The sequence below is a fragment of the Camelina sativa genome, chromosome 5 (genome assembly GCF_030686135.1).
Source record: "Camelina sativa cultivar CO46 ecotype springtype chromosome 5, ASM3068613v1".
Classification (NCBI taxonomy): domain Eukaryota; kingdom Viridiplantae; phylum Streptophyta; class Magnoliopsida; order Brassicales; family Brassicaceae; genus Camelina; species Camelina sativa.
The window spans coordinates 21246092-21384344 of record NC_141884.1 but is presented as its reverse complement, the minus strand read 5'-3'; the positions used below and the strand labels follow the sequence as shown (position 1 = coordinate 21384344).

The window sequence follows — 138253 nt, the reverse complement described above, 5'->3', positions numbered from 1 at the left end:
CATCACAAGAGGAACCCTAGTGCAGATTCCTTGCCCACGAGGCAAACTGATTCCGGCCAAGGACTCAAGAACACTTGACTTCCCTGAAGACTGATCTCCAACCACAACAATGGTGGGAAGCTGGATCCCTTCTCTCATCACGTTCAGGTTCCTTAGCTTGTCCACAGTGTCAAGCAACGGCCTGATCCGGTCATTGTAAGAAGATATAATCGGTGCTTCAATGGGAACAGCATCTTTGTTGGCATGAGGATTCGCCTGGGCAACAGCAAGAGAAGGACAGGCTCTAGTGACAACATGCTTCTTTGTACTTTTCATTTTCTTCTTTGAGAGAATACAAGAGTGAGATAGAGAGTGCAAAGACAAGTTTAAGCGTAAGTGAGTTCTCTACTAGGAGATGTGCGAATACAGAGATAGAGATATTAAAAGAAGTACTCGTGTATGGATATAAAAGAAGTGATCATTACACCTACATAGCTCATAGAGGAATCTCATAGATATACATATACTGACAGACATCTTCGGTTCAGAATTATAGCTAAACAGACTCTCTCATCAGCCTGTATTTTTCTTACATATCATTTTTTTTCTCAATTTTAATTAGTTAGAAAAATCAAATTTGGACTCCTACAACTTTTTAAAAATTGGCCTTTGATCCATTACAATTTTGATATCATGAACACAAGTCTAATTTACAACATTTTCTTATTTTTTTACAAATATAAGTTCACTATATTTGTTTATAGATATCATGAGTAGCTGTCTTTTGTGGTGCGTACAAATCAGTCAATACGTACCGTCATGTCAATCTTCTCTTAATTTCTTCTTTCAATATTCAGCCCACGTAAACGTCACCAAAAGCTGCAATATATATGTGTGACTGATTGATAATTATCGTTTTGGTTGTTTATTAAAGGTTTAACTTCTAGTCTAACAAAAATCAATCGTAGAGGCTGGTTCAGTTGAAATGGAACTGGAATGACTTTGGATAGGTTTCTACCTGAGCGAGAATTTGTTGACTGGTTCAAATATGACCCGAAGTAGTTGCAAAAGCTTTGTTTAAAATAAATAATTTCACAAAGTTTTTGGCCAATCAAGAAATTATTTTTAGCAAAACTAACCCAAAGTGATGTGGTGCCAACTGCCAAGCATATTAAGAGCTTGAATAGGCAACGCTTGTTAAGAGAAACTTGGAATGATTCAAATATTTGTCAGAATTCTGGACATGGTTATGGAGAACGTTAGTGTCTCACTATGGTAGCTGTCGACTGTTGAACTCTGGATTTCTCCTTACGCTTTCAATCTTTTCGTGGTTTTGCTGAGTTTTTATGTTGAACGTCTCCCATTTTCATAAATTCAAATTTATTTTCATAAATCACAATTCATTGTTTGGTAAAGAAAACAAACAAATGAAAAAAAAAGGACTCCGACTGAAACGAGTACAGATGTTGGTAATGAAAACACCTGAACTGAGGTAGAAGTGAGTTTAAGGTCGCCGGGGAAATTTAGAAAAGTCTGGTGGTCGGCGTTGCATATAAGCAGTTCTTCCTTCAGTAGCTTCTTCAGTTCCATAGAATAAGAGTGTTGCATCGCCACCAAGTCCCTGCAGTAAGAAAAGTAGGTTGCTTAAAGACTCAACGGATCCATATTTGTGACTACAGTGAGTTTGCGGCTTAGATTGCAAATTTGACTATAGGATCTTGTTCCTTTAAAACGGAAAGAGACTAAGCAAGTTGGTTGAAGGAAGTACCTGAAGTCCAGCATGGCCATCATCAACTGCACTGAGTGCTGCCTTAAGCACTCGGATTGCAGTTGGGCTGTTCCGTAAGATTTCTCTACACCACTTCACTGTTTCTTTCTCCAAATCGTCTAGCTGGAACAGCAAACAGATCTCAGTGAAGGAATCAAACAATTACAAGCAAGCAAACAGAGTGATTTATCTTAAGAATCTGTGACGACACTACGGGGGTTACTAATTTAACTTTACCGGAACAACTGTATTGATAAGTCCCATTTTGTCTGCTTCAGAAGCTGTGTAGAACCTTGTCATGAACCACATTTCTCGTGCCTTTTTTGGACCAACCTGTTTTTTTTTTTCAAACAGTTTGATCAGCCCATGTTTATTAGATTTTAAATGTTGCATCACAGTATTTGTCAGTTATATCGAGCAATTACCAGACGAGACATGATGGAACTTCCATAACCAGCATCAAAACTTCCAACCTGAAGACATGAAATTGGTCCACATAATCATCAATGGAGATTAGTAATAACTCTAGCTCTCACTTCACTGACACAGTCGAAACTGAAACAGAGGCCAGAGGAAAAACCTTAGGACCCGTTTGACCAAAAATAGCATTATCAGCTGCAATTGTTAGATCGCAAACCATGTGCAAGATATGTCCTCCTCCAACAGCATAACCAGCAACCTGACTCAGTCAGAAAGCAAGCAGATCAGCTAAAAGAAATGCTCTCTGCCTATGGGTACAGAGGGACACTAATAGAGCTAGTCAACATGGATCAGTACAAAGATGCATAGAGTAACCTAGCAGTTGTTTGAAGGTGCTTACCATTGCGATAACTGGCTTTGGCAATCTGCGGATTTGAATCTGAGTATAAACAGAAAAAGGAATGAATCCAATTAGGATGAGGAAAACTGAAATATGGTTTTGTAGATCAAGGACATACCTGAAGATCAAGAACATTGAGGCGGCCAACATCGTTGGGATCAGCATAACCGTCTGGTGTTCTCAACGCCTGATCACCACCACTGCAAAATGCTTTTGTTCCCTAAACCATCAATATTACTATTCAGAACAATAGTTTCAGAAACAAGTGTCAAAAACAGAGGAACATTGGTGAGCTCAGTGTCATTGACTCCAAAGTAAGATCTAACCTTGGCACTAGTGAGACTAAAAACAAAGCTAATAGCTAAACACTGACTTAGTACCATAACACTCACGGATCAATTTCGATAAGGTCCTGTACCTGTACCATCGTACAGTTTTATAACATTTAACAAGCAGATATCAACTCAAATGTTAACCACTATCCACTATAACAAAGAAACACTAAATATAAAGTATTTTTACCTTGCCGGTGAGTATGATGACTCCAATAGAGCTGTCATCTCTAGCATCATTAAACGCACGCATAAGCTCCTTCACAGTCTGAGGCCGAAACGCGTTTCTTCTCTCTGGCCGGTTTATAGTAATCTACAACATAAACAAACAACTATATAACTCAAAACCCCCTCCACCAAAAACATAACTCCCTCAGGAATTTTATCAAACACTAAACAAGCACAAACCTTTGCAATTCCTTCATCAAGGGCTTTCTCATAAATAACGTCAACAAACTCCTTATGTTCTTCCCCGTCACCAAAGAATTCAGCTTTTTTCCAAACGACTTGGTGGGTCGGAACTTCACCGTGAACCTTATGGAAATTATCATTCATCGACGAAGCAATACAGAGTTTCACTGAGTCAACGCGACCTGAACTCAATCCGATAGGACTGAGATGATTGGTAACAACGGACATCCGCCGGCTCGCCGTGCCGAGCTCCTTTGAATCCGCCATTAGAGAGAAAGAAGCGAGACAGAGAAAGATGATAACGTTGATGATAATGACCAGAGATTATATAACATGGACTGGTGACAATGATGATAACAATACATTTTATAATTACGAGAAAGAGAAAAAAAAAAAAAAAAAAAAAAACAATTTTTTTTTCCAAAAAAGGTTGAAACTTTGAAGAATCAGAGGAAGTGGACAGAATTGCTTCGCGCCTCTGTTTCTTTCTATACAAAAAAACGTTTTTGACGATGAGATAAGATAAGGCAAAACGCAATTAAACGTGCGTTTCATTGACACTTGGACATAAAAAAAAAAAAAACCAAAGACTAGTTTCAAGCTGGAGTTTAAGTCTTCTTCATTGGGTCCAACCTAGACGATCTTCAATAGACAAAATCTTGTTATTGGTTCGGTTTATATTAGGGTATGCTTGTAAGTTTTGTGTTCTATCTCTCAATAGTATTCTTGGAGATGAACTAATTCTCTTTGCTTGATTCAGTTGGCCGCTAGTTTAATCAACATTTGCTCTCCTCTTGTCCCCATTGAAACTATTGCGTTTGTCTAACCCTTGTTTATAAGCTGAGCGCCATATAAAACTCCTCAAAAATGCAGGACCATTGATAAGCCACTTTAAAGATTCATTCAACAATACAGGACAACTACACTGGTTTTGAAATTCACGTCTTTGTCTTCATCTTTGAAAACCTGTTTTCTTATAAAGCCACTTTCTCTCAGAACCCTGTTTTAATAAAAGAGAAGGATTTACACTTCACTAGGATGAAAAAAAAAAAAAAGCAACAAAGAAGGAATGATTGGTGTTAGAACCTATTAAGTATTAACTAAAACTATAACTAACCGTGTCTATGAATTCTAACTCTAAAGCTACCGAAGATCCTGCTGTGTTCTTATAAGCCAATACCAGCAGTGATCTATGCTACCCACTTGTCATATCATCTCTGACTTATCGCTTCCGTTTCTGACTCCTTTTCCTTGTAAAGGCAGCAACAGAAGCAGGAATACCTATGGTTGTTCTGCCTTTCTTACAACCCCATTTCACCGGCAGATCATTGACTATATTGCTGATATCATTTGTTCCGCTTAATTGCACCAACTGCTTTATCTGATCAAGCATCTGCAGCGTCAATGCCATTGAGAGATCCAAGGCTATTGAGTCATCCATAGGTGTCATCTTTATGTTTCTTATTTTTTCTTTTAAGGACCGCAAGGACATTGAGTCACCATAGCCTTCACGGTTTTCGCAAATTGTGTTAACCTTTATGATGTGTTTGCATAAGTTCCCTTGCAAAGACCAAGCGCAATCACAGAAGGCAAACTCTGAACCTGGATTCCACACAACTCGTGTTACATCGCTATCTCTCTGAGACTGAACCTTTGCAACAAGGATGTTGTTTTCATCTAGTGTAACAGCAGAGTCTGGTATCTCCGTCGCTCGGTGCCACGAAGTAGAAGCTATGTATTCTTCTTTAACGTTTTGGAAAGAATCACTTTCATCAGCATACCGATCAAGCCAATAACTAGAATGGAGTTCAGTCGTCAGCTTATGTACCAACCAATCTACTCTCTGAAGCGCACCGAGGTGTGTATCATCAAACAATTTTACTTTAAGCTTTATATGGTAAGCTTCTATAGCACCACATGCTTCTTGGCTTGCAAGTGGAAGACTTTTTATAGTTGATAGCCACATTCCTGCAAATAACGAAGAACACATAAGGCTTTAAGACCAAGATTACCAAGACCACTAGTAGTTAGCAGCCATCCCAGAGGTTCTATATAATCGGATAAGAAAATGAATAGTAAAAGAGAAATGGCTAACCTATTTTAGGTAACCAGGTAGATGTGAAATACTGCATGAAGGCGGTTTGATCAACAAAATCTTGAGTTAATCTTTCTAGAGCCTTTGGTGTATCTACTTCATCCCAAATGCTGTACACGAGTTTTCCCAAACATTTGAATAACTCTCTTTGAACCTCAATGCCATCACACTTCTTCACAACATTCCGAAGCCATGATCTACGAACACGCCAGAGAGCAAAAAGGACGGGGCAACAAAATGTATCCCTGGAAAAGTAATAAAACGGAACTGAGTCAGTTTACAAAACACTCTTTATCCAATTATACAACTCCATATACAGAGTTGAAGTATCATCATTCATGCCTTATGGGATCAATCTCCGTTGCAGCATCGTCAATGATAAAGCCGTTGATTTTGAAACCAGGCTCAACACTCTGGGCACGTTGGAGTAGTATTTTCATCCACTTCTCGACATCAGATTTCAAATAGCTACGAGAGATAATCCAAGCAACGGGGAGAGCATGATGTCTTGAATCAAATACAAGAAGCGTGCACAGAGGATACTGCCACAACGTTTAAGATATCAGGATTACGCACATAACTCTCGCCAAAACAGAGACAGACATAGAAAATAAGATCCATCTTACCTTGAGTCTCTTTATCCCAAACGTCGAATCAGCTGCAACGAGACTACAATGCCCAAAACGCACAAATTGCTGCAACTGCCACTCCGTTTGAATCCCAAGCATAAACTGATCACTTTCCGAAGCTTCCTGATAAAAGAAGATTGATTTCTTGTTGCGCTCAGCCCAAATCTTGATACTAGCTTGATCATCTAAATCCAGCTCATGAGTGGAACGTTTGATAATCATCCCAAGTTTATGAACATACTGAGAGGCAAGACTACTGACAGTTGCATCAGAACCACAATACCTCTGAAGCCCTTCAATATGTTTCTCCAAAACGTTCTCTTCAGGAATCCCAAGATAGATCATAGACATAGTCTGCTGCTGAATCTCATTGCATATATAAGGAATCTTCTTAGCACCAGGACCAATAGCATCTCTATCAAGAGGTCCATGACAAACAAACCCAGCTTTGTTCACATGTCGTCTCTCATTGTAAATGAGAAGCGCAAGTGAAGGACGAGCATAGAGTCGTTTCACAACAAAATGACAAGTACATCCTCTCATAGACTGAGGTCTAGCTGCTCGATTCCTAGTGTTGAGACGGTATTTTCTACTGGGCAAAACACCACCACCTTCACCATAGTTCTCAGGACCAAATGAACACCAATACCTTCAATGAGAAGTAAACCCACCAATGAAAAAAAACCTAAAAATGAGATCTTTGATTGCTTTTAAAGTAGGTTTTGAAACTTACAGTCTATATTCCAAATACTCGTCGCTCTTGTACTCTTTGAGACTGCCTCGAGAGCGTTTCCTTCCTCTTTCGATGTGAAATCGTGTTGGGCACTCTGCGTTTGAGCATTCTCCGATGATGAACTCATCGACCCTTGCGTATGGAACCAGTGCTACTTCGTCGTGATGCTCCGATGTTCCGAATTTGGTCCAGGTTAAATCCGCCCATGAAAAGTCTTCAACTTGTGGGTTCTGAACTTGAATCTCTTCTAATGATTCGACTATCTCCATCTCTGTGTATAGTTTTTTGAGTGAACTGTGCAGCGACTGCACAGGCCCCAGAAATTAGGGTTTTTTTTTGGTTTGTTTTTACAGAAGAATCGAAATGGGGAAGAGGATGAAAAAAAGAATAATACATTGGGAGAGGAAGTGAGGAACTTTGTTATAAAATAGTCCTTGTATTTTTTATTTATTTTAAAAATCGGCCTTATATTTATCTTTGTTAATTTTGCCCTTTTTGTATATTATTATTTGAAATTTGAAAAGAGCCTAAACAAAAGTTCTTGTGTTTTTGGGGTTGTAAGCCTTGTAGCGATCAGTTTAAACAAATTGTTCACATGAGTGCAGTGGTTATGTGTATTTCTCTTTGTAGTTACTTAGCTTGGCACGAAAGGATTCAAGTTCATGAATGAACCCGAAACTTCAATACAGGGCCGGCCCGTAGGTATATGACGCCTAAAGCAAAGTAGAAAATGCTGCCCCTAAATATCAACTTTTTTTTCCGATACAATTATATACGTATATAACTATGCAAAAGATCACAAAAAATTTCATTTCTTTAAAAAGAAATCATACAGAAACACTAATTATCAATACATCACTTGTTGACAAAAGAAAAAATATCTATACATCAATTAACCACTTTCGTTTGGTAAAGTTTACTAAAATTTCAGTACTAAACTATACCACAAAAACACAAGCAATCAACGAAAACAACACATCATCAAATTGACAAATATAGTAGAGACAACTTGAATGTTAAATAAAAGTTAGTCAAAGTGCATGAACATTTTAACTTCTAACAATCAATCTCTCAATTATTAAGTGCTTGAGAGAATATGAAAATCTAGAAAAGTTATTAGAAAAAAAACAGAGAAATTAAGCAAAGAAAAAAAAACATAGAAAAAGTATGACTATAGTCGGAAGCCAGGAGAAAAAAAGAAGAAACACAAACATATATGGAGAGACTCCGATGGTGATTGATGGTGTTTCGACGGTGATCAGCGAAAATTGGAAGAAGAAGAAGAGGAACCGTCAAATAAAGAGAGTTGGATTTTTTTTATTTAATCGTATAATTTTTATATTAGTTAATATAATATAAATAAATTTAGATAAAACAGAATATTATGGTCGGATAAAATAGGAAACAAATCGAGTTAAAAAAAGGAAACAAATCGTTTAATCGTTAACGTGGACAGGGTTTGAACACTGGACAAGAAACTAAAAATCAAAAATCAAAACCACTACACCAAGGATACTTTTCAGAAGTTGATGCCCCTAAAATAACTATAATTTTTGGCGCCTAAAGCCCTTGCTTCATGAGCTTTAGGTCAGGGCGGGCCTGCTTCAATACATAGTGAAAAGACTTAAGCACTTGGCAAGGATCACTTACTTATGAACTTGAGAAGATGGGTAGTTCAGAATTTCTCACCACTTGATTCCCTCATCCAAATAATCTGAAGACAACAATGAATATAATCAAAAGTTTTAACGTAGCAGAAAGGAAAAAAAAAAAGAGAGCTCAGAGGTGTGGTGAATCTCAACTGAAAGATCAGGAAAATGCGAAGGACCCAACCAACGCTTGAACCAATTTCATCACAGCTCAAATGCACCAGCCGGGAATCGAACCCGGGTCTGTACCGTGGCAGGGTACTATTCTACCACTAGACCACTGGTGCTACTTGTTTGATTGTTCTACTTTTTATATATCTATACCAAACATATTGTTTTATACGACACAAAAAAAACTCAGCAATTTGGATAGAAAAAGAATGGAGTGGAGATTCACATCTATGCTTACATTTGGATTTTGCTATGTAAGTATATATGTAACATTTTGGATACAACTTTATGTTAATGGATAGCTGACGTGAACTTGATTGTACTAATAGACTGTTTTGGTTTAGTATGTTGAATGGTAGAGAAGCCAATAACATATTCATATAACTCGAGTGTTTTAATGAGACCAAAACTATATTAAGTATTAGTGTATTACCATAGACAAGTAATACATTGAAGAGACCTAATTAAACATGCATGTGAAAACAAACTTGTTGCTAAAAGTTCCAAACTAAAGAAGATGATATAATATTAAGAATCCGCGGATACATCATCCTTCACGGTCACATTCATCTTAGTATCCCATTAATTACGCTTCCATTTATACAACATAGAAAAACACCAAAGGCGAGTTATCCCATGTCCTGAATTATATATTTTGATTTTTTTTTTTTTCGCCACTAGTTTTCATCTTTTGATTCTTCATAAAGCGATAAAGTACATGCAAATAATAAAATGAACCCTTCACCTTGCTGACCAGTGGCGATTATTTAAATGAAAACTATACTGCAAGGCCATATCTCATCCTAAATCAAACAAGTGCAAAGGACCCAATCAACGCTGAAGCCATAATCCTCACAGCTCACTGCGCCAGCCGGCAATCGAACCCGGGTACTATTCTATACCACTAGACCACTGGTTCTATTTGTTTGATTGTCCTTCATTTTATATTCCTATACCAAAATGTAATAATATTCATATACGACACAAAAACTCAGTAACTTGGATAAAGAATGGAGTGGAGAACATTCACATCTATGTTGCTAAGAGATCCAAACTAAAGAAGATGATAAAAATCTTAAGTATACGCTGATACTACACCATCCTCCAAAGTCTTACTCCTATAATTTTGCTTCCATTTATCCCACATACAACAACAATAGCAAATGTGCATTGCTTACGGAATTAGTTGCCCCATGTCCTGTATTATGTCTTCAGATTCTTCATTAAGCGTCAAAGTATGAATTCTAAGATGTACGCAAACAGAAAATCAATAAAATGAACCCTTCACGGTTCACGTAGCTGCCAGCTGGCTGATGGTGAAACATTATTTTCTTTTACAACTTTGGATTATCATTTTCAACTTTTTTTTTTTTTTTTTTTTTTTTTTTTTTTTTTTCATTTTTTCAACTTCTTTCGCTCTTATATTTTTATCTCTACATAGCTTCTATTATATTATACTTTTCAACTTTGGTTTAGTATGTTTCGCTTTTATTATATTATACTTTTTTTTCACTTTTTCTCTTCTTTCTCTTCTTCTTTACCTTTGTTTTTTTTTAATTACAACTAGGTCTAATTACAACTCCATTATATATTTTGGAGATTTAAATATAGTGAGAGACAATTTACACTATATATATATAGACAATTGTAGCAAAAAATAAATCTAGTATATGAATATAAAAAATACACAATATTGAAGTTTTTGGTAGACAACATTGAAATTTTCGGTGGACAACTTTCATACTCTTACAAATTAAATAAGTTATATGGGTTCTCTCAAGTAAATAAATTGTTTTGAATAATTACGTTAAAATTATTCATTATTTTCTTAAATTTTGGAGTGTTGAAATTGTCCATTATCTTATTCATGTATATAGCGTGCAGTGGACGTAGTCTAATATTTTGATAGACAAAATATCCATTATTTATTCATATATATGTTTCTCCTACCGGAATCTATGGACCAATTTCTTAGTTGTGGACAAGTTTACGCTATATATATATATAGACAATTCTAGCACAAAATAAATCTTGTTCACCAATATAGAAACTCACAACAATGAAATTTTTGATGGAAAACATTGAGTTTTTCAGTGGACAACATTGAAATTTTTGGTGGATAACTTTAATACTCTTATATTTTAGACAAATCATATAGACTCTCCCAAGTTATATTGACGGACGAAAATTTGAAACAAAACAAACTTACTAAATTTGGTAGACAATAATAATTGTCCATGAAGTTTACCTTTCAGCTATTTGTCTTTTTGCAATTTGCATTTTGGTTCTTCCTTTTATACACATTAAATGTCAATACTGTCATATCATGTGTGTATAGTATAAAAGGATAATATTAAGTGAAGTGACCTTAGTACAGTGGCAGGAGGTAAGTCCATTTGTAGAAAGCACCATCACACCAGAGATCGAGTTCCGCTTCCTACGAATGTAGGAATTTGGTTAATAGGCCGGCCAGTTGTGGCTCAATGGTTGACAAAAAAAGGATAATATTAATTGGTACTCATATTATTTGTATATATTTTCTCCAAACTCATGCTCATAAACTCAATGCTATTTTTGACTTTTTAAATATACACTAGATTATGACCCGCGGTATACCGCGGGGCAAAACTTTATTTTAATCTTTTGTTAATGAATTATTTTAATTCGAATTTTGTAATGTACTATTTAGTTAATTCCACTGATTTAGTATGCAACCTGCGGTATACCGCACAATAATTTTTGTTAATAAAATCTTAATTAAATCAATCTAATTCAATATATTTTATATTGGTATTGTTAGAATAGTAAAATGAAAATTTAACCCATACTAAAGTATCATATTTTTTAGTATTATCAATTTAATCTTGTCATGTCATATAACTCGTCTACAATATAACATGTTTTAGTTGTTTTGAAAATTGAATGTTTAAATATTCATAATTTTAAACTTTTTATTAAGTTTAGATATATCAATTATAATATTTTAAACTTCTTAAGAGTTTAAAATTTATTTTATACGGTTAAATTAAACAGTTCAACTAAAAACCCAAATTAAACTCGCAATATACCATGAAACTATATTTGTTTAACACAATCTTAATTAAGTTTGACATACGTTAGTGTTGTTAAAAATATTAAATGAAAATTTAATCCATATAGAAGTATCCTATTAATGATTTTTTTATTATTATTCAAAATCGTCCTGTCAGATATATAACCCGTCATGCAATAACTCGTTTGTGTTATTTAATTTTTAATATTTTTAAATATTTATATTTATTAAGTTTAGATATATCAGTTATATATTTTGAACTTCTTAAAACTTTAAAATTTACTATATACAATAAATTTACTATATATGTATGTTGAAGACACAATTTTTATATTAGTTGAGTAATATATGTCTGTTTGTAAAAATTCAAATCACAATATGTGTAGAAAATATATATATTTTTATTATATGATGATTCACAATAATTAAAAATTAAATTCAAACAAATATTTGTATTAATTTAAATCTGGAATAAATTTTCTAACTATCTATCTTAATTTTTAAACATTATATATATGGATATTTAAAATATCTTATTTGTGTTTGGTTATAAGGATAGTAGAGAAAGTTAAATCAAATTTGTTTGGATATAGATATAAGTATATAACATTTAATGGCATTAAATGCAAAAACTTTCCAAAACAGATTTTTGAGTAAAAACTGCTGCAAAAATATTAGTATAGATTGTGGTAGAACGTGGAAAGTGTTTCTCAATATGGTAGAATAGGAAAGTTTTGAGTACAATGTGGTAGTCTTGACCAAATTCCCACTCTAGTCAACCTAGTTATTTAATTTCATTTTTATTTTTTTGTCAAAAGTGAATCTTCCATATTATGCTGATAACATTATTGTGGCGGTAGACAAAATCTATATAAGTTGTCTTGTTTTTGTACTTGTTCAAGAATTAAGTTCTAAAACAAGTGGCGCTCATGGGATCATAGTATCATTCATATACTCGATGTGAACATAAGAATGGACCGAGAGTCCGAGACCATCTATGGAGAAATAGACTTGCCCCAAGGACCCTTTGCCAAAGATAGTATGGAATGGGCTGTGAACACTTGGGATACTCGGTTAAGCAAACCCACTTGCCCCAAACCACCACGTCCCACGAGCTGCTCCAGTAGTAGCATATTCAACAACTCTATATATACTGATGCCTTGAGAAGCAAGTATCCAGTGTACCTTGTAATATCAATTAAGTAAACCCATGACCAAAACGTGTGCCTCATCTTTTCCTCAAATTCGTCTAATTTTCAAACCCTAATCTCAAACCATCTTCATCTCGTCGAACACATTGAGCGGCCACTGAAATTAGGGTTTCTGAGAGATCACATAATTACCGTAGACGTGAGACAGAAACATAAGAATATTTGGCGAAGAAAGAATAACTTTTATGAATTTAACCCTTTACCAAAAAAAAAACTTTTATGTTTATTCTGCTTTTGTTGATAATATATTGGCCCTCTACCTCTTGTAATTAATTTGTAAAAAATAGCCTAGTGAACCTTGGTTTTGAATTTGATACAACGAAAATTTTCATTTTAGCTCATTCTTAACTTTTTTTGTCAACAAGCTATTTCAATTTTTTTAAAGGTGAAGGTGGTGTCAGTTAGCATATTATCTTTTACAATGTTGGATCATATTTTGCAAATTCCACTCTCGTAAATTTCCAATAATAAAAAATGATATAAATAAAAAAGTATCTACCGACGTAAATGTATTGAAACAAAAGAAAAGATAGTATAAAACAAAAACATGAGGTCCCGTCGTCCAGCACCAATCTCCTTCCACAGAAAATCCAAAGGCACACTGCAGACTTCATTACGTGCGGCCTCTCCCAAAAATCCATTATTAAAAGAAAAATAATGCAACCCCTATCTATATACACAAATGGGTCTGTTAAAAAATCTTGATTTAATTTAGGTTGGTGAATTAAGGATGCATCATATTTATAGTTCGTAGAAACTAAGGCCAAAATATTATAGGATGACCAAATTCAATTGAACGTGAATCAGCAACTTCTTAAAATTCAAACACTGACAAGATTCATAGTCTGTAAAATATTTCTTTTTGCACCTTCTTCCTACAATTATTTCTGTTTTCAAGAAACATGAACCAAAACAATTCTGGACATATGCATGGTTCCAAATTTGCTGGTATTCTGTTGTTTTCATGACAAAGAATAAAAAAAAAATGTAATCAAGCGTTTTGCTCTTTGAGGTTTACACTCTGTTTTTGGACTATCATGATATATTTATGAAACAATCAAACCATATGTTATACAAACAATATACATATATATATATATATATACTGCTTCAACAAAGCAATTAGGGCAGTTCTTGTTTTTGATTTCTCTCTTAAAGAGAAGGAAAAAAAAAAAAAAAACACTTTCTAATCTTCTAAACATGCCCACAAGGCCACAACATTTTTTCACACAACGGGACAAATCAATAGAGTCCGTATGAAGTAACAATATTACTTTTTTTCCTAATTATTTTACATTCCCCTGTAGGTCATAAACAGATATCATGATCTGAATGGACTCCATTTCTCGCTGGCTTTCCGATTTGTAAGCAATCAATAGGTGGAACCGTAGCCGAAGTAAGCTCTCCAAACGTTTTCCAGCAAAACGGATCGGACATGTGGTATTGTAGTTGAACTGGTTTTAGCTCTATGCCTGATAATTGCACGTCTATGCAAGGGAAACTGTCACTGCAAGCAAAATGCACTGGCTTCACAGTGTAAGTGCCTCTTATCTTCTCATACGTGACTCCTTCCACTGACACTGCTGAAGTCTGGTTCATGCATTTGCTGTGATCACAGTAGAATTGATCGATTACTATCGGAAGCTGAACCTCTGTGAGTTGAATGTTTGAGAAAAGTATTCCTTTCACTGATCCTATACCTCCCTGTATACACATTAAAGCTATTAAGTTTCATTGGCTTCCAAAATGAAAATAATTCATTAGCACTTTTTATGAAAGGATTTATCTTTACCTGCCAAGTCTTGATCCGGACACCAGTTATTGTGTTGTGCATAACGACATCACGGACTGTTATGTTGGAGACACAAGCTTTGGTACTGTCTTTACCAAGGCTCCCAATGCTGATTCCATGTCCGGGTCCACAGTTCACATTGTGTACATACACATTGGAGCAACCCGTTTGAATCGAAATACAATCGTCTCCTGAAAGAACAGAGGAATTAATCAACGATAATAAGACCCCATTTTATACGAGTTTTTTTTTTTTTTTTCAAGTTAAAATTGACTTGTACCGCAAGCTAGTGTGCTGGTGTGAATCATGACATCTTTGGAGTTCTGAAGATGAATCCCATCTGTGTTTGGACTGTCTCCGGGAGAAGACACATTCACGTCATGAACTAAAACCTGGACGCAGTTATCAAACTTGAGGTGACATTGTGGACTGTTCTGAATGGTTATACCCGTCACAGTCACGTCGATACTGCCATAGAACCGGAGCGCCTATACAGTAAAAACCAAGGTAAGCAAAAGTATTCACCGAGTGTTAAAAACATGTAGAGACTAATAATTCATTTTTATTTCTCACCGTTGGTTTAATACTTGGCATTCGTCCATTAAGCTCACTTCTTATCTGCCATGTGACAAAAACAAAACACAAAAACAGAGTTTAGGGTTAGATGAAACTTGTGTAGATGTCAAGAATGAGATGAGGATGAAGATTTTTTTACCGGCATTGGAGGATGTTCTTGGACAGAATTGTTCAACGGGACAATAAGCTTGAAGTCATCGTCGATAGGATAATCGGAAAGGTAATCTTGTTGCCACCAAACAGTGCCTCTTCCATCAATAACACCTTTACCTTGTATTGTAATTCCTTTAAGCTTTGTGAACTCAATCCACCACAGTAACCCTCTTCCCCACGATTTAGTATCCGTAGGAGCTACAATCATCCCGTCAAGCTTCAGCCAAAACAAAATAAATCACATCTTTTAATTTCCAAACGTACGTTTATGTTTTAAAAAACTTACAAATGTTTATGATCAGTTCTTACTTGGAATACAATGTTTGCTTGACAATAAGGACCCGAGAAGGATATTGGTCCAACGAGGAAGATGTAGTCAGGCGGTATGACCATCGTTGATGCCTCTACTTTGCAGGCAGATGCCCATGCTGCTTCAAACGCCTGCAAATTTTTTATTAAAACTTATCATTGTTTGGTATTATCAATAAGAAGTTTTATTAATCAGAGTTATAGTTCTGTTCTGTTTTGTTTCAGTGCACAGAGTTATGGTCCCCTCTTAAATTGAGTATTTTTGTTGTCTTCTCTATATTCGTTAAATTCGTTTGTTTGTATTTGGGAGATTTAAAACATTTAAAGGAAAAAAGGGAAAAGGGTTATTTGACTTTACAGAACAGAGAAAAAGCTTTTTTGAGCTCTGTTTCTTGTTCTGTCTCGTGTTACCTTCTCAACTGTAATTCACATTATGGTTGTTTTTTTAAAAACAATTCTCATGAAAGCGAGATTATAATTCTTGATTTAATCAAGAACCACTAGATTAGAATGGATAATAAATGTTTCGAGTCTGTACCTGAGTGTCATCACTCATGCCATCACCCTTAGCTCCAAAATCAAGCACATTGAACTGTTGAGAGTCCTCAACAGGCTGCAGCGGAAGAGGTGATGGTGGTGGTGGTTGTTGAACTTGTGGCGGCTGTGACACGACTGGTGAACCGGCATCGGATTTTGGCGGCGGACTTTTCATCTTCGGTTTTGGTTTTGGTTTTGACTTATGTGAATGGCTATTGTTCTCATGGCCTTTTGGTTTCTTGCTGGACAAGGAATCAGACAAGGAAGAGGAACTGCTATGGTGGTGTCTCAAATGTCTTCCTCTTCTGGCAATGCATGTTTCTAGCATTGCAGACCAGACAAGAATTGACATTAAAATCGTCATTGTGATGCTTCTAAGCCTTAAACTCTTTCTCGTTATCATAGTGCTTTTAGGTTGTGGTTGTATAATATGTTCTCTGTTTTTTGGTGGTTTGAGAGAGAAGAAGAAGAGACTTTGGTTTGTTGATTTGTTGTTGTTGTTATAGAATGAATAAAAAGAATAAGGTTTGTCTAGGGGGTTTATATAAGGAAACGGTCTAAGAATATAGAACGAGTCACGGGAGCCTATAATAGAATTTCATTACGTTACTAAGAAAATTTGCACTAGATAAGCAATATATACGACGATAATTTAGGATATGACAATACGTATATGTTTTTTTTGTCCAAGAGACAAAATGGAATAATTTTGTACTTTGTTACGTCTGTCATTTAATTTTTACGGAATATGTGATTTTGTGTTCATCATGTTATTTTATATTTTGATATCTAAGTCATCAATTGTAGTTTTTATAAGGTTTTGATAATGTGCTATTTTTGTATGTGTATATGAGTAGATATATCTAATTAAATAGTCTTTTGTTGCCGTATATAATCATGTGATCATTTATCTTGAAGGTCTATATATTATTTAATGTGTCATATACATTTATGAAAGTACTAAATAATTTTAAAGATGCATCAGTAAAATATATATAATATGGTAAATTTCATCCCAAAATTTGGAATGAATTCGTTTTTTTTTTTTTTTTTTGAGGAACGCATAAGATTTTCATATCTTTCAAATACAACATCCTCTATTATCATTTACGTAAACTTAAAAGCCCTAGGCTATTTTTTGTTCGACACTAAAAACGTAGAAATCTAGGGTTACGCAAGTATATATTATCCACATTAGAAAATTGTGTAATTTGGTTGCAATATATGAATAAATTCAATTACTATAGCAAGTAATCTAGCTTGGTCATTCATTATTCAGTAAAACTATAACTGAAAACTGTTCTCTATTGTGTTTTTCTAAGAAGATATCGTAGAATATATATTCCCTACACCAACTACAAAACAATATGATGCCAGAAGTCAGGACCGTCTATTTATAGTAATAGTACGTACATGTTGGATAAGTTATTCGGGCATCTAAAATGACTCTCCATACCATACTTTTGAAAAATAGTTTAGGTAATTCGAGTGTTTCTACTAAATCGAATAACAGTTGGATTCAGGTTCCGATATATTTAGGTTTTCAAGTAAGTTTGAATAATAAGTAATTTTGAATAATCTAGAGTTAAGAGACATACATAATCCGCTGGAGTTGTACTAAGTAATAGGATTGGGTGATCCCAATCAAAATACATAGATCTTCCAAAAGTATAAAACTTTCAGAAAAATACTATAATGTGTCAAGATTTACATTTTTGAAGTGGTAAACTACGGGTGCAAATGGTTGCACAATTGAAAAGATTGAAGCAGTTGAAAAAAATTATTCAACCAAGTTTCACCATTTGATTGGAAGATGTTGAAGAAGTTGGAAAAATCTATTCAACCCATTCAACCTAAAAAGTTGAAAAAATAAACTAATCCTACAGCAAAAATGTTCAACTTGTTCAACCACTATTTTGGAGATAAATGGGTTGAATATTTTCCAACTCAATTTTATTCAATTCATTTTTTCAATTTTAATCAACCATTTGCAGCCTACTATAGTTATCGTAAAACATGATAGCATTATGCCATTATCATACATTAGAGATTATTAGTTTTATTTTGTTTTGTTTTGGAGATTATTAGTTTTATTTGTTATTTTTTTGAAGATTATTAGTTTATCGAATTAACTAATACAATTTCAGGGGATATGTGTGCGCCATGTGTAGACTAAAGGTTGGCTGAGTCTCATCCACTTTGGTTGGCTGAAACACATTAGAGCAAGCCAAGACAAACAAACCACAAAGAGGCACCTGTTGAGACAAACACATATACCATTCCTGTTGCAAAACCTCATCTACTCGCATACAAATACATATATATATACTTATTTAATATTATGACTATCTATAGTATATGCAAATGTATACACCACAAAGTGGGGCTACGCGAAAATGAGGTTGTTTTTTTTGTTTTTAATGTATACATATAGGGATAAACATTCGTGTAGATATATAGATGTAATTGTTGATGTGTCATCCTGGTGATCAGATAAGTGTCTTATGGTCTCTATATTTACTATGAGATATACGGACTTTTAATATACAATCTCTTGTTTCTCTATCCGCTCAAGATTTACTTTGTTGAGTAGTTTTACCATCAATTCATTTAACTGTGAGTGAATTATCTTCATTTACAAGTGTATTTGGGTGACATTTTTGGGTAAAACTAACATCCATCTTAAAATTGGTTTGGATAACTTTGAAAACAACGAGTATCAAACAAGTACCTTTCTGATTAACTCGATTTATTCATAAAACTCGTTAACTTTAAGCGATTAATATATTCGTAATATGTGTGTATTAGTGTATATATACCATAAAGGCCCATTTAGTTGAAAGTTGAAACACAAATGAATCCAAAACTTATTTCTTTTAATGATGAACAAACCTTGACAGTAATTTATTGGGTGGTAATTAATTTATCGTTTTTGTTTCTTCCGAGAGAAACGTATACATACATACGTAAATACAAATAGATACATATTATATATATGGTGTGTGTGTGTGTGTGTGCATGTAAAACTGGATGAGACATGTGATTGGGTCTATATTTTGTCAATGGGCAGTTGATTATAACATCTCTTTTAGTGCTCACATGCACCACTTCACGGGCATTGCTTTTGTCTCCACAACTCCTCCAATCTTTCTTTTTAAAAACTTTTCTTATCTTCTTTTTTTTTTGTTGTTGTTGTCAAACGCAATAATTCATTAGTTATCCTATGAAAAAATCGATGTCCTTCATAAGTTGTGTTCGATCACAAGTCACAGTTTCTCTCTAGCTATCTCTCTTTCTCACACTGTCACACATTCATTCAACAAAAAGTAATTACACAAGATGCGCGATTTAACGAATTTTTCACTTCTCGTGAGCACATGTATGTCGAACATGATCTTGTGTCCTACAATCTCTACTGTAAAAACTTAATTATTAAAGTCATATATAATATATACTATGTTTACAAAGTATAAAAGAAATATACAAATATCATCTAAGGATTAAGAATAAAAACTACTTATATATTCTAGAGTAAAGTTAACTGTAATCATAAACTTGAATAAAAGTAGGGAGATTTACTCATATGTTATATATTTTAGGTAATATTACCAGAATCTACAAAAAAAGATTTTATTACTAGAATATTTCGGGTATTTTCAAAATACACAGCATACCCTTGTTTTATGTTACCGGAAAAACATAATTACAAAAATGTCATTGCCACGTCAGAAATCGCTGACGTGTATTAAATAACTAAGCCGTAACACGTTATAGAAGTAATGACGGCTGAGTTATAGGTATGTTGCGGCTGATTTATGGAAAAAACATTTGACTAAGAGTGGACGACTGACAAAGAGCATAACTCAGCCAAGCGTTATGGCTGACTTATTAAAATCTGGCTGAGTTATGCTCTAACTCAGCCGTCCTTACGGCTGAGTTTTCACCCGATGGTTGAGTTGTCAAAATTTTGGCTGAGTTAACACTACGACACGGCTGAATTAACTTTTTCCGGGTAGCTGAATTATGAAAAACGGTTGACTTATGAGATGTAGTTACGGCTGAGTTATGGTTAAAAACTATAATTCAGCCGTGATAGGCTGACTTATCGTACAACTCGGCCATTTCACGGCTGACTTAGTAGCAAAAGATTAATTACTAGAATATTATTCAGTTACGGCTGACTTATTAAACGATACGGCTGAGTTACATATTTTCAGTTGATGAAGCGGCTGAATTTGGGTACCATTTTTTTGCTTTTTAATTACTGTAATGTTATTCATGTTATGACTGAGTTATAATTTGTTTGATGGCTGAGTTTTATTTAGGCTGAGTTATAATTTGTTTGATGGCTGACTTGCCACGTCAGACGCATCATCCATGTCAGCATTCCATGTCATCATGTTTCTTCTCCAGAAATACAAAACATCCACTACAAGAAAACATGCATTTTGGGACTCCAGTTTGTGACTATTTTTTTGGTCGCAAAATAAAGCGACTCTTATGAGACTACTTTGTGACGATTCAGCGACTACAAAATAGTTGGAGGGAAAAACGTCGCTTATTAACGACGAAAGATATAAGTCACAAAAGAGTCTCAAATTAGCGACAACATTAGGACTAATTCGCGACGAATAAATATTGGTCGTACAACGGTCACAAATTGCGACTACTATGTGACTCGGTTAATTAGTCGGTAGTGATAGTAGCAAAAACGTCGCATATTGAGGACTTATTTGCAACTTCATTTTTACCCTGATTTAGTAACAAAGTGGTCACAATTTGCGACGAGATTGCGACAGATACCTGAAGAATTTGCGACTAACACCTGATTTAACTACTCTTTTAAGACTTTTTACCCACTCTGGATATTTTTAATTTGAAATTTCACATTTGAGATTCATTTACATGTTTAATTTTATGTTTATGCTTTGTTTTGCTCGACCTTATCAATAATAACTTTTTCAAAGTCTTAATTTTCAATGATTATAAACTAAACATTCATAAGTTCCAAATATATCTTAAGTGTTACATGTTCTTTTATGAGAATGTGTTGCAATGAAGAAAAATCTGAAAACTTAGTGATGAAATCAATGTTTTACTAAATCTTACTATTACATGTACTTTATACTACTACTATGAGTACTCCTGAGTGATTTATATAAACAGTTTTGTTCATCATGTGTAGAATTCAAGATTTTTATTATGTGATGTATATTAGGTAGTCTCAAAAACGTCACAATATGCGGCTGATTTGCCACGCTGTTAGGACTACGTCAATATGTCACTCTTCTGCTACCTTTTAGCGACATATTTGCGACGCTATTGTGACTAACACCTGAAGAATTTGCGACTAACACATGATTTAGCTACTCCTTTAAGACTGTTTACCCACTCTCGATATTTTTAACTTCAAATTTCATATTTGAGATTCATTTACATGTTTAGTTTTATGTTTATTCTTTGTTTCGTTCTGACTTTATCAATAATAACTTTCTCAAAGTCTTAAATTTCAATGATTATAAACTAAACATCTATAAGTTCTAAATCTATCATAAGTGTTACATGTTCTTTAATGAGAATGTGTTGCAATGGAGAAAAAAATTCAAAACTAAGTGATGAAAACAATGTTTTACTAAATCTTACTATTACATGTACTTTATACTAGTAGAGTGCTCATGAGGGATTTATATAAACAGTTTTGTTCATAATTTGTAGAAATCAAGATTTTTATTTTGTGATGTATATTAGGTAGTCGTCTCAAAAAGGTCACAAAATGAGACAGATTAAGAATAGAGAGTCATAAAAGAGTCACATTTTGTGACTAAATATACAGAATGTTACAAATCAGTCACAAATTACCTACATATATGCTACTTATTAGCGACTAAAACTTGAGGTTGTGACGATTTTGCTTCCATTTAGTGACCCTCGCGATTTCATTTATATATTTTATCAATTGAGATTTGCCAATATGTTAAGTTCTAAGGTTTCTATGTTAATTTGAACTACTATAGATAGTGAATCATTATTATACAACTAAAACTTTAATTTTTCTATGGTTTACACAAGTTTTCAAATATATAATTTGACAATATTGAATTGCTAATATTTTGAGTTAACCATTTTTGCATTGATTTGAACTAATATATTTATATATTCTTTCTAGAAATTTAATTTTACATGTTTTAGTTAAAATCTTTGCAAACAACAAGTTATGTAGAAGATGGTTATGTAAGTTAGGTGATTTTAATTTTATATGTAAGGTTATGTAAGTTGGAAAAAAACTTACAAATCATTATTTTACCTCTTAAAATTAAAGATACATTTCACAATTGGACTATAAGTGCTTCTAAATGCTTATTGCCAATTTATTCTAGTCAGTTTTTTCTTTCTTAATTCTAAATGATAATTTTAAAATTTCTAAACGAATGATGTAACTATTATATATACTCAAAATTGAAATCAATCAAAAAATTTAGAATATATTATTTATAAATTTAATCGATTTAAAGTAAAATTAAATTTAATACTTTGTAAATCCTAACCTCCTAATTTCGAAATTATGAAACAAAATGATGGCAAATTACCATAATTTACCTAAAGGAAAAAAATAAATAAATAAGAAAACATCTCATTGGCTAATCTTTAATGGCAAAGATTATCATTTGGTGTGTTATCTACCGTTGATAGATTTAATCCAATGGATAAAAATCATCTTTATTTTTCCTTCCCTTCTCTTCCTTCCTTTCTCTTCATCGTATCTAGTAAATCAATTTTGTTTGTTTCCCTTCTTCTTTCTCTCCTCTTTTCTAATCTCTAGGTTTAGCCCCCTTCTCCTCTTCATCAAGTGGAATCGACAAACCCGGAAAATCAAATCGTTACAAAAAACTCAGATGATACCAAAGTCTTCATGGGCAGATGATACCAAAGTCTTCATGGGCAGAGCCAAACGCTGCCTCTACGCCGACCACCATATAAAGTACGGCAACTGCGTCGGTGAAGATGGTGAAAACAGAAACAAGTTTGTCTCTTTCTCTCTCCATATCCTTCTCAATCTACTTATATGTATGTGTATTTGCTTGACATTAGAGCTTGTAATGGTTTTGCTATTCAGATCTAGTTTCCCAACACATCTTTACTGAGATACATCTAGGGAATTCCTAGAGGTGTCAAATGGTCCGTCCAGCGCCCAATGGGCGTGTCCGCTTGGACAGTTTTTTATTTGGGCGGAAGGTGGTCATGACCAAATGGACAATGGTCCAAAAAGTGTCCATGCCCATTAAGACCATTTCCAATTGGTCATGACCATGGACAACCCATTTTTATTTCTGTTTTATTTTATTGTTCTCCCTTATAAAATCTGAATTTTATTTTGTTGTTTTCTCTTATAAAATCTGAATTTTATTTTGTTGTTTTCTCTTATAAAATCTGAATTTTATTTTGTTGTTTTCCCTTATAAAATCTGAATTTTATTTTGTTGTTTTCCCTTATAAAATCTGAATTTTATTTTGTTGTTTTCTCTTATAAAATCTGAATTGTATTTTATTATTTTCCCTTATAAAATCTGAATTTTATTTTGTTATTTTCTTTTATTTTATCTATTTTTCAAAGTTCTCTCTTATAAAATATTATAAATTAATATCTGAAAGGAAGACAATAACACAATTTGATGTTTAATTAACTCCATAAAAAAGACAATCCATAAGCAAAGTTGATGAAACAAAGTTGGACTTCGTAAGAGGCTTAAACAAAGTTGATGAAACAACCCATAAGTTGGACTTCGTAAGAGGCCAATGAACTAAACGGTGAGCTCTTCCCGTAGTAACGATGCTCAAGCCTCAAGCGAAACAATCCCAGCTTCAAACTTCTTTGCTAGCACCTGAATTACATGTTTATGATGTTAAGTAATGCAAATCTCAGAAACAATCATATGCTATATGAGAAAAATGAATCAATCAATCAGAAATGAGAAATCTTACAGTTCTATAGAAATCGAATTGGGTACCCACGAACTCTTCAATCACGAATTGAGATGAAGATGAAGATCTTCATGGAGCGATTCGAAGACGACGAAGAGGACTAGAGGAGACGAAGAAATTAGATAAGTCTCTGTTTTCCCCCAAATTTTAAAACCCTAGAATTTTATAAATTTGGGCACGACCAATGTCCATCTGGTCAATGTCCATCTGGTCAATGCCCATATGGACCCATTTGTTTTAATGGTCCAGACCAACGCCCGCCCATTTGTATTTGGACTGGACAGGCCCACGGGCGGCCCGCCCAGTTGACAGCTCTAGGAATTCCTATGTGTTTTAATTATATCTTTGGTTTGTTTTTTAGATTTCATCGATAGATCTAAAGAATCAGTATCAAACGACGACATAGGTGATACTGGAAATGGAGGACCACCGTTGAAGGTGCTTGGGCCGTTCACCACCACTACATCTTAAATTCTCCAGTGTCGCATCACTGACACTCTGGTTGTCGTATCGACGTCTCCGGCCACCGCATCTCCGTCTCCAGCAACTACCAGCCACTACCACCATTTTGTTCTCCGTCGCTCCGGTCGATGATGATAATACATAGATATAGTCAGATAGATATAATACATTGTATTCGGTTTGTAATGATAACTATAAAATTATTTTTGATTTCCTTTTCTTTTATATAATAAATCTTTTGTTTTTGTTTTTTCTTCTTAAGTTGGTCGCAAAAACGTGAGTAATATGCGACTTTAAATGACCTCAAAATTTAGTCTCTATTTTGAGTCACAAAAAACTCACTACAGATATATGTCACAAATTAGTCTCTAATATATGACTACATATTAGAGTCTTAACATAGTTGCAAATTTAGGACTCTAAAATGAGGTCACATAGTAGTCGGTATTTTGCGACCATTTTGGGACCATGAAAATTTGCGACCAATTTTTAACGACCATCTCAAATAGTCGCAAAGTAGTCGTATATAGCATATTTGCGACTATTTTGGGACAATATTTGGAGTCACAAATAGCATGTTTTCTTGTAGTGATCGTTCCTTCGACTATTGTTCTTACATGGTTTTTACCTTCTTCTTCATCTTGTTCTTCTACTTCTTCTTCACTTTCTTCTTCACCTTCTTCTTCACCTTGTTCTTCTACTTCTTCTTCACCTTGTTCTTCATTTTCTTTCATGGATCCAGTTCTGGTATTAGTTGTTTCCGGTAATTGGGTAAAGAAACAGAGATATGTATTTAACACCGACGATAGAGGGCGTATAGTTGTGCAGATAGATGGAGGCACAACACATGACAAGCTTGTGGAGCTTGTTCTTGAAGACTACGGATTGGATGCATTTAGCCATGAGCTAAACGCATGCTCTCGATGTAAACAAGTTGGGCACAATGCAAAAACTTGTCTGATGCAGTATTATTGTAATACATTTGTTTTATTTTGTGCAATAACTCATGCGTCAAGCAGTATAACTCAGCCGTCATATTAATCGATGAGAGCTTTCGTCTTCCGCTTTCAGATTATTTTTTGTGATAACTCAGCCACAAAGCATTATAACGCAACCGTCATATGAATCAACGAGACCTTTCATTTTCCCGTAAATACTATAACTCAGCCGTCAAGTAATATAAATCAACTGTTTGCTTTTAGATTATTTCTTGTGATAACTCAGCCATAAAACATTATAACTCAGCCGTCATATGAATCGACGAGACCTTTCGTCTTTCCTAAATACTATAACTAAGCCGTTAAGTTTTTTTTTCGGGTTGTGACGTGGAAAATCGAAAATGATGTGTATTTTAATTTGCTGATATGTATTTTTTTATTTTTTAATCAAAAACGAAAAATTAAATCCAAGGATTAAGTTATAATTATACCCAGAATATTAAATATTTGAGAATTTTTAGAAGATTGTTAGATATGAAGAATAAACCAACTTTTGTAGTATATATGGAAAAGGTTATATCAGAAACACAAATGCTCAGTTGACAAAAAGAAAACACAAACGCTTTTTTTTTAATCGCTAGAAACGTTCACCACTAATAAGATATTGTTGACACTTGACACTATACTAATAAGAGCTAAAGAAGAATATATAAATTAAAACTTTAGTCAATGCGTGTGTCTGTATATGTTCAGAAACCAAATATGTTCCTTTCTCATTAAATTCATAAAATGCCACTGTTCATTTTACACGAGATGTAATAGTAATTAAGTACAAGAAACAAGAACTCTTTTCGTTTCATTTATTATTTAAGAATCTTCACGAATCGGGACTTTTGTCAGACAAACATTTTACTAGTACTGTTATTTTTTTTCTTAAATAGAGAACTAAAAAGAAGTATATGTCGATCAGTCCACCACCACAATGACTCAATGAGCATATGGCATTTTCAAAATTTTATTGGTTACACATACGCTCAACATCATAAAGATAGCAGTAGTATAACTAATTTTCATTTCAATTAAGCTAGATTTGATTATCTTTTTTTTTTTTGTTATGTTATATATAATGGAGTTTTGCTTTACTATCTTTCCACTCGGAATTGGTAGTTTCACAAAATTAAGGAACAAAATGGGATAATATAAAAATAGAAAATACAATATATCTAAAGTCTCTTTGACTTTATTGCTCGACTCCTATTTTTTTCTCGACGGCCATTGCTCGACTCCTTGATCATGTGAAAATATGTGTATGTTTCATGTGGACCGTACCAGTTTCTTGATACGCCAAAACAACTAATCTGCCATATATGTGTTACCTGTCTTCGAAGTTTTCATATAAATTCCAAAATTTATGATAATATATTCTATGTATTCGTACATATACCACACGTAACTGCATGTGTGCACATTTGTTAATTTTATACGATGTGTGTACTGTATGCATACACGAACATTCATCATCTTATTTTCTTTTTGTCAACTTGAATTTATAAGTTAGGGTAGCTAGCGCAGCCGGTGGTGCAGTTTCTTACAAAAATAAGACCATCATATCGTTAATTTTTGTTCTAAATTAATCAACATATTCTTTTAATTTATGACCTAATTAAACTGATTAACAGTTTACCTATGTATTTTAAAGAATCTTTATATTTATTTTGATATTTCAAAAAACGTTTTGAAGTGTTTCTTAGGTATTAGAATAGTTGGGATATAAATATTCATAACTTAAACTCGTATATTGTAAATGCACAAAAAAACGTCATATATACAATTTTCTGTTGATGTCCCTTTTGGTCACAATTAATATGTTTAGTTCGGTCAAAGAGGGTCGAAGTTCTCTTTTATTATATTGATGTCGAAACACAAAAGACGGGCTACAACGCGACTTAAACGGGTTACAAAGGTAGACGAGGATAGTAGACGAGCTGATATCTCGTCGATTCTCCAAGCTATGAGTTTAGAACCGTTGACTTTTGCTTGGACGAGCTAAGCTTTTGTACTTGCTGCACGAATTCTCCTGCTTTTCTCCGATCCCTTTTTCTATAGGCCGTACGCCCGTATTTATAGGGAATCGTGTCGGTTCGTCTAGGAAAAATACCATAATACCCTTTTCTCTTGAAAGGGATATTTATGGGCTTTTTCCTGGGCCGGGCCCTTTTGTTGGGGTTGGATCTACCCCTAACAATAGTCCCCCCCCCTCGCCTCTAGTTCGTAGTCTTTAGGCGAAGGACTGCGCGTGGGATGATATAGAATAGCGCGTGAAGGTGCAGTTTCCAATGTTGAGGGTCGAATCGTCGCGTTCGGTGCTTGGAGCGCGTGAAATCCGGAAGTTGGATCGTTATGGAGCGCGTGCTGCAATGATGACGTTTCCGGATTCTTCTTTCCCCCCCCTATAAATATCGCTTCCTCTCTAATCTTGTTATCTTCTTCTCGTGTTTTTGGTGCTTCCGTCGTTCAGGTATTTTTCCATTCTTCTATCTCGTCGTTATATTGCTTTTAGTGTGTCGTCGCTTTTTTTATTATGAATTCTCCTCGATCCGCGTCGTCCAATCCCTCTGCCGGGAGTCACCTTCGACGAGCGACGACTTCTGAATCTAGCGGCTCTACTAGATCTGTTCGCCGTCGAACTCGTTCTCTAAGACCCTCTGACTCGTCTTCGACGGATTCGAATGCGGCTCAATTCGAAGAGATAAAGCGTCGTCTTGCTCCCGGATATGCAGTCCCTAGCTCCTCAAGGCTTACTTTCAAGACTCCCTCCTTGATAGACGAGCCTTTGAACGATGGCCCGTCTTCTCCTAATTTGGACGATGTCCCTTTGCCAACCGTGAATCTCTTCAATCATATGCCGGCGACGTCGATAAAAATTGATGCGGCAGTTGACGCAGTTCGTATTGGGAAATTAAAAGTTGACGTGACAGTTGTTGCGGATTGTCCCAGGAAACTGAACACGAAGCCGAAGATTTTGATTCCGAACGCCTTTCAACGTCCCTGGGATGCACCTTCCGGTTTTATTTGTCTTTCAGAGAAATATTTCACCGAGTGCGGACTCACCTTTCCTCTTCCGTCTTTTTTGATGACGTATTTTGCTCGTCGAAAGGCGGCTATTTCCCAATTTGCCCCGGCGACCTTTCGAAATGCTGTCGGCCTTTCGATCATGGCCGAGGCTGCAAGGGTCAAGCTCACTTGTGATCACTTTGAAGAGTTGACGTGTCTGAATCCGTCGAGTCGGGAGGAGACTCCCGGGCTTTATTACGTAGCCTCGGGAAAGAAGACGACGCTCGTCGAGGGTGCCAAGGGTAAAACGTATAACTGGAAAGGCTCATATTTCTTTTTGGAAGTTGCCGCGGGGGTTATGGAGGATCCGTCGATCCCTTGGTTTTCTGGGTGGAACCCTTCACCCGGTAGCCGACCCTTCTTGATTAGTTATCTTCACTTGCTTCCTTTGTTTTTTTTTTTTTAACCTCCCCCTTTTTTTTTTTTTAAAAATTTTCAGTTGTTATTCCGAGGTGTTTGCTTCCATACCCTTCTTCTTTCCGAGCTGAAATAGACGCGATTAAGCTCCGTTGCCCCTTCGTTTGGCCGGGAACCAGGGTAGAAAGGATCGTCCACGGAAGTCAGCATCCAGCCGAAGACCAAGAGGTACTATTTTTTTTTTTTTGGTAGTACATATATACGTTGCGAGCTTTGTTTTGATATTGTCCCCATCTTTTATTTTTTTTATTTTTTTTTTTAGCTGAGACTATGGGGAAATTGAACTTGAACGTCCCTAATGCATCCGCTCGCTATCGCCAAGCTCCAGAGCCGTCGTCTCGGTCGGCTCCCCGTCAGGATGTTCGTCGAGGTTCCGATCCCCCAGCTGCAGGATCGTCCAAAAAGGTCCCCCCTTCCCCTCGTCGAGCTGTGGATGATCCTTCACGGACGCGTCAAAGGTCTCCCCCGCCTAACCGCCACACCGGCCCTGAAGAGACGCTTCCAAGGAGGAAGGTGGACGGGACTCCTGGTCGCATTGCCGACCCTCCACAAAGGTCACAGAAAAGGAAAGATGGCCCTGAACAAGAGCCGTCTGTCCCACTGAAGAAGTCGAAGTCGGTCGACTTCAGCTGGGACTTTGCTCATTCATCTGGAGCTCGTCCCTTTCCATCTGACTCGCAGTCTTGTGCCGAGTTGTTTCGGAAGATCCATTATGGCGAAGGTCGTCTCTCTTCTGTTGAAAGGATGAAAGAGTCTGATGCTGTCACCGAAGTTGCTCAAGCATCTTTTGAGGTTCGTCGGTTAAATCAATTCGCTTCGCAGATCTTCCTTGAGTGTATTCTAATCCTTTTCTTCTTTTTTTTTTTTTTTTAACAGTTTATTGCGCGTATTAACCGCATGGCCACCCGCTACGAACGTCGTGTTCGAGACCTGGAACGTTCAGGGGCGTCGAATGAGAGGATTGAGCGCCTCGAGGCTCAATTGAGGGAGGCAGTTCGGTCCAACCAGAGGCTTAGCGACCTTGTGGCCAAGCTCGAACATCACCGGAGTGGGCTTATCAAAGAACGGGATTCTCTTTCGACGAAGCTTAAGGAGTCCGAAGCTTCCTGCAATGGTCTGAAGCTCACCCTTAGCTCGGAGACGAGAAGGCTCAGGGATCGGCGTGATGAATATGGGCACCATGAGCGAATCAATGCCTTTCACGAGGTGGCCGGTCGCGTGCAGAGGCTCCTATCGAAGCATAAAAGCCACGCCGAAGCGGTTGAAGCGTCGCGGGAGAAATTCCTCGAATACAACCAAGCTGTTGGGAACGTTCAAATGCTGGAAACGCTCCCCGCCGAGGGTCGAATTTCCTTGCTTGATGAGGAGCTTAAGGGCCAGGTCGTGGCCGTGATGAATCAGCTGAAGGACGAGGTTGGAGAATCTCCGAGGCTGATTTTGACTTGTCTCAGATTTTCGCCGGGCCTCTTCCCCCAATTCCGACTTGGATCGCTTCCCCAATCAGCGGGAATACGGAGGGTCATACTGATGAGGGCGGGGATGAAAGGTCGGAGAGTGGGGAGATCGGGGGTAAAGAACTGGACGAGCAGGAGCAGGTTGACGACCGTCCTTCAGACGGAGTTGAGGCGCAAGTCACCGACCAACCTTCTCATGGAGTCGAGGAGCAGGTTCCGGACTGTTCTACCGACGGGTTACCTCGTCCTTCCACTCCTGGGCGCGAGTCTCCGGTTGCTGGCCTAGTCTCGTGATCAGTGTTGTCGCCGTGTTGAGGGGTTGGCTCCCTCGTACTATCTTTCTTTTGCCGTGTTTTGGGGTCGGCTCCCTCGTACTTTATGCGCCGTGTTTTGGGGTCGGCTCCCTCGTACTTTATGCGCCGTGTATAGGGGTCGGCTCCCTTGAAAACTTTATTCGTCCTTTTGGGGGCATTAATTGAGGGTCTCATTTAATGCTTTATTTTCGAAGTGTTGTTTATTGGATTTATTGGTCTCATTTAATGCTTTTCCGTTTTGGGAACTTGCGCCTGTTAGGACTTGTGCTCCCCGTCCTATAAATAGCCTTTGTGTTTCCTTTCAATCCTATCTTGGTGAGTTTGTTGTTTTTGTAGGAAGAAGAGAGTTGCTCTGATGCCGGTGACGACAAGATCGGCGTGGTTGCGCAGGGCGCGGGAACAGCTCGGCGTTAGATCCGACGACGTGATTCAATCAGAACTTAACTATTATAATGCTCGCATTCAGCGACTAAGGGCTTACGTCATTGCCACCCGTCGTTCGTTCGAACGTTACTACGACTTCTGTCGTATTGACGGGGTTGTTGAATGTCTTGAAACGCTGATTGACGAAGGGTTTTTCTTTCCGAAGTGGCGATGGGATCGTTTGGTGGAAGAACGCACCCGGCGCGAAGATTTATGTGCGGAAGTGGTAATTCCCGCACTCGATCAGGGCGACCTTGATACCCTTGGTCGGAGGCCGTTTGAGGAACGAGAGGAGATCGAAGCCTGTCGTGATCGTATCGACGTGCTTCACCGCTACGTGACGCAGTTGGAGACCACAAACCACTATTTTAGCGAAAGTAGTCGCGTCGAAGGGATTTGTGCGTACCTCGAGGACATGGTTGGGCGAGGCATGGCTGTTCCGATGGATCTGCTGAAGGATGTGAAAGAGTCATGCCGCTATTGGCAGACAACAATTGGCGGGTTGGAATTTGACGAGCCTTCCAATGCCGATCTAGGAATTGAATGACTTGTTTTCCGTTGTTGTAGCTCTTTCCTCTCCTTTTATGTTTTTTGGTTTGTGCCGTAATGGGGTCGGCGCCCTCATCAGACTTGCATCCTCCCCTTTAAATCAAAGTTCGTACTCCTGAGAGTTCTACTTTTACTTGACTCCAATATTTTTTTTAACCTCGCCCCTTTTTTTTTTGTGGTGGTCGGCTTATCTCTTTTATGCGAGTTAGACTCGGCTTAATATAACCGGGGGTGACCGTTAATAGTCGGCTTATCCTTTAGTGCGAGTTACGACTCGGCTTAATATAACCAGGGGCGACCGTTAACAGTCGGCTTATCCTTTGGTGCGAGTTGCGACTTGGCTTAGTATAACCAGGGGCGACCGTTAACAGTCGGCTTATCCTTTGGTGCGAGTTGCGACTCGGCTTAGAATAATACGTCGGAACGTCGGGTCATTACCGGGCCAGGGTAATGACTAAAATAACTCGCAAACGATGATTCATTCTTTTGAAAAAGAAATTTTATATTATTGGCGGCTGTGTCCCGTAAAATAACCCTCCGATCAGGAAGGATCAAGCCGTTCGTAGTTCACATTTACATGTTTATTTAAACTATAGAAAGGACGAGCCGGATATAGCCGAGCTCGCTTGGTGATTTTCAGTAGTAGTAGCGCTTGAGATGCATCGAATTCAAAGATCTCGGCACTGGTTTGCCGCCCATTGTTAAGAATTCGTATACGCCGGGATGGACGACCTTGGATACTAGATATGGACCCTCCCAATTGGCTCCCATTTTTCCGGCATCTGGTTCGGCAGTATTTTCGAAGACTTTACGGAGGACGAGATCCCCTTCGTCGAAATGCCGGTTGTGAACTTTCTTGTTGTAGTACTTAGCTGCGGCGAGCTGGTAGTTTTGGATTCGTAAGAGTGCTTTGTCTCGTTCCTCTTCCAACTCGTCGAGTCTATCCATTTGCATCTGACTGTTAAGTGCGGTGTTTTGGACGAGCATTGTTCGTCGGAGGCTGGAACTGCCAACCTCAGCGGGTGCCATTGCTTCCATCCCGTAGGCTAAAGAGAATGGGGTTTGGTTAGTGGATGTCCTTGGGGTCGTTTGGTAGGACCAAAGTACTCCGTCAAGCTCATCGGCCCAGGCACCCTTCTTGGCGTCTAGTCTTTTCTTTAGGCCGTCGAGTATAGTCTTGTTGGTAGCTTCGGCTTGGCCGTTTCCTTGCGGATACCTCGGCGTCGACTTGGTTAGTTTGATTCGCCATCGTGCACAAAAATTTTCGAATGGCAGGGAGATAAACTGCGACCCGTTGTCGGTGACTATCTCGTACGGGAGACCGTGGCGACAGATTACATATTTCCAGACGAAGAGTTGGACGTCCCTCGCTTTGATATTTGCGTAAGACTCGGCCTCGACCCACTTGGTGAAGTAATCGGTAAGGACGAGTATATATCGTTTTTGTCTAGAAGTTGGTAGCGGGCCAATGATGTCCATCGCCCAGCGCATGAAAGGGTAAGGAGCTACTCCGGTTCGTAGGAGTTCAGTCGGCTGATGAATAATGGGGGCGTGTCGCTGGCATTTTTCACACTTGGCGACGAACTTTTCGCAGTCAGATATCATCGTTGGCCAGTAATGGCCATGCTTCCTGATTCGCAGTGCCAAGGCTCGGCCACCTGAGTGATTTCCTCCGGCCCCTTCATGCATTTCCATCATGACGCGCTCGGTGTCGTCGCCGTGTATGCAGAGCAAAAGGGCTCCTGCCGCCGTCCATCGTAACAAATGATCCTTCATTAAGGTGTAGTGGGCGGCCTTGGCTTTTAATCGTCGTTTAGCCCATTTGTCTGTTGGCACGTCGCCATCGGCTAAGTATGCTCGGATTTCGACTCGCCAGTCTGTCGCGTCGCTGTCTGAGGCAGGTTCGCATCCTCGGCGTGACCTCTTCGTTCGATAAGTCGTCCTAATTTCATTGGGCTGGTGGAGTGCGAGGCAAGTCTCGGGATATGTTTCGCTTATGCTCGGCGTATCTATGCTATCCACCGGGATGATTCGCCGAAGGTCGGGATCCGATGTTGAAGCGAGTGCTGCCAAAGCGTCGGCCGGGGCATTGTCTCCTCTGGGAATTTTGATGAGCTCAAATTCGTCGAAGCGTTTTGACAAAATCCTAACGACGTCGAGGTAGGCGGCCATAGGTTCACTTTTGGTATCATACTCTCCACTGAACTGGTTGGCGACTAACTGAGAGTCACAGAAAGCTCTTATCCGCTTGATCTGCATTCCGTTGGCGAGCCTTAGACCGGCAATGAGTGCTTCGTACTCGGCGACGTTATTGGTTGCTTGGAATCGGAGACGAAAGGATTGCTCCAAAATTTCTCCGGTCGGCGAAGTTAGTCGAATTCCTATCCCTGATCCAAGATGAGAGGATGCCCCGTCCACATGTAGGGTCCACCGGTCATCTAACGGGTCAGTGGGTGTTGGTTCGGCTTCCCCGAACGGTAGTTCAATCAGAAAGTCAGCGAGTACTTGGGACTTTGCAGCTGGACGAGTTCGATACTCGATGTCGTACTCGCTAAGTTCAATTGCCCATTTGGTTAGTCGGCCCTATTGATTCGGGCTGTGCAGTATGGATCGTAAAGGTTGGTTGGACAGGACAGCGACAGTGTGCGACTGGAAATACGGTCGGAGCTTTCTTGCGGACGTGACGACTGCCAACGCGACCTTCTCGACTGTCGGGTAACGAGTTTCCACGTCGTCGAGTGATTTGCTTATATAAAAGATGGGTCGTTGCTCTCCTCGATCGTCTTTAACGAGTACACCGCTGACGGCCGACTCTGAGACCGCGATATAAAGAAACAAGATTTCGCCGAGCTCTGGTTTTGCTAAGATCGGTGGGGTCGATAAGTAGTTCTTTAGCTCGTTGAACGCGCTGTGAAAGGCCCTTTGTTTTGAGAAGCTGGTAAAATGGTAGACACTTGTCGGTTGATCTGGATATAAAACGGTTTAGAGTAGCGATCCGTCCAGTTAATCGTTGTACTTCTCTGGCGTTCTTTGGTTGTGGTAGATCGATGATTGCCTTAATTTGCTTCGGGTTCGCTTCGATGCCTCGTCTGGTTACCAGGTACCCAAGGAATTCGCCGAATTTGACTGCAAATGTGCATTTGGCCGGATTAAGCTTCATCCCATACTTGTTGAGGGTATCAAAGCATTGTCGCAGATGAGTGATATGATCCTTTGCGTGCTGTGACTTGACGAGCATATCGTCGATGTAGACCTCCATAGTCCGGCCGAGTTGCTCGGCAAACATCTTATTGACTAACCGTTGATACGTCGCTCCCGCATTTTTAAGGCCGAAAGGCATGACCTTGTAGCAGTACGTCCCTTTATCTGTGATAAACGATGTTTTTTCCTGGTCGTCCTTGTGCATTAGAATCTGGTTGTAACCGGAGAAGGCGTCCATAAAGGTTAACAGCTCGTTGCCTGCAGTCGCTTCGACGAGCTGATCGATTCTTGGCAATGGGAAACTATCATTTGGGCAAGCTTTATTAAGGTCGGTAAAATCGACGCAGATTCGCCACTTTCCATTCTTTTTTTTGACGACCACCGGATTAGCTAGCCACTCTGGATATTTTACTTCCTTGATTGACCCGGCGCCGAGGAGTTTGTCAACTTCGTCGTTCACTGCTTGCGATCTTTCAGAGCCTAACTTGCGCCGTTTCTGTTTGATCGGCTTATGCGTCGGGTCGGCATTGAGCTCATGGGTCGTGACACTTGGGTTGATTCCTTTCATGTCAGCCACGCTCCATGCGAACGTTGAGATGTTAGTCCAGGGGAAGAGTATCAACTCGTTCCTCATGGCGGATGTTATCTCCGTGCCGATATTGACGCATCGTTTCTTGTCGTTCTCGTCTAGGATCACCTCTTCGACCGCGGCAATGCCCTGTTGGACGGCAGTCGGCTTCCCGTCTGTCGGTGACGTGCTACTATCGCCGACCCGCTGCTTTGATTGCTATAATTTCTTTCCGGTGCGAAGCTTATGCTCGATCAGGAAGCAGGCCCGTGCAGTTTGCTGATTGCCACGCAGTGTGTATATTCCTTTCGAAGTTGGGAACTTAACGCACTGATGCTATGTTGACGGGACGGCTTTCATCTTGTGGAGCCATGGGGTTCCAAGGATGACATTGTAGATCGTTGGCTTGTCGATAACTGCGAACCGAAAGTATCTGGCTATCCCCCCAACTTAGATTGGTAAGGTGATGGTGCCGACGGACATAAGATGATCCCCGTCGAAGCCGGTTAAAGAGTGACATTCTGGCATAATGTCCCGTTCGCCGACTTCCATTTTGGCCAACACGTCTCTGAAGATGACGTTGACTGAGCTTCCAGTGTCGATCAATATTCTCGTCACCTCACTTTCGCCGATCAAGAGTTCGACGACCAATGGATCGTTATGTGGTAAATCCAAGCCTTCTAGATCTTTTCCGTCGAAAGTGATTGGCATGCCTTCAGCCTCGAACCTTGACGGCCAAGATTTCGTCATTTCAGCCTTCTTAGTATAATCTCTGATCGCTCTGACCGAATCGTTGCATCTGGCTAGCCCGCCCATTATCATGTTGATTCGTCGTATCGTCGGAGGACGTTGGTCGGGCTTGCGGTCTGTATGCGGTCGTTTTTCGTTACCGCTGTTTTCGCGCCGTTCGGTGAGTAGGTTCTGAATTTCCATCTCGTCTTCGCTTTGGTCGGCTAGTACCTTTGAATCCTTGACGAATTTTCGAGCGATATATTCGGCGCGCTTGGCGTCGCTTCGTCCAGGTCAGGTTGTCTTGCTTCTGTCGGGCTCGACGACTATTGCTCCTTTCTTGTATCGCTCCATCAATACCTTCTGGAGGTAATGACACTCGTCAGTTGCGTGGGTTGTACTCTGATGGTAATCGCAGTACGGGGTTGCACTATTTTCACCTCCCTCTTTCCGTATATACTTGTTTTCACCGATCGCAAAAGTTCGGCGAGTTCGATCCTGGTTTCTGACGAAATGTTGTCGAGGCTCGACGTAGTCAACTTTTGGAGCTGCGGCTACTAGCTGTTTGGACGTCGCACTTGCCTCTATGGAATGCTTCTTAGCATTGATAGCTTTCTCTTCCTCGAGTCCAATGTGTTTTGCAGCTCGGAGTAATGCCTCGGATATGGTCTCGATGTGCGTTAAAGACAGCTCTTCCTTGAACCGAGATTCATACCAGAGCGCATTTCGAAGTGCGACAATTGCGGCAGCGTCCGGAATTGAAATGTTGACGTAAACTTCCTTGAATCGCCCTATAAAGGACCGAAGCGATTCTCCCTTGTGCTGAGTTAAGGCGTATAAGTCGGCATGGGAATTCTTATCCTCGAACAAAACAGAAAACTGCTTCAAAAATTTGGTTATCAACTCCCTGATACTATCGATTGATCCGGGTGGGAGTCTCGAGAACCAACTCAATGCGGTTCCTGTTAGATGCTCGGCGAAAACTTGACAAGCTCCAGCGTCGTATTCCGCCGGGCTGAACTGTAAAGGGCCGAGGGCTACGCCAAAGGTGAGTAAGAAATCTCGCGGGTTGACTGTTCCGTCATAGTGACCCAACCGTGGCTTGACTGCCCGTCTGACCGTCGTCGTAGCGAGTCTCCGAGAGAACGGAGTTCGCTGTGTTGCTTCGAGCATAAGTCCGACTTGGGGTGCCTTATCCGTTGCTTTTTGAATCATTGCGGCCATTTCTTTCATTTGCTCTTTGATTTCTTTTAGCTCGGCGTCCTTCGTTAGATCGGTTACGTCGTTATTCCGCTCGATAGGGTGCTGGGCAGGATTACGTCCTAATCCGCTGGTTTGCACATACGACCCTGGCGTTGTTCTTACCGAGGTGAAGTTCACTGGGTTGAGCCGAGCGTTGTTGAGATGGTTGATTTCATCTTCCGAGTTAAGCTGTGCCGCAGTGAGTGCATCCAAACGGTTGTTTGTTCGCTCTTCCTGCTGGTCAAGGCGTGTTAAGATCCCTCGGAACAGCTCGTCTATACTAGAGACGGGCTGGTTGTTGAGCAAAGAAAGTTGTGTCGGCGCCTGTGGTGCCTCTACGGTCGCCGGGGTCGTCAAATTTGTAGCTATGACGAAGGTCTCCGGACTTTCTACTGTCACGGTCTTTCTTGGAGCGTCTGGCGTGGGAAGGACTGTCTGCTTCGCTTGATCCGTTGCCGGGGTTATCGTTCCCCCCGACGAGCTTGCTTCTTTGCTTCTTTCCTTGTCAATTATTGTCATCCTGTCCAGTCGGTGTAGGTCCGTTCTTCAATTTTTTTAGAAAACTTTGACTTGGCTCCCCCTACCTGGCGCGCCAAATTGTTGATGTCCCTTTTGGTCACAATTAATTTGTTTAGTTCGGTCAAAGAGGGTCGAAGTTCTCTTCTATTATATTGATGTCGAAACACAAAAGACGGGCTACAACGCGACTTAAACGGGTTACAAAGGTAGACGAGGATAGTAGACGAGCTGATATCTCGTCGATTCTCCAAGCTATGAGTTTAGAACCGTTGACTTTTGCTTGGAGGAGCTAAGCTTTTGTACTTGCTGCACGAATTCTCCTGCTTTTCTCCGATCCCTTTTTCTACAGGCCGTACGCCCGTATTTATAGGGAATCGTGTCGGTTCGTCTAGGAAAAATACCATAATACCCTTTTCTCTTGAAAGGGATATTTATGGGCTTTTTCCTGGGCCGGACCCTTTTATTGGGGTTGGATCTACCCCTAACATTTTCGAAATCGAAATAATTGTTTTTTCAATTGTCTCTGGTAAAAATACTCGAACATAATAACTAAAATATTAAGTTATCAATATACTAAGTGATCAATATACCTAGAGTCAAATTTCATTCTAAAATATTGAATTACAAAATAGCAAAACAAAAGAGAACGAGAGATATAAATAATAATCTGTAGGATTTTTTCGTGTGGCTATTGTTTATCTGATTTTGTTCGATTATATTTTGTTTTGACATATGGCTTTACAAAAAAAATTAAGAAAGGGGAAAAAGATGTGTTGTTCTTGCCGTCTTTTTGCGGAGACATGCTCGTGATTATTATTATTATTTGTGTGTGTGTTTTTTTCTTCTTCTTAATGTTCCCGTGAGGCGTGAAGTGAACTCCATTCGTTGGCTACCAAAATTATCGATTACCCCTACTGTCCCATCTTTCAGTTTTTTTTTTTTTTTTTTTTGTCAAACAATTTGATTTCATTCACTTAAATTCAAGTACAAAGAAGGGATACAGAATTCCAAAGTACACAACATAAACAAGCAGAGGCATTCCCCAATGCCAAACAAAGAAACATAAACATAGATTACATCGATCATTAATCCAAAAGAACTTTGAATTACTTGGTAGGAAGCAAACAACACATGAGAGATCAAGGTATGTCGATAACTCTTCCAAGAGGAGTTCAATAGAAGGTGAAGTGGTCCCTGTCAAACTATGACTAGGAGACGTTGAAAAGGTAGTCATGACTAAGCTTCTCACCGGCGTGAGGGGAGCTACTTGAGGTTGAACAAGGGCCATAACAGGAAGCTTCATATGTCTGGGAGAAAAAGAACTCACCAAAGAAGTTAATAGAGGGATGCGCCAAAGATAAGTGGCAGACCATAACAAAACAGGAGGAGTCTCTCTCACATAAAAGCCATGGCTATGGAGATTAAGGCTTCCACATACAAAGTTTGTAGCCGGAAAGACACAGGCAATTGATATCTCAAATATAATGGCCAAAGGTGAGGGCTGGTTGCTAAAGGTAACGGGAGGACAAAGCAAATAAGATTGATGACCTTGATCTTTCAGTTATAATCATTTATTTTCCTTGGTTTGATAAATGTCCTGATCCAGCCAAAATACTTGATGGCATATGCCTGGAAAAAGATTAAGATTAAATTCAAAATTTGGATTATGGCTTGATACATGAAAATAACTGTACTATACAATGTGAATGATATATTTATGTATGTAGGTACAATTATTTTTTTGGGACACGAGGATTTAACATGCAATATTCTTTGTTTTATACAGTACATCATGATATCTATTCTAAATATAATTAATAATATTAGATTTTGACGGTCTTCTAATTCAATATCAAAATTATAAAGATTTAAATTTTAATGTTCTAAAATTTAACTCGTGTATCACTTGGTTATTTACTACAATTATACATGAATAATTTGATATATGAAAGAAAATTAAGAGTTTTTAGTGGTTTATTTAAAATTTACAAATTTTATGTTATTCAATCATAAAATTTAAAAATTCTAATAAAATTCACTGTTATTAAATTAATGATTTAAAAATCTTTTTTAAAATATACTGTTATTCAAAACCGTTTGTGGATCTAAATTTTAATGATTTTTAGGGATTTTAGAGGATTTGAGATGATTTCTTTAGTTAAAAATGTATAAATCCAAATCTCATAGACCCCATTCAATCTAATATTTCAAGTGATTGAGTATTAATGAGATTTTAAATTATTTTAATGATTTTAGAAACGTTGATATGATTTATTGTAAATTTTTTCAATATCCCACCGAAAACAATGAGATTTGGATTTCTATGCTTATAACTAAAAGAAACCCTTTCAAATCCTCCAGAATCTCTAAAAATCATTAAAATCCAAATCTACAAACGGTTTTGGATAACCATAAATTTTAAGGTAGATTTTAATTAAATCATTAGTTTAATAACAATGAATTTCATTAGACTTTTTAAAATCAATGACTGAATAACATAGGATTTGTAAATTTTACACAAATCACTTAGGTACTCAACTTGACATTTTAAGTGATTTGTATAAAATTTACAAATCTAATGTTATTCAATCATGGATTTTAAAAAGTCTCCTGAAATCCATTGTTATCTAACCACGATAGAATAACTTTACGTAGTCATGGATTCATGGCTCGTCTCAAATTTTCCATCACCTCAAATGATACTATATATTGACCATGTTCCATGTACATGATTGCCCTTGTCTTACGCTCTAAGCCTTTTGCAACGCCTATGGTTGCAGACTCACAGACTAGTCCTTAGCTTCCACTTGCAGCGAACTAGTTATATATCTTCACTATTGAAGCTTGGGCTGCTAATGGAGGCGTCTTAGCCAGACTCATTGATATGTGTGGTGTTATGATGAACATCGTCACCTAACCCCCCACAGATCTCCATTGCATCCCACACATCAAACCATTCACTCTAATATGTCCCCCTCAAATCTTTAGCTTCAGAGTGTCGGATGGAAGATAAAGATTTGGTAATGACATTCGTTGAAGCAAGTTGTGGAATGGTCCAGGATGTAGCAGCTTTGTTAGAATGTTAGCATGCTGATTCTCTGTGCCAACATGAAACGCCCGTAGTGTGCCTGCCTTGATCTGATCCCGTACATTATGACATTCAATCTCAATGTGCTTCGTCCGCTCATGTAAAACTGGGTTTATGGCTATGTGTAAGGCGGATTTGTTATCACAAAAAAACTTGGCAGGACAAGTAACAGTAACACGCAAATCCTTCAGTAATTGTTGCAACCAAATGATCTCACAAGTTGCCTGCGCCATGCTCCTATATTCAGATTTTGTACTGCTCCGACTTCCCACACCCTGTTTCTTTGATTTCCAGGATACCAAAGAGCGTCCAAGATAAACACAGAAACCTGTGACAGACCATCTTGTATCCTTGCAAGAACCCCAGTCAGCATCCAAAAATCCATTTAAGCAAAGCTCCGAATCAGCAGGATACATTAAACCAAGGCCAGGGTTCCCTTTAATGTAGCAAAGTACCTTATGTGCTGCTTGTAAATAAATATCAGTAGGAGCAGAGATGAATCGACTTAGCTGGTGCACTACAAAAGTAATGTCCGGTCATGTTATCGTAAGATAGAGTAGACGACAAACCAATTCTCTATAGGAAGTAGCATTCGATAAAGGGGTTCCCATATCCTTTCACATATGTAAATTAGGATCCATAGGAATTGAGCTTGGTTTACTTCCCAGAAATCCAACATCTTCTAGAAGATTTTGAGCATACTTCCGTTGACATACATAAATCCCTGCAGATGATCTCGAGATCTCCAAACCAAGAAAAAATCTTGCAGGACCAAGGTCTTTAATTTTGAATTCTGACCTGAATAACGCTTTCACTGTTGCTAGCGTTCATTATATCGTCGACATACACCAAGACAGCCACAAGAACACCAGGTGATTCTTTGACGAACAAAGTGTTATCAGCAGGAGATTGAATGTAGTTAGCACCCAATAAAACAGAGGAAAAGCGCTTATACCACTGTCGAGATGCCTGTTTAAGCCATATAAAGATTTTCGTAGTCGACAAACCGGGTTTGGAGGAAAAGTAACACCCTGAGGAGGTGCATATCCCTGTGGTAAACTCATGTAAATTTCCTCATCAAGATGTCCATGCAAAAAAAGCATTAGATACATCCATCTGTGTGAGACTCCAACCTCGTGCAGAAGCAAGACCAAGCAGTAATTTCACACTTGTTAGTTTAGCAACAGGAGAAAAGGTATCCAGATAATCAATACCCTCTTTTTGAGTAAAGCCCTATGCTACCAATCTTGCCTTGTATCTTTCTATTGTACTATTAGAATTGTATTTAATAGTGAAAATCCATTTACAACCAACAACATTCTTACCTGATGGTAAGGACTCCACATCCCAAGTCCTTCCAATTTCCAAAGTAGTAAGCTCCACATTAGCAGCATTAGTCAACTTTTCAGATTTCAAGGCCTGAGCGAATGTTTTAGGTTCTGTTTCTAGATTGTACGAAAAGATATAGAATTAAAAAAGAGGTGTGTACTTATCATAAGAGATAACAGAGGAAAGGGGATATGGTGTAGTCTTTTTAAGTGATGGAAGAGGTTCCTCTGTTGGAGGCAAAGAAGAAATTGAAGGAACAAGAGAACACTGATACTCAGATAGATAACTAGGAGCTCTAACATTTCTCTTAGGCCCAACAATATGTACAACATTAGCATTAGTATCAGTTATCTCAGCATTACCAGAAGGAATGGTGCTCCTATCAGATGCATATGATGCAGATGTATTATGCATATCAGTAGGAATCAAAAAATCTTCATCTATCAATGGCATAGACTCAACGAAATGTAAAGGAACCGATAAAGGCAATATTGAGTTTGGAAACATGTCCACATAACTAGACAACAAATCTGAGGTTTTAAAAGGAACTTATTTTCATGAAAGATCACATTTCTAGAGATCATAACAGATTGAGATTTTAGATCCAGAATTTTATAGTCTTTATAACCAGTAGGATATCCTAAGAAAACACTGGCCTTAGACAACCAATAAGCCGCATGAGGCAAGTACGTTTTCTTAACTCGTACTTCTGAATGCAAGTGTTTTCGAATCCCAATAGCTTCCAAGCCTTTTCTTGCTTTCAGGCCATCTTTTGACTTAGCATTTTGCATCAATGTAGATAATAAAACATCCGACACGTTCTTTTCTACGTGCATAACATCAATGTTGTGTCGCACCGGCAATTTCTAACACATGAAAAGACAAAAAATCAAAGTTTACAAACTACTGTGATGTTAATTGACTTTCCAATAAGGTAAGTCAAATAATAGTGACCGCTTCTTCCATCGCCGCTGATCAGAAGTTTCTTCACACTCTTCCTCTGAAATCTCCTCATCTGCTAACATCTCAGTTCTCTTCCTTTTAGTTTCCTTATCCAAGATTCTTCCAAAATCATCCCTAAAATCCTTAAGTGTCTCAAAAATTTCAGGACCTGTTTGAATCATATTTCCAGTCCCTTCCTCAACCGTGTTGTCAAACCATCCTTTTCTGCGTCTGTAAGGATGTCCAGGTCGGAGTCGTCTCCTATTTCCCATATATACATACTTACGACTAAACTTCAACCACCTAGTAGGTGTATCCTTTCCACGAACACTACACGCTTGCTTGCCCTTCACTTTACAGCCAGACAATGTCCCTAAGGCTGGATAGTCACTGATAGTCCACAATAACAAAGCTCTAAGTGTGAAATGCTCTTTCAGATATGAATCATAGACCTCAAAACCCTCATTCCACAAATCCTTCAAATCATCTATCAAAGGAGATAGATAAACATCAATGTTGTTACTCGGAGCTGTTGGACCAGGGATCAACATAGTCAACATGATATTCTCAGCCTTCATACACAAAGTTGGATGCATGTTGTAGTTGACCAACAACACTGGCCACACACTGTACTTAGTATTTTGAATAGCAAAAGGATTCATCCCATATGTAGAAAGACCGAGTCGAAGGTTTCTTGGTTCAGCAGCAAACTCAGGCCATTTATCATTGACATGAGCCCAAGATATAGAATTTAAAGGGTCTCGTATTGTACCATCTTTGGTGGCATTGGTATAATGCCAACGTAAATCCTCAGCCATGATCTAAACATCCTCCTGAATATGTCCTTGATCGGAAAATACCTAAGAACCTTTCATGGAATCCCCTTCTTTTCCTCGCCACTTTGCTTATCTATCTCCCATCTTGAAGCACTACACCTTGGACAGCTTTCCATCTCACCAAAATGTTTTCTGTAGAGAATACAATCATTCATGCACGCATGAATGATATCATATCTAAACCCAAAAACCTTCAAGAATTTCTTGATTGCATCCGTAGACTATGGCAGCACATTGTCTTTCGACAGCATGTCATGAACTATCGTCAAAAGCTGATCGAAGAAGTTCTCTGACAGTCCGCTCTACACTTTTATCTGATAGAGGGCCATGATTGCAGTAACCTTGGTGTAATTAGAACATGTTGCATACAATGGAGTTTCAGCATCTCTCAAACTCTTCCTAAATTCAAAGTCTCTAGTAGTTGCATCCTCCTCAAATTCTCCTGGGTTTGATTGTTGGGGACTGCCTTCACCATCAAAATAAGCCGTCCTTAGCAAATCATAAGCTTCAGTTTCTGATGTTGGAACACTATCTGACATCTCATCCTCTCTTTCACCGTGCATACTCCAACACTTATTCCTCATGTACTTCCTATCCATACCCATAATCACTAGATGCTCCACTACTTTTGTGACAACCTGTCCCATGAACCCCACTAGACCCCCGCTAGCCGCTCCCATGGACCCCAAACTGGCCCTGCAGGGCATCGATCCTAACCCCTCACCGTGGAAAGGAAACTACATCCAAATCCACCAGTAGGTTATTGGTGCGCCAGGCGTTCCTCAAACCTGGTCCCCACCCTTTAACAACCACTAGCCCCCCGCTAGCCGCCCCCATGGACCCCAAGCTGACCCTGCAGGGCATTGTTCCTAACCCCTCACCGTGGAAAGGAAACTACATCCAAACCAACCAGTAGGTTATTGGTGCGCTAGGCGTTCCTCGAACCCTAGTCCCCACAGATGAATTGGTGACAGCTTTTCCTGTGGGAGGGTTGTTAATAGCCTCCCGCTAGCTGCCCCCATGGACCTCAAGCTGGCCCTGCAGGGCATCGATCCTAACCCTTCACCGTGGAAAGGAAACTACATCCAAATCTACCAGTAGGTTATTGGTGCGCCAGGCGTTTCAACTTTGTCTAAGAGTTGATGTGAAACATTGCGGCAATCGATGCACGGACAAATAATTTCAGTCACATTACCCATCTTCCTTGCTGAAGCAGTAACAAAATTAGTTGCCCCTTCCACATACTCAAGGCTAGCCCTGTATGTTTAATCAGAAAATTGAAAGTAAATATATCAATAATGTTCAGAATCATATCATATGGAATACACAAAGTTCATATATATCAACAGATTCATACCTTGGAAGCCAAACCCATGTCTTGTCCATATATCCCCAATACGATCACCAAAACTCCACCACAGTTCAAACGATAAGACACTCAAATAACTAGAACGAAAGTACAGAAATAGAAAAAGATTGAAAAGAACAGCTTACAATGAAAATCAATCGGACCAAAAACCGTGATGCTTTTACCTAGTAAAAAAAACCGATAAGTAAAAATCCAGACAAACCCCAAACAATTCTAAAGTCTTATACATTTCTAATTTTACCTTTATCAGACAAAACACAAAACAATTCTCAAGTTTCACTGACCTGCGAGCATAAAAAAAACTGGATTAGTGTAGAAATAAAATGCTCAAAAAATACTGTAATTGAAAGCTACATAGAGATCGACACATGCATAAACAGATAGATCTGAGAATGAGATATCGACAAATGGATATACAAACAGATCTGAGAGTGAGAGATCGACACATGCATATACAGAAAGATTTGAGAGTGAAAGATCGACACATGCATATACAGAAAGATTTGAGAGTGAAAGATCGACACAGATATAAATCATAGAGATTGAGAGTGATAGAGAGGAAGAAATTATACTCACTCTGTCGCGACCAAATCAGAGTGGCTGCGAGAATTCTGATGAGAGTAGGAGATCGAGACAGAGACAAAAACGAAGAAGAAGGGGGAATGATAAAGCGAGACAAAGATTAAGAGACCGAAGGTGAAGACGTTCAGAGAGGGAAAAAAATGAAGAAGAAGGAGAAACAATTTTATCAATTACAATCCCTAGCTTTCAATTTTTTCGAACAAATCAATTTTCAAGTCGCGGGCACTAAAAAATTTATTTCCTGGTTATTATTATTATAGCGTTTATAACCTGAAAATGATATTACTAATCGATGCAACTAAGCGCGAGACCAAATTATTTTTGCCGCTCAAAATAAGATAGCATTTAGTTACTAATCGATGCAACTAATCCTAGGATTTTTTTATATTGAGCAGAAATTGAGTAAGATCCAGCAAGGGTCTATGGATGTATCCACTTATTACGCGGCTTTGATGACTCTTTGGGAAGAGTATAAGAATTATGTGGATCTACCTGTTTGCACATGTGGTCGTTGTGAGTGTGATATATGCAGCTGCTAAGTGGGAAAGACTACAACAGAGGAGTCGAGTTACTAACTTTTTGATGGGTTTGAATGAAAGCTATGAACAGATTTGGCTTTCACAAATTTGGTTAAAGAACATGGGATGTTGCATTATTTTTCTTGTGCATATACACCACAACAAAACTCAGTAGTTGAAAGAAAACATCAACACCTTTTGAATGTTGCTAGAGCTTTGCTTTTTCAATCTAATGTCCCTCTACAATATTGGAGTGATTGTGTGCTAACCTCTATTTTCTTAATCAATAGATTGCCTTCTCCATTGTTAGGAAATAAATCACCTTATGAACTACTTCTGCATAAAATGCCAAATTATTCTATGCTTACGTCTTTTAGATGTTTATGCTATGTTTCTACTAATAATCGTGAGAGAAATAAATTTACACACTACAGGAAATCGGGGTATTAATAGCACCGAGATAGCGTTTTGTTCAATTTCTGCTCAATATCAAAAATCCTAGGCGCATCATCTTGCTTAAACCTAGACAAAATATTATTCCAGATCCCTTGTGCAGTTGATATGAACAACAAACTTTGCCCAATCTTCTTATCAACAGAGTTCATCAACCAAGTCAATACTATATCATTGCAACGAGACCATACACCAAAATTTCTCTGATTCTCATCAGGTTTAGAAATTGTACCATTGAACAAACCGAGCTTGTTTCGAACATTCAACGCCATCCACATCGAACGCCTCCACGAAGGGAATTCATAAGCATTAGAAAGCCGATCAGAAACTAAGATAAGATTCACATGATCAGTACTGTGAAGAAAATAAGGATTCTCATATTGATCAACTTGAAAATGCGATTCAGCCGGAGAAGACGGAGGTACAGTAGGACGATTCACTGGAGGAACAACAGAACTCATTCTCAATTTAAGAATCAAAAGAAAATAAGAATGATGTGACGATTATGAGAATGAAAAGCTCAATTCGTCAACACCCAAGGTAAATCAAAGAGAAAGTAAAAGAATCAAAAGAAGAAATAAGATTCCGGTGAACAATTCGCAAACAGCGATAATCAAACTCTGAACAAAGGGAAACAAAAAAAAAACTGGAAAACTCATCTCCGATAACGATGCAAAAGAATAGAAAAGCTTAAAAAAGAAGCTCTGGTACCATATTAAATCCGATTAACCGGAGGAGCTCAAGATCGGAGAAGAAAACAAATCGATATCAGAATTAATCCATCAAGAGTTTATTACAAAAGCTAAAAGAATACAGTTGTTCATACTCAAGCCTATATACTAAGCTAGTGTATAATCCAAATATAAACCAGAAAGTAAACTGGAAATAACCAGTCGTTAATCCTGTTATTTAAGTATCAAACCATTCACTCTAATAGTTTTCAAAGCGAACTGTAAAGGCGGGACAAACAAATTCTGACACTATCTGGCAATATATCCTGAACCAAAAAATTGAAGAATTAAACCGCAACTGATGATGAATAATACAAGATCTGCAAAAAAAAATTCTAGGGGTTAATTAAATTTGATAAACGATCTCAAAATCTAGACAAGTTCTGTAAAAATTTGAGAAACCAATGGACGCATTAAAGACACGACCAGACTGAAATTAACGGAGGTGGCTAGGTTCCAATAAATTCAGAGTTACGAAGGGAGAGAGTGAGAAAAAACAAAATTTCTTTAATTGATGAATTAATTCAATTTTCTAAATTATTTAATTGAAAATATACAATTCTTTTATCTCCACTGTGTGACACATGTTTTATTCAGTGCTTCAAAGGGTGATTTAACCATGTGTTTTAAGCGTCTGAATTGGGTTACAAGCAAGTATATATAAAATGTCTTCATCATCAGTTCTCGAGCCATAATTAAGTGTTTTACTAAAGCTTTTGCTATCTTTTTTATACATCTATGTATACATAGGCTTTACATGTTTTAATTTTTAAACTCACCAAGTTTTTTTCTTTTGCGCATATTTTATAAGTTCCACCGACTCATAAAGTTTACATAGAAAGTTTAGTTCTAAACCTCACACTATTCCCTCCACTATCATTCTACTCATACTCAATAGGTAGAACGGAATATTTATATAAATTTTGTAGTTTTCTCTATAGCCAACTTTAACATTGTAGATCGGCTCAAGAGCTGAAGACAAAAGTAATTACCGATCATATCCCTAAATACTAGTGTCAGTCCCGTTTGCGAGTAGTAGGGGAGAACTAATCAAACCCTAACTTCTGTTGAGTGATGAACCTCTACTAAGCTTGACAAATAAAGAGCTGAAAAAGAATATATAGAACGATATACATTTCTTTGGAAAGTCAAAGATCCTACACCCGCAAAAGGTTATTTCAAAGCCTAGTTGGAAGTTGTAAAATTCCATTGACGAGATATGCGTGCCATTCAGAGAGACATTTTTGTCCATTCGATTACACAAAATGGTTACTTGATTAGTTTGGCCTATGTAGATGCATTTTGATCTATATATGTCTTGTGCATATGTGTAGTTATTTGACCAATTCTCTGTTCAATTCGTTAAGACTTTAATTTGTTTTAAAGGAACCCATCAATGGTGATATTTATTGTATAATCAAGTCAATGTAATGTTTTTATATTCATTTCATAAAGTTCTAATCATATTCAAATATTTCCTGGACCACCATAAAAGAGTATACGACCGATATCAGCATGTTCAGGACTGTATATGCCAAATCCTTGGTAGCCACGTTCATCGTCAGAGAAATCTTCGAGATAGTTCACGTTGCGGTCAACGTTATAAAAACCGTCGAGTACGGTTATACGTTTCATATATGCACTGTTACTTATATCAGTATTAGAAGGAAACAGTCCATATCCCATTTCAGGACTCGGCAGTGAAGCGCTGTATACTTCTCCACCCCACTCGACTGAATTTCCAAAGCTTTAATGAAACCTACTCGACGGCCAAAAGCCAACTTCCTCTGCCGTGTCACTAAATTCAGACCACCAATTTCCATTTTTTTGGTCCTGTTACACAAAATTAATAGGTAAATTTTAATACTACATTATAAAACACATTATTTAAGCAAAAAATTTGGAATGCTTAAATCAGTCGTAATCCTAATTATCCAAACCTTGATTAGACCAAAGACTGCAGAGTGACTTATCCGATCACCACGAATAGACACTGGCAACACTGGTGAACCAAGCGGAAAATCTTGACGAACGAGTACAAATCCAACGTTGCAGTTGGTATTGTAACATGATTTTCCACCTGACTGTTCCATCAATACATACATATATCTCCTTATAATTATTTACGTTATTCAAAAAATAAAAAAATGATTTACTAGCTAGCATGATGTGACTAACTTACATTTGTATAGACGAAAGTCCGAGGTTGGTAGTCCTTGTACAATACTGGATTTACCTGAATTAGTAAATATAGTTTGTGTTGAAGAATATAATTCATATTTTGTTAGTTACTAAATAGAACTCGTAGTTCGGCCAGTGTTTTTATCGAGTGCAAGTTGTAGATTGCAAAATAAATAAATCGATATTACTTACAGTCAAACCGAGTTGGATGAAATCCCTTCCCATCTGCATGTGAACTCGAGAAGCATTGGGTAGGCCTAACCTTAGGAGCGGTTATACAAATGTCCATTGTTGCTCCATTGAACCTTTGCTTTGAGTCTTTCGTCCGAAGCACCACATACTAATCCCAATCATTTTTCATTCAATAACCAAACATTATTATCAGTATAAATATCTCAAAATCTAACTTGATAATCCTGTTTTTTTAAATTAAAAGAGGCAACTTACGTGATGTTTGTCGGAATGAACAACACTATTAGGATCATTAGTGGTAGTGTTCCAAGAGCCACGGGGTTTGTGATTATCGCCAAATGAGTCTGTTCTCAAAAGATCGTCTTTGGTGACTCTTCGTATAGGGACCGTACCAATGGGACAACCCACACCATTCTCCCATAAGTAACCAAATCCAGTACTGTTTGACTCTCTTTCTCTCATTCCTTTCCATATTGGACGCATCTAAGATATATCGAACACCATAAACATATTTTCGTCCTGTTATGTTTGTAAAAAAATATAAGAATACATAACCAATATATCTGTAATTATACCTTGTAATGATATGCGTGATTTTTCATAGAAGGATGATCAAATGCTGGTTGCTTGAAGAAATCCACACATCCATATCTTTCTCCATCTATAGTCTATATCATTTACACCCATATATATATATAGAGGTTAACATATTATTTGTATAATATATAGAGAACAACTGCAAGATTATGAAGATATATAAAAAACCTTGATGATCTTGACAGCGGGTTTGTTGACAGTCTTGAGTCTCTTCTGCATTTCTAAATCTTCAAATTTAGGAAAGCTCTTGGCTTCGCCGAAGTCATTGTTGTGACTTATAATTATATGAGCAAAGATGAAACACATAAAGAACACCCATATCATTGAGCCTCTCACTTCCATTTTTTATGAAAAATAAAGAGAAAGAAAGAGAGTTTATGGAATTTTGAAGCATCATATATAGAAGATAAAAGTTTGATATATATATATAAGGGTCGAGGAGGCTGAGAAAGGAATCAAATCTTTGGTTTTTATTAATTCAAAGACCGTTGACTAAAACATTTATGGAAACAATTATATGCTACTAGATCATAAATTAATCAAATACTCCCTCTGTTTCAAAATATAAGATGTTTTAAAGAATTTTTTGTTTCATAATATAAGATGTTTTCAAGTTTTTATGCAATTTTAAGATTACTTTAGTATTTTATATTATGCAATATTGTTTCTGATTAGTTAAACTTATTAAAAATAAACACTTCTTAATCTACGTATTTTAGTTAAAACATCTTATATTTTGAAACGGAGGGAGTAACATTTAATTAATTCGGTCAAGACTGACCATTCCTCAGACATGATCACATGAAGACATGTTAATACTAAAGAAATATAACATATAATGAAAGATATTCATGATTCCTTAAATTACAAATTCATGTCTGTTCCTGTACTTTGGTTCGTCGTTACTTCATCTAACTCCATTTGGCTTTGGGCTTTTGTTGAGTTGATGGACTGATAATTTATAATTTTTTGGTTGGAATTCTGAGCCGTTTTCATTTCGATGAAATACACAAAAATGTTGGACCAACCCTGCGTTAAATGTAAAGGCTGATGAGTGATAAGTTAAATGTAAACATATAGTTTTTTTTCTTTTCAAAAGAGAGATACAACACAACAAGGTCAAAAAGAAAAATAAATGTTTGGTAAGTGAAATCTAGCGAGCCATAACGAGTCCCGACGACAATGCGGCTCCAAACAATTGATGGAGTCTCACACAGTAATACTTCGTCATGAATATCTTCTCATTAATTTCCTGCATTAAAAATAATAAATTAGCAAAAGTAATTTATTATTGTACCAGTACCAGAGGTGAATATTTCCCCACAGCTAAATCTCCATCCACGTACGTGTAGGGTGTAATAAAGGTAATCAGTATTGTGTGGGTCATTTGACTCATTTCGGGAATCACTTAGACCGCGTTATTGTATAACCAACCTGATGAAAGTGGCCTGGCTGCAGAAAATGATGAGAGATGTGGTAAGGAAGACCAGCAACACCAAGCACGAGCGATGTAATTGTAGTGGCGGCTAAGATTTACTCATATTTTCTCTTAGATTATCTTTTTTTTGGCCAACGAACAATCTTCTGTGTTAAACTATTATGCACGACAGCTCCATAAGCGATTCAAAAAGCTTATGCATGTTAAATTTGGGCTTATCCTGGGCTTCTAACTAAAAACCAATTGGCAATTAGTAGATTGACTCTAACCCTTTATATATTAATGATAGTCCCTTCAAACTTCAGATGTGGGACTTGGATTGTATCCAACAATCTCCCCTTCAATCCAAGGACCACGCCTCCTTGAGATGACAACTCCATCTCGAACCGATCCCACTTGGACCGATAATAAACCCTTCTTGGGCCCCATTACTCGGGTTGACAAGAGGCATGTCCTTATCCACTTTTCTAAATCCACCAGGATTTTTAACCTTGGGCTCTGATACCATGTTAAATTTGGGCTTATCCTGGGCTTCTAACTAAAAACCAATTGGCAATTAGTAGATTGACCCTAACCCTTTATATATTAATGATAGTCCCTTCAAACTTCATATGTGGGACTTGGATTGTATCCAACAATGCAAATCTCGCTGCTTTGACTTTTGTTTTCCTAAATTTGCTGTATTTTGCTTTCTTGTTTTCCACTTTTTTTTGCTAAGAAACCAAAATATTGATTGACTTTTTTGTAAACCAAATTACTGTACTTCATTTATATGATATTTGCACTTTAGCAAAAAAAAAAAAACTATTTGTATCTTCTACAAACGTTATCATTAAATGTAAATTCACATAATTATATATAAAACAAATATAAAGTTACAAATACGTATACCAAAGTGCAAGCCCTTTGACTTCATAACTCGACATTGTGATATTGGGCAATCTCTTGATCATGTCCTCTTTAAAAACAAAAAACAAAAAAATCATAACCTCTTTTATACGTTCTGGAGAATTCTATTAGATAAACATTAAAACATTATGTTGAATAGATTTTTAGCCCCACGTTATGGATGGTGCTGGCAAGTGCCACCGGTAACTATTGAAATAAATAAACATTTTACACTAAACAAAATTATTTAAGTGGCAAAGTGGCTTTAGTTTCTTCAAAAATCTCTTGAACCACACTCCCTTAGATGATGAATTGCCCCCACCCTGGCTATCTTGTGCTCAATAAAAGTAAACCCTAAGATATCTTAGTAGACGAACTTGAAAATGAATTTAAAAAGCAAGTTTAAATAAAGATCATGTTCTTCATAAGTCCTCTAAATCTCTTTAAAAGTTTTTCAAATATATTCTCTAATTGTTCTTCCAAAAATTTTATCATACTTTGAAGGTTTTTCATTTTAGTTCTTTCGAGTTTTTAGGAGTATTAAGGTCTTAGACTAGTGCTAAGCGCAGTTGGAGTTTCTTTACAAACTCATCTTACTAAAATTAAATTCATCCAAACAAAATATCCCCTCCTCCCAAAACATTAAACTTACATCAAACATTTCTATACTACCAGACCTTCGGAAGATTATGATAAGCCTTCAGGAATGTTGAATCGATCGTTGCGGCGATTGTGGTTAGCGTTCATGTAAAAGATTTGAAATATGATAAAAATAAAACTATACATATACATACACCAAAAAACAAATAGTAAAAAATAGCATTAAGATCACTAATCCATAAGGGTTTCTTTTGATCACTCATCGTAAAATATTCAAGTGAAATCTCATTCCTAAGATCCATGACTAGCCAGCCCATATCCTAATTTATGGATCCGTCGTTAATCCCTCCACTAGAAGTGAAACCCACCAACTGAGATCCCAACTTCTGCCAACAATTTCACAACATCATGCACTAAGCACCATGAGCTAATGTTGATTCTAATTTCCCTGTTAATTATATAATGGTTACTACTTCTGGATTAGCTCTTATGGGATGGAACGGGACGGTGGTTGTACTCTGTGTGGCTCTTAGATGTGGGAGAGGAGCATATATGGTGCAGATTTTGTTCAGGAGACCTCAGAGAAGATTGGAGTTCCATTTATTCCTTCCTCAATGCACTCTACTTCAGGAGTCGTGTGAGACAAAAGCGCTCACAAGAGGTGAGAATTTTATTGGAGATTTTTCACTTTGAGCTTGTGAGTCAGATTTCAGTCTTTCGTTTTAATACTATTTTTGAAGTCTTCGCAGGACCCTATCCCTAGTCAAATCAACCCGCTATCTGCATCTCCTACTGAATTGGATTTGTTCCCACTAAATCCATCCAAAAGACCGAAGAGAGAATGAAGATAGAATGTTTCTTGAAGATACTTTGTGGTATTTTGATATACAACAAGGAGATGCTTATTTGTAGTTAACCACTAGTTGTTTGTTTGACGTTGTAGAAACATCAGAATGAACCAGGCTTCTCGGCCATGGGGGTTATTCATAAATGCAACAGCGGATTGGAAGGAATGAAACCGCAATCGACAAGGTCCACAATCTTCAAAGTCGCCGATATTTACCACCAGCACATTATCCTCAAGGTCTGGACTATGGATTCCACCTCTTGATGATTTTCTTGAAAGCACATGGATCCAAAGAAGAACTCTAGTGGTCTGGCATGAATGATTCAAGAATTGGAGAGCAGTCCATATCGAGAAACAAATTATGTCTTACAGACAAAAGCAGAAGCTCGCCGTATAGGGCCATCATTTGTGTTGGGAATCTAAACTATCGCAATGTAGTCTTCGAACCAGAATACCAGATGCACAAGAAACGTCAACAGACTTGCACTAAATCCGAAATGGCCCGTCCTTCAACCTATCCATGAAGTTATACTTCACTGCAGCCTAAAAATTCAATCTACAGAAGATAGAATCACTCACCATGCTTGTGATTTGAGTCCTTTAGCAACTGTTCTAAGTTCGAATGTTTGGTAATTCGTTTGTTTTTTTTTTTTCAGATAAAAAGAGACATCACAAGGCCAAAGAGAAAAACAAATGTTTGGTAAATGTAATCTAGCCAGCGATAACGAGTCCTAACGACAATGCGGTGCCAAACAATGCATGGAGTCTCACACAATAATACTTGGCCATGAATATCTTCTCATTTTCCTGCATTAAAAGAAACAAATAGATTAGCAAAACTAAGATTTCCAATTTTCAACTTTAAATTTTCTTACCTTGTGGTGCTTTTCGACATAGCTTGAAACCAAATTCCCAACTGGTAATGTCAGGAAACACATCAACTGAAACACCCAACAACAACGACAACAAATAAAAAACAGGTTTTAGTTATATATATTTGTATTTCAGTCATGTTCTCGAATCTGATAACTTACTGCGCAAGGTAGTGGCAAAATCTTTGTTAAACCAAGAACAAGAAGCATTGAATATAGCAAACGAATGGCCCATCTCACAAAAAGAGCTCCCTTTTCAGTCCCTAACCGAACCTGTGTAAACCAAAACAAATCTTAATCATAAGCACAATCGCTATATTCAGTATTAAACCTTTGTTTGTGTTTTTTTTCACAATTTTACCAGAGGTGAGTATTTCCCCACAGCTAAATCTCCATCCACCTGTAGAAGAATGTAGAGGGAATCAGTATTGTGTGGTTCATTTCAGGAAACCATTAAGACTGCCTTTTATATGAACCAACCTGATGAAAGTGGCTGCAGAAAAGGATGAGAGATGTAGTAAATCCAACAAGGAGAGATGATGAAAGGACCCTACCGCTTAACGGAAGGTGCCTCATCTCGCTGCCAAATCCAGTTTAAGTTATTAACAACTCATGGAAACAGAACTTGATGAGGGTCGTTAAAACGAAATTTGGATATACCTTGAGCTACCAAGAAGTAGATAAAAAGCAGTAGTAGCAAATGGACCAAATGCTGCAAAGCATAGAGGCTCTCCTAATCCTTGGTAACTTAACCGAAATGGCGGACACTAAAAAAAACCAATCACAACGTACTATCAAGTTCGATTCTCCTGTATCAAATTGTCATCTATGGAGTGACATTCACCTGGTATACATAGCCACAGAGTATTGCCGAGGCCAGTAATAGTATTGCACGGATATTACTTGCATTCAAAGATGTCCAAACAAGACCAGCAACACCAAGCATAAGTGATGTAATTGCAGCGGCTAAGGTTCCTGCCCGACTTTTCCAAGTAAAAACCCACAAAGCAAATTTAGTAGGAGGGTACTGAGAAACATAAACTTCAAAGTGGCAAACTCTATCCTTTTGATACTTTACCTTCCAAGCAGATTCACTACTGATTCCTTTTTGTTCTTATCAGCTCCGGTATCAAAATCATAAACATCATTGCTGCATTAAAACCATGTTTGGAAATAGTAAATACATGAAAGAGGTAAACTTTATCTATAAACGAACATGTTAAGGGATATCAATCAATCACCTTAAGTTGAGCCAAGTAATGATAAGAATTGATGAGAGCATAAGTGTAGCATAACGTCTAGCGAGAAACAAACCCGTCTCTATATAGGCCGCTGAAGCGCCAACCTAAGGCATTTGAACAGTGAATATATAGCATTCAAAAGGCAATGGAGGACATAGAAAAGGTTTCTTCTTAGGGAAACATACCGTAAGAGGAACTAAAGCGACAGAGTAAATGGGTAGTTTGATTGCTCTCCATATCAATTTTGCTTTGGGGATTTCCTCTTCTTGATACACTATTGCTGCATCTCCATAACTCTTACAAAAGATTGGTCCAGCTCTAAGGTTTCGTATCCTTTTAGCATTCAGATTCTCCCGTGAATTTAACTCCAACAACGGTAATCTTGTGATTCCATATCCTCTGCTGGGAAGCTAAGCTAAGTAATTTTAGTGAAAGTTCAAAGTAGATTATAGTCAAAGAACAAAACTTTGGGTGTTACCTTGTGAACCTCGGTTTCACAAACAAATCAGTTGACTTTTTGGGCACAAGTCCATGAGTTATGTCACAGAGAGAAACTAAATTCATCATTTCCAGTGCTCTGCAAAAACAAGAAAAAGTTTTTTTTTGTTTCAATTTACAAAGCAAAATACACTAGAGCAAAGCAGAAGAAAGATACAAAGTTTGGGAATTTACCTTTCTAACACGAGTCTTTCGAAAAAATACGTAATCATAACACTTCTTATTATCGGAAACAGATTTGAACTTGGCTCGTCTGCAACGCCAACGCCATGAACCCACCCCAACTAATCTGGAAGCTTGATTTATGCGAAGATGCAAGCAAAATGGAGTGAACTGAATCAAGAATCAGAGGATTTGTGAAGGAATCTATGCAATGCAAATGCAGAGAAGGTGTTTGGATTTGTTGTTTATACAGACAAGAATTTGAATGTTGGGTTTGGAGGAAGAGACATGATGAATGATCAAGTGGATGGATATAAACACAAGCTCTGGTTGGAAGATAAAATCACGTGAGGTTCACGTGTCTTTGACAATATTTTAATTCAAGTAGAGGATGGGCCTTCAAGGCCCATAATAGTATGAGTTTGATTTGTACAAATATTATACAGTGATTTATTACAATTTAAACACAGTTGACATATATTTACGGAATTACAGTTAAACCAAATTAAAATACTAATCCAAAAAAAAAAAAAATTCATATTTTAGATGGTAAGATCAGTTTAATCTTCTTACAAACATAAAATGATTTTTAAAACAAATATTCAGTTTTATTTGTCTTTTTCTTACGGGATAATAATTGTTAAAAAAAAAAAATTGCATAAGTTCTAATACTTGCAATATATGTATTATAGGAGTTGCTACATTTTTTCAAAAACTTATTAAATCAAATATCAAACAATGTTGATTAGGGTATCTATCGACATTTTAATTTTTTTTTCTAATTTTGAGTTTTCAACCTTAATTATTATTTTATTATTTATGTGGTTGATGTGGTAACCGTAAACATGGTCTCTCATACTTGGTTGTAATCCATAATCGTTTCACTAAAAAAGTTAATAATATATATTTTAAATAGATTACACCTAACTGTAAACTATATAAGAGTGATATGCTCTATCAGCAATGCTTCTATCTGCTCTATTTGTCATGCTTATAGCTTTTTTAGAACTCATATCAACTACTAATGTTGAAATCATTAATAAATATTTTATTAATATAAAACTAAAATAACATTTGTTTACATGTACTATATAAAATAACTAAAATAAATTGATACTTATATTTTTGTTTTTGAAGAATTTTAAATTGCATAAATACAAAATGACATTTTTGTCAAATATTTTATTTAGAATTTTCATTTTTATTATAGAAATATTTGATTAGTTTTCACAATTAAAACATATAATTTGGACACTTAGATCAGTTTAAACTGCATTTACTCCGCGAGATCCATTTGATCCGTATTTATTCTATTTGATTCCTTTGATCCACTTTTTCCATTAGACTCCTTTGTTTTTTATTTATTTTTCTCCAAATGAAAGTTTGGACCAAGCCTGTACAATAAGTTAAGGAGTATTTTCAAAAATACCTCTTTTCTATGTCATTTTCAAAAATACTACTTTAAGTATTAAGGTATTAAGGTATGGTTAGATCATCTAACTTAGATGTGAGGTATTAAGGTATCAAGATTTCATATTTTTTTACTCATTTATAGTGCTGGATGATCACATCCTTTTGTCTACTACTTATTTAAAATAATATTATTTAGAGCTGAAAATAATTATAGTCTAAATTGAAGTTCTATCACTACAACAAAAACGTTTGCAATACACTAAAATCTGCAAGTATAATTCAACCAATAATTCATTTTATGTTTTGGTGTATTTACTTTCACAACAACATGAGAAATGTGACTTTAAATTTTAATGTATGAATGTTATATTTTGGTTATACTCCGGTTACTAAATTTGCTTGGAAAAGAAGTTTCGCAGCAAGAAAATAAATAGAAAAAAATCAGCGAAAACATGTTTTATTTCATTCTAGCAATGAGTCTAAATCAACAGCTTTGATATATCGTACTTAATTCAATTAGTATCTCTTGTTCAAAACGGCTGCCTTATTTACTAAATAGCAGAATCATGTTATACAGGTTTAATGACAAAATGAAAGATACTCAAGCAAATTTTTCATGTTGAGCTCATCATCATCACATACAAAATATGTTCCATTCTCCATCATTAACTTTCCAGGGTATTAGGACAACTCAGGAGAAGAAGACCTGAACGCTTGATGTTTTCAAAGACTGGCAAACAGGACAAACACCAGTAAATACATCACAGTCTTTACACAAACTCAAGTGTCTACACGGCACGAGCAAGACCGAAACCTCTTTTATGTTACAAGACTTGCATCTCATCCCAGCACTTGGCATCCCCGGGATGTTCAAGTAGTTGTATGAGGGTGCCTCGTCATCAATCTCACTATCCCCAAACCCTTCTTTCATATGATGATGATCAGCTACTACTCTTACTGCATTGTTGTCGTTTCCATGTGACATCACTTGTTGCAAATTAACCTTCAAGGCATTAACCACAGATTCATTGTACTTTGCTTTGTAATGCCAGTTCTGAGCTTCCACTGCCACTTGTTTTATCTTATCCACGAGTTCCCGATTCTTCTTGTTCATGCTTTCAATCTCCTGGTCTTTCTCTTGAAGCTTCTTGCTCACATCCTTTTCTAAGGCTGTGACAAATGTCTTTACATGTCTCAGTTTTATATCTCTCACACCTTTAACCATTTGATCCGCCTGTTCCAAGAAAGAGTTTAATCTCAAGTCTCAACAACATTGGGTATATATACAAAATCATAAAGCTTTGCAGATCAAATTAGTACCCGGAATTTAATAAACTGATCAAGCTCATCTCTCTGTCTATCGAGGTCCACTCTGATATTGTCACCAAGTGACTGAAAGACTGGATTTGTGATGCTTCCATTTGCCGAAGTTACAGAAGAGTTGCGCTCATCGTCGTCGTAAGATAGTCTCAGACCAGTTGACACTAAGTTCTGCTTTGGGACTTCATCTTGAACAATAATACTATTGTTGTTGTAGTTATGGTTCAAAGAGATCTGCAGCTTCTGCTGTCTCTGGATATTATTATCGTTGATTTCGGTTTCCCTTCCCCGTTTGCTAATATGCCGAATCATCGGAGCAAGGTTATCATTAGCAAAATAGTTTACAGGATCAATAGTACAACCAGCTCTCACTGCAACCACATACAAAAGAGAAACTCTGTAAAGTTGTAACAACATTTGAACCAAAAGATGAACAGAAATCACAAAAACTTACTCGTCCCGAGCAAGTGAAGCTGATTCAACGATGTGTTCGTCTGGTACTGAAACTGGCTATCGTTCATTAGAACCTGCGGCACAGTGTTCTCATTGTTGCCTCCCAACATCTTCTTTAGTGTGTGTGTGTGTATATAAATAGTGTAAAGTATTCAACTTTGAGTAAGAAACCTGCAGACAAATGAAATTAATGAGCAGAGACCTACTTAGACTAAACTATCCTAAGCAATACATATAACAATCCAACTAGAGACAAAGCTGAGAAAGTGAGATGTTTTGAGGAAACTATGGTCCAACACAATGATCAAAGTCTGGATACATTACAAATACTAAGTAGCCAGTAGGAGTTGATTGATTCTTAATCACACACAGATGATAACGCTAGGGATTTGAGTTGTTAATCAATATATAGTCAATCAAGTCTAAAGAGATAAGGATAAAGTTTACATATTTGATGAAGATAAAAAGAGTATACAATCTCTATATAGTTACGAACCAGACTGGTTGATCTGATCATGGTCAAAGATTCAATTCATCTGAATATTTAGGTAACTTACAAAAACAGGCAAAATCTCTGAAACACGGAAACCACATATCAGACTTCAAAGACATATCCAAAAGGATCTTGTAAGAACAAGACATATCTAAAAAAAAATGCTCTGTAAGAGAGAAGCTTAAAAGAACATACGTTACCTCTTCTTTAAAGATTTGCCCATCAAAAAAATTAATCCGATTTACAATTGTCAAAATAAATAAATCAAGCCCTAGCTTCCTTCAGATCCTGCAAACACACACAAGGAAGAAAATAAAAAAAATTCTTTATCTTCCTCATCATCATCATCATCATCATCATCAAGATAAAAAAAAAAAAAAACAAGTTTGATTCTTTTCATCAACTAGCTTCGGAATAAACAGAAACCTGTAAAATCGAAGAGAAGCTAGCCAATCAATCAATATAAAAGATTCAGAATCTTAAGAAGAAGAAGATGGGTTCGTTGAATTGTGTGTGAAACGCAGAGAAACAAAAACATCCAAGAATTTTAATTTTAATTTAAGGGAAGAAGAAAGAATAAAAGACCCAAGAAAGAAAGAAAGAAAGAAAGAAAGAAAGAAAGAAAAAAAAAAAGAGTGAAATGAAACGAATGATGGAATCGGAGAGGTGAGAAAGCAGAGAGAGAGAGAGAGAAGAGGACAGGACACAGTGGTGATTGGTGAAGGAGTGGGAGAACTGTTGGGTGGCAATATCGAAATTAAAACAAACACAAATATAAATCTTGAAACTAATACCAAAAATTATTTTTATTTTTTAAAAACAAATAAATTTTGATTTGGGGTGGTGGTGACCGGTGAATCGGTGATGATAACTAGCAGTAGGACTAATAATTATAACCAGTGCCGGTGGTTATTGGTTTTGCTGACTTTTTCCCCGTGAGTTGTGCCTCTCTGGTGACGCCATTTATACTCTACATTTCTTAAATTTTTGTGACATCTAAAAGAATTGATTCGGCAATCCATACCATTAAAGTGTATCTTTTCGATCTATTGTTAAGCTGGGAAAGTCTCAAGATGGCTAATTTTCGACAAAGTGATTGTGGGAATTATAAAAATGAAGACAAAATATATGAAAATATAATGTCATGATTTTTAGGGTTGATAAAAAAGTCTTTAAAGCCTAGTAAACCGATCGTCGGCTCGGATATGGATGGGTTCACAGGTCCGAAGTGGACGTAGAGTCCACTAAATAATTAGAACCATGGACTAGTAGACATAGTGTCCATTAAAAGATAGAAGTCAGAACGTTATAATTTTTTTCTCCTTATTTGTATTTGACTGATTCATTCCTAGGATTTAGAACTCCCGTGATGTCATGCAGGAAGTATTTTAAAAAAAAGAATTAAAGTAATAAATTATATATTATGAAATTATTTGAAAGTAATAGAATAGTTTGAAAGTATCTGCTACAAATAAAACTAAAATTATTTACAAAGGATAAATAATATGTATGTTTTTTTGTGTGCAAATAAGTATGTTTAAATACATAAATATCAAACATAAACTATTAGTAAAAACACGACTATCAAAATAAAAACTTATAATAAAAAATATTATGACAAAGAGACACAAATTTACAAAAAAAAACATTGTTTAAAGCATTATAAATATAAGATATTTTATGAGAATTATAGTAAAAATGCTACAACCATCATAACAGTTATTAATATTACTAGTAAAAAACTATTATGACAAAGTGACCTTAACTCAGAATATTGAACTAATGGTTGTATTGAGTAAATGTAATCTTCTAATAAATCATTATAATTAATAAAATATATTTAATAATGAGTGAAAAATTTTCAACAAAAAGTTAAAAGAAAAATACACAACTTTTCAAAAGAAAATGATTTTATATATTAAAATAATTTTTAAGTTGTACGTAGTAAATTTCTATATTACTATAATCATTTCTAAAATTTTTAGTTAGATTATAAAATAACATTGGATATTGGATATTAATATTCAAATTATTTAGTTTCAACATAAAACAGAGAATTTATTTGAACAAACAATGATTTGTTAGTTCTTGATGGAATAGATAGTCCAAAAGAAATGATTACTTAAATTAAATAGTCACACATGTTAGAACGAATAGTTGTGATGAAAAAATATGAATAAAATATGGTGAAAGACACAACTCTACAATGTAAAGATACAACCCTTGACAAAACATATTAAAACAAATTTCTTACAAAAATGTACAACAAAAGATCGCAATTATTGTTCATATTTATTCAGACTGTTATTATTATATTGGTTAAATTTGATTTAAAAAAAAAATCAAATTTTAAAGAGATGAATCAGATGATAACACTAATTTTGTTGTTAATTATGAATAAAGAGACAAAAAATACTTGGGTTCATCCTTAGGAGTGAACTCTTTTATTTATCTCCTCCTTTTTTAACATCATGATGTCACCCTTATCATCTTATAATTTTCCCGCCAAAATTCCAAACTCACAATTTTCTCGCGAAAAAAACGCAAAACTGAAATTTTTAGCTTAAAATGCGCATCCGTAATTTTCCGGCTAAAATTTTGAACTTATAATTTTTTGCCAAAAACAAATCCGTAAATTTTTTACCAAAAATGTGAATCCGTAATGTTCTCGCCAAAAATGCAAGCCCGTAAATTTCTCGACAAAAACGCAAACCCGTAAATTTCCTACCAAAAACAAACCCCTAAATTTCTCGCCCAAAATGTAAATCTGCCGCCAAAAATGCAAACCTACAATTTTTCTGCCAGAAAATGTAAACTCATAATTTTCTCTCTAAATATGCAAAACCATAACTTTCCACTAAAAATTATGTGACGTTGATGATGGTCAGTCTTGGCCCATGGCTAAAGACCGTGAAGCTGGTGCTTTAAGCATCACGAAAATATATAAGTATTAAGAACATCAACTTCCAAAAGTGTGCTGTAATGTAGTGGTTAATTTCGGTTAGGAAGGCTTAAATGTTTCCAGTTTGAAGCATACATGATTCATTTTTGTATTTTTATTTTACTTTTGTTTTTAGAGGGTTAAAAAAAAATGCTTTAGGCATGAAAATCTATTGCGCAGGCCCTGATGATGGTGATGGTGATAACGATGATGATTGTGGCGAAAATGATGATAAAAATTAATTATAATTATTTTTATGCTAAAAACTAATTAATTTATATTGTAGTGGATTAATCCACTTCATTTAAACTCATTTAACTAAATGGATTCAAAGGTTTATCTAACTCAACTGTTAAATGAGTGGAGTAAACTCATGAACTCATTTAACTTTAAACTCATTGGATACTGAATTGAGTTGGATTTGGTTAACCATTTGACCTAGTCAATAATAATTTATTATCGACCTAGAATTGAGTATCTTTTGAAATTGTCAACATATAAATCATCAAAAATTTGCATTCTAGGACTTATTCCTGTGTTGTACCATAAGACAATTTTTGTTCTTTAACTATTAATCTTTAAAAAAGTCTATATAGTATGTGGAATAATAATTAGAAAAACATAAAAATACAATAAAAGAGGATGTTATATCAAAGTATAATGTAAATCAATAACTTTACTCACGAATTTGACAATCCATAAAACATATTGACATAATCATGGATCCTAAGTCCTAACACCCTAATATAGAAAAGAGAAAAAATGATACTCCCTCTGTATCATAATACTTGATGTTTTAGAATTTTTACATGAATTAAGAAAAACATTTAATGTTTAGCAATAAATGTATTCTTCATTTATAATAACATATTTTTATAATTATTAACTAATAGTATTTCATCAAATTTTTAAATTCTCATTTAATGATTCTTGAAATTTGTAATTTCTTAGTATTAATTGATAAAAGTATACAGAAAATCATCCTTTGTGATACAAGAAAAAATTCTAGAACATCAAGTATTCTGATACAGAGGGAGTATTATAGAGGACAAAATATGAAAACAGAAAAAGTAAAAAAGACATAATAAATAGCACATAAATCACATTTTCATTGGCGTTGTCATAGAAAAACTGGTTTGCTTATGGGAAGTATTATACTTGATTAAAAAAATAGTAGAGCTTTTTTTATGAGTGATTTCCAAAAATCCTGGTTAAAAAATTAGAAATATCTTTAAAAAATCATCATTTCCGATATGTTTTGTAAGATTTAGAAAATTATTTTGGAATATGCTATTATGTATGAGTGTAAATGCCGTAATTAACTACATGCATGTACCTTTATAATCAAGAAATTTCAATTGCTTATCAATTTAGTAATCTATCTTACCATTTTAAAATTCCATACCCAATAATATATAGATTTAAAACTTGTAATTAAAAAAAGAAAATCAAAACTTAATTTTATTCAGATATTTTAGGAAAACATTTATTTCCATACCTGATTTTTGTTTATTTCAATTTTTTTTTAAATATGTTAATTATAATGGCATGAGATGTAAATATATCTCAACTTCACGTCTTCTTTTCTAAAACTGCTGGAAAAATGTTAATAGATAGTAATTTGTTTTAATATCATTTCCCAACCTAAGTTAATGTTAATAATATTGCATATTATTAATTTCAAGCCATTCAAATTAATTTTGGCGTCAATGTTACTATTTTGTAGTAGCTTCTAATTGATGTGTTCATCGTAAGATAAACTATTATTACTCGTACCTAGAAGGGTTGCTAATACCTAATAGCATAGGTTTTTTAATTTATCTTTGAAAATTAAAGCAAAATATTAACAATTTTTCTTTTAAAACAATACAAGAAAATGTTTAGCTACGGAGAAAAGGTAACAACAAATCTGATTCATCCGTTCCTATTGATCATCATCATCTTCCTCCTTTCAAATTCCTCAACTAAATGCATCTAAGTCTTACAATTTTCTGCCAATATAAACTTACGTCCAGGACTCCAGTGCTTCAGTGTTAGTTTTTGTAGATTAATTTAACTATTCAAATTTGGATATTTTTAAGTTAAATATCACTGGTTAAAACATATAGACATAATAACAATAGGTGATGTGTTTTTTTCTAAAGTTTTAGAAGTGATTGATTCACTTCTAATAACAATATGGTGTTTTACAAATTGAATATCCACACATATGCATATATATTAACTTTTGTTAATCGCTAGACCTTAATAAGAGAGTAAAATGTGATTTTGAAAATTATATTAATTAGGTATATTTTTGTTATAAAAGTTATGCTCTCATCGTTCATTCATAACGTAATAAATATTTTATATGAACAAACTGAACAAGTAGCACCAGTGGTCTAGTGGTAGAATAGTACCCTGCCACGGTACAGACCCAGGTTCGATTATCGGCTGTTGCACTGAGCTGTGAAGAAATTGGCAAGCGTTGGTTGGGTCCTTCGTATTCTTCTGACCTAGCAGATGATATATGTCCACGACTCTGAGCTCTTTTATTTTTTGTTTTCCCCATCTTAATTAGGTTTCTAATTAGTCAATATTCGATTTTTATCTATATATACATTTTTTTAGACATTTACCAAACAAATACTGAGTTTGAACTTATTTACAAGCATGCCATTACCATTAAATAATTAATTTAATAAAAAAATTAGTTCTACATATATTTGATTTCTATAAAAACTAAGTGTTTTAAAAGGTAACAACCATAATTGCAAATGTATACAGATTTTATTTCTTTATTTTATAAAGAGGTGAATGATTTGATAAAAAGAGGTTTCTAATTAGTCAATATCCGATTTTTATCTATATATACATTTTTTAGACATTTACCAAACAAATACTGAATTTGAACTTATTTACAAGCATGCCATTACCATTAAATAATTAATTTAATAAACAAATTAGTTCTACATATATTTGATTTCTATAAAAACTAAGTATTTTAAAAGGTAACAACCATAATTGCAAATGTATACAGATTTTATTTCTTTATTTTATAAAGAGGTGAATGATTTGATAAAAAGTGAATTTTAGCTTTACATACTATATTTTACTTTTACGGGTTTAAGTTTTACGGATTAAAAATCTTTGAACATGTTGCGTGAACCAACACTATATTTTGCTTTCATGTTGAACTATAGAACCAACACTAAAACTATTAGTTTATTTCATATACTACAGATTTGTAGTCATAGTTTGAAAAATCAACTTATAAATTATTTAGTATATTAATTACAAAATATTACACATGCTACAACCTATGTTGCATGGAAACTCTTTTTGAGGTGCGTTTCGCGTTTCCGAAACGTTTCGGAAACAGAAACTCGTGGAAACTCGGAAACAAGTCACAGAAACACGATTCCTAAAAATCTCTGTTTGGAAACACGATGGAAACTCCGTTTTCGTTTTGGAAACACGACGGAAACTCTTTTTTATAATTTCAAAATTTAATAAATAAATAAATTGAAAATATAAGAATTCATGATACATATAATGATAAATAAATATAATATAATTAGTAGCTTAAAAGTTAAAATCTCTAAATATATGGCTGGACAAAAAATTTGATTTTGAACATTTTTTTTTTACAGTTTTACTTTTAATTAAACTATTTAATATTTATATTTTGAATTTGTGTTGTTTCAGATTTTTTTAATATGATTTTTATGTTTGGGGATTTATTATAGGGAGATTCTCAAAAATAGCACTATTTTAAGTTTTTGTTCCAAAACTAGCACACACTATTAAAAATCCCAAGTTTAGCACAATTAAAATTTTGGAGAAAATTATTAAAAATAAAATAAATAAGATATTCATACGATTGTTTTACCTGTTTTTGACTTGACGGAACTTATGTGGAACTCCGACGATGACGATCTCAAAATCCATTCTTCCTCCCAGCTTTGGATTTGTAAACCTCTTCAACCTACAAACGCTAACAGAAACATCTCTCACCGCTTTGCAAACAAAAAGCCCAGACTCAGTCGTGATCCGGGAAAGGAGAATGTGACTCTGCCTCCATCTCCGCCTCCTGAATCTAGCTCCGATCCGTCTATTGACTATGGTACGGTACGGATCTGCTCTGCTCGTCATCTACTCCTGATTGTAGCTTAGATTGTATCCTATCGAGTGTTGATTGCTCTGTAGGAGATTTCAATACTTCAATTTGTTTTTTCTGGGAAGAGGACCATGGTTTCTTTGATAAATTGGAAAACAATGGCTGTTTAAAGGCAAAATTGTGAGGGTTATTTATGCAATTCTATGGAAGATAGGTTATCAAAGTCGAGAATTTGTTCGGGTCTAGAGAAACTCTTATTAGTAATAAGCTTGTATTTGATTAAATATGGGCTTGGGATTAAAGAATTTTTTTATTTTCCATTCTATTGTATTTTTACCAAAATCGTTCATCACCTTGGTTTTGTAACAGTGAAATGAAGTTTAAGGCATTTATAATTGAGAATGGTGGGAGTCTTCTAGAGAAGAGGTTTCTTCCAACATTTGACAAAATGGGAAGACCTGTCATCTTCTTCTCACTAAAGAACACTTGTTCTTCCTTCATAACCTTCTCAACGATGATGGGGTGCTCAGCTTCGCAAAGATGTTCTCTTTGGATGTTGTTCTTCTGTACTAAGCAGTTACAAACAATGTTAGTATTTGTATTGAGTTCGGTGGTGGGTTAGCTTCAAACAAATTGTAGATCACTAATGAAAAATCAAATCTTAGGTAATGTTTCTTATTGTGCAGTAAATCGCCAAATACTTCTACTGTATTTTGTTTCAAATTATGTGTTACAACACCTTATCTTTGTCTTATGAGCATGTCTCTAGGTTTGGACTTTTGGCTTATGCGTCTTCATTGGATGTGATTGGGTGTTTTGGGTCTATAGTTGTTGATGCTCAAATGATATCAGTACACTAGTGTTTTATGTTAGCACTTTTCTTTAACTATGACTGAACTTCATGAAAGATTGTATGAAACTTGGGAAAGATTTTATGAAATTCAGGAAGGATTGTATGAAATTCGGGAAGAATTCTATGAAATTCAGGAAGACTTCTATGAAATTCAAGAAGGATTTCCTTGAACTTCATGATGACTTTCATAAAACAAATTAGATTTTCAAACATCAGAATATGCACAAAAATGAAATCATTATCCCTTACTAATGGAGTAATCTACTAATATTTGACACATTGAAAGCAAAACACATAAAAATAGAGATTTAGAAACACATTTATTCAAATTTAGGAAAGTTACAATAATATTCAAGAAGGACACTTTGAAATTTAGGATGCTCTTCATAAAAATAATGGAGTAGTGATTAAAAACAATAAAGTGCATGAAATTCATCATAGTTGAGTAATATGTGATACATTAAGGCACCACATAAATAGAAGAAGATTCAAAAATTCATTTATTTTAGTGTAGGAAGAATTTCATAATGTTTAGGAAGGATTGCATAAATTTAGGAATGCATTCTTGAATTTTAGGAAGCTATTCCTAAATATACCAAAATCTCAAAACGGAGATAACTAGAACCAGAAGATCTTCCACCACCACCACCATACTTTTCTTCATCAACAATACTAAGCCACTCTGTAACCGAAGAACTACAAACCGAAGAAGCTGAATACATAAAAATGGACAACAACAACAAACTTTCTTACTCATTAGCAACTACTTTGTTTCCAATGATATTATAACAAACACTTGGTATGCAACAACTTTGATGTTGATATATGCTATGTTGGTGGCCGTCGCTGAGTCCGTTTTTATGGCCGTGGCGGTGGGAGTTCGCAGGACTGAAACGATGGTGGCGGTGGATGTGTTGTATGCAAAATTTGGTGTGAATTAATGCTAAAACAAAATCGATCTCAGTGTCTTCATCTAACACCACAATCAAATCGAAATCTATCAGTTCTTCCCTCCAAGTCTAGCTTTCGTTGTGAACCCAAGCTCCAGTCACATGCTCTTTCCTCAAAAACAGAGTTTGTGGATTCATCAGAGATTTTGCCGATTTAGTATCACCCTAAGCTTCTTTGATTGAATCTCAAAGAAGATGAAGAAGAAGAAGATGATGTGAGATTGTAAGCTTCACCAAAATCAGAATCGATACACTCTTGATTATAATTATTTTATCCTTTTGTCATGAATTAATTTAGTAATTAATTTTAGAAAAATGCTAGTTTTGGAAAATTTGAGCTTGTGTGCTAACTTTGGAAGAAAAACCTAAAATAGTGCTATTTTAGGGTATTTCTCTTTATTATATCTATATATATATATATATTTATATATGTATATACATTTCCTACACGTTTCCATTACTTAATTTTTGAAAAAACCCGTTTCCCGTTTCCGAAACGTTTCGTTTCCGCGTATCCGTTTCCGTTTCCATGCAACATAGGCTACAACACATTCTTAATATTCCAAAAAAAAAAAAATTGTATAAACATAAAAATATACACTAACATACAATATAGGCATATACTTCTGTTTAATTATAGAAAATAAAACTAAATGTTTTAAAATTTTATATTCTATCTAATAACAAATATAATGTAATTAGGTTCTAAACTATATAAAACATAAGAAGAAGAAAAAATATTCTAAACAAAATTATAAATTAATTAAAGAAAAGTTAATTAATTGGGAATTTGAAAACTAAATAAATTAAAAAAATATTATTATTTTTTTGTGACAAATATTTTTTAAAATACTAGTTAGGTGAAGACCTAGTTATGGAATCAAAATGGCATCAATTAAAACCTTTTACACTACGAACTCACTAGAGATACTTCAAAAATCAAAACAATGGACAAGGCACAACAACTTCGGTTGCCTCAAATGCTCATATGATCCTCCCTCGGCAAGCTTTGAACTGTATCGGACCATCTCCCAGGCGAATGATCGCTGCTGTTATATGAGAACAGTACTGCTTCGGCCCTTGCATCCTTCACCATCTTCAACACCTCTCTCATCATAGGACGGTTTTCAGGCTGAACAGCCACGCAAGCTGTCGCTATGCTCAAAAGCGCCTGAAGTTTCTCCTCAGAAGCATTCAGCTCCTCACTTAATTCAGTCTCTTCCTCTCTCACCGCACGCACCCATGCGGAGATATCAGACTCGTACTTATGAACAAGGTCCTTGAATGAAGTTCTACCTGTTAGAAGCTCAAGAATGAGTACTCCAAAGCTATAGACATCAGCGGGTTGTGTCGAGGTCTTGCGTAAGTCTCTGCACTCAGGAGCTTTGTAAAAGAGAGAGGCTGCACTCGTGTCTTCAACTGAGTCATAGTTATGCAGATCAATAAGACCATAATCCGTTAGGCAGGACTCAAAATCAGGACCTAACAAAACATTAGATGATTTCAAGTTCCCGTGCGTTAAGCCAGGATTCTGATGAATGTAGACCAGACCCATGGCCAAGTCCTCTGCTATTTTCAGACATGATGTCCAGTGTAGAGGCTTCCCACTCGCAGAAGCCTTACTTCCTAGGAACAAGACACATATAAAAACACATTAAAGCTTGTGGGAACCAAGAACAATGTGTGTGTGCGTGTTGCAATACATACCATGGATAAGAGAGAAGAGACTTCCATTAGGGAAGTAATCGTAAACGAGCAAGCACTCTTCTTTAGCTTGGAAATAAGCTCTGAGAGGCACCAAGTTAGGGTGCTTGAGCCTACCAAGGATCTCAATATGTCTTTTGAATTCCTCCATGCGAGTAAACCCTGAATCTTTGAGCCTCTTAACAGTAATGATGAAACCAGACTCCATCACCGCTTTGTAAGTGCTCCCTAACGTTCCTCTTCCCAACGTTTCCGCAGAAGCTTTGAGTAGATCATCCATGGTGTATCTCACAACCGTGATGTCTCTTCCCAAGAAAACAAGAGTCCCCACTGATCCTTCTTCGCTTGCTCTCTCCCATGAGAACGTTTTGTTGTTATTCTGGTCACTGGTGCCTTCCTCTGTTTCTACCGCCACTGCTCCTTCTGACTCTACCACAGCTTTGCTTCTCCTCACATCTCTCTTGGATTTGACTCGCTTCTGTCTCTGTAGCTGACATACGAGAAGCAATGTGAGCAGAAGAAGTATCACAATTCCACCACTGATGCTTCCAGCAATGGTTCCAATAAGATTTGCTCTGTTCCGCCTTTTGGCTATAGGGATCGCTGGCTTTGCTGATGGGGTTGAAGTGATTCCTGCGGTGTCATTGCATGACTTTTGAACCTGATCACCGCAGAGAGCAATGTTACCAGTAAAAGACGACTCATTGAACTGATTCAGCACTTGTGTTGGTGGGATATTGCCAGAGAGCTGGTTGTTGGAGACATTGAAGAATCTGAGAGTTGTTTGGTTGAGAGGAGGAATGTAACCGGAGAAGAGATTGTCTTGAACGTAAAACGTGTAAAGGCGGGAAAGACGGAGCAACGAGGTAGGAATCTTGCCGGAGAACTGGTTTCCGGAAAGAACAATGGTTTTCAAACGGTGTAGAGACGTCAGCGAGTGAGGGAACACGCAGGAGAAGTTGTTATCGTTGAGATAAAGAGATTTGAGGTTGACCAAACCGGAGAAGTTAAGGAACGAGGCAGAGAGATAGTTGCCTTTGAAACTAACAACTCTAAGTTGGTCCAACTTGTTCAAACTCTTGTAGTTGAGTGATCCAGTGAGGTTCAGATTCTCAAGAACAAGCTTTGAGACTCTTCCATTTATGCATTTCTTAACTCCTTCCCAGTTGTTGCAAGGATCTGTTCCTCTCCTCCATGGAATCGAGTTTGAAGGATCAATGGATGTTTTCAAACTCAGTAGAGCTTCGAGGTCGCTTGATGATCTCACCGGAGAAATCAAGTAGACAGCAAACAACAAGAAGAACATATAGAAAGAAGAAGAGATCATGATGGAATCAAGAGTTTTACAAGTCATGACAGGATCAGTTGTAATGGCATCGATGAAAGAAGCTCGATCACGGACATGACAGCGAATATGTCACGTGAAGCCAATGCTTCTTCTTACTTGCTACTTTAAGAGCAGTGGGAGAAGTTAATCAAATCTCACTTGTATCCCTTATAAATGCATTTTATATTTATTATTTTGTGTCCATATTTGCACACACACTTCCACTGTATTACACACATATGTATATCAATAATTGTTTATGGTGGAGACTATAGAGAACAAGAGTACAATGAGGGAAGAAAATATTAAAGTTTTTGTCTTTTTCACTCCAGTCTTTCAACTTTCTCAAGATTCAGGCAGACAAGTGCTGAGTGCTGCTGACTAGGGGAGAGAAAATGACAGAACATTTGGAGGGAAGTGCCAAAGATCAATGATGCTATAATGGGGTACTGGAGCATAATAATTTAAGCAAAATGTATATTTGTTGTATAAATGGTTCTAGTCACGTTTTACCAACCTCTCTTCTTGTATTGTATATGTTTAGATTAACATTATTGGTTCTGTAGTAGATGGTATAAATAAGTTCAAGAGATGGCAAGGTGAAGCACAATGGACCATAACCTAGTACGTGGAAGTGAGATTCCAAGGACAAACGATAGCAAGTCGTAGACAAATAAATAAACAAAACAGAAACACAACAATTGTATAACTCAATATATCAAAATAATATTCAGTAGCACCAGGTTTGTAGACAAAACTTTAAGCTAAGAGAGAACATAATCAACTCAAAACACTCACTCCTCATCCAGTCATCCTATCTTTCTTCATCTATCCATCGATTCCAAGTGAAAAGGATTAATTTTTCAGGCCTATCATATTGCTGTAAATACTACAGTTTCAATCCGTAGTTTGACGCCTTTTCTTTCTAGATTTTTGTGTTGCAGCTTCGTGTTCTCCTTGTTTGGTCAATGAACTCTGGATGTTCATATGAAAAAAAAGGAATCAATAAGGTTTTTTGAAGACCTACCATGGTCAGAAGGTTACAGTAATGAGCAGGCTACTTTTACCTTCTCCTGTTTCTCTGATCTCTTCTGCTGTCTACGTGACTTACTGTTTCCTTCTATCTGCTTCTCCTACATTAAAGATTTTTGCAACAATTTGGTTAGGACTCAGCGAAAGAATACAAAGCACTTGTTTGCATTAGCTATAATTTAAAAGAAAACCTGTGGTGGCATCTCTGGATCTTCAACTTGTTTGTTCACTCCATGTTTGGTTGAACCCTGGATATTCATATTAAAAGACGAAACGATAAGGTTTTGGACAGGCATCCATGGTCAAAAGGTTACAATTAAGAGCAGACTACTTTTACCTTTTCCTGTTTTTGTAATCTATTACGCTGTCTTCGTGTTCTACTGTTTTCTTTTATCTGCTTCTCCTACATTTAAGAGTTTTGCAAGAATCTGGTTATGACCCATCGGAAGAACCCATAGCCCTTGTTAACATTTGCTCTAATGTCAAAAAGAAAACCTGCGGTGGTGCCTCTGGATCATCAACATCTTTGCTATCTTCATGTTTGATAGATGAACCCTGGATGTTCATATGAAAAACGAATCAATAAGGTTTTCGACAAGACAACCATGGTCACAATGTTACAGTAATAACCTTTTCCGGTCGTTGTGATCTCTTATGCTCTCTTCGCGCTCTTCTGTTTCCTTTTATCTGTTTCTCCTACATTTAAGATATTTGTAAGACTCTGGAAAGGACTCATCGGAAAAACACAAAGCTTTTGTTGGCATTTTCTCAAAAGTCACCTGAGATGGCGTCTCTGGATCATCAACTTCTTCATTTTCTCCATGTTTGGTCGATGAACCCTGGAAGTTCATATTAAAAATATGGACAATTAGGTTTCCTACAGACCACTCATGGCCACAATGTTACAGTAATGGGCAAGCACATTTACCTTTTCCTGTTTCTGTGATCTCTTACTCAGTCTTTGTGATCTTTTGTTCCGTTTTGTCTGATTGTCCTACATTTAATCGCAAGAATTTAGTTAGGACTCATTGACAGAACACAAAGCACTTGTTCGCATTTTCTAAAATGTCACCTGAGAGGGGGTCTCTGGATCATCAACTTCTTCATCATCGGTTCTGAGTTTTCCTCCATTAACCAATTTCTCCATTCGAGCATGCTTCTGAAATGAGCCAAATGAAAGAAAATCTATATGATAAACAACAAGACTGAAGAGAAAATGCTAAAACCAAACGTCAGGCTTATCATCTACTTCTTCTTAGATTCCAAAATGATCAAACACTCAATCCTTTGTATGATAAAGCTAACTAATTTTCCTATGGTAGTATTTGATTCACAGAAAGACCAAACACTCAGATCCTAGTTCAAAGCAAAGTAATTTACCTTTGATGAAACATGTGCTTGCATTGTGTTCTCATTCAAGCAAACAACGGTTGGACAATATCTGCATTTATAAACCGATTTGGATTTTATCATACAACCTAGAATATAATTCTCTTCCACCTCCTCCGGTGGTTCTTCTAAATAACGACTCATTGACATCTCCTCCAATCTCCTTCCATAGTCATCACCATCAGAGTTATCATCATCAGCATCAGCATCATCTTCAGCAGCTATAACAGAGAATTAGAAAAGACCATTACTTACTAAAGGGTTCTCATCAAGTACAGTCACAAGACATAATGAATCGATTGAAGAAGCAAACCTGGGGATTCATCATCATCTCCTGAATCATCATCGTCCTCGGAAACCTCCGCAACAGAGTCTTCTTCTTCAGATTCTTCTGATTCCTCTGTCTCAGGATCAGAGTCAGAAGAGAAGCAAGACGAATCGGATCCACTGTCTTTATCACCATGCTCAAGCTTGTAAAATCGTCTCTTTATCATTTTTCTCTTCGTGCTTCTACACTACAGAGATAAAAACCCTAATTTAGAAATTCGACATCAAGTGCAAAGGACCAAACTTTGGATTAGAGTGAAATAGAAAAGAGGAGACTTTAGTACCGTGAGTTTTGCAGAAGAGAGAGCTTGGAGACTCAAAAAGAGGGAGATAGACTAAAAGAAAAGAAGAAGGGTTTTAGGGTTTATAGGTTAGTTCTGTAATTAAACGACTTTCTAAGGGTGTTTTAGTCATTGAGCGCACAACATTTGTGTCCTTATATAAATTAAGAAGTTAATCCCCAGCGAAGAGTTGCTTCATTCTCCATCACAATCACCAAAACCGTGTAAAGTTTCAACCTTTGGATTAGCGGTGAGTAATTAGGGTTTATCAAAGCGAAAAATTTCTAGGGTTTCTTGTTCTTGCTTCGGATTTCAACAAGTTTTTTGACCCGATTCGTAGTTTCGATTGAAAGTTTTTGACTTGACTTGTTTAAGTAAGAGTTTGATTTTGTGGGCTAACTATTCTTTGCTTTGGGTTTCAGTGAGAGTTTCAACGATGAAAGACAGAGAAAACGATGGGAATCTTGAGAGCAGAATCTTCGTGGGAGGATTGTCTTGGGATGTGACAGAGAGGCAGCTTGAGAGTACTTTTGATCGCTACGGGAAAATCACTGAGTGTCAGGTCTTAATCTCCTTCTTTGCTTGTGCTGCATAACAGACGATCAGAGTTATCAGAGACTCGTGTTGGAGTTTGTGTTTAGTGAATGATATCTCTGAGCTTTGTTAGCTGTAGTTTTGTTTTTGTTGAAGATTTGGTTTGATGCCCAGATGTTTGGAGTATCTTTCATGGCTGAGATGGTTTGAGGATGAATCTCACGCATTTAGTTGAGGTTTCTTGACTTGTTGAAGGATTCAGTGCAGGATATAGCTGAGCTTTCGTAGGACCTAAATACGCAGTTGTTAACCTCTCTGGACCTGATGATATATTTGAGGGTACTAAGCTTGGAAATCCAAGAGTTTTGATATAGATCATGCTCTGTGGACCAATACTTTATCCTGTACCTATGGCTGTTTTCTCAGCATCAGTGCAGTACTTTTTGTTTGGCATCAGAGATTCCTAACTAGTTCTCTGTGTGTTTGTTGGAGTAAGCGGTTTTGGAATACAACCCCGTTTGTATTCATAAGTATTTATCTATACACCAATATGATAAGTATAAGTTTCTGGTCAATAATGGTCTTGATCAGAATATTAGGCTTCTTTGTTTAGTGGAATTAGCATTAGAAAGCATTTTCTGTGGATTTTTTGGTGGGCACATTAGGTAATGTGAAAGTGATCTGAGGTAACATGCCAGTTGCAAGGGTATGGTTGGCTAGAGGCTAATCTCCACCATTGTTTTGCTAGGATGATTGGTATGGAAGATAATCCTTGTGATGTAGATGTGATTTGACTTTGTGCTCCGTGCTTTGTGATTCTAAGGACCTCGAATGAATTTTCTAGTGCTGAAAAGTATTTCGTGTCAATGCTATTATGCAACGGAAGTTTCTGAATCTTGCTGTCTTCTGTTTGCTTGTAAATGTTTGGAGTTTGCCACCTCTAGTACATGCTATATGAGAGTAGTAATGTAATATATCTGCTTATTTCTTAACTCTAATGTAACATCTGATTCGTAGTAATGTATATATCTCCTTCCTGGCTCAACATGCATTTCATAATATTTTTGGTCTTCTTTGTGTAATTGTAGATTATGGTGGGGAAAGACACTGGCCGTCCACGTGGTTTCGGGTTTATTACATTCACTGATCGCCGAGGAGCTGATGATGCAATTAAGCACATGCATGGGAGGGAGTTGGGTAATAGGGTCATTTCAGTGAACAAGGCTGAGCCCAAAATTGGTGGAGACGATGCAGACAATTTGCCTAAGGGTGGAGGCTATTCATCCCGAGGGAAGGGAAGTGAGGATGAGTGCTTTAAGTGTGGACGCCCTGGTCATTGGGCTCGAGACTGCCCATCAACTGGTGGTGATCGAGGACGGGTTAGAGATCCCCTACCGTTGCGCTCTAGACTTGGAGGATTCGATGGACATCGTGATCGCTATGGAGATCGTGAACTAGAGAGGGAGCGTGACCGTGACCGCTACTTGGAAGCACGCCGTGATCGTGATGTGGGACGATATAGCTATAGGGACCGCTTTGATGGTGGAGACAAGTATGAACCTCGTGATCACTATCCGATGGAGAGGTTTGTAGCTCTTTTATCTTTGGTCTAAATAAATTTGGTTGCAACATTCTATTGGTTTTAGGAAAGTCATGATCTTTTGATGCATTAACAATGTAGATACGCACCACCTGGAGAGCGTTTGGTGATTGATAGGTATGGGATGCCTGAGCATCATCATCATCAACTTGAGAATGAATACCGCGGGAGAGAGAGAAGCTATGACAGGGATAGATACGCAAGGGATACAAGTGATAGGTATGGAGCTATGGGACCATTACGCGATGAGGGAAGACCCTACAGAAGCAGACCTGGTCCTTATGACCGTCCTAGCCGAGCTGGAGGCCGACCTTCATCATATGAACGTTGGTAGTTTGTTTGGCAAATGTCAATGCTTCTGTATTTTGGATTTAGGTCTATATCAGATAGAACTCGAAATCTAGATCTCGGTTATGCTTTTTTTGTCGAATACAGTATTATTTATGATTCTTGATCAGACTAAATAGTTTCGTGTTTGATGATCCTATTGATTCCCACAAGAACACTTGAAACAGAGCTTAGCTTTAAGCTCACTCAGAACAAAATGAGTAAAAGCCCTGAATTTGAAACTCAAGATTTGCCATGAAAATTAACAGAAACAAAAAAAAAGGAGGAAACTTTGGGATTACAATGGAAGAAAAAAAGAGTTACACTAGCAAGACAAAAAGTTTCTGCAGAAGAGAATACAAAAAAAAAAAAAAAAAAAGAAGTTGGCTTTTTTTTGGTTCTTACTGACTAAGTTGTCCGATGTAGAAATCTTCGATCATGTCAAAAACACGAGTAGCATGTTGAGGTCCGAAGAAGCCATCAGTAGAATCATCACCAGCATGAACTAGAATGGCGTCACCACCAGGATGCTCTTCAACATAAGAAGTAACGTCATAGACTCTATCTTTGATTATGATCCAACAATCGTTCCTTTTGTTGTGTTCTGAGACTTCACTCTTGCTATAGCTCTTAGGCTTTACGACTTCTGCAGGCTCATTACTAGATCTCTTCTTCTTGTCTTGATGATCTCCGTTTGATCTTCGCTTTCCTTGGATTAAGAACAATGCTGAAATTAGAAAACCCAGAAGCAATCCGATCACAGCTATCATCTTTTGGGGGTTCGACAGCGAGGATGACAATTGGAGAGAGTTAGTGGATTAGATCCAGATTGATGACCCAAAGATTGTAATTTAGGGGTTTTGGAACGATGATGAGGGGCATAAAGGTCAAAACACAACTTTTTATCATTGTCTTCATCGTAGAAAGTTTCAGCTGCTTTCTTTAATGGGTTCTCTCAAACTCTCTTCTTTTATCCATTTTTAACTAGTTTTGGATTCAGATTTGGACTTTGAAGAGGTAAAGTTTACAGATGCAGATTCTGTGTGGAACAGAACAGAACAGAACAGAACAGAACAGAACAGAGTCTTGTTGTTGTTTGCTTTTTTCGTTACCACTTAATATAGGCTCAAATTGTCACTAGAACTATATACACCCAAATCTAGTGATGGTGGCTATTATTGCATTTTCAGAGTTAAGAGACATAGGTTCACTATTGGGATTGATGTGGTGTTTTTCTAGGTGAAAACCCTCTCTGTTGCTCCTTTTGGGTTACACATTTTAAATGAACTCATGTATTAGATGCTTCAAAAGCGGTTGGCAAGATAGGGGGGTATGAGATTTCTCCTGTGAGGCTTTAGTAAGTATACATCTTCAGAACACTATAGAAGAATAGACAAAATCTAAGAGACGAAGACATGCTGTGTTGCTTCTCTGAGGTGAAGAAGATTAATATATTCAAACTGTGTGTGGAGGCCAGATTAAATTGTGAGGAAGAAGCAACATTTTCAAAAGGGTCACAGGGAGTTCTGTGTTTGCGTTGGAGATCAAATGTGTATATATATTCAATGGAAGTTTCTCTTGTTTGTCATTTCACTTCTTCTTGTGTTTCTGGTTATTACTGGTCAAATTTTTTATTATTCTGCTTTTATATATTAAATTTTTATCATCACCATAAAATACCACTATGATCCTGGACATTCGGGTACCCGTTTGGGTTCGGTTCGGGTATTTCGGGTTTTCGGGTTTTCGGATTTAGAGGTATAGGACCCGTTCGGGTATTTCTAGACTTCGGGTTCGGATCGGATTTGGTTCGGGTATTTCGGGTTCGGATTCGGATTACCCGAAGTTCACAAAACTCAAAATTTTAGTATCTAATTTAGTGTAAATTATTCAATAATACGCAATATATCTAAAAATTTAGAGTATTTTCTACCCAAGTTTACTAATAAACAGTTTAAATACTTCAAATTGTCAAAGATATCTAAATATTTGAATATTTTGAACACTTATATTATTTAAATTATAAATATTAATAATACATTACTACTATATATTAATAATGTTGGTATATTCGGCTACCCGTTCGGATTTCGGTTCGGATCGGGTTCGGATTCGGGTTTTCGGATTTAGAGATTTAGAACCCGTTCGGATATTTTACAATTTCGGATACAGGATTCGGATCGGGTTTTTTGGATCGGGTTCGGATCGGATATTCGGATCCGGGTATTTTGCCCAGGCCTATGATCAACAAGTAAAAATTGAATACACATAAGTACAGTATAGATCTATCATCTATTTATTGTTTGTATGAATAAATAAGAGATTCCTCATAAAGATTACACATTTAGAAAATATGAAAATAGCACTAAATTGATATACTATATTCACTTATAAATTCACGCAACCAAACAAAAGAAAATGAATAAGTTTCAGTATAAGGCATAGTGTAAAAAAACTAAAATAACTCTATTACTAGGATATATCCCGTGCTTAAAGCATGAATCAACATTTTTTAAAAATTTATAATATAATAATAAAAATTATTGTTTTATTTTAAAAAATATATATTTTGTTTGAGATAATATTTATTTTGAATTGTTATGTAAATCTATTAGTCTATTTGAATACTTATTATTTTAGAATATTATAGTATTTTATTTTTGATGTATTATTACATTTTTATATTGTTTATTTGTTGTATTTGCATCATTATTTTATGAAATATAAAATAGAAATTTAATATTATAATTGTGAGCAAATAAAAAATATTAAATTATCATTTATATAAATTTAGTTTTACCAACCCGCCGATGTGGAAATTAAAACACACATTTTCATACATTGAGTAATAAATTTTCGTTTTTAAAAATTCAAATCACAACATATGCAGAAAAAAAATATGCATTTTATTAATTATAAGTATTATATGAAAATTTCAAACAATTTGTAAATAAAATAAAATAAAGATGATAAGAGAATCATAATTTAGTTATTAAAATAATTGTATTGTATACTTGGATATAAAATCTTAGTTTTTAAAATTCTTATTGGTTTATATATATTTTTTAAAAAATAATTAGTAATTTCGTCCATAGTTTATTAGAGAGAGAAAATATTTTTTTAGATTTTTTAATATTTGATCTGTAAGTGTTTTTTATTTTTAATTAATTATATTTATTTTAATTAGTTAATTAAGCTTAATTAATTTTTTCTAATGGCAATTGAATGTAATTTTTTACACATTCTAAGGTTAGTTTCATATTTGTACTTCTCAATTAATATAGTAGGATATTGAAATGGATACTCATCTTTTGCCTATAAAAAAGCAACCAAACAAAAGAAAATGAAATACCCAACTTTATGAAATTTCTAATACCTTGTTGTAATATAAATTAGATAATTTTCTTGTTCCAAAGTGTATGTGACTGTGTAATTCACAAAATAGCGCTAGAGATTAAAAAATTTATTCACGAACAAACCATCTTTCTTCAAAGAGTGGACAAAACAGAAAAGCTAAAATAAAAAACCACAATGGAATTAGAAAAAGTGGTGTCTGCTACTTAAAAAAGAATATAAACCCAAAAACACCCTCTTCTCTCTCTCTCTCTCTCTCTCTCTCTCTCCTCGCCAGCTTCTTCTGCAAATTCGAAAGTTCGCATCTTGCTGTCACTCTTCACGAATCGGATCACGCCCTCTTATTCTTCTCCATCTCTATTGCGATCTAACTGGGTTCGTTGTGAATTTTCTTCTCTACGATCTCAATCTCTCTCTACTTACTTCACCAATCGTTAAAGAAGGGGGTTTAGGGTTTTGTATCGAGCTCGCATCTGTAGCTTCGTAGAAGCTTACTCCTCTTCTGTTTTTAGGCTAAATTCGAGGTGGGTTTTGCTAAAGTTCCACTCTTTTTAGGTTTTTGTTGAGTATTTAATCGATTCTAGTTCTGAATGGTTAAAACCCTAAATTGAATTTATGTTTCGTCGTGTAGGTCAAAAATTACTCGGCTGTAGAGTGATGATTCCGATGGATAACTATTGCGTACCGAGTACTAGCACGACCGGTTTAGTGTTTTCGGCGAATTCGAACATGAATGCTTCCTCTGGATTCCACCTTACTGTAAATTCTCCGGCTTCCGTTACTGGACTCAAACATGAAGCTTCTTTGGCTGTCGATTGGTCTGTTGAGGAACAGTATATATTGGAGAAAGGTCTTGCAAAGTAAGTCTTGTGCATATAAATGTTAAAAGTTTTGCCTTTGCGTGTGTTCTTACTGATGTATCAGTTTTTGTTGTTTCTAGTCTGCTTGAAACCTTTTTGTCTTCTCTTTTGTAGATTTAAAGATGAACCACAGGTTACAAAGTATGTAAAGATCGCATCAACTCTACCAGATAAAAGTGTACGGGATGTAGCAATGAGATGTAAATGGATGACGGTAAGCTCCTAATGCATTGTCAAATCAGTTTTAGTAAGTGGTTTGCATACCTACTTGTTATTCATGAGTTCTTGGTTACGTCCTTTTGATTGGGTGATTAAAAAAAAGGGGTTACCAACATGGTGACACTACTTTGGGTGTATGCTTTGTTAAAGATATGTCCTATGGGAAAAGTTCTTCTATATATATTTTTGGCTATTAGGTTGGCTAAAAGCTCTATTTCTCTATTGATGAAAAGACACCCTACCATATCATAAAAGTTTTCTAAAGTATGGGTAAGAGTGTGCAAGAAGAGAAATTACAAGTATTGCTGACGATGGATCTGGCTTTCTGTTAGTTCTGGAGTCATGTAGGAACTTGATTTGACCCTAAAGCTTGATTTGATCTCTGTAGTTACCCTGAAACTAATATCCCTGAACTTTTAGACTCTCTGAAGTTTATTTCGACATGTTAGTGTTAGATTCGCATAATAAAAAATATTATAGTCTCGAATATTACCTTATTGGCTTATCCTTACTGTCTATATCCTGTCATAACTATGAGGTTGGGATGAAGAAGCGGATTAGATATTTTATGAGCTGAGTTGTACATGCAGATATATGACTCATTCAAGTATTACCCCTTTTAATGTATAGAATAAATGCTAATTTGCTATCATTTATCTTTCAAATACTTAAATCCATGCCTCTGAGATTTTCTTCGCTAATAATATTCATTTTTGCAGCAAAAACGGAGAAAAGGTGAAGAACATTGCGCCGGCACTACGGTTAACTATAGAAAGGTATGTTTGCTTAACGAAACTCTAGGGTATATCTTCTTTTGTAACTATATAAACAAATGAGTGTAAATGGCCTAGGTCATATTTTGCTTTAGTAGAGGTTATTGGTTGCAAATGGATTCTTGTTCAAACAGCTACAAACTTGTTCTCCTTGAGAAACCCAACATAGAAGTAACTGATTTCCTCTTAATTTAGGTGGTGGATTTACCCCCAAAACTGAACATGTTCTCCACCGTGCCGCAACAAAATGCTACATATGCCATGAGCAATATGTGCCAGAGTCCACGCATGCATTTTGAAGGTTAGTACTATTTAGGTCACAGTATTTTCGGCATCATTGTCTTCTTCTCTCTTCTGCAATGGATAGAACTATAAAGAAGAACGACAATGTGCATCTTATCTGGAATTTCAATTTGTGGTTCATCTTGTTGCTACAGTATCGATGTTGGAGTGTTCTTGGACTCTCTTTATAACTGTCCCGTCTCAGCTGCTGTACCATATAAAAAAAAAACTCAATCTTGCTAGCTAGATAGATACCATTTTATCAACTGCCCCACATTTTTAGGTTTCATATCATTTTCAAACTCTTGTTTTCTTAGGTTTAAGTGATGCGGTTATGGAGCGTCTACGGCAGAATACTCAAGCGTTCAGTCAAATTTCTTCAAACCTTTCTGCAAGCAAGGTAATTGATTTGTATTTTTGTTATCGCAATTCTACGTGGGTGAATCAGATTTAAATGCTAATTGGTAGGCAAAGATTGGCATGAGCAGAAAAAATGACGAAAAGATCATAAATTTTATTTTTCACTTCCACAGTGGTTGTCCTTTCGTTAATGGAATTCCTATCCTGTCTGACATTCTCTTTTCTGCAATACAGCCACAGGATAACACCAGTCTATTTTATCTGGCAAAAAATAACATCAGTGCCATCTTGAATGAGTATGTGGATCAATAGCATGCTATATCAATAATGATACATTTCCTCTGTAGCCTTTCTCCGTCTTGTTTATAAAAGCTTGATTTACTAAACTCTTACTTAACATTGCTGTAGCATGAAGGAGATGCCTGGTATCATAAGCCGGATGCCACCTCTTCCCGTTTCAATTAACAATGATCTTGCAAGCAGTTTAATGATGAGTACTACACAGGTAAGCAATCTTGCATCCTCTCTGAACGTTATTTGGATAAGACCGTTAAAGGTATGATGTTCCTGAATATGAAGGGGATTAAAAACCTCAAATGCTTGCCTACCAAATCTGCCTCTGTTTCATGAAAATAATTTCTTATCACTCCCAAAAGTCGATAATTTATTAAGGGGATTTTGTACAAGAACATTGCTTATTTGCTTTAGATCTGGTCCATCTGGATGAACTATGGATAACTTTACTGTAATATTTAATTCACTCCAGTTTTGATGTTAAAATATAATGTTTTAATCTGTCTCTCAGCCGAGATCATATATCATTCCCTCGAGCGTCTATCTGAAGAAGGAGCCGAGAAACTGATGGGGAAGGAAACTGGATTTTGACCAATGCTAAAGGAGATAGCACAAGAAGCTGGTTAATGGCAGTTGTTCGACGTTACCCAGACTGAAAGATGATGGTCTGTCAACTGCTGAACCCTCTTTCAAACACACAAGATTGAACAAGATGGGACCTTGTGGAAACCCTTTGTGCTGTCGGCTAATATTAACACACTGAACTGAACCGCAGGCTAGTCAAAAACCCGTATTGCAAATCCTTCTGTCTCCAAAACTGATTATTTTTCCGGTGCCAAAATGCTTTGGTGGTCAATCCAATATAGGAATTCGTTGCACAGATCCTTGTTAGAGTTGGTTGTATAGATTAGCTGTTTCTTCAAGGTTTAGATAAGAGTTATTTGATGTTTGTATCAAGAACACATATTTGTAAGGTTTGGTCTTCAGAGGCACTTCCTATTAACAGTACTTCTCAGTTCAGTTGCCATATGATATGGCTCCTCTTTTTCCGTGGGTTGTGACCATATATTTGTCTTAATGGTTTAAAGGTGATGTAATATTTCTGATTTATAGAGATTGCCAGATTGGTCGCAATTTATATGATGCATAGAAAATGATACTATTGAAGACTCTACCCATCCAACACAAACTCGTCTTAACAGATTATTTTTGTAGACATTGAACATGCAACACACTCTTCATTCTTGAGCAGATTCTTTTTGCGGTTTGGTTAGAGAAACTCTTGCGGTTTAAAGCTGCTTTCCGTGAAGACAATGGTGGGGTGTCGGAGTTCTTGAAGGTGGATACTGTGGCCATGTATCTTTCTCCTTTCATAGACTGGTTGGGCAAGGGACTTGAGCTCAAACATCTCTTCGGGGGTAAGTTTCACTTATAAAGCTCCAGTGTTCTGGTTGAGGTTTTCAATCTCAGTGGTTCCTGAAATGGCCTCCAGTGTGAGAGTGCATCCTTTCTTTCCTTGCATTGCACAAAATTTCTCACAGAAAATCTTGTTATGTTCTAAATTTTCCTGTTATCTTGGTAGAGTACAGTATATCCACAGTTTATCTAAGGTCCTCAGTCAAGTGCTTCAATGCAAATAACAGTAATTTCCTTTCTCAAGTCATCATTGTCCGTATTCTCACTAAGCTTGAGTCCTGATGCTAAAAAGCCTCTTCCTATAGGACTATAAGCTACAATTCCAATCCCAAGGGACCTGAAGAACTAAAAGAGAGGATATGAAAAAACATGTATACGAAGGAGTAAGGACAAGTATCCGCTGATGCTGTTTTCTCACACCGACACCTGCAGGTAGGAATGATACCATCTTCCACGTCTCTCGACCATAAAAACCATTCCATTTGCACAGCGGTTATCAAGTGAACAGCATGTGCTCTTCTGATAGTTGAAGCGGAAGCTTCAAACAAACCAATATACTTTACTTTACCTTCTTCCACTCTTCAATTCTCCTATCTTGGAATTCGCAGACAAACAAACTGTTAGGTTCAGGAATGAGTTACCCACAGGAAAGAAATATAGTCTTCCATCTATTTTCTTGGTCCCTATTCATATCCTAACGCAAAAGAACTGATGCTCACTAACCTATAAACTTCCATTTCCATTGCATTTGCATCATTTCGGCAGAACTTGGCTCTTACTAAACAATCTAGTAGTATCACAAACAGAGGATATAAGTGACGCAAGTGTCAATATGATCAGAACCTATCAGTCCAGTCTTTGGAACCATGACATTGAGGAGGCTTACAGTGATTTCAATAGATACACGAGTATCGACCCGATGCTGATAAGTGATAATAGAGATCAATGCAGGCAACATCTAACCGTTTCAAACTAGCCCTCACTTACTCAACATAGCAGAAACTTTATTTGGTAGAAGTTTCAAAGAGATGAAGCTGAGTCTTGGTAGAGTTGGGTGATAAGATAGCCTTTGTTTTGGTAAGCTTTTATTCATCGGATAGAATGTACAGCTGTTGCAAGAAAAGGTTCCAAATCATTGGCTCTAACCTCCTATGGATCTATGGAAGAAGATGAAAAATGTTCAAATATGATGGGATCACTCATTCATTGGCATTAGGTGACTAAATCATGCTTATATATTAGTCACTGCAGACTCTGCAGAGAGTGGTCACAGTATATAGGATGAGTAGAAATAATATGTACTATACATAAACCATCCTTTGACCAGAGCCACCTTAAACTCTTAAAACCATCTGTTTGGCCAGAGAAACTATCAGGTAATTTACGCAGCATTCCAAGAAGGCAATGGTGGAGTGTCAGAGTTCTTGAATGTTGGTACTGTGGCCATGTATCTTTCTCCTTTCACAGACTCTGGTTGGGCAATGGACTCGAGCTCAGACATCTCTTCGGGAGTGAGTTTTACTGATAAAGCTCCAATGTTCTGGTTGAGGTTTTCGATCTTAGTGGTTCCTGGAATGGGGCAAACATCATCTCCCTGGTGGTGAACCCATGCGAGGGCTAGTTGTCCAGGAGTGCACCCTTTCTTCTCAGACATGGCAAAAACTTTCTCGAAGAGAATCTTGTTGTGGTCTAAGTTTTCCTGTTGGAATCTTGGTAGAGCCTGCAATAATTGAGTTTGTATGAAGTCATTTGATTTATCACAGGTTATTTAAGGTTCATCAATTAAACAACTCAAACAAAGCCTATGTACTTGCCTTTCTGAAGTCATCCTTGTCTAGGTTCTCAACAAGCTTGGGTCCAGATGCAAAGAAACCTCGTCCTAGAGGACAGTAAGCAACAATCCCAATCCCAAGTTCCCTAAAGAAAGAAAGACAAGACGTTACATGACTAATGGATAGAGAGAGCATCATGAAGTTGAGAATGAAATCTGAATACCTGCAGGTCGGGACTATTTCTTCTTCCACGTCTCTGGTCCACAAGGACCATTCTAACTGCACCGCAGTTATTGGGTGAACAGCATGTGCTCTTCTGATAGTTGAGGCACAAGCTTCAGACAAACCAATGTACTTTATTTTACCCTCTTCAACCAGCTTCTTCAGTTCTCCCATCTTAGAATGAATTGACAGACAAAAGAAATTGTGAAGTTTAGCAAAAGGTACCAGCTTTCTATAAAGGTCAACAAACTACTAGAGAGCTGAAAAAAACCCGTAAGGAGTCTAGTCTAACAATTAATTATTAGGGGAGATGATAAGATCCCACATTGGTAAAAAAAAAGTAACTAAGTAAGCATCCCACATCACTTCATCAGAAAGGGCACTCTATTCCTCAAAAGCTAGCTCTTAAATAAGTAGATGACAACCTCAAAATTTGCTCAGTTAACGATCATACAGAGAAACCTAAGCAGAAAACATCATCTTCTAAATCTATTTTCTTCAACTCTATTAGTCCGAACATATACCAAGCCAAAGATGTGTAGCTCACTGAGATGAACTCAAACACCCCTGAATTATGTAACTTCCATTACATTTAAAGGTAAGAAGCCTTAGAGTGATTTCGATAGGGACACGAGTATCTACACGATGCTGATAATAAAGATCAATGCAGGCAACATCAAGCCGCTTCAAACTAGCCTCACAAGCAGCCCTCACATAAGCAGGATCTCCTTTTATCTCTCTCTTCCCCTCTACATAACTAATTCCAAATTTGGTCGCAAGCTCCATCTTCTCCCTCACCCCATCCTTGAGAGCCTAACAAATTTTTTAAAAATCGATTCTTTATTGCCCAATTTAACCATGAAATGAAACAAGATCAAATTGCAGATTGGGAAATTTCGAAAAAATCAAACCTTTCCGAGGAGAATTTCGTTGGTCTCAGGGCCATACATATCGGAGGTGTCAAAGAAGGTAACGCCGGAGTGAATAGCGTGATGGAGGAGAGTGATGGCGTCAGTTTCCGGCTTTGAAGCACCGTAATGACCTGTGAGGCCCATGCAACCAAGGCCTTGCACCGATACCTCAAAGCCTTGGCTTCCCAGCTTAATCCTCTTCACTTCACAAGTTGCCATGGATTACTGTAAGTCTGTGACACCTCTCTCTCTCTCTCTATCTCTTGTAGAGAGTTATGAACTTTTTGAATTGAGTTGACTGGTGTTACTCCGATGATGATGGATCAATAAATAAAACTCATATCCTGGTTTAATTGACCCAATTGATCTTAAACCAAACGAAACCAACCACATTTTATCGAACCAAAAATAACCAGAAGAAACCAAGAACAGATGATATTGAACCGTTCAAATTCGTCGCATTTATCAGATCCTTCGTGGTGTTGAGTGAACAGTTAGCCTTTGTTACGCTAAGGTTTTAGCTTGTGAGAGAGTTACAGAACAGATTTTTCTAATAGAGATTTGTCAAAATGTAATGAAATGTTAATTTGAAGAACTAAGGGAACTCTATACATAGTTTAAATCATCAACACTGATACGATGGGATCACTCATTCTTTGGCATTAGATGTCTTAACTACTGATCCTAAGCCAGGTGGGATTAATAAACCATTAAGACTATGCAGAGAATGGTAGAGCATAAGGTATTAACAGAATCTATCCGCACCATCTGAATTTCGTGTCATCCTCACTCTTTCTCCTTGTGTTGTTCTTCAAGAATTGTCTCACTGCTTCTTCGTTAACCTTGAACATAAATGTTATTCCTCTGATCTGCAAAATTTGGGAGTTTCTAGTTATAAAAGATGCATTAACACACACTTGTACAAAGCATGAGCTTGTGCTTACATCAATTGAACTACACGATGTGAGGGTTACAATCTGTCCTGGATCAAGTTTTTCTCCATTTACAAGGATATGTTGCTTTCCAAGGTTTTTCAGAGAGAATGATCCGTAGTTCTCTAGCTTAACCAATGCCTTTGTAAAATATATGGAGAAAGAATAAGTATAGCACATTAGCAACTAATTAGCAAGGTGAACAAGTTTTAATTTGGAAAGAGGCTCACCTGAAGCCGAGATATCTTGCTCCTATAATTATATTTACCCAAGTCAATGTCAACATTCAGGCCTTCAGATGATCTCCCAATAATTACCTAAGACAAATAAATGATCTTCTGCCATGTAACTTAGAGGACTTGATACGACATGATAACATCGAGACAGAAGAAAATGATTTGTCTAACATACCTCGCCTTTTCTGACATAATGCTTTGAATCACGAGAATGCAGGACCGCAATTGCCCCATGAAACATAATTGCTCTCCGCAATGAAGCTCTTGTGCACTGTTCCAATCCAATTAATGCATGTCTTGGGTGCTTAGACATGTTCCATTCTAGGTATCATGAAGCGAACCATAATTGAGATAACTATAGTTTGAGAGAGACATGCATAACTGTATTTTTTGCAATCCTTTTGGATGCAACAGTGTGAACTAGTTACATGATAGGCCGCATATGGTTTATAATAGGCCGCATAACATTTACCTTCCCTGTTGAAGCATGAATCTGAATCATGTGGAACTAGATTCAGTTTTTGAATCTGGAAATATTTTCATGTGAAGTCAGAGATCAGAAAATACATTGAAGAATAATTTGTGACATGCTTGTGTAAAGAGTAATCAGGGGTTTACCATTGCATCAATGTCAATCTCATCTTCACCATCCACTTCTTCCTGATATAGAGTTGATGGGGTTTGAGCAAGTTCTGCGTCCTTGTCCTCAGAGCTATTAACATTTACATCTAACTGTTCACCCAAAGATCTACAGGCACCTGAGCTACCTTCCATTAGAGGCAAGTTTCTGACTGCAACTATAGAGCCACAAACTGACCATGGCCTACAAGGTCTTTCAAGAGTCTTTGTTAAAGGTATTGGAGAGATTTCAAGACCAATATTATCATCATGACCGTTGTACTCACTGTCGATATGATGAAGTGAACAGGTTTCTAGCAAATTGCTTTCCCAACCATTAGGAGGAACAATGCAGAGCGGTACTGGTTCATACGGCATAAGCTCATCATCATCAATGCACATTATCTCCATAGACCCCTGCATGTTGATGACATCTCCACAACTAAATTCATTTGTAGCTGAATTATCGCCATCATTCTCGAAGATATCAGAATTGTATGGGACTACTGGATCTTCTTTGATGACACTGCACTCCAAAATATCATCACAATCCCCAGGGACACATAATATCTGATCTTCTTTCCGTTCAGAATGGAGGAGAGAGATGTCATTGCTATGACTAGACCTTGCACTATTCCCATCAAGAGATGACAACAAGATAGAATTCAAAGTTTCTGAAGACCACTTACTAACTAGAGATCCCTCATCCTCATCAGACCATACAGACAAAAATTTCCATCCGGTAAACACATCATTGTCGTCTAGAACATGTTAAGATATAACATCAAATTCAGATAGGTCTGTGTCACTTCCACCGCAGCAGTCGTCTACAATCGAACCCTCATCTAGAGAATCATAATCCACAAGATTTTCAAACCACAAGTCACTTTCACCATCAACACCTATGTGTACATCATTATCTAAATCCGGAAACGTATCATCATCATCCGCAGACTTGTGCCTACGAGTTCTCTTTCTCATGACACAAAAGAGGCTTTCAACTTTTCTTTTGGGATTGGAACTCTCTGATGTATCATCTTCACCAGGAATAATCTTGACAGAACCATCCTATCATTGTGACACAAAGACTAAAATCAGAAAAAAGGGTTTGTGCAAATAAGGGCAAAAAAGCTTGTTCAACCACGAAGTTGTTAATCTACTGAAGAGTATTGATCATTTTAGGGTTTCGTGTAGGAGAAATTGAATTAAAAAAAATCATAAAATGGGATGGATGATGCTAACATCAAATACGCAACACAGAGATAAGGAAATGTATTAGATGAAAAGAGGGAGAGAGAGAGAGAGAGACGCACGAGGATGTTCTTATTGACGAAGAGATGCTGAGATTCTCGAAGACCTTCCATTGTTGAACTGGAAGAGAAGAGTTTGATTGATGCTGAGACTGTCTGTGTATTGAGCGGAGTTGGGTTGATGAATGGTTGGTACAATTTTAACATTCCAATCCCGGTTTAGTTTAACCAAAAGAATCATCCAAGTTTAACCATACCGAAAATAGCATAATGGATAACCATTCTTTGAATTGGGGATTTTCCCTAGGGTTGTTCGAATTGAGTATGTTTTCGATTTTTGGGATCTAATCCAAATCTCAATATATCCATCTGAGTCTTTGAGTACTGGTCAAATTCTTTGCAATGAAATCAAAACAGATAATATTTAAATGTTAATGAGACCAATCGAATATCGAGGAGAACGGGGAATCGAGTTCTAAAGGAATTGAGGAAGATAACCCAAAAAAAAAAGGTTTACAAAATAGAGGAAAAAACATCTAAACTGTTCGTAATATAGGTACTTCGAAGTTCGAACCCGGGTCCCTGAAAAACACTAAAGACAGTCAGCATACCACATCATAATACTCGTAAGAGCTTTTAAACAAGTTTTATATACTCCCTCCGTTTCAAAATATAGGATGTTTTAAGCAAAACACGCATATTAAGAAGTCTTTACTTTTAATAAGTTCAACCAATCAGAAACAATACTGCATAATATAAAATACTAAACTAATCTAAAAGTTGCATTGAAATTTGAAAGCATCCTATATTATGAAACAAAAAATTTCTTTAAAACATCTTATATTTTGAAACGGAGGGAGTATCTGTAATGTATCCAGATGTATGACGGAAAGTTCACACCGTCAAACGTCCTTTTTTTTTTTTTTTTTTTCAACCAAACATTACTTAAATTAAAAGGTGACTCCCAGATTGGTTGCCCAAACCGGAGGAAAAGAGTTTACAAAAGAAATTTCAGAAAATAAAGTTCTTGAAGAACGGGCTAAACAATCTGCCCTTACGTTGAGCTCGCAAGAAATCCTGGGTCAAACGTCCTTTTAACGGAAACTAAACGGCACACAACTAAAATGACCTAGTCAACAAAACTTCACCATTTTCTTAAAAAATCAAACTAAACTTTAAAAATTAAATAACATTTCAAAAGTTTATGATTTTTTATCCCAAATTTAAAAATTCATGCTTTTTTTATATTTTCCCATGAATAAATCTCTATATCAGTAATTATAGAAAAGTATATTTAAATTGGTAATCTTCAAACCGAATATTTATTTTCATCTTGATATGAAAGTCGGAATTATAAGCTTCTAATATTATGCACATGAAATTTACTGAAAATTAGAATTAGCATTACATTTTTATATACATTATCTTTTATATTTTAAAAATTGTTTAAAATATTATTTGTTTCTCATTATCTTTTTAATTATAAAGTTTGTTAAAACAAAACTTTAATATTAACATAAGCCGAAATCCCTAATCAATAAAATTAACACTTGTGCGAGCACATGGTTTATTAACTTTGACAAAACTTTAATATTACATTTGACAAAATCTCTAATCGATAAAATCGACAATTGCCACGATCTTGATAATAACTAACTTTGAAACCAAATTTTATATAATAAAATTATTGTTAAATATATATTATGGAAAATAATTATCATATAAACTATGATCGTATCATGGTGTGGTAAAGAAAGGAAAAAAAAAAGTAAAATGCTGAAATAAAAAATTCTGGCAACTAGATGCATGGAATCATAATCGGATACGTGGAAGCGGAAACGTTTAGAATCGTTGAATCAATTAAAAAAAAAATTAGGAAGCGGGTACGCATTGGAAGTGTTGTATATATATATACAAGATGGAAACTTTTTTTAGCTTAGAAACTTAACAAATTAAATAATTAAAAAAAAATCCATTCATAATACATATAAATATATAATATTACTAGTGTTTTTAATTCAACTATTTAATATTTATGTTTTGAATTTGTGTTGTTTCAAATATTTTTTTTGATATAGGGTTTTATGTATATAAATATATATTCAGATATATGTAAATATGTTTCCAAAACGTTTCCATTTCTTAGTTTTAAAATAAAATCGTTTCCTATTTCCAAAACATTTCGATTACGCGTATCCATTTCCATTTCTATCCAACCTAGATAACAACTCAGTATTTCAACAATATATAAATGTTATTATCATATTATGTACAGCAATGTATTAATTTAAATCACCCAATGTGTGAAACTTTTTCTAGTTGAAAAGAATGTTAATTATCATGCGTTCTCGTATTGTTTATATCAAATAAAGCATATAGGAATCCACTATAAAGCAAAGTCCAAAATTTACAAGCTCAATTAAGCGTACAAAAATAATCGAAAGTAAATACAATCCACATACGTAAACCATAGAATTTCAACTCAACAAAGAGTCTCAAGTTCGCATAGTCTAAGAACAATCATGCTACGAAAGATTCGATCGTGTTATGAGTTGTGACATAAATCTATGTATCTGCATCAGTTGGACAAAAAAAAATATTGGCAAGAACAATCATGGATCAGAAGGATTCTATTCATATTAAAAAAGTAATGTATGTATCTCCAACGGAGGGTCCAAGTGGTGGATCCAAGTTTTAAGTGTCCAAAAAATAAATCAATAATCCGATAATACAATGGATCCGGTTCTATTTTTGGATTTTTTGGAACTCTTTAGACACACATACGTGTCGCAATTAGATTGGTGTGATATTTGTATTAGAAGAAAAAAAAAATTGCTCCGTGTTTGTCTCTGTTTCATCATCTCGCATGACGCCGATATCAGAAGCAACGGAGGCGAGGGAAGGAAACCTCCGACTCTTCGATCTGCCGTAATCATCATCTCCACCGGCGAGGGTCACGATTAGCGACTCTGGTTGAGCAAATCGGCGTTTTCCTGAATCAGGTGTGGTCGGAATTCGTATATTCGTATTCTTTCACCGTCGTCACTCACTAAAATCAAGTTAGTGATTTTTGTTCTGTCTTTGGTGTTCACCACCTGTTCGCTGAAATGCTTCTAAGTATAAATTCGATTCAATTCCTGTATATTTCCAATTCTCTTGTGGCTTGTATTTAGATATTGATTCTTAGGTGACTCTAGATTTTGAAATACGTACAATTCAAGACTCTATAATAGTAAATACAAGGGCGATGTTTAGAGCCTTAAGCTTGATGTGTTTTGTTCATGTTACAGTAATGGACGAAGGAAGGATGCCCAAAGGACTTGCAGTTGTTGGAGGAGATTATTGATTAAGGCTTAAAACAGAAGCTTGTACATGCAACTGCTTCACGGTATGTAGGATTAGGTTTGTTTTTTTTCTTTGCATGTTATTCATTTATAGTCTTTTAGTTTAAATGTTAGTCATTGTGGTATATGCATTTGTTGGTTTTGCAGGGACAATATCTTTGAAGAACAAAAAAGTACAGGAATTGCTTTCTGATTTCCTTTACTCCTTATGTGAGTGTCTGCTTGAGTTCAGGTGGATATAGGACTCGGCTTTTATGTCGGCAAGAAGCTCTTGACCATATTTCACAAAGGGAGGAAAGAATTAAAAAGTATTATGATAAACCTTTGCTCTCTTGTTTTTTCCTTTCTCCAAATCCTGCTTGTTTTAAAGTTGTCAAATTTCTGTTTGTTGCCTTATATATATTGCTGTTTGCTTGTGGGTGAATCCAAGGAAAACATGGTTGCATTATCGTATATGATGAATGAGTTGTCTAGTCGAATGCATTATAGTAACTGAATGCAGATTGCTATATAAATATGGTGGTTTTTTTTTTTTACAGACAACTAGTAATTACGCAGATCAAAGGTCGCATCAAACTGGTAAGTTCCAAGTTCTTATCTTAGCTTTGTAAAGACAGTAGTTCATTTTTCTTATGAGGTCGGATTTGACTAGAAACCCACTGTGTAGTTACCATTCGGGTAGTGGTTATGTTAATGGTGGTGTATCATGTAATATATGCAGGCTCAATACCAGATTCAGAAAATACTCAATCTTCCTGAAGAGAATACGTCATACGGGCAATATTCTTCTGCAAGTTCTGATTTTTTTTGAACTGTGATTCTTTTTCAGGAACTTCTTGCAGCTAGTCTTCTCTGGAGACAACAGTGGGAGAGTTCTCAAGTATGATCCAATAGCTAAGAAAGCTCTTGTTCTAGTTTCAAATGTTCAGTTTCCAAATGGTGTGTCTATCAGCAAAGACGGTTCTTTCTTTCTATTCTGCCAAGGAGATGTTGGAAGGTGAGTGATTGTAGCAGTAGTAGTTCTGCTTCCAGTTGCGACCAATGAGTGTGTGTCAAGTATTCTTCTTTTTACTCATACACAAGTTTTTTGAAATTTAAATTTTTAGATCTTCAACTAAGTGTTTCCATTGGACTAGAAGTTAAAGAAAGAAAACAATCTCAAAATAAGATGGGCCAGATCTGTATCTTTAGGCCTAGTTTAACACCCAATAAATTCAATCTGACCCTACAAGCCCACCCAAGTCTCGTTTTTCGGTTCTTTTGCCATCGCTTCGAGAAGTTTCTATAAGTGATCAATTAATAGTTCTAACCCTAGAAAATGTTGAGAGCTTCCAGAAGTTTCTATAAGTGACGCTGAGCACTCAACAAGTGTCAAGGCTCTCTCTTCTCAGTTCCTCCTCCTTCTCCGTCTCGTCTCGCCTCGTCGTCTCTCTTTGCCTCTTAAGGTTCGTCGGAATGTTTCTCAAGCTTTCACAAAACCTTGTCTTCTGTAGTTTTGTAGCTTCTCTGGAATCTATAGCTCTGTGTGTTGAGTGTACGTCATTTCATATTTGGGGAATTCTAAATCAAAAACTTGTCTTTCCGTAACTGTGTAGAATGGATAGAAGAATGGATTTTGCTGCATCAGCTTTGGCTATGATGACTAATTGGAGACAGAATAATCCTCCTTCTTCTTCTTTCCCTCAGGTTCGTTTTAACTTTTTCTTAAGCTTTCAACTTCTTCTTCTTAGTCTTAAAGAAAAGAAAGTTCAAAACTTGTTGTAGCCCTGTGTGGTTTGATTAGTATTTGGGAAAATTCTAAATCAAAAAACCCTCTCTTCTGTTGTTGTGTAGAGGGGTTCAAGTGTACCAGATGTTGCAGTTTTGAGGAGTTGGAGAGATCATCTTCCTCCTTCTGCTTCTGTTTTCAAGCTTTCTCAGCTTACTACTGTCAACAACAGAAACGAATCCTCTGTTTTCTCGTCTGGTGGATACAGTTGGTATGTGATCTTGTTCTAAACTAAAAAGTTCATATCTTTCATCATAAGTAAGAAAGTTTGTCTTTTTATAACCAATCTATCTCAAAATTATGAAAATCAGGAGGTTGGTTGTATACCCAAGAGGAAATGAAGAAGAAAATGGAAAAGGATTTGTGTCAATGTATGTGGAACTTGACAAGAGCTGCCTCTCATCCATATCAGCACCACCCACGGAGGTCTCTGCTTATCTCTCTTTCTTTGTCTTTAACAAGAAAGAGAACAAGTACTTTTCAGTTCAAGGTTCGTATGCACATAGCCTTGTATCTCTCTCTGTCATATGAACATATATTTTATGAATGCATCAGTGATATGTGTATAACATCCTTAACGTATTAACATGCAGATGTGGAAGTAAAGAAATTCAGTTCTTCAAGAACGGTCTGGGGAGTTTCTCAAGTTCTTCCAGTTGAGGCTTTCAGTGACCCTGCCAATGGATACATCTTGGAGGGAGAAGAACATGAGTTTGGTGCTCATGTGAAGATTGCTCCATCACCTGTCGCTGCTGCTGAAAACCTCCCTTTTCACAAATTCTCTTGGAGTGTTAGGGATTTCTCTCTTCTGAAACAGAGTGATTACGTCTCAAAAACCTTCCAAATGGGAGAAAAAAAGTGGTGAGTCTATGATTGTTTCTTTTTGTTTTTCTGATATAATTGTTGTATTAGTGGTAACTCTTTCTAACAAGTGGACAAATAATGTTTTACAGGACTCTAACCGTGTATCCGAAGGGAGACTCTAGAGCAGAGGGCAAATTATCCAGCTATGTGCATTTAGCTGAAGGGGAAAACTTACTGACGGGTGAGCTGATATTTGTGCGAGCAAAAGTGCAGGTTCTAGACCCGCGTGGATCCAATCACCTATCAATGTGGCGTAAGTAAAAGAATATTGACGTTACTATTTCGCAATGCTTATTGTCAGTGCTAATGCATGGGATCAAATAGATGCTGATGACGTTTTCATTAGGCGTTCTTAACTTATGATGTCAGATGTCCCACTATACATTGACTATAACCTAGTGGTTTTAAGTTCATAACTAATGTGATGTACACACTTTGCTTGTTTTGTAGTTAAAAGTTGGGTCATGACCTCGAGCACAGGGGTGGGTCTTCCTCAGTCCATGCCTTTAGCTAAAATTCAGGAGGGTTACTTGGACCATGAAGATACTTTGAATGTAGAGATGGAATGCGAAGTTGTTAACACCATCAAAGACCACCCCTTTTTTTAGGGTTCTGTTTAGCTACCTCTCTCCGTCTGTATGACTTACCTAATCTGTTTTAATCTGTTTTATGCGTAGAGAGATAACGCTCTATCTATATTTAGGTTAATCTAATTATCTACCATGCATGTATGACTAGGTTTCGAAGTATGACTACTCTGTTTTAATTATGCGTTTATTTATGACCTTATTGTAGTATTTTAATTTTTGTTTCTTTCTTATACATCTGTTTTGTTATGGTTTTGGTTTGGTTTATCTCCTACTTACCGATTTATTAAGATGGGTGAACTTAATATTAACACACAGAGGACCAAACAATTAGAAATTTGGAACTGATAAATTAGTTCTCTACTTCTCTCTCGTCCTTCTTTTTATTTAAACCACATTTATCCTTTTTTCTAGCTTTAATTACAAAAATGCCATTCAACACATTTCAACCTAACAACACTGTTCATTCCAATATCAATTACACTGTACATAACCGGGATATAATGTTCGATGTTCATACAAAGTTGGTATAGATAATTTTTTTTTTTTTTTTCAACGAGACTATAATAGTTAAAATAGAATTCCAAAACAGGTTGCCCAAACAGGAGGATACGAGTTTACAAAGTCAGATTCTGAAGGTAGAGATCGTGAAGATCGAGCTAGGCAATCAGCTCGGGCATTTGCATCTCGTGGAATCTTGGTGAGGCTGAAGGAGGAATAGGAACTTCGAAGCAAAAAGAAATCCTTCAGCAGATTAGAAAAAGCCGGCCAGTCTTCCGGCGTCTGCACCATCGCTACTAACTCGACACTATCCGTCTCAAAAGCCTGACAATCTACTCCCGTCACCAGTAAGGACTCTATTGCCCAGATCAGTGCTTGTAATTCTGCATGAAGAGGGGATATACTCCGACGGTGGCTCCGTGCTCCCAAAAGGATCGTTTTAAGATCTCCATTACAACACCACCATCCCAAACCCTGGTAGGGGTCTGTACCTTTCCAAGAACCATCGAATTGGCATCGGGGAGAGATACCCCTGTCCTCCGAAAAGGACAGAGGATCCAGAAAATTCACCGAGAAAGACTTGGCCTCTTCCCACAATAGTTTATCCGTAGCTGCTTGATTCAAGATCTCAAGAGGTTCTACCTCAACTCCCTGGAACACTTTCTTATTCCTATCTTTCCAAATTGACCAAATAATCCAAGGTAGTTGAAGTCCTATATCCGAAACCCCGGAATGCGAAGACGCCCGCCAAAAAATAAAATCTAAATTTGCATAGATCGATGTGTATGGAAAACCCCCCGGTCCAACCGGATAGGGGACAACTCCCAAATACATCGAGACCTAGGGCACTCAAAGAGCGTGTGATTTATAGTTTCCACTGCAGACCCACATCTCTTACACACGGTGTCACACCGAACCCCCCGATGTGCAAGACGCTCTAACACAGGTAAAGTACCTGAACCAATCTGCCAAAAAAAGTGTTGGATTTTGGAGGGTACATCAAGTTTCCACGATTGGGCCCGCAAAGCCGTACACGTCGGCCCATACTCTACATCCGTAATCAATTCCCGAGCTATCCGGTATCCTGATTTGATGGAATATTTTCCAGATTTAGTATAATGCCATATTAATCTATCCGGTTGATGCGTTCTACTAACCGGCATACTCCAAATTAGTTGTATATCCCCCGGATCAAAAAACTCCTCCAAAGTAGGTAAATGCCAATCCTTAGTCGCCGGATTAATTAAATGATTAACCATTAAACTAGGAAGCCACATCCTCCCTCGACCATTCGCTGGTCTAGGACAAGTATCCGGAATCCATGGATCACGCCAAACCGAGATGGATTTACCGGTGCCTACCGCCCATCGCGCCCCCTGCTCCACCAAACCCTTGGTGGAATAAATACTTCTCCAAGCAAAAGACGGGTTATATGGTTTTTTTGCCATAAGAGGATGTTTGTTCCTAAAATATCGACTTTTCATCACCTTAGCCATTAAAGACGTTGGATAGTGGATTAGACGCCAAAACTGTTTGGCCAACATAGCCTCATTAAATTGTTCCAGAGCTCGGAAGCCAAGTCCCCCTTCAACTTTATCTTTACATAATTTGTTCCACGCAACCCAATGCATACCACGAGCTTTATCATTGGATTTCCACCAAAAGGTGGAAATTGCACTTGTCAACTTAGAAGTCAATTCCTGAGGTAGTTTATAGCACGACATAACATGGGTCGGTAATGCCAAAGCCACTGATTTAATCATAATTTCCTTTCCGCCCTTCGACAGACACTTTGCAGACCAGCCATTTACACGATCATCAAGCCGATCCTTAACGTAGCTAAAAACCTTAGTTTTCGAACCTTGAAGATTCTCAGGGATACCCAAGTAAGAACCCATGCCTCCCTCCTTATCAATCTCAATAACGGATTTTAACTGGGATCGCATATCCGTAGTAACCTTTTTCCCAAACATAATAGATGATTTAGTCAGATTAACCTCTTGACCTGAAGCTTTGCCATAGGAACCGATTATATCCATAACCGTCCTACACTCCTGGACAGTTGCTTTACAAAAAAACAGACTATCATCTGCAAACAGCAAATGCGAAACAGTAGGACTATCACGGGCGATAGTAATACCCGTCAATTTTTCCTCCCTTTCAGCCTTCTTAATATTAGCTATCAAGACTTCTGTGCAAAGGATAAATAAATATGGTGATAGTGGATCCCCTTGTCGTAACCCCCTCTGAGGTCTAATAAAACCCCTGGGCTGACCATTCAGAAGAACTTGGTATGAGACCGACGATACACACCACATAATCCACGAAATCCATTTCCTATCAAATCCCAACTTGACCAGAACCGCCTCTAGAAAATCCCACTCTACCCGATCATATGCCTTACTCATATCCGTTTTAAATGCCAAAAATTCCGAATTACAATTTGGTATAGATAATTATGAGTAGATAATTTATTATTTTTTTTTTTTTGCGCAATAGGTAATTATATTGAATTAACTAAAGTTTGTACAAAGAGAATCAATAAGCCAATCTGGCTTCAGTAGATAATTTATTTATGTACCTACTAAATAGTATAATATTGTGATAGGTTTATATGTTACAAGGTCTTTCATATCTTTTTAACTTTTAGTTTCTATTTTTTGTTCATGTTTTGAAATTAGTAAATATTGTTCAGAATTCTTATTTTGTGTATCAGTATTGTATTTTGTTTCTTTTGATCTATTTTATAAATTTTAATTTTTTTTTTTGCGCAATAGGTAATTATATTGAATTAACCAAAGTTTGTACAAAGAGAATCAATAAGCCAATCTGGCTTCAGTAGATAATTTATTTATGTACCTACTAAATAGTATAATATTGTGATAGGTTTATATGTTACAAGGTCTTTCATATCTTTTTAACTTTTAGTTTCTATTTTTTGTTCATGTTTTGAAATTAGTAAATATTGTTCAGAATTCTTATTTTGTGTATCAATATTGTATTTTGTTTCTTTTGATCTATTTTATAAATTTTAAAATTAAAAATTTAGTTCTAGAAAATAATTCATAATATCTATTAGGTTTTTAGTTTATAGTCTTAGTTCCTACTGCTTCATATCACTTATGTAAACATTGTTCCTATCAACTGACTCTTTTGAGCTAATCTATTTAAGTTGTTGACAAAAAAAGTTAATATATCTTACTTATAATATTAATGTAAACTATTACTGAATGTATTTTAAAATACCTAAACATATTTTATTATGTTTATTTTACGCACATATCGCGTGAGATTTTTTCTATCCCAAGCAATTTGTATGATCTTAACTTTTCGTTATTTTCACAGTTTTGGTTTCCATCTTAATGCTCATGTTTGAAAATTCTAATTGAGTTTGATACATTGGAATGACTTTTTCCTCTCTCTAGATATATTTAATTCTTTTTCTTTTAAGATTAGGTCAAGAAATTCAATATAACATAGGATTGTTTTTGTATAAGTTTGATTATTGTAGAATTTTTAGGACTTTCTTTAGGATAATAACTATGTGTATCTTTATTGTAAAATTATCTGTATGATTTTTTTTTTTTTTTTTTTTTTTTTTTTTTTTTTTTATGTTTTTGAGTTATGGGATTTTTTTGTTTGGACAATTCCTAATTTTTTTGAATTACAAAATTGTATAATTTTACAACATAATAATAAAATTTAATTCTTATTTTAATAATCTTACAACATAATAATATTTTGACACATGTTGCGATCTTATGAATTAGTAACTTTTACAACATAATAATAAGATTTTATTATTATTTTAATAATTTTATTATTTTAAGAATTTACAACATAATAAGATTTTGACACATATCGCAAACTTATGAATTTGTAACTTTTGAAATCATACTTTATATAATAAGATATAATATAATAATTTTTCAAATTATTTTTTTGATATATATGTATAGAATCTCATAATTTACAAAGTTCCTTATAAATCCTATTTCATAAAACAATAAATATTCTCAAAAGTTGTTGTTTAGCAAAGATATAAATATATTCTCACCAAAAAAAATAATGAATATACATAGAGAAAAGGATGAAAAAAAAGTTAACTATACATATATATATTGCCTTAAATATAGATTAAAAACTGATTGAAAACCAGAAATTATAAAATTAAAAAGGAAAAGCGACTCGTAAATTGACTACCCACTACTAGTTGCCTTCTTCTTCCTTTCTTCTTCTTGCAGCCCGCCGCACACAATTCCATCACGATTCGGGGCGTTTCCGATTCGGGTCTTCCATGTAACTCGCTCTATTATATATCAGCAAAAACCTAAAGTCTACGGAGCAGACAAAAACAAACAGTTGAATCCGGGCAGGCTTCAATGGATTGCCTTCTTGATGACCTTCTTGTCCACATATTGTCCTTCCTTCCAACGAAACAAGCTGCTCGTACCTCTGTTCTTTCCAAGAGATGGAGGACTCTCTTTGCTTTCTGTCATAATCTTCACTTTGATGACAACTCCATCAACTCCATCCTTTCGCTCCCTGACCCTGGAGATATTTATAAACTCTATACGTATACGTTCTCGAGGAGAAAACAAAAACTGCATACGCTTCAAAAGTGTTTCCATGATTTTGTGGATCATACATTGGCTTTACAAGGCTGTAACACTATAAAGAAGTTCTCACTTGACCTTAGTCGAACATATGACGATAGTGACATTGACCGCTGGATATGTTGTGCCCTGGAACACGGTGTCTCCGAGCTTCATCTACGCATAGAAGGTGTATCGTGGTGGAAGTTTTCTATCTCATCCAAAATCTTCACCAGCACAACACTGGTTAAGCTATCATTGATATCCACATTTTACACCACAGTTTACGAACCACACTGCCCAAGACTTCTTCCTTCGGATACATCTCTCCCATCACTAAAGGTTCTCCTCCTTTACAAAACCTCTTTTAAGGATGATCAATTATCTGATGTACTTCTCAATGCTTGCCCTCTACTTGAGGACTTAACCATAGGCTATTACAAGTATTATCCGGGTCTTTCATACGTCATATCCAGCAAAAGCATTAAGAGGCTCTCAGTTACCTATTGCTGTGCTCGTAAACATAAAGGCTTTTCTAGAAATATTTCATTTGACACACCTAATGTTGTCGACTTCTACTACTCTGATTTTCTTGGCCGTGGTTCTCGAGAGTTTCACTTGGGTTCACTTGCCAAAGCTACATTGGACCTTCGTTTCATAAAAGATGACGAGCAAGCGGATATGAGGGATATCATCTGTGAGATACGCAATGTCAAGACCCTACACTTGACTTCTTCCACTGTCGAGGTCAGTACTTTTGTGTGTTTGGTCTCATCTTCTTTTTTTTTTTTTGGTTAGAAACAGGAAAACATTCTTTGTGTGTGTGTGTGTTTCAGGTGATTTTGCTATGCTGCAAAAATGGATTACCAGTGTTCAACAACCTCGTTGAGTTAGGCTTTTCAAGTAAAGAAGAAGGTTGGAAAGTGTATCTGCCTCTTCTGCTAGAGGGTTCTCCAAACCTTCAAACTCTGGTTCTCTCGGTATGAATTATGCAAACATTGAACAAATCTTACTTTCTATCTATGACTGTTGGCATGACACTAAAGTAGTCTCTCTTCTTTATGCTTCAGGGTCTGAATTGGTTCTCATGTAAACGGCATCGGTTTACTCGAATTCCCCCGAATAACCAAATTAAGATGTTGGTTATCAAGAAGTATCAAGGATATGCAAGCGAGCTGAAACACATTAGCCATTTCTTACGGAAGATGGAGTGTCTTGAAGTGGTAAAAGTTTACGTTGCAGCTAGAATGGATGACCTCAAAAAGATGCAACTCACAGAGGATCTGTTGAAGCTTCCGGCATCTTCATCCAAACTCAAGATACAAGTCATATGACTATCATCCATAAGATCATAAGTTATTATGTCTAAAATATTTACATTAGTAAGTTGTTTTTGGTTTGTTTAGCGATTTATGGTTTACTGTGGTGCCAATCATATAAACGAGAAAAACACAACTTATATATTAGTTACCATGTTTAGGTGTTTCTGAGTGTTACCATGTTTAGGTGTTTCTGAGTGTTACCATGTTTAGGTGTTTCTGAATGTAACCATGTTTAAGGGTTTGCCCAAAGTCACCCAGAATGACATGGGAGTGTAAAAGACGAAACCAAGAACCGAAGAGATGAAACCGATATAATTCATCACGCATATGCTTCATAGAGTTGAGTAAAGTTATAGATAGTCTTTCTTTCTTTATAGAGTTTGGTTACAATGTGTGAAATGTAAATTGAAGTTTTCACTTGGGGAACTCTATACATTATTTATTCTTCAAGCCGTAACACTTATAGTTTTGGGTTTCCCTGGGAGTGAACTCACCATAATCCACTCGTTTATTACCTTGATATGGCTAGCATAAATTAGACCACACTTCAATGTTATGAACCCACCACAACCATAAAAACTTCAGCGGTTTTAAGCGGCTTTCCAAGAAGACAATGGTGGTGTCTCAGAGTTCTTGAAAGTGGGCATCATAGCCGTGTATCTTTCTCCTTTCACAAAACCAGGTTGGGCAATGGCCTCAAGCTCAGTCATCTCTTCGGGTGTGAGTTTCACTGATAAAGCTCCAATGTTCTGGTTGAGATTTTCGATCTTAGTTGTTCCTGGGATGGGACAAACATCATCTCCCTGGTGGTGAACCCATGCGAGGGCTAGTTGTGCAGGAGTGCATCCTTTCTTTTCCGAGATTGCACAAACTTTCTCATAAACGATCTTGTTGTTGTCTAAGTTTTCCTCTTGGAATCTTGGTAAAGCCTGTAATAATTAGGTTTATTATACAAAGTCCTTTGATTAATCCACAGCTAAGCTAAGGCTCATCAACAAACAACATACAAAACCTATATACTTGCCTTTCTGAAGTCATTCTTGTCTAGTTTCTCAACAAGCTTGGGTCCAGATGCAAAGAAACCTCGTCCTAGAGGACTGTAAGCAACAATCCCTATCCCAAGTTCCCTGAAGAAGGAGAGAGAATATGAAGTTACATGATTTATAGATATAGCACCAAGAAAGTAGGATGAAATATGAGTACCTGCAGGTTGGAATGATTTCTTCTTCCACGTCTCTGGTCCACAAGGACCATTCTAACTGCACGGCAGTAATTGGGTGAACAGCATGTGCTCTTCTGATAGTTGAGGCACAGGCTTCAGACAAACCAATGTACTTTATTTTACCTTCTTCAACCAGCTTCTTCAGTTCTCCCATCTAAGAATTGACAGACAACAAACAAAGAAAATGGTCAAGTTAGCAAAAGATGCCAGCTTTCTATGAAGGTCAGGAATTAGAAGCAGAACCGCCCCTAACAGAGTCTATGCAAAAGAAAAATCCTAAGAGCAGATGATATAACATTCAAGTGACTAAATGACTAAAAAGTCTAAAGAGCACCCTTTCTTCACAAGCTGGCTTTTAATTAGGAGAAAGCCTCAAATTCGTTCAGTTAAAGATCATTTCACCAATCATTGTTGTTCGTGAATAAGCTAGCAACTTCAAAAAGAGTAACCTAAGCAGAGAACATCATCTCCAATCTATTGTCTTCGACCCTATTAGTCCAATATACAAAGCCAAGATGTAAAGCTCACTGAGATTTCTCTTGAAAGTAGAGAAATAGTTAACTTCCATTTCATCTGAAAGTTGCAAAACCATGAATGAAGAACTGAAGATTGACAAGAAGAGGGGCTTACAGTGATTTCAATAGGGACACGAGTATCAATCCGATGCTGGTAATAGAGATCAATGCAGGCAACATCTAACCGCTTTAAACTAGCCTCACAAGCAGCCCTCACATACGCAGGATCTCCTCTCACTTCTCTCTTTCCCTCTGCATAGCTGATTCCAAATTTGGTCGCAAGTCCAACTTTTTCTCTCATCCCATCCTTGAGTGCCTGACAAAAAAAATCCAAACTTTTCTCAACATCGAAATCATTTCAACATCTCAACGAATCAAAAGGCCAATTCCCATCTCTAAATCGTTCTTTGTTTCCCAAACGAGTAACAAAAACTCAAATCAAAGATCGAACCTTTATGGCTAAAAAAAGTCAAATCAAAGATAAAAACCGAACCTTGCTGAGGAGAACCTCGTTGGTCTCAGGACCGTAGATGTCAGAGGTGTCAAGGAAAGTGACGCCAGATTGAATAGCATGGTGGATCAGAGCGATGGCTTCAGTTTCTGGCTTTGGAGCACCGTAGAAAGCAGAGAGGCCCATGCAACCAAGGCCTTGCGCCGATACCTCGAGGCCTTGGCTTCCTAGTTTCATCCTCCTCACTCCACCAGTCGCCATGAATCTCTATCACAACTGTGTCTCTCTGTCTCTTCGTTTCTCTATGTGACTGTTGTAGAGGCGGTGTGAGTCTGAGTGGAGTTGTTGACTTGTTATTGAGGTTGGTGGATCGATGGTGTGATGATGATGATGAAGAAAAAAAAGCCGTGTGTCGCTTTTGGCAGGTTTGGTGCACTCTTTTACGAAAACAAAATTGAATTTGTTAACCAAAATAGTCCGCTACTATGTATGACTATGACCTGTCGGTCTTCACTTACTTTATCGATCAAATTCTTAACATATCTTTGATAGTATGCTTTTTTTTTTTTTTTGTGGTGTGGGTTCGATTGTTCGACATTCCAATTCAAACCTTTATTTTCTTTTCGTGTTTCTCGATTGAGTTCAGAAAGTCCCAAAGTATTCTCTGTTTGCAATAATCAATCAGTCGTTGGTTCAATAATTAATTGATCGAGAATCTCAATTTGCAAAGAGTCGGAAAATTACAAAAATTGACAAAAACAATATGCAAAGAAAACTTTACTCTTTTATTTGCGTGTAAAGAACAATAATTATATTACCACTACAAAGAAAAGAACACAATCCACCATGTTTTCACGTTAAGGATTTAATAATCAAAAGTAGAAGAGCAGTTTAGGAATCAAATTTTCATATTTATAGTAGAAAACATATGTTAAGAACCTCTGTACTACAAAAAAACTAGGACAGTTACCCACACTCTCTTGTGTGGGCAAATACTGATTAATATTATTATAACAAATAATTTTAAAATTTGATTTTTATTTTGTTATTTTTTAGATATAATAGTAATCTATCTTAACATTTTTGAAGTACATTTTTGTGACATCCTCTCTTATCTTTGTATCCAAACAAGTCCCAACTAAATTCTCTACAATCCTTACAACCAAACATAATAATTTCGCTATTTGATAATATTAATTTCCTAAAATCTATCTACCTAATTTAAAGCAATATGTTATATTAAAATAGAATTCTCCTTTCCCTTTTATTTAATTATTTGAATTACTATTTAATACATAAAGTTAATAAAATTTTAGATTTTTTCAGCATATGATGTGATTTGAATTTTTATAAACGGATATATATTTTAAAAATTGTTATAGGATTTTTGTAACCAAACAAGTATTTCCAGATATATATTATTTTACATTTGAGTTATTTTAATATATAATTAATATTTACAATTAAAATTTGAAATAACACGCAATAAAATTATATTATGCGAAGGATTTGGATCAATATGAATATAAATTTAATTATCATTAATTTGGTGTTACACAGATAATTTATCATTTCATTATTTTGCTAACATTATCAATATTGGAATATTAGATATATTAACTTGAATAATTTATGATAATGTAGAGAACAAATGATTTTGCGGTAAAATGTGGGTTAAATCCTATAATTAACAGTCAAATACAATTATATAATCTTACACTAAACAAAACTAACACATAAATATAGCTTAAATTTTGATCCCTTTGTTATAAATATTTGACTGTTAATTTCTTCAAAATGCACATGATTATTGATTTATAAAACAAACAAAAAAAATAAAAGAAATGGACTCGTGGTGTACCACGGGGTAAATCCTAGTCTATCTTAACATTTTTTTAGTACATTTTTGTGCCATCCTTTTTTAATCTTTGTATCCAAACAAATCCCAACTAAATTCTCTACAATTCTTACAACCAAACACAATCATTTCCTTATTTGATAATATCATTTTCAAATTTCCTAAAACTATCTACCTAATTTAAAGCAATATGTTAGATTAAAATATAATTCTCCTTTCACTTTTATTTAATCTTATATTTAATTATTTGAATAACTATTTAATACATAAAGTTAATAAAATTTTAGATTTTTTTAGCATATGATGTGATTTGAATTTTTATAAACGGATATATATTTTAAAAATTGTTTTAGGATTTTTGTAACCAAACAAGTATATCCGGATATAGATTATTTTTCATTTGAGTTATTTTACATTTAGGTTATGAATAAAAAGAATAAATCTATTTTAATTTTTTGGAGTATATTTTTTGTGTAATCCTAATTGTCGGGTCGGTTTTAATTAAAAAAAAACGATTGCACTAATACAATCTTCATTCATTATTATCTTAGTCGAAATCGAAAAATTTCCTATTATTCGATAACAAATATTCGCTTTTAATAAAATCTATTTATTAGTATTAAATACAGATTTTCTATATTTAATATAGTTAAAAATAAAGGAACTAATTTATTGATTCGAAACTATAATGATATATTCGAATTTACAATGAAATATTCAAATTAATTTATTGATTTATAAAACAAAAAAACAAAAAAAATGAACCCGTGGTGTACCACGGGGTAAATCCTAATTTTATATATATTTTTAAACATGTATGATAGTCATCACAATATTTTAGTCTTGCAAAGAAACAAATTATAGTAAAAAGTATCAAAGCCCATTAACAAAGCCTCAAAATATTTTGTTACTTTTTTGAGGCTAATCAACAATTCTTTTTAAAAAAACTTTAATATACTACTTTAACATCTTAAATTTCACAGCAATTTTTTTAAAAAAATGGATCTACAAATTAATCGGGTATTTTTTCTTTTGAATATGTGCCAAAACTTGATCCTTCGATATTTTAAAAAAGTCTACGCTTCCTTTTTTTATTATAAAAAGATTTGGTAATGTCCAGCAAATTGTATTGATTCTAAGCTGTAATACTCTCACAAATAACACAAAAATAATTTTTACTTCCAAATTTAACACATCATCTGTAAAGTTATAATATAGCACTATAGGTCAAAATTAAATCCTAAACTCTAAATACTAAATCTTACCCCCTCTAAAATATACTCTAAATGTAAAGTAGAGAACCTAAAGCAAAAAAATTCTAAAAATATTAAAATTGTGTAAATAGTGCTATTTCTGGAAATTTCAAAATTTAAACTATAAACTATAAATACTAAACCTTATCCTCTCAAAAATATACCCTAAATGTAAAATATAAAATCAAACAGTAAAAATGTTTGTGTCATCTCCATCTTCGTCCGTCCTCGGTGTCACCTCCATCACCAACTATAACTCACACATAATAAATTTTATCTATATACAGTAGCTTTGATATAATTTTATTTTACTACTGAAATTGGAAATCTATACTATGAAAGATGACCAACTCTCTCCATATGAGTGACACATCAGCAGTAGAGAGAGTGCCACCTATCTATCATCATTAAAAGCAAACAGATATAAACTTAAAAGGAATATGAAATATTTTTATGTCTTTTATTCTTTTCTTTTATCATAAACAGTTTCAATATTTACATAAGAAATTTAGAAAGGCTTAGAACATGTCCCAAGAAAATAGATGTATCACCAAAAGAAAAAAGAGCATCCAGAGTGAATCAAAAAGCCACTTCTTTCTCTTGGCGTAAACCATGAATGTATGGGCAATATGGTTTAGGCGTTATAATTTTGTCAATAGTTTGAAGAGTTGCAGCAGTGATAGAGATATTGGTTAATATTGTAGAGAAATTCATGAAATTTTTATCCTCAATAAATAAATTTTTATATATAAAGAAGATTGGGGTTTTGTTCACTATCAAATAAAAGATAGTTGAATAAAACTGTAGAATGTTGGTTTAGAAAAATATGGAGACAAAGAGGAAGATAGTTGATAAATTCATAACGGTTGGTTTTCATATATTCTAATGTTTAGAAGTTGTCAAAAAGAAAACTAGATGAAATCTATAATATGAAAGTTGACCAACTCTCTCCATCCTTCTGCCACATCAGCAATGGAAAGAGTGCCACATGTCTATGAATAAAATCAACCAATCATCTTGAATTTTTTATGTTGCTTGACTAATCCTCTTCGTCTTCCATTGCTTGATTTTTGTAGTAATTGCTATTTTGACCCTTTTCACCTTCCCTTGCTTTGATTTTTGTAGTAACTGCTCTTTAATAATATCTCTCACATCCTGCTATTTTTTTTTTGTAGTGAACGAAGAAGTGGAAGATGAAAGTCAACTATAGAGAAAAGAGAACTTAAAGATCAAGCATATTCAGAGAGTACTCTTTTAAAGAAATCACCAACGAGACTTGGCTTTAAAATATAGATTAGAATGCTGAAGATAACAGAGGACTGAACTTCCTAAAGAAAAAAAATTGTCTTATACTAATGTTAAGACAATCTTAACATCATCTAGAAATTGTCTAAATGGAACTGATTAGTATGCTTATTGTTCCGAATAGCTGATGGGTACAACTTATGGCTTTTTAGGCTTCTGAAGAATCTATATCTACGCATGAACGAATTTATATTGGTTGTAACTGGTTATTTTTTGTAGCTTACCTATACTATGTTAATGCATTAGTAATGGTCTATTTATTTTTCTCAAAATAGATTACAAGTTAGTTTCTTCATTATGGGAATTGCATGCTCTGTTTTGCTTACTGTTCTCCTTAATTATTCCTATATTTCTTGCTTTGGTACGGTGTAGCAGCTTCGAAAAAAACAAATCCTTATATGGCAGGAGTCGTGAATATATAGAGAAAGATGTTTAATTAGTTCTTCTAATTATAGTTTGTATGTGATTATTTTCATTTTCATTAGATAACAAACAAGATAAATCAAAATTCTCTCTTAATTTTACATTGTTGTGTTGTTTTCCTTCTCTATAAACCTTTTTTCTATGACTCTATCTACTCAACTATACACAGGATTGCAAGTTCATTCTCACTATGGTGAACCTTAAGGATTTTGTCTTTGAGTGGTGTTGTTTCTTAACTTTAATGTTATGTATTTAGGGCCGGTATGTGTGTTGTTAAATGTAATCTTACTATAGAATAAGAAGAAACTTGTCATTTTGTGTTTGATTCTTAAGAGGTATAATAGATTATGAGACTTAGGAATTTGTGTGGTGGCTACTCCAAATTTTTAGTCACATGATATTGATCACCATGGTTTGTACTTTCGTTTTTGACTACTCAATACACAATATGATATTGACAGTGAAAATGTAATAGTTCATTTCGCCAAAAGATAACCCGCGCAGTGCGCGGGTACTCATCTAGTTCTTATTATTATTATTTTTTTTTTGTTCACCTACTCATCTAGTTCTTATTAAAAACCAAATTTTAGAGTTATATTCAAGAAGTTGAAGAGTTAACATGAAAGGAAGATGCCTATATTAATTACATGTATTAAAGAGTTAGTCAAGCTGCAATTCTTAATAAAAGAAAATGTTAGTGTTTCATAGTATTTAATTGAGAAGCTTAAGTATGAATATATCTAAATACTTAAGTTTTTTTTTTTTTGAATGAATGTAAAAAACTTTCAACCAAAAAACTTTTTGTTACAAAATATGCATCCTTAGATCAAGCTTTCCTTTAATTTTCTTTTTAAAAGTTTTAGACAAGAATTATAGAATTTTTAAATCTCTCAAAACAAAGTTGTTCATGCATGTATCTAATAATTCAATTACAAAATGACAAAATGTATGTGAAGTATTAAAACAATCAACGTCAAATTATATTTTTCAAGATTTCCACAAATAAAAAATCAAAGATAAAATATACATAAAGAAACAAATTAGTAGTGAAATTGTTTAAAAACAGTAAGTCATAAGTCCGCGCATAGCGCGGGTATTCATCTAGTGTTTATAAAAAGAACAATACTTTCATTCACTCCCTTATAAAAAAGAAAATAAAATCTGTATACATTGTTATAAAATTAAAAACTTAAACAGCTCTTTTATAAACCCAAACCGATATATAATTTCATTCTAATTGTAAAATCTAAATCCTAACCATCTCATTTGTAAATCCAAACCAACATATAATGTCATTCTAACTGTGAAATCTAAACCCTAACCATCTTATTTGTAAACCCAAACCGACATATAATTTTCTTCTAATTGTAAAATCCTAAATGTAACGCTCGCGAACCAACTTTGGAGTTGGAGTGTTGACCGACACCATGAAGTAGTGTCGCTCGACACCATGGCGTAGTGTCGCTCGACACCACAAGTTGGTCTTGGCTACGGGTTTGGTTTATTTTGTGAACGTTTTGCTGGTTTGGGTGGAATTAAACCAGAACCCTAGCTTTATAAGGGGACATGGAATCATCTTCTCCTTTTTACGTCTCTTGGTTGCAGCCACCAAGGGAGAGGGAAAAAGAGAGGGAGTTGTTTCCTCCAGTGTGAGCCGAGTTTGCTTGTGGGGTGAGGATCAGAGAGAGCTGAGTTTCGTTGTGCCGTAAGAGAAGGATAAAGGTGATAGATCTTTCTCATGGCTGGGGAGGAAGGATGGGAGTACTTGGTGGTGGTTTGAGAGAGACAAAGAGGCTCTCTCCTAGCTGTTATCCAGGTAAGACATGGTGTTTGATGCTTGATCGGTTAGGGAATCGATAGTTATGAAGGATTAGCGATTTGCAACGAAAAGGAGCTTGAAGGGAGGCTCGGATCGTGATTTATGGGTTGGTGTCGTTCGACACCAACACCTGCAATGGACTGGGCGGACTGGTTCGAGATGGCTACTTTGGAACAACATTTGGAGGATGAAACGGAGTCCGATTTGGCTGAAATTTAGTGGGGAGCTTTGTGGTGCTACATGCTCCATATCCAACAGTGGAATTATGGAATGAACGGTTAGTTTGTGATATAATCAAGTGTTTTTATTGTGGTCTGGCATAGACGGTTTTGTGGTAAGGTTGGGGTGTCGAGCGACACCAAGGGGGTGTCGGTCGACACCAGCATGTTGTTGTGTGTTTGTGTCCTAGGAGGACAGCTGGAGTTAGGTTTAGATGAGGGGAGATCGACGGAAGTGATGCCGTGGGCGTTGGTGTCAATCGACACTAGGAGAGTGTAAATCGACACCATGTGTGTTAGTTCGCAAGTGGTGCGATGGGTGTAACATCCGCGAACCAAATCTCGGTTTAGGGGTTGCATCGGTCGATGCACTATGTGCATTAGTCGATGCAAGGTTGGTTTTCTGCAGACGAGTTTAAGTTAAACGCTGCGTTTTGGGTTAGAAAAACCCTTAACTCGAGTTTTGTCTCATTAGTCGTGTTTGCCCGCTTTTGAGAGATAGAAAAGAGACAAAAGATTTTCTAAGTGTTCTTGAGTGTTCTTGTGGAGTTTGGGAGATTGGAAGCTGTTCCTGTAGAGATCTGTAGCTGGGATCGTTGTAGGAGCTTCCTAGAAGTGTTTTCTTGCTTGTTTGAGGTTCAGAATCGTCTTGGCAAAGGTAAGTGCATGACCATGGCTTATCTAAGCCGGAGATCTCTCTGATTTGCTTGTTATGTGTTGTTAGGCTTGTCAGAATGTTATTTGGGACGTTAGGAAACTTTCTTGTGGCTTGGGATCAAGTTTTGTGGTTGTAGGAACGAAGATCCGGCGAGAAGCTTTGGGGAAAAATGATGCTCGGCATGTGCATCGGTCGATGCAAGTGCGAGGACAGTGCGTAAAACCTAGGGTTTTCGTGCTATGTCGAGCATGTGTTGGTCGATGCAATGGGAGTATCGGTCAATGCAAGTGAACCTTGCATCGGTCGATGCATATCATGCGTCGGTCGACGCAACCCCAAACTGGTGTCGGTCGATGCATGCTTGGTGTCGGTCGATGGAGAGTTCTGGTTTGTTATTGTTGATTGTTGATTGTTGATTGATGGTTAGAGATGTCTCTATTGCTTGTGTGTATAGCCTAGTAGATGGGAGGATTGCCTTACTGAGTGTTTATAAAATACTCATGCATTGCAATTTGTGTTTGTGGTGCAGATAAAGGCAAGGTGTGATCGTGGAATCCAGGCAATAAAGAGGAGGATGTTCTAGGGACTTGATTGGTTATTGTCTGGCATTGCTAGGTTGCTAGAGTTGGGTCATTAGAAACATTGCTAGGTTGCTGGTTCTATGATTCCTGTTGGTTGAATTTTGGATATTGTTAATGTTATAATTATTGGATTAATATTGGATATTTATTGGTTATTGGTATTGGTCATTTCTGCTGTTGGTTGTGATGGTGGTTAGGTGGCTAGTGGGTCTGGAACCCCAAGTTGTAGTTTATTTACTATTATTATATTATTTATTTATTTTTAAATTTTTTTTTGAAACAGGTCGGGTTGTTTCAGTTTGGTATCATAGCCCTTATGGTTCTAGATTTGGGTTCACTAGGCTTTGTGCTGTAGATGTTTGGGATTTGCATGCTTTGATTGATTATGTGAGTTAGTTAATTGTGTGTGGCATGGAGTCCTAGAACATCCTCTTCGAGCCTACTGTGTGATTCCATGGTGAGTTTATTTTCTGTGTATGTTTAAATTGTTTGCTTAGTCTTCTGTTCATGGTAGTGCAAATGGCTAGAGATGATGCTATTGCTGGTCGTGGACGCGGTCGTGGTCGTGGACGCGTTCGTGGTCGTGGTAGGGGCAGAGGCCCAGCATTTAGTCATACTGCAGACTAGAGTGTGACAGATGAGGGTGTTGGCGAGTCACAGGGTGTCCAGGAGGATTCCATGAGTGTGGCTAGAGGGGGCGGTGTTGATGCTCCAGTGGCCGGTGATGCTAGGGTTCCGGGTGTGGGAGTTCCAGCTGGTGGAGTCCCTGGTGTTGATTTTGCAGCTTTGCTAGCACAAGTGTTGGAGCGGTTACCAGCAGTGGTACCGGCTCAGGCTCAGGTAGTGCCACCAGTGGTGGCGGAGGAGCGGCAGCCAGTGGCTGCGGATGTGGGAGGGCATAGTCGTTATTTGTCTATGCTCAAGGAGATGCATGGCATCGAGACTGCATGGTTTTCGGGTGGTACAGATCCTACTGCTACAGATGCATGGAGGACGAGTGTGGAATGTAACTTCCAGACTCTGAGATGTCTTAAGAAGTTTTGGGTGGACATAAGGGTCCACCACTTGATTGGTGATGCTCAGGTGTGGTGGAGATCAGCTGCTGCTAGGAGAGTGCAGAGGGAGATGTCTTGGGCTAAGTTTGTCTTGGAGTTCAACCGCAAGTATTTTCCTAGGGAGACACTAGATAGGTTGGAGGTGCAATTCCTTCAACTAGCTCAGGGGACTCGGTCAGTGCGGGAGCTTGAATTTGAGTTCAGTCGACTTCTATCTTATGGGGGTCGTGCTATGGAGTCTGAGGAGGCTCAGATCAGGAGGTTTTTGAGGGCCCTACGTGACGATTTGAGGGTTAACTGTAGAGTTCGGAGCTATGCTACGCGTGCAGAGCTGGTTGAGACTGCGGCAGAGATCGAGGAGGATATCCGGGCACAGTCAGTGGCGGTTAGTCCAGCAGTTCAGCCTAGTAAGGCTCAACATCATGGAGGTTCTAGCAAGGGCGACAAGCCTGCGCAGGGAACCAAGAGAAGGTGGGAGGCTAGGCAGAGGCCGAGTGGTGCGAGTTGCTTCGGGTTTGGGAGCAAGGATCACAGGGTTGCTAGCTGTCCCAAGAGGAGTGCTCCGACGGCAGCGGCTCGTGTATGCTATCATTGCAGGGAGCCAGGGCACATCAGGCCCTTGTGTCCCAAGTTGCAGCTGGTGGCAGTGGCAGCAGGTGCAGCCGGGAAGACAATAGGTGGCATGGATAGAGCAGGCGCCACGAGTGTACACGACTGCAGAGACTGGTGGAACAAGTGCCGAGGCGATCACAAGTATAATTTCTGGTACTTCAACTTTGTGCATTTTAGTAGGTTCAGATTTTATGTTTTCCTGTGATAAAGTGTTAGGTTCTCAACACATGAGGTTTGTGTAGGGACCTTGTTGGTTGGCGGGTTTAAGTCCCACGTTATGTGTGATTCTGGAGCTTTTCATAGCATCATTACTCCGGAGTGTGCAGAGAGCGCGTGAATCAGAGGGGATCTCGGGGAGCGTACAGGAGTTGTCAGAGTTGCAGGAGGCAAGTTTCTGAGGGTTATTGGACGAGTTAGAGGAGTGGATATTCAGATCGCAGGAGAGCCGTGGCCAGCAGATTTGCTTATCAGTCCAGTGGAGTTGTATGATGTTATTCTCGGGATGGATTGGTTGCATCGGCATATGGTACATTTGGATTACCACCAAGGTAGAGTGGAGTTTGAGCGTCCGGGAGGGAAGTTGGGTTTTCAGGGGATTAGACCGACTTCAGGGAGTCTCGTGATCTTGGCCATTCAGGCTGGGAAGATGATCGAGAAGGACCGTGAGGCTTATTTAGTTGCTATATCTATGCCAGAGTCAGTGGGGAAATCTACGGTTAGCGGTATTCAGGTTGTTGAGGAGTTTGAGGATGTGTTTCAGTCATTGCAAGGATTACCACCATCTCGGTCGGATCCTTTTACTATTAAACTTAACCGGGGACGACGCCGTTATCCAAGGCTCCTTACAGAATGGCTCCAGCAGTGATGGCAGAGCTGAAGAAGCAGTTAGAGGATTTGTTGAGTAAGGAATTCATCCGTCCTAGTGTATCACCGTGGGGAGCACCGGTGTTATTTGTTAAGAAGAAGGACGAGAGTTTCCGGTTGTGTATTGATTACCGGGATTTGAACCGGGTCACTGTGAAGAACAAGTACCCTCTTCCCAGGATCGATGAGCTGTTGGATCAGTTGTGGGGTGCTACTTGGTTCTCCAAGGTAGATCTGGCGTCGGGTTATCATCAGATACCGATAGATGAGGCAGATGTGAGGAAGACTGCTTTCAGGACGAGGTATGGGCATTATAAGTTTGTGGTGATATCTTTCGGGTTGACTAACGCGCCAACAGCGTTTATGAGATTGATGAACAGCGTGTTTCAGGAGTTTTTGGACGTGTCAGTCATCATTTTCATCGATGATATCCTGGTATATTCAAAGAGTCGTGAAGAGCATGCAGTGCATTTGAGGGCAGTTCTGGAGAAGCTGCGGGAGCAGAAGTTGTTTGCTAAGTTGAGCAAGTGCAGTTTTTGGCAGCGTGAGATGGGTTTTCTTTGTCACATTGTTTCTGCAGAGGGGGTTTCTGTAGATCCGGAGAAGATTCAGGCTATCAGGGATTGGCCTAGACCGCATAATGCCACAGAGATCAGGAGTTTCCTCGGTTTAGCAGGTTACTACAGGAGATTTGTGCAGGGCTTTGCGAGTAGTACACGCCCGATGACTAAGTTGACAGGGAAGGATGTTCCTTTTGTTTGGACACAGGAGTGTGAGGAGGGCTTTGAAAGCCTTAAGGAGATGTTGACTACTACGCCAGTGTTGGCTTTGCCTAAGCAGGGAGAACCCTATGTGGTTTATATTGATGCATCTAGAGTTGGTTTGGGGTGTGTGTTGATGCAACATGGGAAGGTGATTGCCTACGCTTCGTGGCAGTTGCGGAAGCATGAGGGCTACTATCCTACTCATGATTTGGAGATGGCTGCTGTAGTTTTTGCCCTGAAGATTTGGAGATCTTATCTTTATGGTGCAAAGGTACATGTATTTACAGATCATAAGAGCCTGAAGTATATATTCACTCAGCCCAAGCTGAACTTGAGGCAGAGGCGGTGGATGGAGCTGGTGGCGGATTATGATTTGGAGATAGCTTATCACCCTGGGAAGGCTAACACAGTTGCAGATGCTCTGAGTCGGAAGAGGGTAGCTTCGGCTCAGGAGCAGGAGATGGAGTCTCTGGTAGGAGAGATCAGTGCGTTGAGGTTATGTGTTGTTTCTCAGGAACCGTTGGGTTTGGAGGCGGTTGATAGAGCAGATCTTCTGAGTAGGGTGCGGTTGGCTCAGGAGAAAGATTTGGGGCCGGTAAATGCCTCTAAGGATGTTATTTCAGAGTATGAGGTCTCAGATAATGGTATTATCTTGGTGCACGGTCGGATTTGTGTGCCCAAAGATGAGGAGTTGAGGTAGGAGATCCTGAGAGAGGCTCATGCGAGCAAGTTTTCTATTCATCTAGGAGCGACTAAGATGTACCGTGATCTCAAGAGGTACTATCACTGGGTCGGGATGAAGAAGAATGTAGCTAGTTGGGTCGCTAGGTGTGATGTGTGTCAGCTAGTGAAGGCTGAGCATCAGGTTCCTGGCGGTTTACTGAAGAGTCTATACATTCCTAAGTGGAAGTGGGATATGATCACGATGGACTTTGTGGTAGGATTGTCAGTATCTAGGACGTTTGATGATATTTGGGTTATTGTGGACCGGTTGACTAAGTCAACACATTTTCTGGCCATTCAGGAGACCTAAGAGAAGATTTGGGTGCTCAAGCTGAACATGAAGAAAGCTCAGGATCGGCAGAGGAGTTATGCTGATAGGAGGAGGAGAGATCTTGAGTTTCAGGTAGGAGACAGAGTGTACCTCAAGATGGCCATGTTACAGAGTCCAAACAGGTCATTGACAGAGACTAAGTTGAGTCCAAGGTTTATGGGTCCGTTAAAAGTGACTGAGCGGGTGGGACCGGTTGCATATAGGCTGGAGTTGCCTGAGGTTATGCGTTCGTTCCACAAGGTTTTCCATATTTCTATGTTGCGGAAGTGTCTCCGTGAGGATGATCAGTTGTTGGCTAAGATTTCTGAAGATCTTCAGCCTAACATGACTTTGGAGGCGAGACCAGTGAGGGTTCTCGGGAGGAAAATCAAGGAACTTCGGAAGAAGAAGATTCCTTTGGGATTGTGATGGTGTTGGTGCAAGGTTTAAGAAGTGGTATGAGAAGCAAGCCGCGACTTGAGCTTGTCTAGCCTGGTCCCATCTCTAATCCGTGGCTGGAGCGGGAATAGAGTATTCCAGCCCATCTCTCTTGTTTACTTGGTCGCTTAGGGGTGGTTGGTTGTGAGACTAAGTAACAAGATGAGGTGGTCCTCGGAGTATGAAATTTCCGTTAGGCGGTGGTTTGAGGGAAAGTTTCCTGAAATAAAAGTTTCTAAAAGTGGAAAGTTTCAAGAAGTGGTAAGTTCTAAAAATGGAAAGTTTTGTGTGAGTTAGAATTTGTCTATTTTTAGTGGTTGTGAGCCTTGGAGGGGCTTGTGTGGCCTTTGTGGCGGGCTGTTTAGCCATTGTGTGGCCTTTGTGGCGGACTATTTAGCCAATTGTGTGGACTGTTTAGCCAATGTTGCCTGTTTAGGCGGTCCTTCGGGATGTATGGTCTTTGTGACGGTCCTTTGAGACAAGTGGTCTTTGTAACGGTCCTTCGGGACGAGTGGCCTTGGTGGCGGTCCTGTTTAGGACATTTGTTTGGCCTTGGTGGCAGTCATGTTTAGGACATTTGTTTTGCCTTGGTGGCAGGCCTGTTTAGGACATTTGTTTGGCCTTGGTGGCGGTCCAGTTTAGGACATTTGTTTGGTCTTCGTGGCAGCCCTTGTGGCATGTATATGATCCTTGTGTGGTCATGAGGTATTCCAGTGAGGGGATATGTGGTTGGTAGGACATTGTGATGTTTTACGCGAGCCACGGGAAGGAAACCTGGATAGGGATAGGACTTAGACGTGTTCAGAATTGTTTGCACGCGACTCTTGGGGGACTTTGGTTCTCCTAGTACTGCCATATTCTGAGACTTTGTGGCTCGGGAGTATGGTTGGTATATCGATTTTGGATAACGATCTGAGGGTGCGCTGTAGGGTGGCAACCCGAGAGACGATATTGGACTTCCTTATATATAGGGCATGCGGGCTTAAGCCCGATGAGGAGCCAACATTATGGCATGTAGACTTAGGTCTAATGAGGAGCCAATAAAAACACAAGGTTGAGACCTATGAGTCAAGGAAAGTCCAAAAGTCAAGAGCAAATAATGCCTGGAACGTGAGTTTATCACCTGGAGGTGACCTTCTGTAGATCAGTCGGAGGTAGTGCAGGCCGTATAGATGGATTGCACGGGAGTCCTTGGCTGATGCTTGTTTGAGATTCGAGGACGAATCTATGTTGGTGGAGGAGAATTGTAACATCCGCGAACCGAAATCCCAGTTTAGGGGTTGCATCGGTCGATGCACTATGTGCATCGGTCGATGCAAGGTTTTTTTCTGCGGACGAGTTTAAGTTAAATGCTGTATTTTGGGTTAGGAAAACCCTTAACTCGAGTTTTGTCTCATTAGTCGTGTTTGGCCGATTTTGAGAGATAGAAAAGAGACAAAAGGTTTTCTAAGTGTTCTTGAGTGTTCTTAAGGAGTTTGGGAGATTGGAAATTGTTCCTGTAGAGATCTGTAGCTGGGATCGTTGTAGGAGCTTCCTGGAAGTGTTTTCTTGCTTGTTTGAGGTTCAGAATCGTCTTAGCAAGGATAAGTGCATGACCATGGTTTATCTAAGCTGGAGATTTCTCTGATTTGCTTGTTATGTGTTGTTAGGCTTCTTAGAATGTTATTTGGGACGTTTGGAAGCTTTCTCGTGGCTTGGGATCGAGTTTTGTGGTTGTAGGAACGAAGATCCGGCGAGAAGCTTTGGGGAACAACGATGCTCGGCATTTGCATCGGTTGATGCACTTTGTGCTTCGGTCGATGCAAGTGCGAGGACGGCGCGTAAAACCTAGGGTTTTCGTGCTATGACGAGCATGTGTCGGTCGATGCAATGGGAGTATCGGTCGATGCAAGTGAACCTTGCATCGGTCGATGCAACCCCAAACTTGTGTTGGTCGATCCATGCGTGGTGTCGTTCGATGCAGAGTCCTGGTTTGTTAATGTTGATTGTTGATTGTTGATTTATGGTTAGAGATGTCTCTATTGCTTGTTTGTATAGCCCAGTAGATGGGAGGATTGCCTTACTGATTGTTTATAAAATACTCATGCATTGCAATTTGTGTTTGTAGTGCAGGTAAAGGCAAAGTGTGATCATGAAATCCAGGCAATGAAGAGGAGGATGTTCTAGGGACTCGATTGGTTGTTGTCTGGCATTGCTAGGTTGTTGTCTGGCATTGCTAGGTTGTTGTCTGGCATTGCGAGGTTGCTAGAGTTGGGTCATTAGAAACATTGCTAGGTTGGTGGTTCTATGATTCCTGTTGGTTGAATTTTGGATATTGTTAATGTTATAATTATTGGATTAATATTGGATATTTATTGGTTATTGGTATTGGTCATTTCCGCTGTTGGTTGTGATTGTGGTTAGATGGGTAGTGGGTATGGGACCACTAGTTGTAGTTTATTATTATTATTATTATTATTATTATTATTATTATTATTATTATTATTATTATTATTATTATTATTATTATTATTATTGATATGCTCAAATTTAACCCTGAGCTACTCTCTCAAATTAAGAGATCACTGTAATACTTAGGGGTCGAATTCCACAAGGACTCAAGTCTACACAATAAATTATAGAGTTTTATAATTATACTAAACATATTTAATTGAATTAAAATAAAAGCAATGCAAAATATTAAATAATAGTTGTTGTAAATTCAGAAGATCAAAAAGCTAGGCTTAAGGAATTTCTCAAGAAATTATGAAATATTAAATCAATCAAATTAGGATTCAAGCAATTTAGAACAGATCTAGAACTCTAAACACTTTTGTAAATTAAATCAGTTCTCACTGCAAATAATATTTAAATTTAAAACCAGAAAATCCAAATCTCTTTGTAAAATTCTAGGTTATAAATCAGCAATAAAATCATGTTTAGATTGTTCACAAATTTATTAATCAAATGTCTTTGCAAGAAATAATTTTGCTCATCAAAAGGTTGTATCAGGAAAATCAATTATATTCTCATATCAATTTATTTTCCTAAAGTATTAATTCTAGTGATCAATCAAGAATTAATATGAAGAACAACCTAAGATGAAGATCTAGATAGATAAAGAATCCTAAATAAACAGATCTAATAATTCATAAAATCCCTGTGAAAAAAACTTAAACCTAACAAGCAAACTATTCAGACATTATTAATGAAGAACAAGACATGATTCTGAATAATAAGCAATTGAGATTAAAAGAGTAAAAGGGAGTTCAAGAAATTATTCTCTACAAAGCAGATCTCTCTCTCTCCAAAGCTCTCAAAATCTCTCAGGGTTGCAGGAAAATAAAAATTGCTAGAATACAACTTAAGGGTTTTAAAAACCTAAAAACACTATTTATATGTCCTAAAACACGTCAGGGACTTATGTTGCAATTATGGAAGACTTTGGGCAACTTTTGTAAATTTCCAAAACTTGGGTCTTGAGTCGGCAGAGAGGGGTGTCGATCGATGCCCTCTTATGTGGTGTCGGTCGATGCTCCTCAAAGGATCAGACTCCAAATTGATTTCCTCCGGTTAAATGCTCCAGAATCATCCAAATTGCTCCATTTTGCTCCTTTCATGCTAAAAACCTGTAAAGACTCAAAACAATCTAGAAACAAATGGAAAGATACTAAAAGACTCCTTATATCATGGTTAAAAACCACAAAAACCATGATATATCAACTCCTCCAGACTTAGCCTTTGCTTGCCCTCAAGCAAAACAGAAACTTAGACCTGTGAAAGAGGTTTGAAAACAGGGAACTCACTCAACTGCATGATGATTCTTATTCGCACTCTTCATTTACCTGACTCAAGAACTTATTTCTTATACTCAACCATGATAAGCATCAACATTCCTTACTCAAATCCCACAATCCTTTGGAATCTCTGAAATCTCCATTGTCATCTCATTATATAAATTAAAGCATAAATAAGGTGAACTCTTACCTTGGGTGTATTGATCAGTGGCATATGAACTCTCTTCAGGCCAAGACATTCTTCTTACATCTCCTTTCCTCTCCCTTTTCTCACTTCCAATTTTTTTCTTTTCTTATTTTTTTTTTTTCTAATCAAAGGTGTAAGCGAATACCGGGGTCATCGGTAATTTACCTACCCTTCGCTTCCAAGCTTTGTGTGATCATTTGACTCAAGAGTAGAATAATGAGGTCACTGGTAATTTACCTACCTCTCTAAACTGATCAAAATCATCTCATCTTTTATTCTCTTTTTTTTTTCTTATGATTTTTCTTTTTTTTTTTAAGCACTGAAGGGAAAAGAGAGGAGACATACTTTGAAAAATTGCACTGTCTTGTATGGCCTGAAGAAGAAGTCTAGTCCACTGATTTCCAACCCCAAAGTAAGAGATTAAGTCCGGTTAAAATCCTGATAAAAGTTGAGACAACGTAAGATCAATCAGATATCCATTGAATAAGGGCTTTCAGGATTGTTGATAAGGCTCATAGTCTTTCTAACCTTCAGTTCTGAGATCAAGCATAAACAAATAATCATTAGAGTGTTAGCCAAATAAGAGAAATCATTAATCAAGATCATAATTCCCAAAGACAAAAAGAAAAATTTTGAAAAATTTGACTCAAACTTTATGGTTTTGACTGACACAACTGAAACTCAAAAACAGAAAACATAGTTAGTAACTAACCTCCCCCAGACTTAAACAACACTGTCCCCAGTGTTATCAAGTAAGAGGAAAGCAAAAATAAAAATAAAATAAAAAAAAATCAAAATCAAAAGAAAAAGAAAAACCTACCATTGGGTTGCCTCCCACTAAGCGCTTGTTTTCAGTCATTAACTTGACTGTGCTGGAGCTTAGGCATCCGGAGGAGCAGAACATGGCATTGAAGTCCTCTTCATCCAAGATGGTGTATAAGCTTTAGGTGCATGAGGTCTGCCAAGGATGTTAGGAACAGGACCAGGGCGGGATTTAGGTATGGGAGGGTATCTTTTCTGTCCTACAAAATCATCAATAGAAGAAACAAGCGCTCTACAATAATCTCGTGGCTTGGTTAACTGCAAAACAGTTTTTATCTCTTTGAAATTCTTGTTGATGATAGGAGGAAGTTTAGGAGAAGGAGATGCATACCTTGGCCTTACCTGAGGGCTCTGGAGTGTGGATTGGTGACTCTTCTGTTTGGGAACAGGTTTCTAACTTGGAGCATCAGTTTTGGACAAGCTTTGTCTCGGTCGTGGAGGGGTGTCGATCGATACCCTCTTGGTGGTGTCGATCGACACTGCTTCTGATGCTCGTGAATTTGCTTCTCTGCAGCTTATCTGAGCAATCTTCTCAACAGAAAACGTCTGTCCATCAATGGTAGGAGCTTTCCTCAGTTTATCCATCTCAAAACTCATACTCAAACCATCCACATTCAGTGTTATGTGTCCTTTCTGCACATTTATGATTGCACCAGCTGTAGCCAAGAAAAATCTTCCTAAGATGAGAGGATCTTTAGGCTCTTGATCATACTTCAGCACCACAAAGTCAGTGGGAATCATGAAGTTGCCAACCTTAACTGGTATATCCTCTAAAACACCTTCAGGAATTCTTCGGGAGCGATCAGCCACGATAAGAGAAATCTGAGTTGGCTTGAATTCTGTCATCCCAAGTCTCACAGCAACAGAATGTGGCATCAAGTTGATGCTAGAGCCAAGGTCACAAAGTGAGTGAGAAAACCTTCCTGCTGAGATTGAGCAATCAAGTACAAAGCTTCCAGGATCTGGTAACTTCTTATCAGTCCTACATTGAATGATTGCACTCACTTCCTTAGAGACAACCACCTCCTGCTTTCTCTCCTTCTTCCTCTGAACAGGCTGGTTCAACAGAATTGCACTAACATCCTTAGTTAGCAAGGCTCCTTCTTCAGGGCTCAAACCATTGGATACCATTCTCTTGACATAGCGTTTTAGTGGTGGTGAAAGCTTTACTGCATCAATCAATGGCATCTCAATCATCACCTTGTCCATCATTACCTTGCATCTAGCTTCCTCCATCTCATGCTTAGACTTTCTTGGCTTGGGAAAAGGAAACTTAGGCTTGTAGACCCTTTCAGCAGCTGGAACCTGAGATTTTGCAGTTTCTGGGCTCGTCCGGGATGAGTGTCGACCGACACCCAGGTGGTGTGATCGACACCATCATCTGAAGTCGAGGATTTTGTCAATTTTCACCCTGTTCTGCAGAAACAATTTCAACATCTTCATCCCTCACAGATATGGCATTACAAGCATGCTTGGGGTTTGATTCAGTTCTTGAAGGAAGATAACATTCTTGCCTTTTTACAGACCCAGCAGTCTGAATAACCTGATTCTCTAACTTCTTGACATGAATGTTCAATGCTTCAATCTTCCCATTCAGATCAGTGTAGACATTGTCAATCTTCCCATTGAATGTCACTATCAATTGCTCATGTCCTTGCAAAAGCTGCTCAAGCATGGCTTCCATTCTACTCTCTGGAGAATTCTTAGGAGGTGGAGACTGATAGGATGAGTTCCCATAGGTCCTTGTATAGCCATTGTTCTGTTGCTGCTTCTGGTCGCCATTGTAAGGTCTGTTGCCTTGCTGATTACCGAATCTCTGTCCCTGATACCCAGCTCCATACACATAGTTGACATTCTCCTCTGGCTCTGGCTCAAATGCCTCAACTTCAGCAGCAAATTGGACTGACTTCTTACCAATAAGAAGATTGTGTACTGAATCCAGCTTAGCATTAACAGAAGCTAGCTGGTTTGAATCGAACTCTCCATGCAGTCTCTTTCTTTCAGCATCAGCTCTTTTAGTGCTATTACTAGAAGCCAAATTCTCAATCAAAACTTCAGCATCTTCTGGAAATCTTGTCTTAAAGTTCCCATGACTTGCAGCATCCAAGGCTAACTGATACTTCCAGTCACACCCTCTAAAGAAGATACTTAGCAATTGAACCCTTGAGAAACCATGGTGTGGACAATCCCTCTGATAATCTTTGAATCTCACCCAAGCTGCCTTGAAAGCTTCATCATGTCCTTGCTTGAATGAAGAGATCTTAACTCTCAGCTCATCTGACATTGCATCATCATAGAAATGGTTAAGGAAAGCCACCTTGATATCATGTCAATTTGTCAAAGATCCAGCTGGCAACTGCTTCAACCACTGAGATGCCTCTCCTGCAAGTGAGTATGGGAAGAGCTTGCAGAATATGAAGTCCTCAGTCACTCCATTAGCCTTGATACTGGTCACAAGATCCTCAAAGTGCTCAATGTGATCCAAAGGCTTCTCATGGGGCAGGTTAGAGAAAGGTCTCTGCCCAACTAGCTAAAAGTACGCAGGTTTCAACTCAAAGTTGTTCCTCTGGAATGGAGGAGGAACAATAGCTGACCGGTTCTCAACACCAAATCAGCTCGGTTGTAGTCAGCAATGGTCCTGATCAGATCCCGGTTTTGGTCCTGTCTTAGAACTGGGTTCTCGATGTGGTTGGCAGCTCCACGTACGTCTGCAGGAAGGGGGTGTCGATCGATACCCTGTTGGTGTCGATCGACACCGTTGACACCATCAGCTGGTTCGTCGACAACAACAATTTCAGCAATCACATTGCCCTCAGCATCAATCTTTTGGCCCTGCTCATTGCGCAAGTGGCCCTCTTGATCCCTTAAAGCACCATCCTCATCTCGCATCAGAATGATTGGGTTAACCATCTTCAGAGATTTGCCTGCTTTTCGGTTCTCACGCTCAAGTTTTCCCAACTCTTGGTTTGACAAATTCACAGTAGAACCAGACTTGTTGCTCATTGTGTCAGGTCTAGGAGGCATGCACCTGAAACACCAAAGAGAAGAAAAACAAAAACGTGTAAGTAGAAAATAAAAAGAAAAGTTTAGACGAAATTAAAAACTCAAATATAATGGTAGATCAGAGAGTCCCCGGCAACAGCGCCAAAATTTGATATGCTCAAATTTAACCCTGAGCTACTCTCTCAAATTAAGAGATCACTGTAATACTTAGGGGTCGAATTCCACAAGGACTCAAGTCTACACAATAAATTATAGAGTTTTATAATTATGCTAAACAGATTTAATTGAATTAAAATAAAAGCAATGCAAAATATTAAATAAAAGTTGTTGTAAATTCAGAAGATCAAAAAGCTAGGCCTAGGGAATTTCTCAGGAAATTATGAAATATTAAATCAATCAAATTAGGATTCAAGCATTTAAGAACAAATCTAGAACTCTAAACACTTTTGTAAATTAAATCAGTTCTCACTGCAAATAGTATATAAATTTAAAACCAGAAATTCCAGATCTCTTTGTAAAATTCTAGGTTATAAATCAGCAATAAAATCAGGTTTAGATTGTTCACAAAATTATTAAATCAAATCTCTTTGCAAGAAATAATTTTGCTCATCAAAAGGTTTTATCAATTATATTCTCATATCAATTTATTTTCCTAAAGTATTAATTCTAGGTGATCAATCAAGAATTAATATGAAGAACAACCTAAGATGAAGATCTAGATAGATAAAGAATCCTAAATAAACAGATCTAATAATATATAAAATCCCTGTGAAAAAAACCTAAACCTAACAAGCAAACTACTCAGACATAATTAATGAATAACAAGACATGATTCTGAATAATAAGCAATTGAGATTAAAAGAGTAAAAGAGAGTTCAAGAAATTCTTCTCTACAAAGCAGATCTCTCTCACTCCAAAGCTCTCAAAATCTCTCAAGGTTGCAGGAAAAATAAAACTTGCTAGAATACAACTTAAGGGTTTTAAAAACCTAAAAACACTATTTATATGTCCTAAAACACGTGAGGGACTTATGTTGCAATTATGGAAGACTTTGGGCAACTTTTGTAAATTTTCCAAAACTTGGGTCTTGAGTCGGCAGAGAGAGGTGTCGATCGATGCCCTCTTGTGTGGTGTCGGTCGATGCTCCTCATAGGATCAGACTCCAAATTGATTTCCTCCGGTTAAATGCTCTAGAATCATCCAAATTGCTCAATTTTGCTCCTTTCATGCTAAAAACCTCTAAAGACTCAAAAACAATCTAGAAACAAATGAAAAGATACTAAAAGACTCCTTATATCATGGTTAAAAACCACAAAATCCATGATATATCAATTATTATTATTATTATTATTATTATTATTATTATTATTATTATTATTATTATTATTATTATTATTATTATTATTATTATTATTATTATTATTATTATTATTATTATTATTATTATTATTATTATTATTTATTAATTAAAAAAACGGGTTGGGTCGTTTCAATGGGTGACATTCGAAACCAGGTGGAGGTGCCGTTTGACACTAGAGGAGTTGATAGTGAATTGGAGTATTCGTGGGGAAGTGTTGTCCATGGCTTGATGGAATCAAATATTCCAGCCCACCTCTCTTGTTACTCGGTCGTTAGGGGTGGTTGGTTGTGCGACTCAGTAACTAGATGAGATGGGGTTTGGTGTATTTGTGAGAGTTTTTGTAAGGAGCGATTTCTACGCCAGTTGTCTTGTCGGAATTATGGGATTCCAGTGAGATTGTTTCTTGTGGATCCTGTGTGAGGATTGGAAATTTGGGTACGGTCGTTTCACTAACCATCTCATTTGTAAACCCAAACGATATATAATTTCATTTTAATTTAAAATTTGAACCCTAACTACCTCATTTGTAAACCCAAACTGACATATAATTTTGTTTTAATTGTAAAATCTAAACTCTAATCACCTTATTTGTAAACCCAAACCAACACATAATTTTATTCTAATTTTAAAAATCTAAACCAAGCCAATATTTAACCTTTCTTAATTAAAAGTATACAAAATTTGTTTCCTTAATTTGTTTTGCTTTTTAATTTAACTTTGATTTATTTTTTAAATAAAATAATGTATAGAAGATTCTGATTGGTTGAAGAGGAGGAGGTGAACATAAAAAATATTGGAAGAAGAATAGATTAAAATTCATGCTAAAATCAGTTAAAAAAGTATTGATTTTTAAAAATTATAACTACAATAAGAAATTCAACTCATGAAAGCACCAAACCATATTTATAGCATCTCACCATGGAAAAACAATCAAATTCACATGATAGTAAATCTGATTCATTATAATCAAAATAATATAAAAAGAAATACATATATATATACTACCAAAAATATATGTTTAGGCCTAACGAATCTGACTTCTAATGTTGTGACTGAGCGTATCTATGTTGATAGCTTAGTATCCAAGTCAAGCCTTCATAATTATCTATAGAAATTTAACATTTTTAGAAATAGAAATTTTCTCGAAACAAATATTTATAATAAGATTATGGTATTTATTTTCCATTTTAAAAAATTTTTAAATGAGATATGAATATTTGATTTCCGATTTTTCCTAATTTTCTTTTTAAGAAAATAATTCGTTTTTTAAAACTGAAAGAAAAATTATTCTGTATAGCATTTTTAGAAATAGGGATTTTCTCAAAAAAATCTGTAATATCTTCTAGTATTTATCTTCTATTACTTTTAAATTTTAAATGAAATATAAAATTTAGATTTCTGGGTTTTAATAAACAAAGGGGAAAATTTACAATTCCTTATATAGTATCTATCATTCTAAAACAAATTCAAATAAACAATACTTGTAAGTTGTTAGAAAACTCTTCCTAAGCTTCATTAATCTTTCATCTTTATTGATAAGCATATGAGAGATTAAGTCGCGAATCCAATTAATATTCCTTACTTCTCTTTCTATCAATTTAAGAGGAAGAAAAAATATTAGTCACAAACGTTATATTATTATTAACATAATTATAATTATTAAAAATTAACATAATTATAATTAAAAATAACATAATAAACAAAATGTCATCAGAAGTTTGTTCCGCCGTTTCGATTTCGCCGCATACATCATTTTGCAAAGCCACTTCATCAATTCCGCCAACCTTCCATGTGTAGTCCATCCATGTGTAGTCCATCCAGATAGCATTCCGTAAGCAGGAAAGTCACTTATGGTCCACATAAGCACTGCATGCATTGTAAAATTTTTTTTCCTCGAGATATCATATGTACGAACACCTGTGTACCATAACTGTTGCAGCTCATGAATCAGAGGCTGTAGGAAAACATCAAGAGACCTCTTTGGATGCTTAGGACCAGGAACTAAAATACTCAAGAAAAGAAATTCCCTTTGCATGCACATATCAGGAGGAAGGTTGTAAGGCGTAACGATGACTGGCCACAACGAACTAGCTGTCCTTTCAGATTGATACAACCGTTTCAACCTATCAGTTATAGGCAGAGCTTATAAAAGAGTATTTACCCGAGGATAATGTTTCAGCTGAGTCATACTATGAGATACAAAAGTTGGTATTTAGTCTTGGGTTGCCCTCTAAGATGATAGATGTTTGCATTGATAATTGCATGTTATTTTGGAAAGATGATGATAAGTTGCAGGAGTGCCGATTTTGCCAAAAACCAAGATACAAGCCGCAAGGTACAGGATGGAGTAAGGTCCCATTTCAACGAATAGATGCAAATCTATGATGAACCCAAATAGAGCATCAATCTATGATGAATCCATACAAATCTCTGATAAGTTATGATCTGTTTTAATGTTCATCATTCTAGATGCCAATGACAACTTAGACTGTCCTTCTCTACATCGATCATAGATTGGCTGATTTGCAACTTCTAACATATCATAAAATTGTCTAGCATCTAAGTTGGGTTCCTCTACAGCGTTTTCAGTAAATGATGATGTGACCTCAGGAAATGCATCATTAACCATGTCATGAAACCTATTTTGATCTTGATGATGACCCACGCCCATATCATGATCATAATCATATTGATGCTCTTGCAGAATATTTGGATCATGATTATCTGCAGCTTGATAATTACTGTTACTACTAGATGCATGACCATGACCATGTCCCTCACCATGTTGAATCCACAAAAACATTGCGGCATAAACCCTTTATTATACAGATGTGACCCTACAAATTCTGAACGAATATATCTCTTATTCATACACCTTCTACAAGGGCAATGGATCTTACCAGTAGCTCGAGCCATCGACATATTAGTTGCCTGGTACATGAAAATTTCCAGTGCGTTTAGAAACTCCTTTGTCACTTCTCCATTTGAATCTTTATGATTATACATCCATTCTCGTAGTTTGTATATATCACTTCCATGAGACATTGTGTTTTTTTAGAGGAAATTTTGGTTTAGAAACGATTTTTCACAGAGATATATGAGTTTGATTTTGTTTCGATCTATATGGCTCTTAAACGAAGATGGATCTGAAAATAATTGTTCGACATTAGTGACGAATTAGCGACAAACCGTTGTGACGACTTTGCCACGCCACGTACACTACAACCATTGTGACGAACTAGGGACAAACGGTTGTGACGACTTTGTGTTGCCACATACACTACAATAAAAACGTGTTTAACCACTTTTCTACTAAAATTATTCATCGCAAGTACGTCGCAAGTAGTGTCTATCTAGCGACGGCTGTATGCTTCGACACTAATTCGTCACAATACCGTGTCAATTATACCACTACTTAGTGACGACTTCGTACGTCACAATATAGCAAGTCTTTGTGTCGAATCGTTTTGTCGTCGCTAAGTCGACTCTAGTGTGTCACTAATTTGCAACGGCCTAGATCCGTCACTAAAATTTGTCACTAATAAACTGTTTTCTTGTAGTGAATGACTGTATGTATTTCCCACGCATCATGAAGATATATCACGTCACCACCATCATATCTCATATCTTCCATTTAAAGAACGGTTTTGTGGAGTTTGTCGTCACAACATTAACGGTGATTATGGAACATGTACGTGTGACAAGTGTAGTGATTTTGTTGTTCATCCAATATGTGCTAACTGGAAAGGATGTGTGGGATGAAGAAGAACTCCAAAATTGTGTCAACAATTAATTCTAGTGTATATATATGATTGTCTAGTTGATTAATATATAAAACCGAAATGGGTTTGATATCTAATTCTACACATTACTTACACTGAATTACATCTTACTAATTATAAACAATATACAGTACAATAAGAAGTAAGATGAGACCATCAACAGATCATTTGTGGTGAGGAAGTGTGAGTTGCTCCATAAACTCACTCTTTTGTTTGTTTTTAATATTTTCCTTCAATGGATCTTAATCACATTCCTCTCTATCTTTTGGTTCTTCAGTTTTACAAATATGTATATGTGGCAGCAATATGACAATTGAAAGCATATATATTATACATAACTATCATTTTTTTTTCTTTCTGTTTGAAATTGGGTTATAGGTTGTACCTGATGCCTTGGGTTATTTTCTTTGTTTAGTTTTGCATAGTTGCTATTGCTATGGTCGTAAGCTACCTTTCCGCAAAAAAATTCATTACTTCCTAACCTGGTTTAATTTTAAAAGAAAAAATCTTGGTTTTAAAATTGGCATGAAAATGTGTGGGTTGTGATATATAATAGAATCTCATGCCTACCTATTTTAGATGTCATAGTAAGAATTTAGAAATATAACCTCAATACAAGTAATTTAGGTAGCATGGTAGAACAAAGATTCATCTAAATTGTCTTTAGCTGAAATCTAAGAACCAGAAAACTGAAATCATCACTCTCATTATTACATTTAATAAGATCACTCTCATTATTCATAACATATGATTTTATTAATTCTGGAACAATAAGAACAAAATACTGATACTAAGATTTTTGTGTGTCCTAGCAGGTTCAATTAACCTTATGTAGTTGTAGTACTTAAGGTATCAATCCAAATGAGATGTTGATAGCAATCAAGATGTAATCAAGAAATCACAAGTCAAGCCAATTGAAAAAGAGTGTTTGTCTAACAATCCTAGAATGATCAGAATGCAAAACGGAAATGAGCTACAAAACTAGAAACAAAAATGTATGACAAGAAGTAAACATGAGTAAAAACAAAATCTAGTCTAAGAAAGAATTGAATAGCAAGATGAAAAACGGTCTCAGGAATGCAATATCAATCAAAAGATAGAAGTCCTAAGGATGGGAGTAATTGATGTCGGTGGGGTATCCTAGTCTACAGAGTGTTTAACATGCCACAAGCAAACTATCCCTAAACAATGAACATCACTGGCTTAGCTAATCCAATCTCTTGACAGAAGCTACTCAGACTCAACCACTTCCAAACATAGCTCTCGCTAGAGAAACATGATAAAGCAGGCATGACAAACAAGTTTATTCACATCAACGAACATCCTAGACAACTAATCTCATAGGCTAGGAATGTAAGTCTCTGGCACAAGTTGGTCAGACATTTCATCAAACACCTTTTAGATGCGAAAATGTCTAAGACCTAGTTCTAATTGATCAGAGAGAAACTAGTATTTCTAACTCTAGTCCAGAAGGGAATCATACAAATCAAAGTTTAAACACCCTACATCCTAAGATACTCCACCTAATCTATCCCATCCTCAAGAACTCTAACACTACTCAGATCCAGAAATCATCATCAAGGAGACAAACTCAGAAAACATTGAATCAAGCATCATTAGATAGATAAAAATGGGAAGAACAACTTTGTAGAAGAAATCAAATGCAAAAACTGAATAAACTCAAAGATATCGGAATACAAAGTCTGAGAACGTCTTTGGTGGGTAGGTAAAACCTTAAGGAAAAAGAACAAAAACGAGATAAAAGATGTCTTGGGCAAAGACTTAACAAAATGTATATATAGTCCAACATGGAAAGCCCTAAAACATAAAACAACAAGATAGAGCGTCGGTTCGGGAATCAGGTTGTCCAAGTCGAGTGTCGTCAGTCCTGGGAGTGCGTCGGTCGAGCTGGGTCGAGTGGAGCGGTGTTGGCTCGACCCAGTGTGGTTTTGGCTCGACCCCGAGTGATGTTGGCTCGACCCAGAGTGGTGTTGGCTTGACCCAGAGTGGTGTTGGCTCGAGCTGGCTGTATACGCATCCACTAAAACGATGATAACTCTTGAACCACACCTCCGATTGGCTTGAAATAAACGGCGTTTGAAAGATGACTCGATTCCCTACAACTTTAATGAAGACATCGAAGGCTGAATCCCACTCGAGTGGAACGGCTCGAACAGGGTGGAGTGGTTGGCAGATCCGGTGGCTCGAGCGAGACGTGTGAGATGGCGGTGTTGACTCGAACGAGGAGGGTCGAGTCGCACAGGTTCGGCAGTGGCTCGATTAGTGAGTTCGGCAGTGTCTCGATTGGTGAGTTCGGCGGAAGCGACGAGAGTGGCTCAAGCGTGTGAGTTTGGCGGAAGCGACAAGACTGGCTCGAGCGTGTGAGTTTGGCGGAAGCAACGAGAGTGGCTCGAGCGTGTGAGTTTGGCAGAAGCGACGAGAGTGGCTCGACTGGTGGCTCGACCTGTGGCTCGAATGGTAGTTCGACTCGTGCGTTTCCGACGTCTCCTAGATACCTGAAATACTCCGAGATACACAATGTTTGCAAGAATGATGCAAGAACTACCTAAATATGAAAAGTGTATAAAAGAGGCTAGAAAATGATGCAAAACAACTAGTTATCCTAGCTAAATGCATGACAAATACATGCTAAGAAGAGGCAAAATATAGACATATCAACTCCCCCAAACTTATTCTTTGCTTGCCCTCAAGCAAACAATCAAGAACAAAGTATGGAAGAGAGGTGTGAAGATGGGGTCTCAGAACCTAAAACATGCCGAATAAAATAGTTAGAATCAAGGTCCTTGTTTTTAATTCTATGATGCATGGTGAAGGAACTTTATTTCTTTAATTTACACATGCAATCCTATTAATCACTCCGTTTAACATTCATTAACAGAGAACCGTGAATTAAGCTATACAATGTCATCAAGCTCATTTGGTTAAGGTAAAAGGTAAAAGGTTAGAGACAAATGTGGTCTCCTTCTCAAGTGGTTTCATCAATACATATCAAGGTTCTCTCATGAAAAGGAGTTGAGCTTAAGAGAAGGCTAAAGGTTGAAACCAACTGATATATACAAGAGTAGTATCCTGTCTACCCAAAGGTCCCAAGGAAACTTAGCTCTAACATTCTAATCCTGGAGCTGATCCTATCTCTACCCTTCATCAATGTCTCTTCTCAAACCCTTTTTCTTATTCTTTGCACTTAGTCTTAGGAGGAGGTCACTCATTATCATTCTAGCGGATTGGGAATTTTTTTTTTTATCTCACTATGGTTCTCTCTCTTTTCTTTTCTGAATTCTAGATATCTTAAATGTTTTACTTTCTCTTCCTTGTCTAAACTTTTCATTTTATGCCCAGAACCAATAACTCTCTTTTTTTTATATTTTTTTTTAAATTCTGCTCAACCCAAATCCTATACTAGACTTGTAAACCTTGAAAACGCATTTCCCTCCTAAAGACTCTTTACCCTTTTGCTTTCTCTTTTACTCTTTACTTTTATGCACAAATCCCATCCCAATACGCAAAATTGAGTTCTCACCTAGTCCTACTAGTCCGGATAACGCGAACTAGAACTACACAAGATCTTACTCTTGTCGGTTAAAACCTAACACTTTCTAACAAGCTCAACTCGGAAAAGGCCTGACACTCAAGAATACAATTGGCTTGAAAGAAGGGTTGGTTAAAGGTGCGGGAAACTGTTCCAAAGATGGGAATCAGCTACTTGGATTAACAAGGGTGGTAAAAAGGAGAAAGATAATCCAAATATGTATATGGTATCCATGAGTTCAACTTCAATGCATAAAAGGATAATTGCAAGTCAGGATTAGGTTCAGGTAAATAGGGAATGATGTCAATTAAAAACATGTTCAATGTTACATTTTCAAGTTCAATCAACATGCATCAAAGAACTAATAAAAAGGGCCTTGATCCTATCCTATTGAATTCAACATGCTAACAAGGTTACAATCATCATCAACCCGTATGTGAAATGCAACAACCCTATATGAATAGAACTAGACTCAATCCTAATATTCAAGTGAAACTACATGAACACTATGTTTTTGTGAAAAGTTTTGATTTTTTTTTCAAATTAATATGGTTTTTCTATGCAAATAGATGGATGCAGACTCAAACATGATATGATGCAAAAATTTGAAATAAGAATCACAAAACACAACATCAGATACATCATCCCAAACCCTCCCCCAAACTTAAATTACACAGTCTCCTGTGTAAGAGAAATTTGCAGAAGGATTTGAGAATCACAACAAAAATAATGCATGAATGAAATGATATATACAAAGGAAAGGTAGAAGTATCTCAGTAGTAGAAGAAGGAGTCGGTTCTTGCCCAAGGTGAAGCGTGATACCGACTTTGTCATTCGCCTTGGTCTGGATCCGCAGGGGTGACCTCAGTGGTTTGGTCGACCTCCTGCTCAACCGCTTGCGTGTACACATTTGGTTGCTCGTTGCACTGCATGTCGTCAACTCTGGACTCGCCATGATCCGATACTAGCACAAGCACCTATGTGGGCTGATAATCCCCTTGATGTTCGATCTGCTGCTGAACTCCGTGCATGCCCTGATGTGGGCTCAAGCGGGTGTCTTGAGTGGCTCGAGAGAGGTAGTCGGAACGTGGCTCGATTGAGGCAGTCAGACCGTGGCTTGATTGTGGCAGTTGGATCGTGGCAGTCGGGACGGCGAGAACAGCGGGTCGAGTGAGACACGGCTCGATTAAGGCAGTCAGACCGTGGCTCGAGAGACGCAGTGAGGAACGAGTAAGAGGACGTCGGCTCAAGTGTGCGATGAGAGTGGACGAAACTTTATTTTCTCTGTATCCCCTATCTTTGTTGCCCATACTCCCTTCTGAAAACTCATGAACACTAGAAAACTAAAAACGAAAATTAAAAACACAAAGATCCTAGAAATTATTTACAGTGATACCTTTGGGACTTCCTTCCAAGTGAGCTTGTGTAAAGTCTCTGAGCTTGACTTTGCATACTCCTTATGCTTTGGGAGGGTCATAGAGAGGTTTTGCAGACCCCTCTAGAATGTCTTGTCTAGCCATATACTCTTTAACATTCTGCCCAAGTTCAATAAGAAAAGATCTTCTCTTCTTCATTATCCCCAACCTCTGTCTTGCTTTTCTTGGAGAAGAAATTTTAACTTTACCCTAGAGCTGCATGATTTGCCCTCTCATCTCCTCCAACATGACTGTTAACTCCGTCACTGTATCCCT

At 36.8% G+C, this 138253-nt stretch overlaps 17 protein-coding genes, 1 long non-coding RNA gene, 3 other non-coding genes and 4 pseudogenes across 40 annotated transcripts in view; 7 read left to right on the top strand and 18 right to left on the bottom strand.

The window, feature by feature from the left end:
* Positions 1 to 315, bottom strand: part of LOC104787119 (dynamin-related protein 4C-like) — a 2804-nt gene extending 2489 nt beyond the window's left edge. Inside the window, exon 1 of the mRNA XM_010512638.3 lies at positions 1 to 315. This exon is cut by the window's left edge and continues 121 nt beyond it. Coding sequence (XP_010510940.2) covers positions 1 to 315 — 315 coding nt within the window.
* LOC104787118 (uncharacterized) overlaps positions 1 to 469 on the top strand; it is a 2528-nt gene extending 2059 nt beyond the window's left edge. Inside the window, exon 4 of the long non-coding RNA XR_767794.3 lies at positions 1 to 469. This exon is cut by the window's left edge and continues 247 nt beyond it. This is a non-coding gene — a long non-coding RNA (uncharacterized LOC104787118).
* An 851-nt stretch (positions 470 to 1320) lies between these two features.
* LOC104787117 (1,4-dihydroxy-2-naphthoyl-CoA synthase, peroxisomal) lies at positions 1321 to 3790 on the bottom strand. Its single transcript, XM_010512637.3, has 9 exons — positions 3308 to 3790; positions 3090 to 3212; positions 2686 to 2787; positions 2568 to 2606; positions 2328 to 2426; positions 2173 to 2220; positions 1985 to 2080; positions 1748 to 1870; positions 1321 to 1600 (listed from the first exon to the last, which is right to left on the bottom strand). Exons 1-9 carry the CDS (start codon positions 3575 to 3577, stop codon positions 1484 to 1486), a joined length of 1017 nt encoding a protein of 338 aa, XP_010510939.1. The 5' UTR covers positions 3578 to 3790; the 3' UTR covers positions 1321 to 1483.
* A 398-nt stretch (positions 3791 to 4188) lies between these two features.
* Positions 4189 to 7362, bottom strand: LOC104787116 (uncharacterized). Of its 2 annotated transcripts, XR_015557297.1 has the most exons (6): positions 6768 to 7164; positions 6032 to 6683; positions 5748 to 5947; positions 5406 to 5650; positions 4428 to 5278; positions 4189 to 4310 (listed from the first exon to the last, which is right to left on the bottom strand). XR_015557297.1 is itself a non-coding variant. In XM_087450528.1 (5 exons), the coding sequence occupies exons 1-5, from the start codon at positions 7034 to 7036 to the stop codon at positions 4533 to 4535; spliced, it is 2112 nt and encodes a 703-aa protein (XP_087306654.1). In that variant the 5' UTR covers positions 7037 to 7362; the 3' UTR covers positions 4268 to 4532. The 2 variants fall into 2 exon arrangements, 1 of the variants encoding a protein (XP_087306654.1); XM_087450528.1 differs by having other exon boundaries at positions 4268 to 5278; positions 6768 to 7362.
* A 1180-nt stretch (positions 7363 to 8542) lies between these two features.
* Positions 8543 to 8629, bottom strand: LOC147944126 (small nucleolar RNA snoR114). The gene has a single exon (XR_015558809.1). It is a non-coding gene; the product is annotated as a small nucleolar RNA snoR114 (small nucleolar RNA).
* Positions 8630 to 8632: 3 nt separating this feature from the next.
* Positions 8633 to 8703, bottom strand: TRNAG-GCC (transfer RNA glycine (anticodon GCC)). The gene has a single exon. It is a non-coding gene; the product is annotated as a tRNA-Gly (tRNA).
* A 5314-nt stretch (positions 8704 to 14017) lies between these two features.
* Positions 14018 to 16843, bottom strand: LOC104787115 (polygalacturonase At1g48100). The gene is made up of 7 exons (XM_010512634.3): positions 16219 to 16843; positions 15681 to 15812; positions 15358 to 15588; positions 15216 to 15260; positions 14923 to 15130; positions 14643 to 14833; positions 14018 to 14554 (listed from the first exon to the last, which is right to left on the bottom strand). The coding sequence occupies exons 1-7, from the start codon at positions 16618 to 16620 to the stop codon at positions 14159 to 14161; spliced, it is 1605 nt and encodes a 534-aa protein (XP_010510936.1). The 5' UTR covers positions 16621 to 16843; the 3' UTR covers positions 14018 to 14158.
* A 30393-nt stretch (positions 16844 to 47236) lies between these two features.
* LOC147944125 (uncharacterized) lies at positions 47237 to 47704 on the bottom strand. The gene has a single exon (XM_087512471.1). It carries the CDS (start codon positions 47702 to 47704, stop codon positions 47237 to 47239), a length of 468 nt encoding a protein of 155 aa, XP_087368597.1.
* A 1737-nt stretch (positions 47705 to 49441) lies between these two features.
* On the bottom strand, positions 49442 to 51286 carry LOC104787112 (protein neprosin-like; annotated as a pseudogene). Its single transcript, XR_015558543.1, has 7 exons — positions 51113 to 51286; positions 50923 to 51015; positions 50603 to 50830; positions 50348 to 50495; positions 50157 to 50210; positions 49915 to 50058; positions 49442 to 49807 (listed from the first exon to the last, which is right to left on the bottom strand). The product of XR_015558543.1 is annotated as a protein neprosin-like (transcript).
* Positions 51287 to 55281: 3995 nt separating this feature from the next.
* Positions 55282 to 57791, bottom strand: LOC104787111 (2-carboxy-1,4-naphthoquinone phytyltransferase, chloroplastic). The gene is given in 13 exon segments (XM_087450517.1): positions 55282 to 55524; positions 55593 to 55658; positions 55752 to 55862; positions 55951 to 55989; positions 56070 to 56169; positions 56250 to 56356; positions 56434 to 56572; positions 56668 to 56739; positions 56831 to 56934; positions 57016 to 57240; positions 57309 to 57322; positions 57325 to 57407; positions 57503 to 57791. Coding segments are annotated over 13 exon segments (1194 nt in total). The 5' UTR covers positions 57541 to 57791; the 3' UTR covers positions 55282 to 55428.
* A 1708-nt stretch (positions 57792 to 59499) lies between these two features.
* Positions 59500 to 62167, bottom strand: LOC104787110 (BOI-related E3 ubiquitin-protein ligase 1-like). 2 transcript variants are annotated; one of them, XM_010512632.3, is made up of 5 exons: positions 61596 to 62167; positions 61370 to 61457; positions 60678 to 60847; positions 60224 to 60594; positions 59500 to 60137 (listed from the first exon to the last, which is right to left on the bottom strand). In XM_010512632.3, exons 3-5 carry the CDS (start codon positions 60784 to 60786, stop codon positions 59595 to 59597), a joined length of 1023 nt encoding a protein of 340 aa, XP_010510934.1. In that variant the 5' UTR covers positions 60787 to 60847; positions 61370 to 61457; positions 61596 to 62167; the 3' UTR covers positions 59500 to 59594. The 2 variants fall into 2 exon arrangements, with proteins under 2 accessions (XP_010510934.1, XP_010510935.1); XM_010512633.2 differs by having other exon boundaries at positions 61173 to 61457; positions 61596 to 61919.
* An 8713-nt stretch (positions 62168 to 70880) lies between these two features.
* Positions 70881 to 73194, bottom strand: LOC104787109 (inactive leucine-rich repeat receptor-like serine/threonine-protein kinase At1g60630; annotated as a pseudogene). Its single transcript, XR_015557294.1, has 2 exons — positions 71720 to 73194; positions 70881 to 71638 (listed from the first exon to the last, which is right to left on the bottom strand). The product of XR_015557294.1 is annotated as an inactive leucine-rich repeat receptor-like serine/threonine-protein kinase At1g60630 (transcript).
* A 527-nt stretch (positions 73195 to 73721) lies between these two features.
* Positions 73722 to 76170, bottom strand: LOC104787108 (uncharacterized). Of its 5 annotated transcripts, none has more exons than XM_010512627.2 (12): positions 76076 to 76170; positions 75778 to 75979; positions 75456 to 75685; positions 75148 to 75234; positions 75004 to 75069; positions 74855 to 74914; positions 74706 to 74771; positions 74571 to 74630; positions 74413 to 74478; positions 74267 to 74323; positions 74111 to 74176; positions 73722 to 74018 (listed from the first exon to the last, which is right to left on the bottom strand). In XM_010512627.2, the coding sequence occupies exons 2-12, from the start codon at positions 75956 to 75958 to the stop codon at positions 73941 to 73943; spliced, it is 1017 nt and encodes a 338-aa protein (XP_010510929.1). In that variant the 5' UTR covers positions 75959 to 75979; positions 76076 to 76170; the 3' UTR covers positions 73722 to 73940. The 5 variants fall into 5 exon arrangements, with proteins under 5 accessions (XP_010510929.1, XP_010510932.1, XP_010510931.1 ...); XM_010512630.2 differs by having other exon boundaries at positions 74706 to 74762; XM_010512629.3 differs by having other exon boundaries at positions 75778 to 75974; positions 76076 to 76143.
* Positions 76171 to 76203: 33 nt separating this feature from the next.
* LOC104787107 (glycine-rich RNA-binding protein RZ1B) lies at positions 76204 to 78690 on the top strand. The gene is made up of 4 exons (XM_010512625.2): positions 76204 to 76322; positions 76495 to 76634; positions 77695 to 78191; positions 78288 to 78690. The coding sequence occupies exons 2-4, from the start codon at positions 76509 to 76511 to the stop codon at positions 78538 to 78540; spliced, it is 876 nt and encodes a 291-aa protein (XP_010510927.1). The 5' UTR covers positions 76204 to 76322; positions 76495 to 76508; the 3' UTR covers positions 78541 to 78690.
* A 61-nt stretch (positions 78691 to 78751) lies between these two features.
* On the bottom strand, positions 78752 to 79386 carry LOC104787105 (cytochrome B5-like protein). The gene has a single exon (XM_010512624.3). The coding sequence runs from the start codon at positions 79301 to 79303 to the stop codon at positions 78935 to 78937; it is 369 nt and encodes a 122-aa protein (XP_010510926.1). The 5' UTR covers positions 79304 to 79386; the 3' UTR covers positions 78752 to 78934.
* A 2564-nt stretch (positions 79387 to 81950) lies between these two features.
* On the top strand, positions 81951 to 85809 carry LOC104787104 (uncharacterized). Its single transcript, XM_010512623.3, has 9 exons — positions 81951 to 82411; positions 82519 to 82747; positions 82862 to 82961; positions 83686 to 83742; positions 83935 to 84040; positions 84339 to 84421; positions 84616 to 84677; positions 84790 to 84886; positions 85187 to 85809. Exons 2-9 carry the CDS (start codon positions 82545 to 82547, stop codon positions 85241 to 85243), a joined length of 765 nt encoding a protein of 254 aa, XP_010510925.1. The 5' UTR covers positions 81951 to 82411; positions 82519 to 82544; the 3' UTR covers positions 85244 to 85809.
* A 69-nt stretch (positions 85810 to 85878) lies between these two features.
* LOC104789329 (putative aldo-keto reductase 5) lies at positions 85879 to 87227 on the bottom strand (annotated as a pseudogene).
* Positions 87228 to 87268: 41 nt separating this feature from the next.
* On the bottom strand, positions 87269 to 89322 carry LOC104787102 (putative aldo-keto reductase 3). 4 transcript variants are annotated; one of them, XM_087450526.1, is made up of 5 exons: positions 88997 to 89322; positions 88651 to 88898; positions 88087 to 88317; positions 87906 to 88008; positions 87269 to 87811 (listed from the first exon to the last, which is right to left on the bottom strand). In XM_087450526.1, the coding sequence occupies exons 1-5, from the start codon at positions 89213 to 89215 to the stop codon at positions 87473 to 87475; spliced, it is 1140 nt and encodes a 379-aa protein (XP_087306652.1). In that variant the 5' UTR covers positions 89216 to 89322; the 3' UTR covers positions 87269 to 87472. The 4 variants fall into 4 exon arrangements, with proteins under 4 accessions (XP_087306652.1, XP_010510923.1, XP_087306650.1 ...); XM_010512621.3 differs by having other exon boundaries at positions 88087 to 88259; positions 88728 to 88898; positions 88997 to 89312; XM_087450524.1 differs by having other exon boundaries at positions 88087 to 88259; positions 88610 to 88898; positions 88997 to 89309.
* A 207-nt stretch (positions 89323 to 89529) lies between these two features.
* Positions 89530 to 92428, bottom strand: LOC104787103 (uncharacterized). 3 transcript variants are annotated; one of them, XR_015557296.1, is made up of 7 exons: positions 92096 to 92333; positions 90783 to 91850; positions 90637 to 90691; positions 90340 to 90485; positions 90159 to 90263; positions 89941 to 90069; positions 89530 to 89865 (listed from the first exon to the last, which is right to left on the bottom strand). XR_015557296.1 is itself a non-coding variant. In XM_087450527.1 (7 exons), the coding sequence occupies exons 2-7, from the start codon at positions 91203 to 91205 to the stop codon at positions 89752 to 89754; spliced, it is 954 nt and encodes a 317-aa protein (XP_087306653.1). In that variant the 5' UTR covers positions 91206 to 91850; positions 92096 to 92428; the 3' UTR covers positions 89530 to 89751. The 3 variants fall into 3 exon arrangements, 1 of the variants encoding a protein (XP_087306653.1); XM_087450527.1 differs by having other exon boundaries at positions 90159 to 90245; positions 92096 to 92428; XR_015557295.1 differs by having other exon boundaries at positions 90340 to 90691; positions 92096 to 92334.
* Positions 92429 to 94877: 2449 nt separating this feature from the next.
* LOC104787101 (uncharacterized) lies at positions 94878 to 98849 on the top strand. 6 transcript variants are annotated; one of them, XM_010512617.3, is made up of 11 exons: positions 94878 to 95034; positions 95323 to 95420; positions 95524 to 95684; positions 95916 to 95955; positions 96206 to 96821; positions 96972 to 97062; positions 97210 to 97355; positions 97456 to 97634; positions 97738 to 98005; positions 98098 to 98261; positions 98459 to 98849. In XM_010512617.3, the coding sequence occupies exons 6-11, from the start codon at positions 96973 to 96975 to the stop codon at positions 98614 to 98616; spliced, it is 1005 nt and encodes a 334-aa protein (XP_010510919.1). In that variant the 5' UTR covers positions 94878 to 95034; positions 95323 to 95420; positions 95524 to 95684; positions 95916 to 95955; positions 96206 to 96821; position 96972; the 3' UTR covers positions 98617 to 98849. The 6 variants fall into 6 exon arrangements, with proteins under 6 accessions (XP_010510919.1, XP_087306642.1, XP_087306640.1 ...); XM_087450516.1 differs by lacking the exons at positions 94878 to 95034; positions 95323 to 95420 and having other exon boundaries at positions 95545 to 95684; positions 95916 to 95941; positions 96206 to 96373; positions 96712 to 96821; XM_087450514.1 differs by lacking the exons at positions 94878 to 95034; positions 95323 to 95420 and having other exon boundaries at positions 95545 to 95684; positions 95916 to 95941; positions 96206 to 96373; positions 96483 to 96821.
* Positions 95326 to 96235, top strand: LOC147944124 (uncharacterized; annotated as a pseudogene). Its single transcript, XR_015557293.1, has 4 exons — positions 95326 to 95455; positions 95491 to 95684; positions 95916 to 95955; positions 96098 to 96235. The product of XR_015557293.1 is annotated as an uncharacterized LOC147944124 (transcript).
* A 316-nt stretch (positions 98850 to 99165) lies between the features above and the next one.
* On the bottom strand, positions 99166 to 101504 carry LOC147944123 (uncharacterized). The gene is made up of 2 exons (XM_087512470.1): positions 100052 to 101504; positions 99166 to 99770 (listed from the first exon to the last, which is right to left on the bottom strand). Exons 1-2 carry the CDS (start codon positions 101502 to 101504, stop codon positions 99166 to 99168), a joined length of 2058 nt encoding a protein of 685 aa, XP_087368596.1.
* A 1735-nt stretch (positions 101505 to 103239) lies between these two features.
* LOC104789328 (putative F-box protein At3g44060) lies at positions 103240 to 105387 on the top strand. Its single transcript, XM_087450522.1, has 3 exons — positions 103240 to 104438; positions 104528 to 104671; positions 104762 to 105387. Exons 1-3 carry the CDS (start codon positions 103479 to 103481, stop codon positions 105023 to 105025), a joined length of 1368 nt encoding a protein of 455 aa, XP_087306648.1. The 5' UTR covers positions 103240 to 103478; the 3' UTR covers positions 105026 to 105387.
* LOC104787100 (putative aldo-keto reductase 4) lies at positions 105354 to 107876 on the bottom strand. Its single transcript, XM_010512614.2, has 5 exons — positions 107244 to 107876; positions 106866 to 107066; positions 106217 to 106389; positions 106038 to 106140; positions 105354 to 105942 (listed from the first exon to the last, which is right to left on the bottom strand). Exons 1-5 carry the CDS (start codon positions 107460 to 107462, stop codon positions 105604 to 105606), a joined length of 1035 nt encoding a protein of 344 aa, XP_010510916.2. The 5' UTR covers positions 107463 to 107876; the 3' UTR covers positions 105354 to 105603.
* A 19159-nt stretch (positions 107877 to 127035) lies between these two features.
* On the top strand, positions 127036 to 127142 carry LOC147944122 (small nucleolar RNA R71). Its single transcript, XR_015558765.1, has one exon. It is a non-coding gene; the product is annotated as a small nucleolar RNA R71 (small nucleolar RNA).
* The last annotated feature ends 11111 nt before the right edge of the window (positions 127143 to 138253 follow it).

Bases quoted from the DNA above. Each gene is read 5' to 3' on its own strand.
- LOC104787102 (XM_087450526.1), bottom strand. From the start codon at position 89,215: ATGGCAACTTGTGAAGTGAAGAGGATTAAGCTGGGAAGCCAAGGCTTT. The intron at 88,318-88,650 runs GTGTTTGAGTTC...TGACCTTTATAG, and splicing joins GGAAGTTACATAATTCAGGG to AAAGCTGGTACCTTTTGCTA. The intron at 87,812-87,905 runs GCAAGTACATAG...CAATTATTGCAG, and splicing joins ACAAGGATGACTTCAGAAAG to GCTCTACCAAGATTCCAACA.
- LOC104787107 (XM_010512625.2), top strand. From the start codon at position 76,509: ATGAAAGACAGAGAAAACGATGGGAATCTTGAGAGCAGAATCTTCGTG. The intron at 76,635-77,694 runs GTCTTAATCTCC...GTGTAATTGTAG, and splicing joins GGAAAATCACTGAGTGTCAG to ATTATGGTGGGGAAAGACAC. The intron at 78,192-78,287 runs GTTTGTAGCTCT...TTAACAATGTAG, and splicing joins GATCACTATCCGATGGAGAG to ATACGCACCACCTGGAGAGC.
- LOC104787104 (XM_010512623.3), top strand. From the start codon at position 82,545: ATGATTCCGATGGATAACTATTGCGTACCGAGTACTAGCACGACCGGT. The intron at 82,962-83,685 runs GTAAGCTCCTAA...TCATTTTTGCAG, and splicing joins TGAGATGTAAATGGATGACG to CAAAAACGGAGAAAAGGTGA. The intron at 83,743-83,934 runs GTATGTTTGCTT...CTCTTAATTTAG, and splicing joins CTACGGTTAACTATAGAAAG to GTGGTGGATTTACCCCCAAA.
- LOC104787103 (XM_087450527.1), bottom strand. From the start codon at position 91,205: ATGCAGGGGTCTATGGAGATAATGTGCATTGATGATGATGAGCTTATG. The intron at 90,486-90,636 runs GTAAATGTTATG...CATGATACCTAG, and splicing joins TTCATGCTTCAACAGGGAAG to AATGGAACATGTCTAAGCAC. The intron at 89,866-89,940 runs GTAAGCACAAGC...CAAATTTTGCAG, and splicing joins CATCGTGTAGTTCAATTGAT to ATCAGAGGAATAACATTTAT.
- LOC104787108 (XM_010512627.2), bottom strand. From the start codon at position 75,958: ATGATAAAGAGACGATTTTACAAGCTTGAGCATGGTGATAAAGACAGT. The intron at 74,772-74,854 runs GTGACTTTTGAG...TCTTAAATGTAG, and splicing joins ATCCAGAGACGCCATCTCAG to GAGAAACAGATAAAAGGAAA. The intron at 74,019-74,110 runs GTAAAAGTAGCC...ATGAACATCCAG, and splicing joins GATCAGAGAAACAGGAGAAG to AGTTCATTGACCAAACAAGG.
- LOC147944123 (XM_087512470.1), bottom strand. From the start codon at position 101,504: ATGAGTAAGGCATATGATCGGGTAGAGTGGGATTTTCTAGAGGCGGTT. The intron at 99,771-100,051 runs GTACTTTACCTG...CAATTTGGAAAG, and splicing joins TTTTTGGCAGATTGGTTCAG to ATAGGAATAAGAAAGTGTTC.
- LOC104787100 (XM_010512614.2), bottom strand. From the start codon at position 107,462: ATGGCGACTGGTGGAGTGAGGAGGATGAAACTAGGAAGCCAAGGCCTC. The intron at 106,141-106,216 runs GTACTCATATTT...CTCCTTCTTCAG, and splicing joins GAAATCATTCCAACCTGCAG to GGAACTTGGGATAGGGATTG. The intron at 105,943-106,037 runs GCAAGTATATAG...TAATTATTACAG, and splicing joins ACAAGAATGACTTCAGAAAG to GCTTTACCAAGATTCCAAGA.
- LOC104789328 (XM_087450522.1), top strand. From the start codon at position 103,479: ATGGATTGCCTTCTTGATGACCTTCTTGTCCACATATTGTCCTTCCTT. The intron at 104,439-104,527 runs GTCAGTACTTTT...TGTGTGTTTCAG, and splicing joins TGACTTCTTCCACTGTCGAG to GTGATTTTGCTATGCTGCAA. The intron at 104,672-104,761 runs GTATGAATTATG...TTTATGCTTCAG, and splicing joins TTCAAACTCTGGTTCTCTCG to GGTCTGAATTGGTTCTCATG.
- LOC104787101 (XM_010512617.3), top strand. From the start codon at position 96,973: ATGGATAGAAGAATGGATTTTGCTGCATCAGCTTTGGCTATGATGACT. The intron at 97,356-97,455 runs GTATGTGATCTT...TATGAAAATCAG, and splicing joins TCGTCTGGTGGATACAGTTG to GAGGTTGGTTGTATACCCAA. The intron at 97,635-97,737 runs GTTCGTATGCAC...ATTAACATGCAG, and splicing joins CAAGTACTTTTCAGTTCAAG to ATGTGGAAGTAAAGAAATTC.
- LOC147944125 (XM_087512471.1), bottom strand. From the start codon at position 47,704: ATGAGTTCTGTTGTTCCTCCAGTGAATCGTCCTACTGTACCTCCGTCT.
- LOC104787115 (XM_010512634.3), bottom strand. From the start codon at position 16,620: ATGATAACGAGAAAGAGTTTAAGGCTTAGAAGCATCACAATGACGATT. The intron at 14,834-14,922 runs GTACAAGTCAAT...CTGTTCTTTCAG, and splicing joins CACCAGCACACTAGCTTGCG to GAGACGATTGTATTTCGATT. The intron at 14,555-14,642 runs GTAAAGATAAAT...ATGTGTATACAG, and splicing joins TCCGGATCAAGACTTGGCAG to GGAGGTATAGGATCAGTGAA.
- LOC104787117 (XM_010512637.3), bottom strand. From the start codon at position 3,577: ATGGCGGATTCAAAGGAGCTCGGCACGGCGAGCCGGCGGATGTCCGTT. The intron at 3,213-3,307 runs GTTTGTGCTTGT...TTTATGTTGTAG, and splicing joins TTGATGAAGGAATTGCAAAG to ATTACTATAAACCGGCCAGA. The intron at 1,601-1,747 runs GTACTTCCTTCA...TTCTTACTGCAG, and splicing joins ATGGCCATGCTGGACTTCAG to GGACTTGGTGGCGATGCAAC.
- LOC104787116 (XM_087450528.1), bottom strand. From the start codon at position 7,036: ATGGAGATAGTCGAATCATTAGAAGAGATTCAAGTTCAGAACCCACAA. The intron at 5,948-6,031 runs GTAAGATGGATC...ACGTTGTGGCAG, and splicing joins TTGGGATAAAGAGACTCAAG to TATCCTCTGTGCACGCTTCT. The intron at 5,651-5,747 runs GCATGAATGATG...TTACTTTTCCAG, and splicing joins ACGGAGATTGATCCCATAAG to GGATACATTTTGTTGCCCCG.
- LOC104787110 (XM_010512632.3), bottom strand. From the start codon at position 60,786: ATGTTGGGAGGCAACAATGAGAACACTGTGCCGCAGGTTCTAATGAAC. The intron at 60,595-60,677 runs GTAAGTTTTTGT...ATGTGGTTGCAG, and splicing joins GCTTCACTTGCTCGGGACGA to TGAGAGCTGGTTGTACTATT. The intron at 60,138-60,223 runs GTACTAATTTGA...TTCTTGGAACAG, and splicing joins ATCAGTTTATTAAATTCCGG to GCGGATCAAATGGTTAAAGG.
- LOC104787105 (XM_010512624.3), bottom strand. From the start codon at position 79,303: ATGATAGCTGTGATCGGATTGCTTCTGGGTTTTCTAATTTCAGCATTG.